This window comes from Sus scrofa, chromosome X (genome assembly GCF_000003025.6).
Source record: "Sus scrofa isolate TJ Tabasco breed Duroc chromosome X, Sscrofa11.1, whole genome shotgun sequence".
Classification (NCBI taxonomy): Eukaryota; Metazoa; Chordata; class Mammalia; order Artiodactyla; family Suidae; genus Sus; species Sus scrofa.
The window spans coordinates 124,805,936-124,939,223 of NC_010461.5; the positions used below are offsets into that span (position 1 = coordinate 124,805,936).

The following is a 133,288-nucleotide window of genomic DNA, read 5'->3' on the forward strand; positions in this document are numbered from 1 at the left end:
TCCTCAGGAATGCTAGTCGGGTTCGTTACCCCTGAACCACGACAGGAACTCCCATTTCCCCTTCTCTTGACCAGGGCTGGCCCTGCAACTCGCTCCAGTAGCTTGTAGCAGTTTCTGTATTTGCCCTCTTGAAATTCAGTCCGTTAGAGAGAAGTGCGGGCTGTTTCGCTTGAGGGGCCCTGTGGAGAGAAAGGCTCGGAAAGATGATTCGCCAGGTGGAGGAGAATCATCGAACGCAGCTAACAGCCAGCACCCGGGCCGGACAGCTTGGGGGTTCCAGCTGAACAAAGACACACGAGGACCAGCTATCATGGACAAAAAGAAAAATCATTAAATAAAAAATAATTAAAAAAAAGTTTAAAAATAAAATAAAATTAATGTGTCAAAAAAAAAAAAAAAAAAAGCAGACACAGCAGGGACCCGACCCAATACCTGGTGGAGCAAAGAAGCGGACACACCTGAGAGCCAGACCAAGTCACAGAATGTACGCAAACGCCCAAGAATAGCCTGCAACCACCTGCTTCGCCCTGCAGAGGACCTCCTGGGGCAGGCTGCCGGCCAGAGAGCGGTGGAGCAGGACGTAATTGCAAAAAGACGTCCAGGGAACCCGTGAAATTGGTGAGGCGCCAGCTCTCATTGCCTGTCCTGGCACCGGGGGGGGGGGGGCATCGTGCCCCGTGGGCCCTTTCTGATAGTCACATGGTGAAAGCTTTCCTCCCGCTCGTCCTCCGTGTCTCCCCACACAGCCCACTGACATCAGGGTCACCTTAGGTCTCCCTGGAGCCACCAGGGGAAGGGGCAGGGCTGCCCTGCGGCAGACGCTCCGGAAAACCTGAAGACAATAACTGCAGATTCGGAGCCGCAGCATCACAAAAGCCACCACTGTCTTTTGAGAGAGGAATGGAGGTTGGCAGTGTACTCACCTGACTCGCATTCTTTCCATTTGTCTTAGCATTCTGCCCCTGGAGCCCTCAAATTCATGGCCTTCTCATTCCATCCCAACAGCTCTCAAAATCCTCAGCAGTTCCAGCTCGGACTCAGAAGTAGGGCCCGAAGCCTCATCTAAATCATGCCTAATGGAGTTCCCGTCGTGGCACAGTGGTTAATGAATCCGACTAGAAACCATGAGGTTGCGGGTTCGGTCCCTGCCCTTGCTCAGTGGGTTAACGATCCGGCGTTGCCGTGAGCTGGGGTGTAGGTCGCAGACGCGGCTCGGATCCCGCATGGCTGTGGCTCTGGTGTAGGCTGGCGGCCGCAGCTCCGATTAGACCCCTAGCCTGGGAACCTCCATATGCCGCAAAAAAAAAAAAAAAAAAAAAAAAAGACCAAAAAAAAAAAAAATCACGCCTAAATCTGACGTGGGTCCCACAAGACATCCAGGCCATCCTGCGGGAGATTCCTCTCCGGCTCTGAACCTGTAAATCAGACAAGTTCTCTGCTTCCCAGGCCCAAAGGGGGACGTCAGAAAGGACCGACAGGGCAGACATCAGATATGAAGCCTGGAGAATCATCTTTTTTTTCTTTTTGGCTGCACTTGAAGCATGTGGAAGTTCCTGGGCCAGGGATGGTACCTGTGCCACAGCAGCCACCCAAGTCACAGCAGTGACCAACGCCAGTCCCCTTAACCCACTGCTCCGCAAAGGAACTCTGAGAACTGTCTTTTGGATGTTTTTTTTCCCCCTTTCCAACAGCAGCATGACTTTATACATTCATCACAAGAGGATGAATCAGCAGTGTCATTCATATATTACCTGGTAAGATTTTTTCACTCTTTAAAAACTAAAAACAGAGTCAAAATTTGAGATAAACGAGAGGTCTGGGGTTAAATTTGGAGAACCGTCTTTTTGAACCGTCTTTTTGCTCTGCCCACCAGGCCCACTGGAGGGGGAGTCCTGCCTTCCAGACACCCTGGGGCGCCCCCGTCCCCAGGGCTTTGCTGGGTGCAGCAGCTCTCCCGGGCTATACTTTGGGGCTCCGGGGGTGGCCCCAACCCCATTGCCCCACTGGGTCTCGTGCCTGCACCACCACATCCTTCGAAATCCCGGCGGAGGGAGCCACACCCCCAGAGCTGTGCTGGTGCTGTCTCCACACCTTGGGGTGGGGGCCATCTGGCCGGATGAAACCCAGGCAATGCCGCCCCCGGCTTGAAACCAGGGAAGCAGCACTGCTGATCCCTGAACAGCCTCCGGGGTCCCTCCCTTGTCTTGGAGGGTGATTCTGTGGTCCCTTCCTACGTTCCCTCCTGTCGCCTTGCCTTCGATTCCAGCTGGGGTGGCTGAGGACGGCCCCGGCTCACGGCCACACGAGTCTCCTTATCGAAGGCTCGCCTGGTCCTCCTTTTCCGGACGCACTTTCTCATTTTTGGCAGTAAGGGCAGGCTGAGGATTTTCCAGCGTTGTAAGTGCTGTTTCCCCTTCGATTCACTGTTCCAGCTGGAAGTCATGCCTCCGTTCTCACACGTCCCCGTAAGCACCAAAGACAAGGCAAAAGCCACACCATCGTCGCTTTCCTTAGGTGGCTCCTCAGCCAAATATCCAATTTCTCTGCTTGCACATGGGACCTTCCACCAAACACTAGCACAGGAACACAACTCGGCCAAGTTCTTTGCCATTTTGTAGCAAGGGTGGCGGTGCTTCCTCATCGCCCTGTGGGGCCCCCTCGTAATGGCCTTTTGCAGCCACACTTGAACCGACATTCTGCTCGCGAGCCCTCAGGCTCTCTTTAGGTCCTGAGTCCTCGTCAGAGTCGCCCCAAACTCTTCCAGCCTCTATGCATTACGGGGTTCCAAAGCTGCTGCCACATCTTTAGGTGTTGGTGACAGCCGCGCCCCTGCTCTTTGGTACCTATTTCTCGTCCTTAGTCCATTTGGGCTGCTGTAACTCAATCCTCCAGAGGCTCCAGTAGCTTGTAATCCACAGACACTGATTTCCCACAGAGCTGGGAGCTGGATGTCGTATCCTCGCCTGGCAGAGGGGAGGGGGTCTCTCTCAGGCCCCGAGGGTTCCATCCTTATGATTTAATCACAGTCCAAAGGCCTCACCTCCTAATATCAGCACATTGGCCATGAGGATTTTAACTTATGAATGGGGGGAGCACAAACATCCAGGTCATAGCAAAACTGTAAGACACGCAGAACTGATCTCAGGTGCAGTTTATAACAAGTCAGTGGAGAACTTGACCAAAGGCGGTCGGCTCATCCCTAACCATTGTGGTGCCGAGGGGTGGTGCGCTTCTTCCCAAGGGCCACTGGGCTTCAGAGCAAAGCTGTTATTTGCATCACTCGATCCAAGTTGGTCCTCTGGATAAAACGAACTTGTAATCGCCGTCTCACCAGAAATGCCACTTATAAAGGTAAAGTGTAATTTATCAGATTCAGAATATGGCTCGGGGTGTTCCCTAACGACGGGAAAGGTCACAGCCTTATGGAGAAGCAAGCCCACCACTCCCCCTGAGAAAGGGGGGCACCTTCAGTTGGACCCAGGGGGGACAAGCTTTCTGTCTTTGGCTCCCTCCATCAAAGGTAAAACCCTTTCCAGAACAATAGAAACAAAGCAGCACATCTCTTGTCGCACTGTGTATACAAGGAACACACACGGTAACGGATCAGGTGAATACACACAATAGAACCACAGAGCCCTGAGCTCCTGGAAGGGAGTCTCCCTGGGCTTCTGTTCGGAGTTTCTTTCCTGACAGGGACGGACAGTCAGAGGGAGTCACGTTGCACACACACATCTTGTTGACGACTGTAACTGCATGGAGATGGTGCAAGCTTTCGTCTGATTTCCACTGTCCGTGAGAGTGAAAATTTAAAAAAAGTAACTGGACCACAAATGGAATTGATGATCCTAGTGCAATAATGACAGTGAAGACAATGACCTAATGCGCTAACACCCAGGAATTGGACACCAAGAAATGGTTACCATGGTACATCTTACTACGAGTATTTTACCACAATTGAAAAACTAATGTTTTCGGAAGTAAAAAAAGAAAGCTAATGAAGAGATTTCCGGGTTCAGGTAGGAATAGGGAGGCAGCAAAAAGTTCGAATTCCCCCACTTCGAAAAGCAAAAAAACACAAGAAGAACGAATGACACTCCCCCACCCCCAATGTACACGTTTCATGGAACCAGGAAGCGCAGACAAGCTGGCAACCAGAACAATCTGTAGGACCAGAAGCCACTAGGGTGTGACAGGGAAGCGGCGCGGTAGGAAGGGTCCCGGGCGTCCCCAGGACGCACCGGCTGGGCTCCACCCCCGCAGGACACAGTCCGATCCTGCGTGGGGAAGCTGGGGGCGATCGGAGGGGGTCAGGGCGCGGGCAGGGCAGGGGCACCGCAGAGCAGCCGGGGAAGCGGAAGCGGCCGCCGAGGCGGCTGGGCGCGCGGCGCGGCGGCGCCAGAAGAGGGCGCCCGAGAGCCGGCGCGCAGGCCAGGTGGGTCCCCAAAGGTCCCCGCGCTGAGAGGTAGGAAGCCCGAAGTCGTTCCCAAGCGGCGAAACATTCCGCGCGCCAGGATGGAGTCACAGATTTGCACACGCTCCGTTGCTGGCAGAGATTCCTTGTGAGGCTCGATTTGTCGCAAGCTTGGCCAGGGGACGCTCCTCCAGCTGGCTCCTGCGTCCTCTTCCCCGGGCCCCACCCGCAGCGGCTCCCACCCAGCTTCCTGCAGCCCGCGTGGTGCCGCCTGGCCCCAGGTGGGCAGGGGCCGCTCCCGCAAACCCCAGGGGGTGCAGAAGTGACTGGCTCTGGCGCAAAGCAGCTTCGAGCCTAAAGCCAAATGCATGGTTGGCCTATTTGGAGGGGTGACGACCTGGACACGGAGCGACACCTGAGAAAGGGCAGTGCCATTGTCAGAGACCCGCGCCTTGCCCTATCAGAGCCCTCAGTGCCCACAGTTGAACACCTTCTTCATGTTCGTGGGGGTTTCTCTCAACTGCAGGGACTGACGGCGCTTCTCCCTGGACGGGGGGGCGGTTCACCGTTTCCAAAGATTATTTTTTAAAATTTTTTTTTTTTGGTCTTTCTAGGGCCACACCCCCGGCATATGGAGGTTCCCAGGCTAGGGGTCGAATCGGGGCTGTGGCCACTGGCCTACACCACAGCAACGCGGGATCCGAGCCGCGTCTGCGACCCTACACCACCACTCACGGCAAGGCCAGATCCTTAACCCACTGAGCGAGGCCAGGGATCAAACCCGGGTCCTCATGGATGTCAGTCAGGTTCCTTAATCACTGCGCCACCACGGGGACTCCCAAAGATAACTTTTACCATTTGAATTTTGTCCTGCAGAAACACACGTTCGGCATAGACATCATGTAGTTGAGAGTCTAATGGAGAATAGTTATTTTAAAACTGGATTTGTGGTCAAGTACACATAACGCACTTTTTGTGAAGCAAAACTGCAACTCTTCTCCATGAAATACTAACTCTATTTCCCCCTCCCCCAGCCCCTGGCCCCCCACCCCCCTCTGTCTCGATGACTTTGACGATTCTGGGGACTTCGCAAAAGTGGAATCATATAGTGTCTGTCATTTTGTAAGTGGCTTTGGAGAATATTTTTTGAAGGTTCTTTATATCCAAACTACATCATTTAATTGCAGTGGAAATTTTGTATAGTTTAAGGCTTGGCTCTGAACTGGAGTGTCACTACGGATGAGATTGGAAATAAGATCCTTTTTTTTTTTTCCCAAGTAAAAAGAAGAAAAATAAAATTTAAAAGACAAGGGAAAAGAGACAAAGATAGAAAAAGCAACAAAAGCCCAACAGGTTTTTCTAGAGTAAAATTTCAGAGTATGGTAAACCAATAAAACGTGGGTTTCTTCTCAGCGGTGATCACGCGGCTGCCGCAGCCAGCGAGATTGGGGGGCAGAGGCCTGGCAAGTTGTAATCCATTCACATTTCAGATATTCGCACCGAAACTCTCTGGCTGCCACTGGTGAGTTCTGATGCTTGTGTGGGAATACAGAATTCTGGAGCTGGGCGAAGCTGAGAGAGAGGAAGTCACACCCAGGCGGACTGTCAGCGTGAGGCTTCGGGATGGGAAGGAGAGCAGAGCCCTTCCGCGTGGGCAGCTCTGACCTTCGATTTTCTGTTGCCTCTCGGGCTCATTTTGGTAATTTGTGCTTCTCTAGGAGCGTGTCCATTTCATCGCAGTCTTCACCCGGGTTGGGATAAAGCTGTCAAGCGGTTGTCTTCGAACAACCTCCGTGCGCTGAGGCGGCGGCTCCCTTTCGGGCCTCGTACTGGCCGTTTGCGCTTGGACTCCCTGCACCAGACAAGCCCCCGCTGCCCTGACCCCGCAGCTCAGGACGGCTGCATCCTTCTCGTTGCTCAGCCCCAAGCCTGGGAGTTGGCCTCGACAGCTCCCTTTCTCCACCTGCTTCCACCCAAGCCGCCAGGAAACGGTGAGCTCTACCTGCCGCACTATCCCTGTCACCAGCCTGCTGGCCCCTCCCCGATAGGAGCCATCCCACTCTGTCGCCTGGATCCCCACAGGACCTGTCACCTGATACCTCTGCTTTCTCCCTGGCCCCACCACTCTCAGAACCAAGCCACAAGCAGAGGGAGTTTGTTAGCATCTAAATCACTTTTGTGCTTTTTTTCTTTTTAGGACTATGGCATCTGGAGGGTCCCAGGCTAGGGGTCCACTCGGAGCGGCAGCTGCCGGCCTACACCACAGCCACAGCAACACGGGATCCAAGCCGCGTCTGTGACCGACGCCACAGCTCACGGCAACGCCAGATTCTTAACCCACGGAGCGAGGCCAGGGATCGAACCTGCATCCTCATGGATCCTAGTCAGGTTCATTAACTGCTGAGCCACGCTGGGAACTCCTGATGTGCTCCCTCCCCGGCTTGGCACCCCCACCCCCACATCCTGTTTTCTCTTTCCTGCGCTGCATCCCACGGGTCACAGCTTATTTCTTGTGCCCAGTGTCCTTGTCGTGGTCTCCCCCTCAGCTCGAATGGCAGCAGCGGGAGGGCAGGGATTCACCGGGCACCTGGAGAGCAGCGGAAAGGAGGGCCTCCAGAGAGGATGACAGACTTGCTCAAGGTCGTAGAGGGTGGCTGAGACAGCACTTCCGGAGGCCGCAGCAGACGAGCTGAGACTGTGGCCCTGCCTGGGCGCCTGCGCGCTAGACAGAGGAGGGAAGACCCTTGGTGGCTGTGAGGTGAGGGGGACATAGTGCGACAGTCGCGGAAATGGGGAAACAGCCCTTGGATTTCGGCCCTCATATCCGTGGTGCATGTTTACAGATCTCTGATGTGCTTAAGTGGGGAGAACTTTCCAACAGAAACCAACAGGGAGTCATATTTGAAGATTCAACATCTCTAGATCTTTCCCAAACACGACGTCACAGGCAACGGACGACCTCGGAAAAGACAGGTGCTGTGTGATCCCACCTGTACCAGGTGCCTGGAGGAGCCAGATTCCTAGGGATGGAAAGCAGGGTGGGGGGCGGGCTGGGGGCGGGGGCGGAGGGGGTTCGCGTCCAATGGGGCCAGAGTTTCCCTTGGGGAGGAGGAACAGACCCCTGGTGATGGTCATGGTTGCACAACCATGGACTCCATTCCGCCGGCTGTACACTCAGAATTAGCGCACGTGGGCTTTTTTTTTTTTTTTTTTTTTGCCTTTTAAAGCCACACCCGTGGCGCATGGAGGTTCGCAGGCGAGGAGTTGAATCGAAGCTGCAGCTGCCGGCCTGCACCACAGCCACAGCAATGCCAGGTCCTTAATCCACCGAGTGAGGCCAAGGATCGAACCCTCATCCTCATGGATCCTAATCAGGTTCCTTAACTGCTGAGCCATGAAGGGACCTCCCTCACATGATAAATTTGATGTTGTGTGTATTTTATCACAATCAAAAAAGCTGGGAGCAGAATCAAGGTGACAGTCCGTGCCCAGGGCTCTTAATCAGCGCCCAGAGTCACTTCGGAGTAGTCGGATTAGAGACAAAAGTCTGGCATCTCATCGTCCAGCCTGGCCCGGGCAGGGGCGGAGGCGGCGGGGGGGGGGGGGTGAGCCCAGCTGGTGGCGAAGGCGGGAGGCCCAGGGCAGAGCGCAGGGCTGGCCTTTGCCTAAGGGGCCCCCGTGGCCTCCCGGCTGGGCCCTGGCTCCTGCCCCTCCTATTGTTCCCACTGCTCCTCACTCCCGTTTCGGCCTCCCCCCCGACCCCGCCCCGGGCCAGAGCGAGCTTTTGCTGCGCCTCCCGGAGCACGTGTGTGCCCAGGTGCTGGGTGACTTTCTGGGGCAGTAATCTGCTTTCGGCTAAAACAGGACTTGATCTTCTGTTAGCCCTAATCAGCAATTAGAGCCCAGCCTGCAGCGCCGGGCCGGGACTCAGTACCCCTCCGCTCCCCTCCCCCAGGGTTGGGGCCCGCCCGCCCCGGAGCCTGGTCTGGAGCCTAATGCCACTCAGCGGGAAGCGTCCCGCCGTGCCCGGCTGAGAGCTGGCATGCACAAAGGGCTTCCCGGCGGCCCTGGGTGCCAGCAGCAGGCCTGTGACACGGGTGGGGTGGGTGGGGGCAGGCAGGCTTGGTCATCCCCCATAGACAGAAGGCAAACCTGGCCTGCAAGGGAGGGGTCGCCCCCTCCGAGGCCGCCCAGCCGGTCCATGGCTGCGCCGGGAAGAGGCCGTCACGAGGGACAGGTTGAGCAGGTGATCTCAGAGGAGGCCCGCTTCCAGCTCGCATGGTCCCCGATGCTCTGATTCTTCGATTCTGGTGGGGACAGGAGACAAAGCCCCTGCAATTCAGGAGGAGGGAAGAACGTGCACTCGAAGTCAGAGAGACCTGGGGTTGAGTCCTAGGAATGTCATCTTGTTCCATGGAGCCACGTGCACACGCTGTGTCCACGCCATGCGCCCCTCAAAACCCCGGTCACAGTGGCTGCTCCATCGCAAGCTAATTTTAGAATATTTTTGTCACCCCCAAAAGAACCCCTTTCCCCGACAGCAGTCACTCTCCATTGCCCCCAGGTCAGCCCCAGACACCCACCCACCTGCTCTCCGTCTCTTTGGACCTGCCCCTTCTAGAAAGCTTTCGTGTCAATGGAATCACAGGGCTTGCGGTCTTTGGTGTCTGGCTCCTTTCACTTAGTGTCCTGTTTTCGAGGTTCATTCATGTTGTCACGTGTCACAACCTCACGCCTTGCGATGGTGGAGTAAGAGTCCGCGGCATGGACAGACCACGTTTCATCCATTCACCTGCCGATTCACTTGTGGCCTGTGTCTGCCTCTCAACCTCTTGTGAATAATGCTGCTTTTGTCTGGAAACACGCAAGGCTGCAGGATTGAGCAATTAGCAGGTCATGGGTGCCCCTGCCGAGCGCTCAGCCAGCAGCAGCCAGACTGCAGTGGGCGAAAAGGGACAGTGGGGAGGTGGGGGGGGAGCCCTGCGGGAACACTCTGTCCAGAGGTTCGCTTTTGAAGGCAGGTCTAGAGGCAACTGGGGTCAGGCGCGGTGCAAGGGAAGCCTGGGAACTCGGAGGAGGGAGGTTTGAGCCGGTGGCATCTGAGTGCCTTGGGAGGCCCGGGCAAACTCCCTGGTGACTGCGGCAGCTCGTGGGGACAAGGCGGAGGGCGGAGCGGCCAGCAGGATGCATGGTGGCGTCTGCCCAGTCCGCCTTCCCACCTTGCATCCACTTGGGGCCCCACCCCGCGGCCGGCTGGACCCACACGGAGGTCCCTGTTCCAAGCCTCAGCCCTGCAAAGTCTGCGGGGAGAACCCCCTGCAAGAGGAGGCCTGGGGCTTCGGGCTCCTTCCTCGCCCACGGCCCGGCCTGACCTAGCAGCAGACACCGGGCAGTAGGTGGGAAGAGAGGCCACATCAACATGAGCGGGGGGGCCCGCAGCCACTCCCACAGCCCCCTTGGCTCCGAATTTGGTGGCCAGCAAATCCCTCTGAGCCGCCCTCGTGGGCTCGCCTAAGGAGCCAGGAGGCCAGGGGCTGGGGGAAGCAGGTCTAAGTCCCAGGCCCAATTAAGAGATCAGATGGTGGAGGGTTTGGGAGCTTTTAAGGTGAGGAGGCCTGGGCTGATCCCGAAGGCTGGTATAAAGCCTGCAAACACCAGGCTGGCGCGCATTGGGGACAGGGCTTTCCGGAGCCATGGCCCAGCAGTGGGGCCCCCGAAGGCTCGCAGGTGGGCAGCCGCAGGCCAGCTTTGAGGACAGCACCCAGGGGAGCATCTTCACCTACACCAACGCCAACAGCACCCGAGGTGAGCAAGCAGGTGCCGGGGCTGGACCAGACCCCTGGGACAGCCCTCCTGGGACCCGGGACCGAGTGGCCACGAGAGGGGCTGCCGGCCGGCCCCCCACTCCTCCCTGGAGCATCTTCTCGTACATGGCCGAGCGGAGACGGTGTCCTCTCTCAGCTTTTACGATGACATGAATCGGGGGGGGTACTCTCTGAATATAAAGGGACACCATACTATCGAATATGTCCTTTCAAATCACATAGGCTTCCCAGACCCTTTGAGAATTCGTGTCCCAGGACAGTTCATTAACTCTTTCCTTATGGCCCCAGATGCTCGCCACCCCCCGGTTCTGTTGTGTCTATCTGGTGGCACGGCCCTGGGTTTCCCGGGGAAGGAACCAGGTCAGCCTCACCATTGCATCGCCCAGAGCCACACAGAGACAAACACCAGCAGTGGGAGGCTGGGCTGCCCGGAGGAGAGTGAGTCCCTTCGAGAGCCTAAGGGCAAGAAGAAACTGGTAGCATCTGATCCAAGTTCATGCCTGGAGCCCACGACCTCTGGCTGCACAGCCCGGGGGGAAGAGACTCGCTCGGGCCCCAGGGCAGCTGTTCAGTTGCGAACCATCCCAGGAGAGAGCCTTAGGCCCAACAGAAAGCTGAAAATTTTGTTGAGGCAGCTCAAGTTTTGCCCTAGGAGTGGCCCAGACAAAAATCTTTGTGTGGAGTTCCTGTTATGGCTCAGTGGAAACATATCTGACTAGTATCCATGAGGACGCAGGTTCGATCCCTGGCCTCGCTCCGTGGGTTAAGGATCTGACGTTGCCATCAGCTGGGGTGTAGGTCGCAGACACGGCTCGGGATCGGGTGTGGCTGTGGCTGCGGTGTAGGCCAGCGGCTACAGCTGTGATTCACTCCCTAGCCTGGGAACTTCCGTATGCCACGGGTGCGGCCCTAAAAAGCAGAAAAAAAAAAAAAGACTTTGCGTGCAAACCCTTCAAACAGCCTAGGACATTAACGACCCCCAGCCCCTGGCACCCCCCCCCCGCCCCCCGGTCCCACTTTCAAACCAAAGACCTTCAGTTCCTTCAAGAATATCTCACGCCCGAAGCTTCCAGAAACCACAGCAGCTCCTTGACGGCCAGAGCAGGAGCAGCAACTGGGCTCCTGACCCAAACTGGTTGAGGCCTGAAGTTGACCTTGACCTGAGTGTTCGCAGCCCAGAATGTCCTTGATGGAGACGCTCGCCCGTCATCATCAATGTGCAAAATCCCCCTTGCACATTTTTTCCCAAAATGCAAGTGTCTACCAAAGGAGCCGGAAGAGAATAATAAGTGGCCGGGCCTCCAGCACTTGTCTTGTCTCATCTGTCACCCCCACCCCCACCAGCGCCCCTCCTAATTTCTGGAAGCACGTCCAGGGCATCTCACCACAGGAGGTACCTCTGGGAGGAAAGACTCTTTAGAAAACCTAAGCACAGCTCCTACTTTCTTGTTCGTTGGCTTGAATCAGGGCTCAGGTAAGGGCCCCACATTCACACTGAAGGACACATGCTTTCGTCGTCTCTGGGTTTAGAGGTTCTCCCCCAACCTCCTTGCAATGCGTTTGTTGAAGAAGACACGCCGGGTAGCCCCGGACTCTCCCGCTTCCGATTGGGCCGATGGCCTCCTCCCTTGCTGGCGGCTTCACTACTGCCCTGAAACCCGACGGTTGTCCCTGTTGGGGTCTGTGGGGCACAGCGGGCGCAGCCGAGGCGGAAGAGAGGGTTTGACCTCCGTGTCTCCTTTCTCTCCCACCCAGAAGCGTGTTCGGAAGCGGGTAGAAACAGAATTAGAGTGTCATTTAATTACTCATTTGCCTGATCTCAGAACAGTGCCACCAACACTCGCCACCATGATATCCAAGACCCTAACATGTGAGCAGGCCTTTCTATCCTCAGGCAACATGCCACTGGGTTCAAATAGTCAAACTAGTGTCTTTTCACTTCCCTCAGAGAAGCCCCCTCCATGTCATTATGCCACCAAGTGGTTATGCATTTAGATCCTTTTATTTTTGATTTTCAGGGATTGCTTTTTAAAATATAATGTTGTTTGGAGTTCCTGTTGTAGCTTAGAAGTAATGAACCCAACTAGCATCCATGATGATGCGGGTTCAATCCCTGGCCTCACTCAGTGGGTTAAGAATCCGGCGTTCCCGTGAGCTGTGGCGTAGGTCACAGATGCACCTCGGATCCTGAGTTGCTGTGACTGTGGTGTAGGCTGGCGGCTACAGCTCCAATTTGACCCTTGGCCTGGGACCCTCCATATGCCATGGGCGCGACCCTAAAAAAAAAAAAAAGCAATGTTTTATAATTATGGAATAGAATATGTACAAGGCTTCAAATTAAAATCTAGACAACAAGGTACACCAGAAGAAATCTTGCGTCTCTGCCTGCCCCTCTGCCCGATGGCCTCCCTCCCCGTATTTCTTTCTTTCCCTTTTTTTTTTTTTTTTTTTTTTGTCTTTTTAGGGTCATACCCACAGCATATAGAAATTCCTAGGCTAGGGGTCGAATAGGAGATACAGCTGCCAGCCTACACCACAGCCACAGCAACACAGGATCCAAGCCGAGTCTTTGACCTACACCACCGCTCACAGCAACACCGGATCCTCAACCCACGGAGCGAGGCCAGGGATCGAATTGGCATCCTCAGGTTTACTAGTCAGGTCCATTACCCCCGAGCCACAATGGGAACTCTGTATTTCCTTTCTCCTTTTTTTTTTTTTTTCCATTTTTGGCCACCCCTGGGCACATGGACTTCCAGAGCCAGGGATCAGATCTAAGCCACCGTTGCGACCTATGCCACAGCTGCGACAATGCTGGATCCTTAACCCATCGTGGTGGTCCAGGGATTGAACCTGTGTCCCACTGCAGAGACACCCCCGAGCCTGTTGTGCCATAGCGGGAACTCTCCTCCCTGTATTTCTTAGAAGACCCTTGCCTGCCCTTCTCGTGCTCATTTCTTCACAAAATTAGTCAGAACTTGCAGGAGAAGAGGGGGGGGGTCAGGACCCTGGTCTCATGGAACCGCTAGAGGCCCCCTCCTTTTGCCTCCTGCATTTGCAGTGCTGCCGTCCCTTCCCACTGCACACGGCCCTCGGCCCCGTCCTAACCTGCTCACCCCATCCTTGTCCCCAAGCCAGAGTGTTCCAGGCACTGCCCCTCCCCGGCCACCAACCTCCAAAGAACCCACTGGACTTTCTGGGGCAGATCTGTGGGCAGGTCGGGGGCTTTCTCTTCCCGGGTCTCCCTTCTTGGGAGCCCATGGCACCTCGCCGGCCGCAGAGGGGCATTGTGGGTGCTGAGGAGTCCGCTTGTGCTGGGGAGGGGGCGAGATTTACCCCGTGCCTGCTAGCCATGGGTCCCAAGAAAACCACCTTTCTTTAATTAGTTTAAGTGGGTTTCTGAAACGCAGCACTACAGCATCCTGGTCAGTGCAGCGACTCTGCATGCTTGCTTTCCTGGGTGCTGTGCGACCTTGTCACGCGGTGTGGGCACTGTGGCTTAGAACTCTTTGGAGTATTCTGCCAAGATGATGGTGGCCAGACAGGTCCTTCCAACAGAGGGCAGTGCGGAGCAGGATGTTACCACAGAGGGGAGTTCGCTCTCCTTCTCATTCTGTGCGCATTGGCTCCAGCCACCGTGACGGGGCACCAGACCGGGTGGCTCACGCAACAGAAATGTATCATCTTCCAGTTCCAGAGGCTGGAGGTCAAAGGGTCGGCAATCTATGGTGTCCTTGGCTTGCGGAAGCTTCACCCCCTCTCTGCTTTCACCTTCCCATGGCTCTTTCCTCCCTGAGTGTGCGTATCTGTGGCTAAACTGCTCCTTTGGGTGAGGACTCCAGGCATATTGGATCAGGGCCACCCCAGTGACTTCGTAACGACTTGGTCACCTCTGTACAAACCCTTTCTCTAAGTAAGGTAACATTCAGAGGTAGGGCAGGCTCTGCTCCCACATATTTGGGGGGGTGGGGCGCAATTCAACGAATTCACTCCTCGACGCATTCTCTGTACTGGAGCTGCCACGTAAGACCGGCGAGACAGGCTGGTGAGGAAGCCAGGCTGTACGCACGTGTGACTCCAATATGCAGCCGGCCCAAGAGACAGGGTTGACTCTCAGCTGGGGAACCTGGGAAGGCTTCTAGAAGGCAAAGACGTCCCAGCTGGCCTTTATGGCATAAAAGGGAAGAGGCTCTGGGTGCAGGGGAGAGCGTGAGCGAAGATCTGATGACGGGAAGGCCTGGAGCATGCATGGGACGCGGCGCCAGGGTGCAGGGGGCGCAGGGGAGCAGGCGGCACTGTAGGAGGCCAGCCTGGCACACCGGGGGTGGCACGGCAGGTGGCCGAGCGATACCGGGCAGAGATGAAGAGGTGCTCCGCTTTGTTAAGGGCAAGGCCCAAGACAGAAGGAAGGGAAGGTTGTTTGCAAAGCTAGAGGGGAAGGGCCGGTGGCGACGGCAGGGGTGGCAGGCAGAAGGGCGGGACGGTGGAGGGGACACCGTGATGGCGTGGGTGACGCTGGACAGGTGGTGACGCTGCTGCCAGCTCGTCTCCTCGCTCTGTACCTCCCGCCTCCAGACCCCTTCGAAGGCCCCAACTACCACATCGCTCCCAGATGGGTGTACCACATCACCAGCGCCTGGATGGTCTTCGTCGTCATCGCATCCGTCTTCACCAACGGGCTTGTGCTGGCGGCCACCATGAGGTTCAAGAAGCTGCGCCACCCTCTGAACTGGATCCTGGTGAACTTGGCCATCGCTGACCTGGCAGAGACCATCATCGCCAGCACCATCAGCGTCGTGAACCAGATGTACGGCTACTTCGTGCTGGGCCACCCCTTGTGCGTGGTGGAGGGCTACACGGTCTCCTTGTGTGGTAAGCCGGCTGGGGGCCCAGGGCACATCCAGTTGGAGGTCATGCAGCTGGCACGGACGGACAGACAGATCCCGATAACCTCAGAGCAGGGTGGCAGGGGAGGACTCTCCATGTGGGACGCATGCCCTCTCCACTCACCTGGGCCCACTTGGCCCCGGGAAAGAAGCGACTCCCTTCAGCACTTCCAAGATGTTGAAACCAGGTCCCACACCCCTTTCCCAGCCCATCACTGATCGGTGGGTCATGGCCCCCGAATCCTGGCAAGAGGGGCTCCTACTCCCGATGGAGACCCCGTGGGGCCATCAGTCCTCCCCGAGGACCGGGTCCTGGAGGAAGGGATGAAGGAGCCGAACATTGACAAGGACGGCGGGGCACCAACCGCCGCGTCGCTTGGGGTGGCCCAGGATGGCTTGCTCAGAAGTGGGGAGGAGGAGGCTGGGGCAGGGGCCCAGCGAGAGGCTGGCAGACAGAAGAGAGCGAGGGCCACGATCTGCGGAGGCCAGGAGGGAGCGGAGGGCACGGGGCTGCAGCTGGAAGTCCACCCGAGCAGCCAGGGAGCCCAAGGGCCACGGCGCTCGGTACGCGCCGTCTGTCTGCAGGCCCCCGGCTGTCAAACCGGCGAAGGCTCACAGCTGCTCTCCCCATTTTAAAAGTTTCCCAGGGCCACCTGATCCCAACGCCTGGGTCCTTAGCTCCCACATCTGCTTGGGTTTCTCTCACTGCCGCCTAAACTGATCTCCAATCCGGATTCTGAGGACACAGATGATAGAAAGAGTCCAGGATCAGAGGAACATGGGAGGGGCGCTGGTCAGCGAGGCGACCCACTCAGTCCATCTCCCTGGGGTCTGCTCTCGGGTCACCCTCAGCCCTTCTCAGAAGAATGTTTGCAGATGTGCACGACGAGGGGTTCCCGCCATGGCGCAGCAGAAACAAATCCAACTTGCATTCGTGAGGACGCAGGTTCGATCCACTGGCCTCACTCAGTGGGTTAAGGATCTGGAGTTGCCATGAGCTGTGGTGTAGGTTGCAGATGCGGCTCAGATCCTGCATTGCTGCGGCTGTGGTGTAGGCTGGCAGCTGCAGCTCCGAATCAAGCCCTAGCCTGGGAACCTCCGTATGCTGCAGGTGCAGCCTTAAAAATAAAAAAAAAAATTAAAACTATTCATTTTCAAAGTATGTTTTGGAAGTATTAGTGACACTCTTCTTCTTCAAAGTTATCCCTTAAGTCTATCTGGCCTGGCAGCCAGTGCACTTTAACCATGGAAATGAATCCAGTCATATTGGGAAATGTCTGCCACCTGGTAAAGTGACCGACTCGTGGGCACTGCTAACGCTCCCACGCTCAGAAGGGAAGTGAAAAGGCCAAGTGGCAACAAAGACATCGCTTTGCCCAAACCCCAGTTCATGGAGCCCGGAGGCGGGCAGCTGTGAGGAGTGTGGGGCCCCAAAGAACACAGGCAACCTGGCAGAAGGGGCTCAGGTCACTGGGCCCGGCCCGTTTCCTTGCCCTTGGCTGGGGCCGCAGCACCTCGACGTGGCCTCAGGTGTGTAGGCAGCCGTCGGGAGCGGCACTGGTGGCTGAATACAAGAGAGAGGGGAGACTAAGTGGGCCAAGAGGCCAAATCAGAGCGGGCAGGGGGAGGTGGGCTGCGGGTCCAGTGGGGAAGGAGCAGAGAGACGGGGCGAGAGAAAGAAATTGACCAGGAGGCACTGCTCCCTGGGCCTGAAAACGCCGTTCGTGAACTAGGCTTCGCAGGGAGGAGGACTAGGCTTTTGCGTGCTCTTGCTCTGGAAACGTGTCGGCTCAAAGCCCTCCTCTGTCTGCTGTCCCCTGCAGGGATCACGGGTCTCTGGTCCCTGGCCATCATTTCCTGGGAGAGATGGATGGTGGTCTGCAAGCCCTTCGGCAACGTGCGATTTGACGCCAAGCTGGCCATTGCTGGCATCGCCTTCTCCTGGATCTGGGCTGCCGTGTGGACGGCCCCACCCATCTTTGGTTGGAGCAGGTGAGGAGGCCAGCGTTCCGGGAAGACAATGCCCTCTGCGGCCTCGGGGCAAATCCCTTCCTGGCCCTGGGCGTCTGTGGTCCCGTGGATAAAGGGAGGGCAGACCCGCCTCTCCGTGAGACCCCTCCGCACACGCCGCGTCTGGGAATGTGTGCCTCTGCCCGGCAGGAACACGGAGACGGGCCCTGTGGTCTCCAAGCCCCTAGAAAGGTCTGTTTCTCCCAAACAGGAGCAGCTCATGTGAACGTAGAGCGAAAGGCTGCGGGCTCAGGCCAGCTCCGCCCCGGGCCTCTTTCATGCACATTCTGAGCCCGCCCCGCCCCCGGAGGCTCCTCAGGTTGTAGGGCCTGCAGGTCGCCTCTGTCCTAGCCAGGCAGGTTCTTTGGAGGAAGGCCCGAATTTCCAGGGACGCAGCTCAGGCGTTTGAGGGAGAGGGACGGGACGAGGCGGCCGCATTGCCCGGCTTCCACGGCCAGCTCGTGAGGATGTGTCCTTGCGGGGTCTGGAGTGGGAGCGCGCTGTCTTTGGGCAGGAAAAAGTGATTCAGGTCTTCGCCGGTGCTCCTCAGCCAAGGGGGTGCCTCACCCCCGTCTGTACAAAGGGGACATGACTCGGGGGATGAGTGGGTTGCGAACGCACCAAACCTCAGAGTTACGTGTGTTTCACCTCGGTCAAAAAAAAGAGGGGACGAGCGACCCAGAAACGGACAAGGAGGTACCGAATCCTACCGAAGGGCTTCCTGTGGGGCGATGACATGCCCCGGAACTCGACAGACCGAGCGGGCAGTTGGCCTAGTCGTGAATGCGCTAAAGGCCTCGTAGTTGTTCACCTCGGAAAAGGTCCATACTCGTGTACTGTGCGTTCCGCTTCCATTAGAAAACCCAACACCCTACCCAGGTCAGTGGCATGTGGGCACTGGGGTCCTGGCGGTCCCTCCGGCGCCTGGACAGTGGCCGGCCCTTCCCTCAGGTACTGGCCCCACGGCCTGAAGACGTCCTGCGGCCCCGACGTGTTCAGCGGCAGCTCTTACCCCGGGGTGCAGTCTTACATGATTGTGCTCATGATCACGTGCTGCTTCATCCCGCTCGGCGTCATCGTGCTCTGCTACCTGCAAGTGTGGCTGGCCATCCGCGCGGTGAGCCCCTCCTCCCCGGCCGCCCCCCCGCCCCCGCCCCCTGCAACCCCGCCCGGATCCACCCGGTCCGCTCTCAGAGTCTCCTGTGCCCCTAAAGCACAGGAGACTCTGGCCATTCCTCGGCGGCTGCCCTCGCCCCCACAGCACGGGGAGGGGCCGCCCTCCTCTTCGTAGAGGGGCCCAAGAAGGGGACAGAGCTGCGTTCCATCCTCGCCCAGGACAGTTGTGCCCAGGGTGGAAAGCCAGCCTCCTCCTGCATGCAGGGCAGTGCCGCTAGCCAGGTCCCAAAGCAAAGCCTGCACATCAGGGTGTTTTTCAAAGGCGGCCGCTGGAGTGCTGGCGTCCCCATCACAGGGCTGCTGGGGCAGGCTAAGGGGTCGATCCACTTGTGCCCTCTGCCCCCCAGAGCCTGCCCCCCCATCTCCCCCAGGCAGCTGATCCCACCCCCAGGGCAGGAGATCAGAGATGGGGGCTTCACCTGTGGTGCCCTGAACGCCGTATGGAAGTTGTCCTTTTGTTCAGCAGCTCACCTCCAATTAGCTTGATCTAGATGTGCCATCTGTTCCTGCCAGGCTCCTGCTTGGCACGGGGAGGAGAAGGCCCTCTGGGGTGGGGCCTTTGCCACTGGAAGCGGCTTGTGCCCACGATTGGACCATCGTGGACTCATCAGCTCTTTCTAGACTGGAGGCCATGGGCTTGACACAGGGTCCTGTGCCCTCACCACCTTAGCCTTCTCATGCCCCCCATCCTGTTGGCAGTCAGGGATCAGAACCAACTTAGCTGACGCCCACAGGCTTCCGCATGAGGCTTGTGCCATGTTAGCTCGGGACCTTGGAGCCCAGACCCCCGATCCCCTTGGACCTGAGCCTGGCACAGGCTGCTCTAATGAGCGGCTGGGTGAGGCGAAGAACAGCCTCCTTCGTACAGTCCTAACAGGAACCCAGCCAAGCCAGGAGCCCAGGGCTGCGGGAGGCCAGCCCCGCCGCGCGCCTGTGCCACCTCCGCGTCTGCAAGGGCTCCCCGAGCCGGCCCTGACCCGCAGCCCCCGCGCCGCGGTGGGGCCGGCTGCTGGCTGCGGCCGCGTCCTTCGCCCCGCATCTCCCGGCCCTGGGCTGCCCATGTCTTGTCGCCGCCGCCGCCGCCGCCGCCCGCCGGCCCGGGGCACAACCCTCTGTGTCCGCCAGGTGGCGAAGCAGCAGAAGGAATCCGAGTCGACCCAGAAGGCTGAGAAGGAGGTGACACGCATGGTGATGGTGATGATCTTCGCCTACTGCCTCTGCTGGGGGCCTTACACTTTCTTCGCCTGCTTCGCGGCTGCCCACCCCGGCTACGCCTTCCACCCGCTGGTGGCCGCCCTGCCAGCCTACTTTGCCAAAAGTGCCACTATCTACAACCCTATTATCTATGTCTTCATGAACAGGCAGGTAAGTCACGCCGTGGGCCGAGCAAACTAGAAATAGACCCTGGAAGAGCCCAGCGACGGCCGCCACCGGGAATCGTGCCTGGGGGGCAGCCTGACAGCGAGCCCAGCCCAATAACCAGGGAAAGCGCGCGATGGGACCCGCCCAGGCAGCCCGCGCCGTGTGCTGGGGCCATCCTAGGCCGCGAGGACACAGAGGCCCTTCTGGGCGGTGCCAACCTTTGGCTTTTGGGACCCTAGGAGTTAGTTCAGGGGGACCACGCTCTGCTCCTGTCCGATGGCGGCCCGCTCGGGCCTCAGCAGCAAACAGCCCCCGGCCCTCATTCTGCCTTGAACCATCGGGTCCACGTCCTTAAGCTGCAGCCGCGATGTGACTTGATGGCCACCAGAGGGTCTGCAAGTCAGAAATACCGCCCCTGCCCAGGGCTCCCATCTCGCCCCGCAGCACGGGAGTCTTTATTTAGGAGGACCGGCTCCGGGCGGTTCCCAGTGTGCTGTGTCTCACGTGGGTCTCTCTTTAGGTCTGGCTTCTGCTGGTGGAATCCTAGGCCATCTTATCAAATATTGTCTTTCCTGGAGCTTGCTCGCTCTCTCTCTTCTGGAACGCCCCCTCCCCTGGAGTGGTCTGCAGTCCCAGACTCTCCCGGCTTTTGACCTTGGCTTTCACCCTTTCCACAAGGACATGGGATTGTTCTCTTTTTGTGCCCCGAGGACACAGTCTGGCACGGAGCGGGTGCTGAGGCGGGAGATGGGGAGGGAATGTATCAAAGGCATTCCGCAGCTCATCTCCTGGCTCAGCAGCTGAGTCAATTCGGCGGTTCGGCCCAATTTTTTTTTAAGTTTTATTTATTGATTTTTTGCTTTTTAGGGCTGTGCCCGCGGCATATAGAAGTTCCCAAGCTAGGGGTTGAGTGGAGCCATAGCTGCTGGCCTCCACCACAGCCACAGCAACACGAGCTCACTGCAACGCCAGATCGCCAACCCACTGAGCGAAGCCAGGGATGGAACTCCAATCCTCATGGATACTAGTCAGATTGGTTTCCACTGTGCCACAACAGGAATGCCCAGCCCAATTTTTACTTATTTTTTATTTTATTTTAGCCTTTTTTTTAGGGCTGCACCCATGGCATAGGGAGGTTCCCAGGCTAGGGGTCCAACTGGAGCTGGAACTGCCAGCCTATGCCACAGCCACAGCAATGCTGGATCTGAGCCGCGTCTGCGACCTACACCCCAGCTCATGGGCCGTGTCGGATCCCCAGTCCACTGAGCAAGGCCAGAGATCGAACCCATGTCCTCATGGATGCTAATCGGGTTTGCTAACCGCTGAGCCCCGATGGGAACTCCCAGCCCAATTTCTATGTTATTGATTTCAATAATTATGTTTTTAACTTCCCGAGTTGGGATGCTGGAGGTGGCTGGGATGGATGGGAAATGCCCTGTCCGCATTCGCAAACTTCGCTGTTAACGCAGTGATGACGATGAGATAGAATGCGAGAAATGAACACAGCCCACATCTCTTTAGGCGTCAAGCGGCCAAGAGCAGGGCCCTCCTGGGGCCAGCAGACTCTCTCGGCAGAAGAGATGAGGTGGGCTTTGCCTACCTAATCCTCACCTGGCCTCCAAATGGATAAAATAGAAAGAGGCTGACAATAGCTTTCCTTTTCACGGAAATGCCTCTGAGTCTGTCCCGGACACTGTAGCAGTGGGCCCCTGAGCTGGCATCATCTTTTGTCACTGTATGAGACTCATGAGGCTGCTGTAACCAAGTACCACAAACCAGGGGGATTAAAACCACAGACATGGCTTCTCTCTCTGTTCTGGTGGCGAGAAGCCAGATCGAGGGGAGGCTCTGCGGGAGAGTCTGCCCCAGGCCGCCCTCCTGGCTCCTGAGGGGTACCCATAACCACCAGTGCTCCTCGGCTTGTAGACAAGTCACTCCGCCCTCTGCCTTCCCCTGTGTGGGGCCTTTGTCCCTCTGTGTCTGTGTCCAAATTGCCCTTCTTTTTATGAGGACACCGGTCACTGGATGAGGGCCACCGTCCTTCAGCATGACCTCAAGATAACGCGCATCTTAATCACATCTGCAAAGACTCTATTTCCCAATGAGGTCACATTTCCGGGCTCCAGGGGTTGCTGGAAGATACCTTTCGGGGAGCACAACTTGACTCCCAGTAGGCACCCCAAGTGCTAAAAGAGATGTGACTTAGGTACAACCAGCCAGGAACGGAGCACCCGCACAGGCCGGGACCAAGGGAGCCCGTCCTCGACGTCCCCCTCCCCGCAGGTTCTGAAAGGCAGAGGGGAAGGTGCGGGCCACCCAGCGCCACTTAAGGAAAGCAAGCATGGCCTTAGCGCCTTGGCCCTGCCTGCTCGGCTGAGTAACCCTTTCTGTCCTGCCAGTTTCGAAACTGCATCTTGCAGCTTTTTGGGAAGAAGGTGGACGATAGCTCTGAGCTCTCCAGTGTTTCCAAAACAGAGGCCTCGTCTGTCTCTTCAGTGTCACCTGCATGAGTCTCCCACCCCGACAACGACAACGACAACAACGTCTGCCTCCTACCGGAAAATGCACCCGCCCCGCCCCCCCTTCTCCATCCCCGTGAAATAAATGTAGTTTCTCTTTGCCAAAAACAACCAAGTCATAGAGGCTGCCACTGAGTGCCGGGTCACCGGGTCGCGCGAGGGCACATGGCGACAGGAGGGTGGGGGAAGGGGACTGGGAGGCACTGATGCCGAGCTGAGGGGGGGCTGTCGGCCCTGGCTGCCCACAGGCGGGAGGCGCTGGCAAACCCAGGCCCTTCAAGGCCCATCCGACAGAGGCCTGGAGTCCTTGGAGCCCAGTCTCCATCTGGCGGGGACCCAGGCCTGCCAGTCCACGCTGGGGATGGCGTGCCGCTTCTGCCAGGCCAGGGCCCCGAGCCCGAGCAGCAGGAGCCCCGCGCACGCACACAGGCGCGAGTTCTCCAGCGGCAGGGGGCAGGCGCACACGGCGGACACCAGGACCAGGAGGACGGCGGCCAGGGCGAGCAGCAGGCTCGCAAACCAGAACGTGAGCTCCTGGGGACGGTCCCAGACGGTCCCCGGCACCTCCAGGTGGGTCACTTGCTGTAGCGTCTCAAGCTTGGAGATTCGGCTCTTGAAAGTCTCCGTGACCTCCTGCAGGGGACAGAAGCACACACCGTCACCGGAGGCCACCTGCCTGAGCTTCAAGGGGCGCGCGCCGAGCGCTGGGGAGCGGAAGACGTAGGAGGGGGTCCAGAGCCCAGGAGGAAAGCAGGGCCTGGCCGAGTTCCCAGATCAGCTACGGTGCACGGCAGAGGGCAGCGTGACCGCCAGGAGCGGACACGGCGCCTGAGCTGCCGCTGTCCCCACGGCAGGGCCGCGCCCGAGGCCCTGCGGCCCCCCTGGGCTTGGAGGGTGTCCGGGGGTTCGCTCAGCTTTTCCTCCTCACCCATATCTCCTTGGCTCTCTCGTAGGACAGGTAGGCCATCTTCTCTTCGGCGCAGGCCAGATTCTGTTTGAGGAGGTAAATCTCGTCCAGGTGCCCCTGCAGGTGCTCATTCACCTGTCCTTCCGCCAGCGCTCGTCTGGGGAGCAAAAGAGATAAGAACACTCCGAGCACCCTGCCCGCGGCCCGAGCGGCTGTTGAGCAGTCCTGCATCCCGACTAGACTTGGGTTCAGAATCCACCTTCCTCCTGTCGCCCCAGGCTCCAGTGCCCCCCACCCCCCGCGCCTGCTCCGGCTCCGTCTCAGAACACCCTAAATGCACATCAGCCTCCCCGGCACACACCGACATGCGTCCATCTTTTGTACAGTTACTCCTGCTTTACAGAAACAGCAACAAACTGCGAGTTGTAGGGACTGCCGTCTAAACTGGCCAGGTTTTCTATTAAATTCCGAGCATGTCCCCACCCAGGGTGCGGTGCGCAGCGGTTACGCCACAACCATCCACGGCTTCCAGACGTAGAGCAGTCGCAAAAGAGCACGCCCTGTGCGAGTCCGTGCAGGGGAAACGTCGGCACAGGCCCGTCTGTAAAGCCGGAAACAGAGGGGAGGTGGGGAGTGACTGCTAACGGGGATGGGGCTGCCCTTTGCACCGGTGGCACTGTCCTGGACTGAGATGGTGGCGGTGGCCACGCAGCTCCGCCACTACACTGACAACCGCTAAACTGTACACAATGAAGGGGTGAATTGCATGGGATGCGAATCATGTCTCAATAAAGCCGTTATCAAAACAGAAACCAAGACTGGTTTGTGGTAACGGTTGCACAACTCAGTAAGTTTACATACAGGCATAATGGTGCATTTTATGGCATGAAAACTGTATCTCAGTAGAGTTGTTAAAAAAACACGAATAAGGAGTTCCTGCTGTGGCACAGCAGATTAAGGATCTGGCATTGCCGCACCTGTGGCACAGGTCGCAGCTGTGGCTTGGACTCAATCCCTAGCCCAGGAAATTTCATATGCCATGGCGCAGCTATTAAAAAACCCCTGGAGTTCCCATCGTGGCTCCCATCGTGGCAGAAACAAATCTGACTAGTATCCATGATGACGCAGGTTCGATCCCTGGCCTCACCCAGTGGGTTAAGGATCCAGTGTTGCCGTGAGATGTAGTGTAGGTCACAGACGCAGCTCAGATCTGGCGTGGCTGTGGCTGTGGTGTAGGCCAGCGCCTATAGCTCCGAATGGACCCCCAGTCTGGGAACTTCCATGTGCCGAGGGTGCAGCCCTAAAAAGACAAAAAGAAAATCCACAAATGAAACATCCCTACCTTTTGTTTATGGCCACACTTGTAAGTAGTAAAAGTCTTAAAAAATACCTGGAAAAGCTAAGCACCTGATGAAGAGAGTGAGGTGGGCAGAAGGGGATGAGGGAATGGAAGCATTTCAAGTGAATCTTTTAAAGTTTTTTAAAAATTGTTTTCCCAGCTGGTTTGACACAACTTTTACTTTTCTTTTTTTGTTTTTGGTTTGGTTTGGTTTGGTCGCACCCATGGCATGTGGAAATTCCCAGGCCAGGGACTGAACCTGAGCCACAGCAGTGACCTGAGCCAGATTCTTAACTCACTCGATGCGCCATCAGGAAATTCACATCTTTTCAAGTTATATGTCTTAAAAAAAAATAAAATCTGGAGTTCCCGTCGTGCTGAAGTGGAAATCCATCACAAGGACGCAGGTTCGACCCCTGGCCTCGCTCAGTGGGTTAAGGATCCGGTGTTGCCGTGAGCTGTGGTGCAGGTCACAGACGCAGCTCAGATCCCAAGTTGCTGTGGCTCTGGTGTAGGCCGGCGGCTGAAGCTCCATTTTGATCCCTCGCCTGGGAATCTCCATATGCCACGGGTGCAGCCCTAAAAAGACAAAAAACAAACAAACAAACAAACAAAAAAGATTAGAGAAAGCTGGGGGTGGGCATAAAATGTTAATCATATTATTTTCTGTGTTCCCTGAACATCTCATGATTTTAAAAAGCCTTGATACAGCAGAAAATTGACGGAAAACTGTAAACCAACTACAATGGAAAAAATAAAAATCATTTTGAAAAGGGAATAAAAAAAAACCATTGAGGTTCCTCGTTTGGGCATCAAGAAGGATGGGCCAGAAGGAGAGAGGCCTGGCGGCTTGTAGCTCTTTAGGGAAGAGCAGAGGAAGGCCTGCCTGACCCAAGCCGGGGGTGGTGATGCTGCAGACGTGGAAGGTACTAGAGAGCACAGGGGACACAGAACACAGAAGCAATGGTGCGGCTGCACAGCCGGGGAATGGGAGGGGAGCAGGTCACTTGGGTCCTGCTGCAAGGACGGGACTGCCACCCACATGGAGACAGCCCCTAGGCAGCTGATAAGCTGAACACCCATTTGTTGAAAGCCAATTCATCAAGAACCAGTTCACGACGGTATTTCAAGGAATATGCCATCAGTCTGTGCCTTGTTCCCTGCTGAGAAGGGACAGGTCTGACAACGTGGCCGAGGCTACTGCCCACAGAGGGGGGAGATGGCAGGGTACCCACCCAGAAAGGAGATTCCCCGTGACTGTCTTTCCACTTACAGGAAGGATTTGGCCACGAGGACATTCAAAATCCCAACTGTGGCCAAGTATCTGTTCACCCAATATACTCTGCACAAATGGCAAGTCATCAAGTAAATTCTTTTTTTTTTTTTTTTTTTTTTGCTTTTTAGGGCTGCACCCGCGGCATATGGAGGTTCCCAGGCTAGGGGTGGAATTGGAGCTGCAGCTGCAGGTCTACACCACAGCCATGGCAGCACGGGACCCGAGCCGCATCTGCGACCTCCACCACAGCTCACAGCAACACCGGATCCTTAACCCCCTGAGCGAGGCCAGGGATCGAACCCACGTTCTCATGGATGCTAGTTGGGTTCTTAACCCAGTGAGTCACAACGGGAACTCCCCAAGTTCTGGTCTTTCTTTATGTAAATCTGACCTTGAAAATGTTATTTTGACAAAATGATCTCTAAGAGTCCCAACATTTTTGATTTGCTTGCTGTGTCCTGCGAAAAATCACATTAGAAAGAAACCTGAGTTCTGATTGGGCAGGTTACTTGACGTTGCCTTGCCCCTTAACAGTTCTGAACTGCTCTTCGTGGGTTTGTCAGGCAGCATTAGTGCAGGTGCGCCTTCCCTGTGAAAACACAAGACGGATTCCCACCGCCGCGTGCCCCCCCCCACAGGTGCCAAGCGGACTGCAGGCTCCTGCTGGGAACCGCTGAGCCTCCGGGCTCACCAGGGAATCCTGCCCTCTGGGCCTCCAGGGACAGGCCTCAGGGGTCAGAGGAGGGGCTGCAGCAGCTCTGCTGTGACCCCAAGAAGGGGCCAAATAGAAAGAGACAGGGTCCTTTGAGAAAGCTGAGATTGACCTTTTTTTTTTTTTTTTTTTTTTTTTGTCTATTGGTGGCCCCTAGTCTCGTCTTAGGTGAAATTAAAATCAACCACCACGCAGAAGGGAGAAAGCATGCCCTGGAAGGCATTTTCATAACAAAGAACCCCACGGGAACTCGTGCCCCAACTTAGCTATGAGCCCAGGTGAAGGGGTCGGGGCTGGCGAGGCCATGCCATGGCCGCAGACGGGGGGCCGGCAGGACACCGCCCTGACGGACACTGGCCATCTGCTGGGCCAGCCACCCCAGTCCGAGCCTCATCTGCCAGTAGGGGACGAGAGGGCGACACTCCCCCCCCGCCTCACCTGCATTTCTCCTCCTGAAGGGCCTCCAGTGCCACCTGCAGGTCCGTCAGGTGCTGCTCCCGTAGGCTCTCGTAGGACACCCGGAGGCGCAGGTGCACCTTCCCGACCTCCTCCAGCTCTTCCTTCATCTTGCGCCACAGCAGCCTTTGCCGCTGGGCCACGCGCGTGCTCTCGGAGGACCTCCCCCGCTGCGGGGCTGGGAAGGGACCATCCCGAGGGAAGCTTGTGATGATGTTGGACGGGCAGGTGGACAGGCGGTCTTCCCCGCCTGGCTGGGGGGGCTCTGAAACCAGCGCCTTCGTGCTGGGCTGCTCGCAGGCGTCCAGGCTGCTCCCTGCTCTCAGCACTAAGCCCTTGGGCCTGCAGCCCTCCTCCACCTCCTGCAGCTGCTGGTGACACTGGCGGAGCCTTCGCTCGATCTGGGCGATGGTGGCCGACGTGCGCTGGTTCACCTTCTCGAAGGCCTGCCGGATGTGGGGGGCCCGGCGCCGGCCGGCTTGGGAGACCAGCTTGAGGTAGCACATGGCGTTCTCGTCGCGGCTGGCCTTCTCCAGCCTCAGCTGCTCCGACAGGTAGAGGAGGCGGTGCTTGATGCTGTCCTGCAAGCGCCGGGCCAGCGCCGCATCCGAGAGGCTGGAGTGGCCCCTGGGGCCATCCTCGCTGGATGACAGGGATCTGCAGGAGGGGACCTCGGAGGGGAGGGCTGCGGTGGGGCTCTGAGTGTGTTCCTGCATTGGGAAGCGAGAACCACAAAACAGGGACTTCCATGAGAGGCAAAGGGCAGGAGCCCTGGGCCCGTCACGGCCCCACGCGCTAAGAGGCAGAGATAGCCCTACGCAGACCCGGTGCTCGCCCCTCCTTCTCAGTGCCGAGCTCCTTGCTCCTTGGCCAGCCCTCCCTGCGACCCCCAGAGGGTTAGAATCCCCCTCCACACCCGCCCTGTCTGCTCTCGGACGTCTCTTCCAAGAATCACCGACCGTGGGTCTCATTTGATAAAGAACTGATCTTGGAAACACGGAAGCACCCGTTTCCATTGATCCACACGGCTTGCTGTGTGGCTACTGCCGGGTGGACAGAACAGACAGGTGGGAAGGTCTGCATCCTGCCAGATTCATTCCTGCATCTAATTACTCATTCAACACATTTCCCGAGCACGTGCTACGTGGTACTGAAGCCAGACATCTGCCCCGCCCTCGTAGAGCTGACAGCCCGAGGCCGAAAGTTCCACTTAACGCAAATGAGTAAGCCTCTTTCTCGAAGGCTCATAGAAAGAGCACTGCCTTCGCGATAGAGCCCAGTGCAACTTCTGACTCTACCACCGTGAGACCTTGGGCAAGTTAATAAACCACTTGGAGAGTCAGGATTCTCATCTCGAAAACGAAGGTGGCCCTGGCAGCACAACCAGAACACAGCAGACCAGGGTGGAGTGGACAGGGACGAGCTAGGAGAGGCAGGTGGGGGGAGCACAGGTGCCTCTGCGATGTTTCACTTTTTAACTGAAAAGCAACTTCATGACCATTTTCCACCTGAAAATGCTCTCCTGCTTGCAAGCCCGGACGACTATATTATCATAGATAGCTCGGTTCTGTGCATTTTTTTTTTTTTTGGTCTTTTTGCCTTTTCTAGGGCCGCACCCGAGGTATATGGAGGTTCCCAGGCTAGGGGTCCCATCCGAGCTGTAGCCGCTGACCTACGTCATAGCCACAGCAACGCGGGATCCGAGCCGCATCTGCCACCTGCACCACAGCTCCCGGCAATGCCCGGATCCTTCACCCACTGAGCAAGGCCAGGGATCGAACCCGCAACCTCATGGTCCCTAGGTGGATTCGTTAACCACTGAGCCACGACGGGAACTCCATTCTGTGTATTTTATTGTGTGCAAATTATACACTGATTTTTTAAAAAAAATGATACCACTCTGTACCTAGCAGGTTGGCAAAACTTAGCCTCACTGTAATACATCCTGGCAAAGATATGGAGCACAGGAACCTCCGGTCTCTCCGGATAGGAGAGTAACTGATACAAACATTTAAGGAAAACATTTGGTGATACCATAAAGTGGAAGACATGCATGCTAAAGGACCCAACAAGTGCATTCCTAGGTATATCCTTGAGAGGCGGGAACACTGATACTCCCAATAACCCATCGATAAGAAAATGTACGCCAATAAAAATAAACTATGGCATAGAAAACACAAACGAACAAGTATAATGTTGAACCAAAAAAGCCAAACAGAGAAGACTCCATCCTATACGTGGTTCTATTCACATAAAGTTCAACAGAAGGCAAAATGAGGTGCTGTCATTGAAGGATCCATATGCAGGCAGGAAAGACGTAAGAAAAGCACACACATCAGGACAGCGGTTCCACTGGACTGGGAGAAGAGGACTGTGCCTGGCGGACCCATGTAAGGCCGGGTGCTCGACCTGCGTAGCAGTTAAATGTGGGTCCATCTTATCATTTCCCAAACTAAACGTTGATGTTTCCTGCACCTTTATATGTATATGCCAGACGTCACAATCTTTAAGTTTTTATTTCTTTGCTTAAGTATTTATTTACTTCGTTATTTTTTTTAGGGCCACACCCACGGCATATGGAGGTTCCCAGGCTAGGGATGCGAATCAGAGCTGAAGCCTTCGGCCTACACCACAGCCACAGCAACGGGGGATCCGAGCCGCATCTACGACCTACACCACAGCTCATGGCAACGCCAAAACTGTAACCCACTGAGCAAGGCCGAGGATCGAACCTTAGTCCTCATGGATACTAGTCAGGTTCGTTAACCACTGAGCCACAATGGGAACTTCTTTTTTAAGGTTTTAAACGTGGAATAGATGGCTTTAACAGCAGATCAGAAATGGCTGGACAGAGAACTAGTCAATTGTAAAAACAGAGCTAAAGAAAGCATCCAGAGAGTTCCCATTTCGGCACAGCGGAAACAAATCCGACTGACATCCATGAGGATGTGGGTTTGATCCCTGGCCTCGCTCAGTGGGTTAAGGATCCGGCATTGCCATGAGCGTGCTGCAGGTCGCAGACACGGCTCAAATCTGGCATCCAGTGGCCATGGTGCAGCTTGGCAGCCACAGCTCCAATTGGACCCCTAGCCTGGGAACTTCCATATGCCTTGGGTATGGCCCTAAAAAGTCAAAACAAAAAGCAAAAAAGGAATAAAAGCATCCGGGGAGTTCTTTTGCGGCATAGCAGGTTAAGGATCTGGCATTGCCACAGCAGCAGCAGCTCGGGTTGCCGCTGTGGCACAGGTTTGATCACTGGCCCAGGAACTTCCACATGCCACGGGCATGGCTGAAAGGAAGGAAGGAAGGAAGGAAGAAAAAGAAAACATCCATAATGCAGCGCAGAGACATAAAGAAATACAAAATTTGAAAAACTGAAAAATAAAAGGATAGAAAGAGAAAGTCTAAAAGAAAAAAAACCCTGCCATGCCAAAGGGAGAAAGAATGAGGAAATGGCAAGATTTTAAGAGATAGTTACTAAAAATTTCCCAGTTGAACTGATGAAATACATAAATCCCCAAGTTCGAGAAAGCCAAGAAATCCCAAACAGGATAAAACAGAAATAGATTCAAACCTAAACACAAGATCTTAGAAGCAGCCAGATTTAAAAAGCTGATTACCTTTAAAACCATGACTTTAAGACTGGAAGTTGCCTTCCCAGTGGCATCAATGATATTCAGAAGAGAGTTGAACAAGTATCTTCAATATGCCAAGAGAATAACTGTCAGAGAGGGAAAAAACAGGTCACATTCAGAGAATCAGAAGCCAGAATATCTTCAGACTCTTTGGTGAAGCACTAAGAATTAGAAAACTTGGGAGTAATGCCTTCCAAATTTGGGGAGAAAACAATTTTCCAACCTAGGAGTCTACATCCAAACTGTCGTCTGTCAGGTCAGACGAGACATCTCCCAACACGAAAGAAATCAAGTACTTTGCTTCCTCTGTGTTCTTTCTTTGGCAGCTACTAGAGAAAGTGTGCCACCAAAACCAGAAAGGAACCCAACAAAGAGGCAGAGATGGGATCTATGAAACTGGGTGTCCCCAAGCCAAAAGCAAAGCAAATGCAATCTCCAGGATGATGGAAGAGGAGCCCAGGCCTGGAAGGCAAGTCAAAAGGCTCCAAGACAGAGGAGTTCCTGTCATGGCTCAGCAGTAACAAGCCCAACTAGGATCCATGAGGACACAGGTTTGATCCCCGGCCTCGCTCAGTGGGTTAAGGATTCAGGGATGCCATAAGCTGTGGTGTAGGCTGCAGACGCGGCTTGGATCCCGGGTCGCTGCGGCTGTGGCATAGGCTGGCGGCTGTAGCTCTGAATCCACCCCTAGCCTGGGAGCTTCCATAATGCCTTGGGTGCGGCCCTAAAAAAAAAAGGCCCCAGGAGAGAGCGATCCAAGCGAATGAAACTAACAAAATGCAGGCTGTCTTGGAGCAGCTGGAGAGGAGATACAGCCGGTTTGGGGAAACAGTGACCTATGATGAGCAGAGAACAAGTGACGTGGGAGTGGGGAGAGACAAGTGTTAATTTGAAGGAAAACAAAATGCCAGGAGAGAAAGGAACATCATCAGAGTTGCCATAGACCTGACAATGTAAACAGCAAGAACTGGGCACCGGCCTGGAACGACATCATCATCTTTTATCGTCACAAGTCAATCAATAAGCCCCAAAATATAAGAAATAAGTGAATGGCACTATAACCAACTTACTTAGAGAACTGGAGGTGAAAGCCAAAAGAAACAGCTAAAACGGCTGAATGTAGTTGATTCCAGGGGATGGACGACTGCAAGTGGAAGCCAGCCATTGCTCTTTTTCGTAATAATCCATGTCAAACCATTTAAATATTTGAACCAGGGGTTGGCAAAGTATGGCCTGGTTTTACACGGGTGTGAGATAACAACGGTTTCCACATGTTTAAATGGTTGGAAAATCAGCAGAAGGATGTTTCGTGGCATATGTGAAAATTATATGAGAGTCAAATGTGAGTGTCCACGAACAGTGTGTGACTGGCACACAGCCACACTGGTTCATTTACATACAGTCCATGGGTACCTTTGTGCCACAACAATGGCCTCGCTGAGCAGCTGCAACAGAGAGGACAGGGCCTCAAATATTTACTATCTGGCCCTTTACAGAAAGAGTTTGGTGACCCCTGGTTTAAACTACATTCAAACATACCACTGATAAATGAAAAAAGTGTTTTTAAAGGAAGTAGGAAATATGGAAAATTTAAATTTGCTGACAACTTCTATTGGGGAATTGTATAGATATCATATAAAACTCGAAATTGACAGAAGAATATGTTGGTAAAAAAAAAATTAAAGGCAGGTAGCAGAAAAAAGCCAGGAACATAACGTCCAAGTAACCAGTGGGGATAAAAAAGGGAACTTGATTCACCCAAAAAAGGGAAGGAAAGGAGGAACAAAAGGAAGCAACCTATCGGGCTAAACAAAATATCAAACAGCGTGGTGATAAGATGCGATTTTCCATGGTTATACACCATGTTGTCGAGAAGACTGAATACCATAAATAAGTCAGCTCTCTGGGTATTAACTTATAGATTCAATGAAATCCCAATTAAAAAGCCCATGGGGGAGTTCCCACTGTTGTGCAGGGGATTAAGGATCCTGCATAGGTCGCAGCTGTGACTCGGATCCAGTCCCCTACCAGGGAATTTCCACGTGTGGGGGGCAAGGCTGAAAAAGAAAAAAAAATGCCCATGGGAATGTCCTAGGAATCTTAGGTTTGGTAATCACAAAATTAATTTGGGAGAGAATATGTGAAACAATAGCTAAGAAATTTGGGGAAAGAATAATTAAATATGGTCTTGGGACACTTGGCTACTTGAAAAAAAAGAAGTTATGATGCTCCTTCACATCCTAGAGAAGAAGCGGTCGAGACAAAATAAATTAACACATAGGAAACTATAAAAGTATCAGAAGGGCACAATAGGAAACGTTTTTATAATCTTGTGAGTGTGAACACCTTTCTGTACAAGATTCAAACCAAAATACCATAAAAGAAAATATTTACATATCTTACTATATTAAAAAAAATCTCTACATCTCCTTCTGGTGAAGGAACCATAGCGCCAAAAAGAAGCAACATTTAGATTTTGGTTCAAATGCTCCTTCTTAAAAATAAAACAACGGAGTTCCCGTCGTGACGCAGTGGTTAACGAATCCGACTAGGAACCATGAGGTTGTGGGTTGGATCCCTGGCCTTGCTCAGTGGGTTAACGATCCGGCGTTGCCGTGAGCTGTGGTGTAGGTTGCAGACGCGGCTCGGATCCCGCGTTGCTGTGGCTCTGGCGTAGGCCGGTGGCTACAGCTCCGATTCGACCCCTAGCCTGGGAACCTCCAGATGCCGCAGGAGCAGCCCAAGAAATGGCAAAAAGACAAAAATAAAAAATAAAAATAAAACATTTATCTCCACTAACAATTAAAAAAAAAAGATTACGAAAAATAGATTTGCAACACCTCTAATAGATAAAAAACTAGTCAACCTAATACATAAAGAAATCCTACAAATTAGGAGGCTAAAAACAAATCATCCGACCTAAAAACAATAAAGAGTGGCACTAGACAACTCTGAATTGGCGAAGTATGAGTGGCAATAAACACTTGAAACATAGGAAAACTGCACCTGCAAGGAAGTGACGTAATAGAAATCAAACTAACTTTCTCATCCACGAGAACGCCGCGCATTGAAGAGACGATCCCTAAGCCGGCGTGATGGGGCCACGGGGAAGCGCGCACCCACACACCCCGAGAGCAGGGGTACCCAGAGGGGTACCCAGAGGGCCGGGGTTTTGTCCAGCAATCGGGCGAATGGATGCCAATTTTCAAGGCACGTACCCTCTAACCACCCCAGGACGTGGGAGCCTAGCTGCACGCGGAGATACGGGGGGGCTCTCAGGAGGTGGGCGGTTCTGAACTAAGAAGCCCGGGGGTCACCCCCGGGATCCCGTAAGACCACCTCGGAGTCCGAGGGGCCAGCTCTCCGACACTGCCACGTGGCCTTGCTGACGAGCCCTTTCACCCGGAAAGTGAACCGGACCCCCCCACCTAGGGCTCCCGGAAACGCTGTAGCCTAGCGTGGGCTAACGCCCCGCCCCCTCAAAAGACAGGCGGGGCTTGCCCCAGAGAAGGTTCTAGAAAGAGAAAAAAGGTCCGCGATGAGCCCCCAGGCCGCCTCACTTGCACGAGCCGCCTCATCCGCAGCGAACCTCACGTGGGCTGGGCCGCTGTGGGGGTTGGAAGGGGTGGTCGCAAACCGTAAAGTTCCAGCGTGGCTTTCTTTGGAGGACGACAAAGTGCGCAAAACATAGACTCCGCCGCGGCAACTTTTAAAGTGCGTGGTGGACCATCGGGCCTCCTTTACGCAGGGGGCCGCGTCGCCCAACCCCCACATCAGCTAGTTCCAGGACTCTTTTAGCACCCCCACATTCGCCCCTGGTCCCTCGCGGGGGCAGCCCTCTCTGACCAGCTCGTCCGCGGTAAAATACCAAGAAAGGAAATTATTTCCAGCGATGTACCGCATACATATGACAAGTGTTCGGAATCACTACATTGGAGGGCGCGCGGGGGGCGGGGGGCGCGGCGGAGGGAGCGGCGTCCGCGGAGGGAGCGCGGAGGGAGCGGAGCCCGCGCGGAGGGAGCTGCCGGGCGCTCGTGAAGTACACCTCACGGCGCACACCTCGCGGCACTTGTTCCTCAGACGCCAGCGGGGTCGCAGCTATGGCGGACGCCGAGGCGAGCACTGCGGTGGCTGAGGAGGCCAAGCCGGACGCGAAGACTCTGCAGGTGCTGCGCGACCTGGCCAACCGCCTGCGCATCCAGTCCATCAGGGCCACCTGCGCCTCGAGCTCCGGGTAAGGCGCCCTCCTCCAAGCCCAAGCCGTCGAGCGCCCGCCGCGCTGCCTCGACCTCGGAGAACGTGGAAGGGGGCCCGGGGGGCGGGGGGCAGGTGGGCTCGGCCGGGGAGGCCCCCTTTGAGGCCCGCGGGGCCCGGCAGCCCCCGCCAGGCCCGGCCGCCGCGGGGGCAGGGAGCCCGCCGGCCACGTGTTCCGGCGGCCCGACTCGGCTGGGCCGCGGTCGGCTGGGAGTGGCGGCCCAGGGCCGCGGGGCCTCTTGGCGGCGGCGGCCGGGCGTGGACGCGGCATCCCGGACGCCAGGGGCCCGCCCGGGACGTGGAGGGGGGAGCAGTGAGGCCTGAAAGCGGGTGAGGGGCAAGGGCGGATCGGAGCCAAAGGGGTTGTTGCCGGTACTTTGTGGAGGTGGTTGGTGGCGATACTGACGCTATTAGCGCTTAGTTTGTCCGCGAAGCATTCGTTCGCCCTTAGTGTCGCGGCGAACACTGGCCCGAGAGTGAATCTCTAAGTGTTCCCGTGGGTTTTTTGGAAGAGGTGGAGGAAGGTTGCTGTGGTTTCTTTGAATATTAGGTAGGACTCAGCAGTGCGGCTACCGCCTTCAGAGTTTTTCTCTGCCGGGAGTTCCTGTCGTGGTTCAGTGGTTAACGAATCCGACTAGGAACCACGAGGTTGAGGGTTCGATCCCTGGCCTTTCTCGGTGGGTTAAAGATCTGGCGTTGCTGTGAGCACATGGCTCGGATCGCGTGGCTGTGGCTCTGGTGTAGGCCGGCGGCTATAGCTCCGATTCGACCCCTAGCCTGGGAACCTCCAGCTGCCACGGGAGCGGCCCTAGAAAAGGCAAAAAGACAAAAAAAAAAAAAAAAAAAAAAGGTCTGGAAGGTTTGGGATTACTGACTTAATCGCCTTAGTATAGTTGGAGGTTTACTCCGCTTTTCTATTTTTTTGGGCCTCAGTCTTCTTGGATTTTCTGTTTCTAGAAATTTCTTCCAGGTTAACTGACTCATTGGCGTACAGTTCACAGTATTTTATAGTTCTTACTTCTGTAGAGTCGGTATTAACATCCTTTTTCTGTTTCTGCAAGGCAACTAGTAACCTCAAATCAGATTTAGTAATTTTCAGCCAGTCTAGCTAAAGGTTTGTTGATTTTGTTAAACTATTTTAAAGAACCAACTTTTTGGAGTCCCTCTCGTGGATCAGCAGTTGACAAACCCGACTAGGAACCATGAGGTTTCGGCTTCGATCCCTGGCCTCGCTTGGTGGGTTAAGGATCCGGCATTGCCGTGAGCTGTGGCGTAGATCACAGACGCGGCTGGGATCTGGCGTTGCTGTGGCTCTGGCGTAGGTTAGCGGCTGCAGCTCCAATTCCCAGCCTGGGAACTTCTGTATGCCGCAGGTGCGGCCCAAAAAAGACAACAAAAATAAAAGAACCGACTTTTGATTCATTTTCTCCATTGTTTTCTCAGTCTCGGTTTTATTTCCACTCGAATATTTATTATATTTATTCCAGTAACTTTGGGTTTAGATCTTTTCTAGTTTGTAAATGGTGAAGTCAGGTTTTTTATTTTTAGTCCCTGTTTTTTTTCTTTTTTGACCGCTCCACGCTGTATGGAGTACTCTGGCCAGGGATCAGATCCCAGCCTCAGTTTGGACCTAAACCGCACCCGCGGCAACGCCGGATCCTTAACCCACTGTGCTGGGCACGGGATCAAACCGGCGCCACCTAGCGTTCCCAAATGCCGCCGATCCCCAATCCCCGTTGTGCTACAGCGGTAACGCCTGAAGCCTTTCTTTCTTAATGCAGGCGTGTACAGTTACAAACTTTCTTCCTGGCCCTGCTTTTGCATCTTACAAATTTTGGTGTTTTATGTTTTTATTTGTCACCAAATATTTTCCGTTGTCTTGTGCAATTTTTTTGATCCATTATTCATTTCAGTGCATTGTGACATTTCTTTTGTTTCTTTTTTTCTTTTTTTTTTTTTTGTCTTTTTTGTTGTTGTTGTTGCTATTTCTTGGGCCGCTCCCGCGGCATATGGAGGTTCCCAGGCTAGGGGTTGAATCGGAGCTGTAGCCACCGGCCTACGCCAGAGCCACAGCAACGCGGGATCCGAGCCGCGTCTGCAACCTACACCACAGCTCACGGCAACGCCGGATCGTTAACCCACTGAGCAAGGGCAGGGACCGAACCCGCAACCTCATGGTTCCTAGTCGGATTCGTTAACCACTGCGCCACGACGGGAACTCCTCTTTTGTTTCTTAATTAAAGCGTAGGAGTTGCTTTGTGGCACAGCTGGTTAAGGATCCAGCAGCATTGTCGCTGCTGTGGTGTGGGCTCGATGCCTTGCCCAGGAACGTTTGCATGCCTCTAGCACAGCCAAAAAGGAGAAAAAAGTGTAGTGTTTGATTCCCCCACAAATGTGTGAATTTTATCATTTTCCTTCCATTACTGACTTCAAATTTCACCCCATCATGCTCAGATAAAAGAGTTTGTATGATATTTGTGTTTTTAAAATTTATTCTCCAGTTCGTGCCATAATGTTTAAAAGGGCAATGTCAGTGACTTTAAGATCTGCATGTTTTTGTTTGGACTTTTTTTTTTCACTTTCTTTTTTTTTTTTTTTTTTTTTTTTTTTTTTTTTTTTTTTTGCTTTTTGCTATTTCTTGGGCCGCTCCCACGGCATATGGAGGTTCCCAGGCTAGGGGTTGAATCGGAGCTGCAGCCACCAGCCTACGCCAGAGCCACAGCAATGCGGGATCCGAGCCTCGTCTGCAACCTACACCACAGCTCACGGCAACGCCGGATCGTTAACCCACTGAGCAAGGGCAGGGACCGAACCCGCAACCTCATGGTTCCTAGTCGGATTCGTTAACCACTGCGCCACGACGGGAACTCCTCCCCATGCCATTTGTCAAAGAGACTGTTTTCTCTGTATTGAGTACTCTGGGCTCCCTTGTCAAAAGTTAGTTGACCACGCGTGTATGGGCTTATTTCTGTTTCGTGGATTTTCTGATTAATGAATGATATCACAGGTGAATTTGAACAAAGTACCACTCAAATGCTTACAGAATGACAGGATGAACTTCCCCCAAGTATGCTGGTGGTCTCTTGTTGGGAGAGGGCTGGTCTATGAGGTCTTACTTTCTACAAGGAGAGAAGGTGGGAGGTTCCTGGACCTTCAAGCATCCTTGAAAGCTGTGAGCTTGGGAGGACTGGCTCAGCATCCCTTTGCCTTGGCTGGGAGAAGTGACCGCTGCTTCCAGTTTGAGGAGGCCATGTGCTGAAGGACCGCCTCGTGCCCTCTGTCCCTGGGGAGTCACTGCCAGTTGAGAGATGACTTGTGCTGTGTCTTTCAGCCACCCCACCTCATGCAGCAGTGCTGCAGAGATCATGTCTGTGCTGTGCTTCCACGTCATGAAGTATAAACAGACGGACCCGGAGAACCCAGACAACGACCGACTCGTCCTCTCCAAGGTAAGCTGGCATGGGAGCCCAGGGCCGGCTCAGACTCTGAGTTCTCACAACTCGCTTTAAAAGCCACCGCGTGGCAACAAGACCAGACGTGGGCCGTGTTTATCCTTTTAGTTCTTTTTCCTTTGCTTCGTGTCTTCATCCATTGGGGCTGCTGTAACAAAATACCACGGACTGGGTGGCGTATCACCAATAGAAATTTATTTCTCAGCAGTTCTGGAGGCTCGAGGTCTGAGGTCAAGGCACCAGCATGGCTGTGCTCTGATGGGGACCCTCTTCCTGCCTGCAGGCTTTGAACCGCGTCGTCGTGTGATGAGAGGAGGACTGGTTTCTCTTTTGTAAGGGCACTAACCCCGCGCTTGGGGTTCCTCCCTTGTAACCTAATCAGTACCTAAAGCACGTGCAAGTTCCCAGGCCAGGGATGGAACCATTGCCACAGCAGTGACCCAGGCTGTTGCAGTGGCCATGCCAGATCTTTCACCTGCTGTGCCGCAGGAGAGCTCCCCCACCACTTGAGTTTTAACTGCTTTTCTCAGGACACAGCAAGCTTTCAGATAGCATCGAAAGAGCTGCGGCTGTTTCTAGATTGACCTTGTTTTTGACTTTTTTTTTCTTTGTCCCCCAGTGTCATCAGGTGTACCTAATACTGTATCCAGTCTAACGCGAAACTTTCTATTGGTGTCAGGTCAGATTTGCAGAGAAGAGGAAGAGCGTGCTGACTGACGTGGGTGGGATGTCCCTCCAGGTCAAGATCAATGGTCCCTTGACCTCAGCAAGTTGGATTAGCTGATGTTGCCCTCCTCTACCCAGGTGGCAGAGCACGAGAGCAGCAGCACGGCCCCGCCAAGGGGGCCGTCAGTGCCAGGTGGAGCACCACGTACAAATATAAACCCCAGATACAGGCAGCGGGAAGCAGTTTAAAGACAAGGTGGAGGCCGAGTAATCTCAAATGAGGCTTAGCAGAGGGTAAATAAAACGTGCGGGGAGAGGAGGAGAGATGAAGCAGACATGGCCCGTTGCCGATGGTGAGGAATCTGGTAGAGTACGTGGAACTCCATTGTACTAGCTTTAGAACCTTTCTGTAACCTCAGACTTGCTTCGTCACAAACACCGAGTGAGTGTGGGTGTACAAACATAGTATGGCTGTTTAGATCTCCAGTTTCAAAGTTAAAGATGCCTAGACTATTGTGTAACCACTGTTATAAGTCAAGTCACAAAGAGATTTTCCGATGCACAGTAGCAAGCTATTTGGCTGCCAGAATTTGTGTGTTCATCAGATTTAAGCAGCAGATAAAATTGGAAGAAAGGAGAAAACACAGGCGCACAGTCCATCTTGGCTCTGGTAGGGAGTGGAGTGAGCAGACTCACTGGAGGCAGAGAGTCTCCAGTGAGAGGCCCAGGTCTTCATAATCCACGCGCCCGTGCTCCCAGCACGTGAGTCTAATGCAGACAGGTCCATTAGGAAGCCACCCGCTAAGGCCTGGCCGTGTGAGGTGATTGGCTTCCCTTAGAGCCGTCATGTTCTCCTGATTCCTCTGTCCACCACCCAGGCCTTGGTTTTTGTCTGATCCGTTCTTTTGTCTAGCCAAGCAGGTCTGGCAATAACCGAAAAGCCTTTTTGTAAACTTGTTCTCGAAGTGCACTTTGTGTCAGAACAAAGATGAGAAATACCACCTGGCAGAGGAGACGTCCTTTTCTGGGTGCCCTCAGCACCTTGTGTGCATGTTGATTCTTGGCCTCACCCTCCTTCCTTGTGCGTGTCTCTCCCCACAGCACAAGGGCTCTTGGGAAAGAGAAGGGAACCCATGTGGGGGCGCCTCCACCAGGCCAGACATCAGGCCGATGCAACACCCATCTCAGTCAGCCTTATGGCCTCCCGCTGCCTGAGGGGCTACTTCACTACCATCCTACCCACAGTGAACCCTTGCGGAGGCGAGCCTCCTTGTCCCCTGCTTTAAAGCCGGAGGAAGGTGGAGCTGGTCTGAGTGTAGAGCCCGGGCTCACTCCCAAGGGCACACAAGGCAACTGAGAGCCAGAGCTTGTCATTGGAGTAAAATGGGAGCTGAGGGGCGGAAGACGAAGCTAGAGGTGCTGTCAGGAAAGACTTCAGTGGGACAGTTCTAACAAGGACTCTTCACCCATCCCTGGTAGCGACAATACAAACCAGTCTCTGCTCGAGTGGCACTGACATTTGATTGGGGGGAGCAGACAAGAAACAAACTCAGGGAGTTCCTGTTGTGGCTTAACGGGTTAAGAACCCGACTAGTTATCCATAAGGTTATGGGTTCGATCCCTGGCCTCACTCAGTGGGTTAAGGATCTGGTGTTGCAATGAGCTGTGGTGTAGGTCGCTAACGTGGCTTGGATCCCGAGTTGCTGTGGCTGCTGTGGTGTAGGCCAGCAGCTGCAGCTCCGAATCGACCCCTAGCCTGGAACGTCCATATGCCATGGGTGCAGCCCTAATAAAAAAAACAAATTCAGAAATAACTAGCATATCAGATGGGGCTGAGCATCCAAGACCCAAGGGAAGTGGAGGAATTTGGGGGTACTGGTTGGAATAGATGGTCCAGGAAGGCTTTGATGTCAACATCTGAGCAGAGACTTGGAAGGCGTTAGTGAGCTGTGTCCCTGTTTAGGCACAATCTCTGAGCACTCAGAGGATCCCCAAGTGCTAAAGACCTGAGGTAGGCATGTGCCCAGTGCATTCAAAGGGCAGCAAGGAGGCCAGGGCATCCAGAGCAGTGGGAGAGAGAGGAGGAGGCAACGGTGGCCAGAGTAGACAAGCTGTTGCAGAAACTTGCTCTCCACTGGGCCTTAAATGGCCTCACCCTCCGTCCTTGGACGGTTGGACGCGGCGACTGAGGCGCGGGCTTGGGGTTTAACATGCTCCGCCTGGTGGCTGTGCTGAGAAGGACCATAGAGCGAAGCAGAGAGGCCACTGCGGTAACAGAGGCGCAAGATGTCAGGCCGAGGTGGTGGCAGCAGAAGCGTTGACTGAGTTTGATGTGTCTTTGGAAGCTTGGGGGTGGGGCCTGGGTGCAGCAGACCTTTGGTACCACCCCGTGGCCCTCTGAGGGCCACATTCTCTCCCTGGAGCAGTGATAGCCTGTGTGTACACACGCGTCTGGGGGAGAAGTGGAGGGGTGGTGGAGAGGGATTCATTTCTAGCATCGGCACTTCAGATAACCCCGTGTAAAATCGCAGTTGACTGGAGTTCTACAAACCAGGGAGATCTAAATCTTTTTCATTGCTTCTGGTTTCTGTTTAAGAGCCCATACTCACCACAAATATGGAGCATCTGGTTTGTAAATGACTAGATCAAGAGGCCTTGTGAAGATGGCAAGGCTGCTGCTTATGTTTTTTTTTTTCTTTGCTTTGCTCTTGGGCTCTTTAAGCTGCTTTGTGGAGAAGCTTCTCTCTCTGTTGTCAAAGCTGCGGTCACCCTCGCCAGCTGCATGGGTGACTCTTGTCTGTATGATGTGGATCTGAGACTTGGGGTGCACGTGGCTGCGGTGGAGAGGAATTCATCCCGCAGAGGAGGAGGGACGCTCTGAAGAGCAGCCGTGCTTCGTGCTGGGAAGCCTGGTACTCACGTCCTACAGGTGCACTTAGGTTCATTTGGTCCCTTCTCCTACAGAGACTGTCGTTTGTTGATGTGGCAATTGGATGGCTCGGGCAAGGACTGGGAGCCGCGTGCGGGATGGCATACACTGGCAAGTACTTTGACAAGGCCAGGTAAGATGTTTACCCAGAAAGCACTTAAGTGTCCATCCCACCCCCAGGCACTTTGGCTTTATTTATTACTTATTTGAGGAGACGGTGACTGTTTACAAATTCAGGTTACCAAGTGTTGAAGCAGTAAAGAAACTGTATGTCAGCAAACTGTTCTAGCATCTCTGAGTGGATTCTGTTGCCTGGAGTGTAGAAACCAGTTTATCAGGACTCAAGTCTTTTGTAAGAGAGACAACTTGCTGTTTGCCATCGCTCAGTGAGCTTCGTTATCGAGTGAACAGATGATGTATTTGCTTTTCCACTGGGGATCCCTACATGGTAATAATTAAAGGTCTTTTTCTGGAGTGTCCCCCCTTTCTGAAGACAGGCAGATCGGTGCCTTCCTTACAGGGGCGTGTGCCCAGGTGCTGCTGATGTAGCCCCAACGTGGGGGGGTGCTGGGGGGCTTGGGGTTGGCCATGCTAGTGTGCGTGTTCTACTCCCACGATCCCCCCAGGGTCCCTGCGTCTGCAGCCCCTCCGTCCCAGGTTCCAGCGCAGGTGGCCCCTCTGGAAGTGCTTGGCTGTGCATCCTGCCCTGCTCAGGCCCCTGCTCTGCTCCCTCTCATCTCTCGTCATTAGCTCTGTTAGTCCTTAGCCTGCCGTTAGTCACCTTTTTAAACTTCATTTTTAGCATTTTTGTGGAGCCTGCATTGTGTTTTCTTGGTGTAAATGTTTCTGCTGCGGAGGAGTTTAATATTTACTACAGGACATATGCTCCCGAGGTAGAACATTTTGATCGTTCTGGTTATTGTAAATAAATTTGTAAGATCAGAAAGAGAACGTGGCAGTTATTTAAAATGAAGTTACCAAGAAACCAGATACGCGAATGTTGGGTAGTCAAAGGGAGCTGCTTGCCCACATCCCTTCTGGTTGGTTGAGCCTAGAGAAGTGGCGGAAGAACCTAGAAACAGCTTTTACAGCTTGAATGAGAAAACCAGCCCAAGGGGCATCCCATCTCGTGCGGCCCAAGCTTTTCAAACTGTGTTTCCTCAGCTGTTGAGTTGGAACCGCGTTGACATGGAAAATAGTCGTATAGGAACCTGACACCGTTGTTTCTCTCCATGAAGCACCTTTGCTCCAGTGGCCCACAGGAGCCCCAGGCAGGGTCCTAACCTCTCTTGACTTATCCCAGCTACCGGGTGTTCTGCCTCATGGGAGATGGCGAGTCATCAGAAGGCTCCGTCTGGGAGGCCTTGGCCTTTGCTTCCCACTACAGTCTGGACAATCTGGTGGCCGTCTTCGATGTGAATCGCCTGTCCCACAGTGGAACCTTGCCCCTCGAGCACTGCATAGACGTCTATCAGAAGCGCTGTGAAGCATTCGGGTAACTGTCCTGTTTTGTGTCTCTTTCTGCCCCGTCCCCCCTTCACCTTGTATGTAACCTGGTCTCCTCCTCGGTGGGCAGGTGGAATACTTTCGTGGTGGATGGCCGTGACGTGGAGGCACTCTGCCAGGTGTTCTGGCAGGCATCGCAAATGAAGAGCAAGCCCACTGCTGTCGTTGCCAAGACCTTCAAGGGCCGTGGCGTTCCAAGTAAGCACATGTTTTCTTTTCTGCTCGGGGTTGTCGGAAACAGCTGTCTACATGGTGCATGTGGTGGAAGGAGGCTTAGGCTGGCTGGCTGGGCAGCTGACCTAGTGACGTGTTGGATACTCTTTCCCTCCTAGATGCTTACAGAAGTAGCAGATCTGGTTAGGGTCGAAAGGGAAGCCCAGAGCCCACGCAAGTGAGCAGGATAGGGTGGCTACAAGGATAGTCTGTCCCTTAGAAGGCTGCTGGGGAGCGACCTCCGTGGGAGTGCAGAATGAGGAAAGGCTTGTGAGCAGGTGTGTGAAAAAAAGGTGTATGTGGTGCGCGTGCGCTCGGCTCTGCCCACACTGAGAGGACACACCAGCAACTAATAAAGCCATGCTTTGGGGGGAGGTAGCTGTGGAACTGGGGGTCGGGGAAGGAGGGGGTCTTGAAAGCCTTAACTTCTCGCAGGTTTCAAAGCGGACACCTGAAGTTGTCTCAAGCATAAATAGTTGCAGTGGGTGTGATTCCTGGTGCGTTTTGATAGTGATGTTTTCGGATAAAGTGCTTCTTCTGTGACTCCTCTGAGTAGTCTTCTTATTCTGGTACCGCCGGTTCAGTAAATGATGCCCAGTTTGCTCCTGGAAGAAACCCGGTGTCGTCCTTGCCACCACCTCTCCCTTATGTGCCCCCCTGTACACATACACAGTCCGTCATCAATTCTGATTGATTCTGCTCCTGAGCACATCTCACGTTCAGTCTTCTCTCTCCACCTCCCTTGCCCACAGCCAGCCCCTTCTCCCTAACGTGCCTGCCGTGGCAGTCTTTGTGCAACGTGGGTCTGTTCAGTCACCTTCCCCACTTCCAGACCCTTCAGTGGTTCCCCTTTTGCTTTGGACAAAACTCCAGCTCCTTATATCCACAGGATCTACCATGGTCTGCCCTGCCTGCCTCTCCAGCCTTGTCTCCCTAACTTTCCCCTCCATTCATCAGCACATGGGCCCGCAGCCCCCTCAAGAGCCTCTAGGCCTTTGTCCAGGCTGTGTCCTGCAACTGCAGTACCATCTCAGGCTCCCTGTGCCAGGTTTTTAGTCCTTGGCTGACTTCCGTCCATCTGGATGTCTTTCAGATGACCAAACAGGTGCTCGTTAAATATTTGCAGAATGAATGCCTTTTACCCTTTGGTTACAGGTGTTGAGGATGCAGAAAATTGGCATGGAAAGCCAATGCCAAAAGAGAGAGCAGATGCAATTATCAAACTAATCGAGAGCCAGATACAGACCAACAGGAACCTCGAACCAAAACCCCCTGTTGAAGACTCACCTCAAATCAACATCACAGATATAGAAATGACCTCTCCACCTGCTTACAAAATCGGCGATGTGGTAGGCAAACTGCTTTTGTCTCTGCTTTTCCTAAATACAAAGGACACTGTTTATTCTGATCTCCAAGAATGATCCAATTGTTAGACGGTATGATATTTAACTGAAGAGGATAAGCCATAAAGATGGATTTATCTTCTCTTTTACTATTTCTGATGTTTATTCTTTTATTTCAGACTTAACTCAGGTCTGAATTTTTACCGGTCAGTCACTACTTACTTGCTTCCAATGCCGTGTAGCTTTTGCTTGCTTCCTAAATTCAGTTTGGGGTCTGGCAGTCCCCTGCGCGTTAAACTGCCATGATTCCCTGTCTAGCCTAAGGATGGGGGCCTGGCTGGTTTGATCTTTTTGGACTTATTCCCTGGGTTACACGAGGAAGCAGGCCAATGTAACAAAGACTAGTTCTACAAAAGGAAAAAATTAGGCTTTAAACCCTTAATATAATAAAGCTTTTTTTGTTTTTTTGTTCACATTTTTATATCCTGCCTTCTGGTGTATTACAGCAGTCCCCAAACAGGCAGTCTTCACAACCTCAGCGAACAATGTCGCAAGCCTGGGAGGAAGGAGATATTTTCTGACCCTTCTTTTTCCTTATTTATTTGGGGACATTTAGAGTGTTCTACATGTTTTCTTCGCCTAGTAGTATGGGTTTAAAAGTAAATGAGTTGACTCTTTGCGAAATGAGAAAAAGCAAAAGAAAGGTGTTAAGGAAGAGACACGTGTCGAGGGAGAGCACTTATGTTGACGCTGCTCACGCCCTTCGAGTTAACAGCGCAACTCACAGGACTTTATCCCACGGAAATGCCTGCGCGAGGGTGCAGAACAGAACGAATGTTGATTGCAGCGCAGGTTATGATGAAGTGTTTCTGTCCGGAAGGTGGGATTATGGGATCGTCTCATTTTTTGTATGTATCTTATGAACAGGAAAAGTTAAAACAGGCCAACTCATAAAAAGTTAATAAATTAAAGAACAAGAAGTCACATTAATACGCAAATCCAAGAGTTGGCTTTCTGAATTGCTATTGCAGCAGACAGTACTAGTCTATCAAAGGAGATAAAAAAATGTAAATGAATAAAATTAGTCACTGGAGGAGATGACCATAGATGCAGAGAACATTCAGAGAACTGTGAGAAAATACGCTGATTGGTATGAAAACATGTTAAAAAGTGGGCTTTTTTTTTTTTTTTTTTTTGAGAATACACGAAATGCTAAAATCGACTTAAAAAAACATTGGCACAACATGATGGGCAGTGCTTTGGGAGCACTGAGACACAGGTTTGATCCCTGGTGCCACACAGTGGTTTAGGACCCAGCATTGCTACAGCTGTGGCTTAGGGGCACGACTGCGGCTCCCATCTCATCCCTGGTCCAGGAGCTCCATGTGCTGCGGGGCGGGCAAGAATAAAAAAAAAGAGGCAAAATATTTAAGTAGATTAACAGCCATAGGAAAATTTGAGGAAGCTGTACAGGAGTTATATCTCCAAAGTACCAGTCTCACCATGCTTGTAAGAGTCTCTTAATTTTAACCTTCACAGAATAGGTAATTCCTAGGCTATTTCAAACTTTCCTGAATCTGGAAAAAGTGATTTATGAAGCCAAAACATCATAGAGCTAGCCGAAAGGAAAAAACTACAGGCCAACCTTACTTAAAAACATTGATGTAGGGAGTTCCTGTCGTGGCACAGTGGTTAACGAATCCAACTAGGAACCATGAGGTTGCGGGTTCGATCCCTGCCCTTGCTCAGTGGGTTAAGGATCTGGCGTTGCAGTGGGCTGTGGTGTAGGTCACAGATGCGGCTCAGATCCCGTGTTGCTGTGGCTCTGGTGTAGGCCAGCAGCTACAGCTCCGGTTAGACCCCTAGCCTGGGAACCTCCATATGCCAGGGGAGCGGCCCAGGAAATGGCAAAAAAGACAAAATAAATAAATAAAAACATCGAAGTAGGAGTTCCCATCGTGGCGCACCAGAAACGAATCCGACTAGGAACCATGAGGTTTCAGGTGTATCCCTGGCCTCGCTCAGTGGGTTAAGGATCCAGCGTCGCATGAGCTGTGGTGTAGGTCGCAGACGCGGCTCAGATCTGGCATTGCTGTGGCTCTGGCGTAGGCTGATAGCAACATCTCTGATTAGACCCCTAGCCTGGGAACCTCCATATGTTGCGGGTGCTGCCTTATAAAGACAAAAAAGACCGAAAAAAAAAAAAAAAGATTATCGATGTAGAAATTCTATCTATTTATTTATTTAGTCTTTTTGCCTTTTCTAGGGCCGCTCCCACAGTATATGGAGATTCCCAGGCTAGGGGTCTCATCGGAGCTGTAGCTGCCGGCCTACACCACAGCCACAGCAACACAGGATCCGAGCCGCCTCTGTGACCTGCACCACAGCCACAGCAAGTCCGGATCCTTAACCCACTGATCGAGGCCAGGGATCGAACCCACAACCTCATGGTTCCTAGTCAGATTCAGTAACCACTGAACCATGACAGGAACTCCAGATGTGGAAATTCTAAATAAAACTTTGACCAGTCTCAACTCCATTAGTATATTAAAAGAAGTGTATGAATCAGTGAAGTTCAAATTAGTAATGCAGATCATTCTCCAGTGTCAGGAGGGGGAAAATCGTGATCATTAACAATGAAGACTCAGTCCTGTCGAGGAGGAGGCAAGCCTGTCATCATTTGCAGATAAAGGGGTTGTATGTCTGGAAACCCAAGAGAATCGACGGAAAATAGTCCGAAATAATCGAGAAAGAGAGCTTATAGCAAAGCTAATATACAAGGGTGAATTCTTCTTTTGTTAGTAAGATTAAGAGATTATCTCTTTTATAATGGCAATAAAAACTAAAAATATATTGGAGTTCCCATTGTGGCACAGTGTAAACGACTCGAACTAGTGTCTGTGAGGATGCAGGTTCGATCCCTGGCCTCAGTGGTTTGGGGATCCGGCATTGCCGTGAGCTGTGGTGTGGGTCGCGGACGCGGCTTGGATCCCATGTTGCTGTGGCTCTGGTGCAGACCGGCGGCTGTAGCTCTGATGAGACCCCCTAGCCTGGGAACCTCCATGTGCCATGGGTGCGGCCCTAAAAAGAAAAAACTACTGAACATATAAGCTCCATGTTAAGTTTCTTACGAAACTGTAGCCCTAAAGGAAACGCACGTGCCTTGTGTGTGTGAGGTGCTCACCCGGTATCGGTGAGTAGATCATTCTCAAAAGGATGCTACGCACACTTGTCATGGCCCTTACCTCTGGGGAGAGGAACTGGGTGGCTGGGAGACAGGAGGACGGGAGGAAGGTGGCCTCTTCACTCGATATCCTTTCATGCCTTGACTCTTGTGCTTGTCTGCCTGAGTTGCCTGTTTTAAAAAATATTTTTAAGAGGATTTAGATGATGCGTAAAGACAAAGAGACAAACTTTTAATAGTTTTATTGAGGTATAATTTCCTATATAATCTACCCATTTGAAGTGTACAATTCAGTGGACTTTTAGCATATTGACAGGGTTTTTTTTCATTTTTTTTTATTGTTATTTCCTCCAACATACCAACACACTTTTTTTTCCCCCCACTGTACAGCATGGGGACCCAGGTACATATACATGTATACATAATTTTTTCTCCCATTTTTGTGCTTCGTTGTAAGAATCTAGACACAGTTCTCAGTGCTACACAGGATCTCATTGTAAATCCATTCCAAGAGCAATAGTTTGCATCCGTTGAGCCCAAGCTCCCAGTCCCTCCCACTCTCTCCTCGGACAACCACAAGTCTATTCTCCAAGTCCGTGATTTTCTTTTCTGTGGGAAGGTTTTTTTTGTTGTTTCGTTTGTTTTTTTTTGGGGGGGGTTGTATTTTTAGGGCCATACCTGAGGCATATGGAAGTTCCCAGGCTAGGAGTCAAATCGGAGCTGTAGCCGCCGGCCTACACCACAGCCACAGCCACGCGGGATCCGAGCCACACCTGCGACCTATACCACAGCTCACGGCAACGCCAGATCCTCAACCCACGGAGCAAGGCCAGGGATGGAACCCACAACTTCCTGGTCCCTAGTTGGATTCGTTTCTGCTGTACCACGATGGGAACTCCATATTGACAGTATTGCGTAGCCATGACCACACTTAATCTTAAAACATTTCCATCATCCCATTGGCAGTTACTCTCCATTCCCACCCAGCCCCTAGTACCTGCTAATCTCCTTCCTGTGCCTGTGGATTTGCCTTTTCCAGATGTTTAATGTAAATGGGCTTATAAAATATATGTGATGTTCTCAAGGCTTGTTCATGTTGTGGCATATACAGAACTCCATTTTATAGCTGTCCCGTGTTTTAGTGACACATTCATCTGTTGATGGACATTTGGGTTGTTTCTCCTTTTTGGTTGTTGATGCTGCAGTGAACGTTTGTGTACACCTTTCTGCATAGGCGTATTTTTGTCTTGGGTCTATAGCTAGGAGTAGAATTGCTGGGTCAGGCGGTAATTCTGTGTGGAACATTTCAAGGAAATGCCAATCTTTTTTTTTTTTTTTTTTGCTCTTTAGGGCCGAAGTCATGGCATATGGAGGTTCCCAGGCTAGGCGTCTACTCGGAGCTACAGCTGCAGGCCTACACCGCAGCCACAGCAATGCCAGATTCGAGCTGCATCTGCAACCTATACTGTAGCTTGCAGCAATGCCAGATCCTTAACCCACTGAGCAAGGCCAGGCATCGACCCCGCAACCTCATGGTTCCTAGTTGGATTTGTTTCTGCTGAGCCATGACGGGAACTCCACCAATGCTTGTTTTTTAATAGAAAAACTCAATGTTGTAAAAATGTTAATTTCACCCTAAACTAATCCGTAAGTGCAGTTCAATCTCAAACAGTATCCTAATGGACTTTGTTAGTATTTATATCATGATTCTAAAGTTTTGCGTTTTAGTATTTATATTATCACCCACTTTATAGTGAAAAAGTCACAGAGACATTTGCATTTTGGGAGATTTAAATTTTTAATCAACTATAAGAATGGAGCAGAATAGTTCCCATCGTGGCGCAGTGGTTAACGAATCCGACTAGGAACCATGAGGTTGTGGGTTCAGTCCCTGCCTTTGCTCAGTGGGTTAAGGATCCAGCGTTGCCGTGAGCTGTGGTGTAGGTCACAGACACGGCTCGGATCCTGCGTTGCTGTGGCTCTGGCGTAGGCCGGTGGCTACAGCTCCAATTAGACCCCTAACCTGGGAACCTCCATATGCCGCGAGAGCGGCCCAAGAAAATGGCAAAAAAAAAGACAAAAAAAAAAAAGAATGGAGCAGAATAGTAAATTTATTTGAGGGAAATTGATACCCATTGAGCTAAGTCTGGATTTAAGATTGGCTAGCGATCTTTTTTATGATCCTAAATGAGCTTTTTGGTGGATCAGAAATTTGCTTTGTTCATTAACACAGATGACATCTATAATTCTACAGTTTCCCTTTCTTTCTAAATCCATTCCAAAAAACTCTACCATTTGACTTGCAGGTAGCTACTCGCAAAGCATGTGGTTTGGCTCTGGCTAAGCTGGGTCATGCAAATGATAGAGTCATTGTGCTGGATGGTGACACCAAGAATTCCACCTTCTCTGAGATATTCAAGAAGGAATACCCTGAGCGCTTCATCGAGTGCTTTATTGCTGAGCAAAACATGGTACGTGTGCTAGGGGACATCCCTCTCGCGTCTTCTCCCACCTGCCCCGTGTTAACAGTTTTTCTCTCCATTTGTATTTTTTTTAAGGGTCACATTGTGCAGCACATGGAAGTCCCCCAGCTGGGGGTCGAATTGGAGCTGCAGCCAGCGGCCTACACCACAGCCACAGCAATGCAGGATCCCCAACCCACTGAGCAAGACCAGGGATCAAACATGCATCCTCATGGTTAGCAGTTGGGTTCATTATCGCTGGGCCCCAATGGGAACTCCTCTCTCCATTTATAAAAGCCAAGGAAATGGAGAAGAAAGTGTCTGTGGGGAAACAAGTAGAAAACAAACTCTGAGGGCAGAGTCTGAGGGGTGGCTTCTAGTGCTGCTGGGCAGGGCCTGGGAAACGGACTGACTGGCACTCTCCCCAGAAAGGCTCAGGGCAGCAGGCCAAGGACTGTAGCCATCTGACCTCAGCACTCCGGGCCTGAAGCGTCCCAAGCTCCTTTGTAGCCCTAGATGGTCTCACCGTTTCTGCCCTGCCTGGCCCACCAGCAGGCAGCCCTACAACAGCCCAGTAGGTTGAGGGCTACAGAGGTTTCTCTCTCCCCCAGTGTAGCGTGGAGCCTCGTATATCCTAGATGTTCAAATGTTGCCCTAATTGCAGCCTCAAGAATGCCAGTAGGGGAGTTCCCGTGGTGGCTCAGTGGTAACGAACCCAACTAGGATCCATGAGGATGCAGGTTCGATCCCTGGCCTCGCTCAGTGGGTTAAGGATCCAGCATTTCCGTGAACTGTGGTGTAGGTCGCAGACGTGGCTTGGATCCCACATTGCTGTGGCTGTGGTGTAGGCCGGCGGCTATAGCTCTGATTCAACTCCTAGCCTGGGAACCTCCATATGCTATGGGTGAAGCCCTAAAAAGACAAAAACAATGGGGTGGGGAGTCCCCCTCATGGCACAGCAGAAAGGAACCCAACTAGTATCCAGGAAGACGCAGGTTCAGTCCCTGGCCTCCCTCAGTGGGTTAAGGATCGGCTTTGCCATGAGTTTGGTGCAGGTCACAGATGAGGCTCAGGTCCTGCGTTGCTGTGGCTGTGGTGTAGGCCAGCAGCTGCTGCTCCATTTCGACTCCTAGCCTGGAAACTTCCATGTGCCACACATGCAGCCCTGAAAAGCAAGCAAAAAAAATCTAGTGGAGCTGTGGCCTTAGGGAAAGCTGTCATGCTGAGCTGTGCTTCAGCCATATGCCCCATGGAAGGACTTTGTTTTGCCCCAAGATGTTCATTGTCTAGATTGGAGCCTGCTGGGCTACGTGAGCCTGGGTTTCCAGGGGGGTGAGGCTTAGGGGCTTGAAGCCGAGGAGTCATCAGTATAATTCAGGTCAGAGTGACAGAGGTGGACCTCATGCTCAGTCCCCGTGGAGAGGCAAATGAGGAGGCGTGGGACCACAAGCCTCAGAACTCAGTCTAGCAGCCCTGGGGAGGAGGGAGGTGCGCCACCCAGCAGGGAGGGAGCAGCCACGTCCGGGGAGGCAGGTGGTCCATGGCGCCGAATGCCCCCGTCAGAGGTCAAGCGCAGTGGACAGAGGAGATCAGGAGGCCTTTCTGTTTGGCAGTTTGCAGGTCCCCCATGGGGGTAGCAGCCTAGGTGAACAAAGACGGGCAGATGGTATGAGATGAGAAAGTGGAGTCGTGGGAGAGGTCTTGTGCGAGGAGCGGGCAGAAGGGCAGGGGAGGCGGGCCATGCGAGCCCGTTTCTGGGTGAGGAGAGGGAGAAGCTGAGTGACTGCGGGAGGTGCCCGGGGGAAGCGTGTGAAGGGGAGGGGAGAGGGGGGACAGAAGGCCAAGGAGGAGAATGGGGAGGAGACCCATGAGGACCACGTGGTGGCCTCGAGTGTCCCAGGCTTCCCCACCCTGGACTGGAAGGAGCGGGACCAGCTGCTCTCCCTGTCTTGGCTGGTGATATTAAAGGGACACCTTGGCTTTGCCAGGGTTGCGATTTTTCCCAGGTAGGTGCCTGGGGGAGGGTGCAGAGTAGAGGTTATTCTGAGAACCACATAGTCTACACTGGGGAAGCGAAGGGGGTGGGGTCCAGGAGTGTTCTCATTCACCTTCTTTGCGATGCAGGTGAACGTGGCACTGGGATGTGCCACCCGTGATCGGACCGTTGCTTTCGTGTGTACCTTCGCTGCCTTTTTGACCCGAGCGTTTGACCAGATCCGCGTGGGAGCCATCGCTCAAACCAACATCAACCTCGTTGGGTCCCACTGTGGGGTATCCGTAGGTATGAGTTTTCAATGTCAGCATCTTGATCACCTTCCTCCTTTGCAGATAAAGATTAGCATGTGAGCAGTTGAAGTGCCAGCGTTCTTAGTGTTCCATAATACTAGATTATTTGTAGTCTCTTTTTAAAAACTGTGTTGTGTTACAGAAGTTCCAGGCACTGTGGGTAACTTTAGAGCCAGTCTCTTGGTATAGCTATAAAGTGCCTATTCTTTCAGTTTTCGAGAAGTAATTACCTGTCCTGAGTGTCTCTTTCATGTCGAGCTACATACTAGGTATGAATCAGGCCACTCCAGTGCCACAGAATTCTCTCCTGCCCTCTGGTGGGTTGCCTTAGTCTCAGTGGGGACAAGTGAGGGGCTCAGCCTATCAGGGAAACGTCCTCAAGGAGCCCACCACATGTTAGGGAGTCTGAGGCGAACCCTGCTCTTGGGGTGTTAAGTACAGGACGGGCTAGATGGAAACAACAGGAAATGGGGAAGCTAGAAAGAGGATCGAGGTGTGTGTTAGCAGTGGATAGAAAATCGGGTGAAGAGTTCCCATTGTGGCTCAGTGGTAACAAATCTGACTAGTATCCATGAGGACACAGGTTCAATCCCTGGCCCCGCTCAGTAGGTTAAAGGATCCAGCATGGCCGTGAGCTGTGGTGTAGGTCACAGACGCGGCTCAGATCCTGCGTTGCTGTGGCTGTGATGTAGGCCAGCGGCTGCAGGTCCGACTGGACAGGCCCCTAGCTTGGGAACCTCCACATCCCTCAGGTGTGGCCCTAAAAAGCAAGAAAAGAAAAAGAGGAATTCCTGTTGGGGCGCAGCAGAAATGAATCCGACTAGGAACCATGAGGTTGCAGGTTTGATCCCTGGCTTTGTTCAGCGGGTTAAAGATCTGGCGTTGCCATGAGCTGGGGTGTAGGTCACAGACGTGGCTCAGATCCTGTGTGGCTGTGCCGTAGGCCAGCGGCTACAGCTCCGATTGGACCCCTAGCCTGGGAACCTCCATATGCCTCGAGTGCAGCCCTAAAAAAGCAAAAGGAAAGAAAATCCAGTGAATCCGAGAGGGCCTGAAGAAAGAAGTCAACTTGCTGACGGAGGGTCTAAAGTTGCATGCAAAGCACAAGCCAGACGCCAGTGGTTTCTTGCCCGGGAGACATCCGGGAGCTGTGTTCAAGGCTGACAGAGATGGGAGTCCGGTGCCTGTGGTGGGCCCCTCCTTGGGGGAGTCGCTGCCAGAATGCTGGGGGCAGCCTCGAACTGCGCCTTTGGGACTCGTACCAGGGACTTGCGGGAGAGCTAGACTGAGGCATTTCTGGATGGGCCAGATGCAGGCAGGAGAGGGAGGAGAGGGCAGGCCCTGGGTACCTCAGGACACGGCCTGGACCGGGCTTGGGGGTCTGTGCCTGGGGCAGGGTGCAGGGTAGGTTTTAGACTCAGCTCAGTGGAGGAGTGGCTCCAGGTCCAAGGCAGGAGTTGGGTTTCTGAGGTTCAACATCTGTCCCCGGCGTGGCAGTGTACGCAGTGACAGTCCCCTTCTTAACTGGAACAGCTAGGCCACCCTGGCGTACATTGGGCTTTTTCTTTCCGTGGAGTTTATTTCTCCCACACACTGAGGCCCCCTGAGTTAGAGCCACACCCCGAGGGTACCCCAAAGGTGTGTTAGATGATGCTCAGCTGCTCTGACGTGGGGGCCGTGAGTCAGGACTAGGACCCGTGGTGTGCTGGCCCCCGGTGTCACTTAGGAGCCTAACCCCGCGTGTTGCGGAGCTCTCTCGAGGGAGAATGGGACAGCTTTCTCGGACGCTGCCACACCTGTGCCCCCAGCCCCTGTGGCAGCACATGCCGCTGCTCATCTCGCGGAGCACAGGCTCAGGTTTTTGTTGGGCTGTGGGTTTTCTTTCTCAGGTGAAGACGGCCCCTCCCAGATGGCCCTGGAGGATCTGGCCATGTTCCGAGCCATCCCAAACTGCACTGTCTTCTATCCAAGTGATGCCGTTTCCACGGAGCATGCTGTTTTCCTGGCGGCCAATACCAAGGTATTTTCTTAAGGGGACTCTGCTTCAGACAGAAAACGTGTCTGTTTTGCTACTAGTTAGTTGCCGATGGTTTGATTTTACCTATTTTTTCTCAGCAGAAGGGTAAGAGATATCACAGGAGATTTGGTTGTAGGATTTCTTTTAAAGATAGAACCATTACCTCCAAAAGTGATGAGGCCCATAAAACATGAACATGCTTGCATTGTAAATAAAACAGTGCAGAAGGACTTGGAACCCCTGAGGACCCATGATGGGCAGGACTTGGTTCACGGAGGAGGAATGCACTAGGGCCCTGGGACAGGGAGCCCTGGGCAGGGCCCCGGGGGCGGGTGCTGTGAAGGGCATTCAGGTGCTGGCTTCAGACACACCCTGGACAGCTGCCACCTCACGATATCCAGAAAGCTGGGGACTTGCAAGGAGGACTCCACACCAACCCCGGGAGCCCCAGCCCCAGTGCAGCCTCAGAAACAGCTTAGAAGAGAGAGAGTTTGGCTTCGTCCCTGAAGGCTCACACAGGGGCATCACCTGAGCTCAACCTACCTCCTGTCCTGAACCCAGTCGTGGGAGGGGCTGGGGGGCAAGTCTTTGCCTTTCCAACCACGGTCACTGGACTCATCCCCCCCCCCCCCCGCAGCCCTGCACCCATCCGTGTCCCTGCATGGGGAGCCCTGGGCATGACTGGGTGAGCATTTGACTGCCGTTCTGAGCATTTCCAACATGGAGGCAGGAGTTCCTTTTCCTTTTTTTTTTTTAAACGTAAGTGGGCTCACACATTGTTCTGGGCTTTTTTACTTGTCGTGTCCTGGAAATTGTTTTATGCCTGTGCATGTTCAGAGCAATCTCATGTATGCCTTGCTGATGGAAATCAGAACGGAGTTGGCTTCTTGGCGGGTGAGAGTGACTGGGAAAAGGCGTTCGGGAACTTTCTGGGCAGGTGCAAATGCTATCCAGACTCGGGAGACAGTTACATGCTGTGTAACTTGTCAGAATTCAGGGCCCATCCCACTTAGGTAAATTTTTACCTCAATGAAAACATACCCAGGAGCTCCCGTCGTGGTGCAGCAGAAACAAATCCGACTAGGAACCATGAGATTGTGGATTTGATCCCTGGCCTCGCTCAGCGGGTTAAGGATCTCATGTTGCCGTGAGCTGTGGTGTGGGTTGCAGATGTGGCTCAGATCTGGCGTTGCTGTGGCTGTGGTGTAGGCTGGCAGCTACAGCTCTGATTAGACCCTAGCCTGGGAACCTCTGTGTGCTGCAGGTGCAGCCCTAAAAAGCAAAAAAAAAAAGGAAACACACCCAGTAGACCTGGTTCATAAGGTAATGAATGAAAAGAAGCAGTTCTTGTGAATTGATGTATTCATAGTACATGATCTAATTCTGTATGTAAGTTAAGAAATAGTCTACACGTTTGAGTACTCCTTTATGCTCCTGTTCACGTATTCAGAGTGATAAAAAAAAAAAGTGTTTAGTAGGAGTTCCCATTGTGGCAAAGCGAAAACGAACCTGACTAGTATCCATGAGGACACAGGTTTGATCGTTGGCCTCTCTCAGTGGATTAAAGATCCGGCGTTGCCAAGTCACAGATGCAGCTTGGATCCCACATGGCTGTGGCTGTGATGTAGGCCGGCAGCTGCAGCTCCAATTTGCCCCCTAGCCTGGGAACTTCCACATGCCGCTGGTGCAGCCCTAAAGAGCCAAAAAAAAGTGTTTACATCTTCTTGTTGGGAGCATAGTCATTTTATATGCCAGTGTTTAGGACATTGTAAAGATGAGGCAGGACAAGCTCTTGTGGCAGCAGTTGTTGACCGCTGTGGTTTAGGCTTTCCATGCCGGGGGAGTCAGTGCTCCTTCCCCCAGTTTATGTTGTGTGGAGACAGAACAGATGGGTGTGGGTTTGAGAACGCCTTCATCCTAAATCAGGGAGCGTGACAGCTTGTCACTGAAGGCATCTAGCAGGGTCCTTCGCAGGCCTTTGCCCAGCTTACTAGGGGCACCTGACCTGCGTGCTGGTGGTGTAGGGGCTGTGGGTTCAGTCCTCCCCCCTCCTGAAGGCTCATTAGTTGGAAATTGAGTTCGCCTTTCTAAACTGGCTCTGGTGTTCATTTACGCCCTAGGGGATCTGCTACATTCGGACCAGTCGCCCAGAAAGTGCAGTTGTTTACACCCCACAAGAGAGCTTTCAGATTGGACAGGCTAAGGTAAGGCCCTACGTCCTCCAGTGTCTTCTGGTTTTGACTGGTTTACAGGGGGAGAGAGCCCTGTTCTCAAGCCCGTGCTCGGGACCTCCACGGTTAAGGCCTCATTGTTTACTCTCGTTTTTTAAAAAAAATCGTGACCTTTGCCTGCTTATCTTCAGGAACGAATGTTGTACCAATGTCAGCCTGAACCAAACTTCTCTCCTTTCCGAAAAGACTCTTTGTTGAACTCTTAAAGTAACAACAGCTTGAAGGCGGTTGAGTTGCTTTACCGTAGTGTATCCCAGCTCAAGCTAAACAAAATCAAACAAATCTGTTAGGTTCTGGTTTTGCAGGTCCAGGGTCAGGAATATAGTAAACATGAACCATCTTGCCTCTGGCCATCGTGTAGCCCTGAGTTTGGTTTTGCACATAGGATATAGCGCAGTCCAGAGGCCTACTGATAAAAGCTGGCTTCATGAGGCACTTCCTGTCGCCTGCGTCGTCGAAAAGGCCTTCAAAGCACAGATTGTTAGCAGCCCAGTTTTAGAGCGGAGGGCCAGAGAAGGTGAGCAGCAAGATCAGGCAGCCACCCAGCCTCTGCGTGCCCGCCCATCAGAGCTGTGCGTGTGGAAAGCCAGCAGTATCAGTATCTGTGGAGAAAAGCAGCAGCTCTGCTTAGCACCCAGCAAGCAGGGCTTCGAGAAACGGGGCACGTTTTCCTGTTGTCGTCTTCTGCGCATGTGTATTTTACATAGTTGAGATCATGCTTCATAGGAGAGCTTTTTGTCCTTCCTTTATCTTATAAGCCTCTTAGAATGTTATTAATGTTCTCCTTAAGTATATGAGAGATTGATAGCCGCTCTTAAAGGGATAACAGGTGACTTCCAACTTGATTGCCAAGGGCTAGGCTGCGCCAGAATTGCCAGCGGCTAGTGCTCAGAGTGCCTGAGCGTCGAATGGCTTTGGTGCATCAGTTATGTCCAGAACAGTTCATAGTCTGCCCATTCCACTGACAAGGAAGCTGCAGTATTCACTTCAGTGTGAACTACAGGTTCTGTTGTGCCCTGGACTCCCACGTTTTAACTCAGTGCCATGTGTTTGTCTCTGGGGTGTCAGGGGAGGGTCTCTCGGTGTCAGTTGTGTGGTTTGCAGAGCTTTCTCATATCTCTGGTCTTTTTTTCCCCCTTAATGTTTGTCCTGTCTTAACAAAATGGAGTACATTTCATGATGTGAGTTAAAATGTGTGGGGTAATAGGCATGGCATGGATAAGTCAAGGGCTGGGCTTGCAGATGTGTGCATATGTATTAGTATTTACATATGAGAAGGTTAGGACACTCTCAGAGAATTGGGCTGGAGTTCCCATCGTGCCTCAGTGGTTATCGAACTCGACTAGCGTCCATGAGGATGCAGGTTCGATCCCTGACATCTATCAGTGGATTAAGGATCCGGTGCTGCCATGAGCTGTGGTGTAGGTCGCAGACGCAGCTTGGATCTGGTGTGGCTGTGGTGTAGGCCGGCAGCTGCAGCTCCGATTCGACCCCTAGCCTGGGAACCTCCCTACGCTGCGGGTGTGGCCCTAAAAAGAGCAAAAAAAAAAAAAAAAAAAAATGGGCTGCGAGGGTTAGAAGCCCTGAGTATTTGTGGTTCTTAAGCTACAGGGAAACCTTTACAGAGGGATGAAATGCAGACTAATTCCATTGGGTTGGGTGACGTGGGAGTAAACAAAAGTGCGAACAAAGGCCGGAGAGCCCCCTCTGCTTCCGGAAGAGCCAGTGATGGGGAACATGAGCTTTGAAGTTAGATGGGCCTGGCTGCTGGTCTCAGCTCTGCCCTGAGCACGTTGCTCCTGCTCTGAGATTGGCTTTCCTCAGCCACACAATGGGCCCATTCATGCAGGAGCCTGGCAGGGCACTTGAGCATGCGAGGTGCTTGGCACAGAGCAACTCTCAAAGGGCCCAAAATTGTCCCCAGTAACACATTCGTCATCAGAGTCCAGGCTGCTTGTATGTCCCAGCAAGATGTCCCAGCAGTCCAGAGGTGGTGCCTTTTCAGACTCCTTGGCAGGTGGAGTCCGTGCTTCGGCCTCTGTCTTCTGCCTTTCACTTCCCAGTTGGAAACCCCCCCTTCTCTGCTGAAGGCTCATTTTGCGCGTGTGTCGTGAAAGAACTTAGGAACGCGGCATCCTGAGTCAGGAGGAAAGGTAGATGTACTTGTGAAACAGACGTGAAGTGGAGCTTATTAAAAATAGTGTGTCCTTGGGGATTCCCGTTGTGGTGCAGTGAGTCAAGGATCCAGTGTTGCCACTACCCCAAAGTTACTTTGGTCTAGGTGGCCACCATTGCTGTGACTACGGTGTAGGCCAGCAGCGGTAGCTCCAATTTGACCCCTAGCCTGGGAACGTATATGCCGCCGGTGCGGCCCTAAAAAGACAAGGAGAAGATGGTGTCCTTGTGTGTCAGTGTGCAGATGCAGCCTTTTAGAGTGAACTAGCGAGGAGTGAGAGTGGCAGGGCCAAGGGACAGCAGTGCACTGGTGTCCTCCACTCTGAGAGGCGCTTCCTGTGCAGTAAGCGCGGTGTTTTTGTCTCGTGGACACCACACTAGGTCATCCGCCAGAGCGTCAACGACAAGATCACAGTTGTTGGAGCAGGAGTTACTTTGCATGAAGCCTTAGCAGCTGCAGATGAGCTTTCCAAGCAGGGTGAGTAGGCTGCTTCTGAATGTCGGAGTCACGGCTAGGGAGGGGTGTCCCCCCATCCGCCTTTTTATTCCGAGTCGGCTTCACACGCCAAGCTGGTTTTCACCATTCTCTAGATATTTCTGTCCGTGTCATCGACCTGTTTACTGTTAAACCCCTGGATGCTGCCACCATCATCTCGAACGCAAAAGCCACAGGCGGCCGGATTATCACAGTGGAGGATCACTACCCAGAAGGTGTGTGCAGGTCTTGGGGGTTGTGTTGGAAGTCTGCTTTGGTGGACTGTGTTTTTTGTTTCCTTGATTGATGGAGCCCCAGTTGGGAGAGGCCCTGCTGTAGGTGGGGCTGGGAGCAATTTGGAGACTCAAGGTTTCAAGTGAGAAGAACTCTTCTGTCAGGGAATGACTGGGTGTTTTTTGTTTGTTTTAGGACCGCATTTGCAGCATATGGAGGTTCCCAGGCAAAGGGTCAAATTGGAACTGGAGCTGCTTTTCTGCACCACAGCCACAGTGGGATCCGAGCCTGGTCTGCGACCTACATCACAGTTCAGGGCAACGCCAGATCCTTAACCCACTGAGCCAGGCCAGGGATCCAATGGAACCTGCATCCTCATGGATGCTAGTCAGATTCATTTCTGCTGTGAGCCACAAAGGAACTTGCCAGGAAATGACTGTTGGAATCAATGGCAAGTGAAAAATGTTTCTCCCTCCTGGGAAACAGGTTCAGAGGCCTCTATGATGGGGTTTGAAGGGTGACTAGCCACTTCCAGAACAGAGCCTAACACCCTTGCTTCTCCAGGTGGCATCGGGGAGGCCATCTGTGCAGCGGTCTCCATGGAGCCTGACATCCTGGTCCATCAGCTGGCAGTGCCAGGAGTGCCTCGGAGTGGGAAGCCGAGTGAGCTGCTGGATGTGTTTGGAATTAGTGCCAGACACATCATAGTGGCTGTCAAATGCGTTCTGATGAATTAAAACAGCTGTGGGCTTTGGTCTTGAGAGACCAGCCCCAATACCTCACGTTTAGGCTTTGGTGCCACACGGTGATTTAAATGTACACTGTGGTGCTTTTACTACTTTCAGAAGCAAGACAAGTTAACTCCTTTCCTGTTAAGCCATAACTACATACATAAGTGTAACTCTTTTGAATCTTTACATTATAAGAAAAGAATAGCTAACAAAACAACCACCTGATCATAAGTGTTCTGATGAGACTACAGATAACCGGGCATAGGGTTAGGAGGCCAACAGAGGGCAACAGTTTGTGAAATGGGTGTACTTTTCCTTGTGAGTAGAGGAAGTGTGAATTGAAGTGGAGACTGCAGTCGCCCAGATTGCAGCCCGTATCACTGCGCTGCGCACTGCTGCCGTCCTACCTGCAGCCTCCCAGGTACCGTGTGACTGCAGTTGCCCTGGAGTGTCCTCCGGTGTTTGCTTTCATCTCCCTCCTACGGCGCGGTGGCCATAGAGTAGCAGCGAAAGCTCTCAGGACGTCCTGCGCTGCTTGCAGTGACGGTTCTGTGAAGAGAGGACACACCTAGTTCTAGCTCCACACTGCACCTCTTGGGAGATCTCAGAGGTGTCTCCTTTGCCCAGTGAGCAAATGAAACTGTTAGCTCAATTACATTCATGTCCTAAAGATACTAGTTAAAGTTAATAAAGCAATTAAAAACCAGCCGGCTGCTTTATTCCATTTGGGCCATGTATGCGTGATTGGGTTTCTCCTTGATAAACTCCTAAATAAGGAAGGAGCTCCTGTCTAAACCAGAAAGAGCCATGACCCCACCGCCGAGCCTTGGAGTGGGTACTAGGCAGGAGTTACACCGCTAGAGGACACTGTGTGGCCTGCAAAGCCAGCTCTGAGCAGACTCCTTATTTCAGCTTTGAGCTCATAAAACATGTGGTTGGAATACAAGAAGAAAATACCAACCGGGTAAATTAAAAATAGGCCTGAACCTCAAAAGTAATTTAAAACTGACTGGTTTTAATACCAAGATGCACCTGTTTTTTTGGCTTTTTCAGGCCACACTTGAGGCATATGGAGGTTCCTAAGCTAGGGGTTGAATTGGAGCTGCAGGTGCTGGCCTACACCACAAACAGACACAGCAACGCCAGATCCTAAACCCACTCAGCGAGGCCAGGAATCAAGCCCACAACCTCATGGTTCCTACTCAGATTCGTTTCCACCGTACCACAATGGGAACTCCTCAAGCTACATCTTTATTTAATAGGAGGTATATCTGGTATGTTATGGTCTTTTTTTTTTTTACTTTTTTTTTTTTTTTTAGGGCTGTACCCACAGCAAATAGAGGTTCCCAGGCTAGGGGTCAAATCAGAGCTGTAGCCTCCAGCCCCACACCACAGCCCCAGCAACACCAGATCTGAGCTGTGTCTGTGGCCTGCATCACAGCTCGTGGCGATGCTGGATCCTTAACCCAGTGAGTGAGGCCAGGGATCAAACCTGTGTGCTCATGATTACTAGTTGGGTTCATTGCTGCTGAACCATGATAGGAACTTTGTTCTTATTTGTATTGTTCTTGTTAATGGGTCATCGAGGGGGTTTCACCCTAGAATGTGTGGTAGAGATGGAAAAACTAGTCTGGCACTGAGTCCTTCCCTGGGTCTAGTCCTGTTCCTGCCCTTTTAAATTGCTAAGCTGATTTCCAGGCCTATACAGTCAACATGGTAATTGCTGTGCTTATTCCATAAGATTTCAGATTTTTTATTTTTTGTAAAGCGGTGTATCAAGTATATCAAAATACAAAAATACTTAAAATACTAGGAAATCCCTGGTGGCTCAGTGGGTTAAGGATCCTGCACTGTCACTGCTGGGGCTTAGGTCGCTGCTGTGGCACTAGTTTGATCCCTGACGCAGGAACTTCACATGCTGTAGGCATGACCAAATGTTTAATTATATTAAAAATATCAAACGGAGTTTCCTTGTGGTGCAGCAGAAATGAATCTGACTAGGATCTGTGAGGTTGCAGATTCAATCCCTGGCCTCACTCAGTAGGTTAAGGATCAGGCTTTGCTGTGAGCTATGCTGTAGATCTCATGCGGCTCAGATTCCATGTTGCTGCGTCTGTGATGTAGGCCAGCAGCTGCAACTCCGATTCGACCCCTAGCCTGGGAACTTCAGTATACTGCCAGTGCAACTCTTAAAAAAAAAAAAAAAGACCAGAAGTGCCCGTTGTGGCACAACGGAAACGAATCCGACCAGGAACCATGAAGTTGCGGGTTCGATCCCTGGCCTTGCTCAGTGGGCTAAGGATCTGGCATTGCCGTGAGCTACAGTGTAGGTTGCAGACGTGGCTCAGATCGGGCCTTGCTGTGGCTGTGGTGTAGACCGGCAGCTGCAGCTCTGATTCGACCCTTTGCATGGGAACCTCCACATGCCGAGGTTGCAGCCCTAAAAAGACGAAAGATGAAAGACCCAAAAAAGTCAAGCAGTTGATATTTTTCTGTAAAAATAGTACAGGATCATTGTAGAAAGTGTTCACAATGCGAATAAGCAGAATTCTTAACCTCACTTAACTGGACGTCTCACACACTCCATGCACCTCTGAGTGGTCACTCCCGTTCACCCTCCCGGCCCCTGGCAGGCTAGGCATTTTGCAGGAATGGAATCACTGCAGCCATTTCGTGTCTGGCTTCTCTCACTTAGCATCATGTTTTTGAGGTTCATCCACATTGTAGCATGTTCCAGAACTTCCTTCTTTTTTTTATGGCCACATAATAGCCCATCCTATGTGTAGACCACATTTTATCCATTCATCAGTTGGTAGGTACTTGGATTTTCACATTTTGTCTACTGTGAATAATGCCGTGGAAATTGCTGTTCAAGTTTGTGGATTATATTGTCACTAGTTTTTGAGTGAAAGTGGAGTTGCTGAGTCACAGGTGATTCTGTTCATCCTTTTGAGTGTGTATGTGTGTTTAAGCAGTTTTGTGAGGAGTAGATGAGACAGACTGTGAAGGTGCTGTGACATCTGTAAAGTAAGGTAAAGCCATTGTGAACACAGCTAGGCCGAGATGTGTGGCCAGGCACCAGCACCACACAGGCTTGCGTTTGGGTGGAGAATGCTCATCTGGTGATACCCACAACAGAAATATTGCCCAGGAATGTGCTGCGGTAGCCTAAGTGGAGCAACGAACCTGACCCATGATCAAAGTGCCAGTTCCAAGGTCCTAAATTTAGGCCCCCTCGGGTGTTGGGTGAGGACAGTCGGACTGATGTAGTAATAGGGGCCGAGAGGAGCCCTGATCAGAGATGCGAGCGGCCCTGTGGCCAGCTTGGCCCAGCTCTAGCTCCTGAGTGCACAGAAGCCGAGATGACAGGGGACAGGCACTTTGTCAACTGGCATGGGTGCTGAAAGTGTCCCAAGGTTCCCTAATTGTCCTGAAGCCACAGACTCTGGCGCCCTTGCCTTCAATCTTCGGAATGTCTCCTTGCTGCTCCTGTTCCCTCCCAGGGAGACACTGCGCACGGACACCGGTGCCCAGCCGCCTGGTTCTAATCCCCGAGGCGGCCGGTGTTTGTGGAGGACAACGAGGTCCCCCTTTTTGCCTCAATTTGTCAAAGGGGATGACGCTGCTGCTGCTGATAGACAGCATCTACCACCTAGCAGCATCCTAGCGCAGGATTGTAGAGGTGACAATGGACATGTCCCTACGGAGGGCCGCCCTGTCTTATGGGCGAGATCCTATCCCGCAGCCCCTGCCCGAGGTCGGCGGGGAATCAGCCCGCCTTTCCCCACCCAGGCCAGCCCTCTCCTCAGCTGCCGCCCTGGCTGCTCGCACCCACCCCAACCGCCTCTACCCACCATTGGACACGGCCTCGCGCTGGCCCGCGCCCCACCCGCCCGGCCGGCGCTGCGCAGGCCGCGCGCTCCCGCCCGCCCCGAGTCCGCCGAGGTGTGCGCGGGCGGCGGCTCGGCCACGTCACAGGCTTGTGTCCCGTCACTCGCGGGCTCCAGCCAATCAGCGTCGCCGACGTCACGCCGGGGTGGGGCCACGCCTTGGGGGAGAGCGCCTGAGGGCGGGAGGCTGGGGCGCCGCTCGCTGCCTGGGACTCGGCCACCCGGCGAGAAGGGGCCGGCGGATAGATCCCTGCTCCCAACCTCAGGCTGACGGGCGGCCGAGGGCAAGGGCCACGGCCAGAGAGATCCGGAAGCTGAGGTGGGGTTTGCGATGGCGGTGGCGAGCTGCCGGGACCAGGGGTGGAGGCGTGCAACACAAGCCCTCCCGCACTTGTAAAGGGATGCCCAGTAGAATATTCCTCTTCAGACTCAGGCGGCCCATGCAGGAGGGATCTGAGGCTGAGTCCTTCAGCCAGACCACAGAGCATGGCCACCTGCAGACACGCCAAACGAAGACACATAACTTCTGTCTCCCTCCAGTGGCACCGAGCCTTGCGGGGCCATACATATAAGAAAAACGCCTGCAACTCAGGAATCCTGAAATGATTTATTGTGTGGTTTCCTATTTACCGAGGAGAACAAACAGCAGAGTTACAGAACACTCAAGGAGCAATCAAGGAGGATAGGGAACAGGGGCACAGATGAAAGATGCCCCCCTCCAACAGGATCCCTACGCCCTGGATCCTGCTGGGAATGGAGTCCTGTTAGGGGTCTAATGGCAACACGGCGTGGCTGCAGAGGGTCTGGAGGACAACAAGCGGCCCCTCGCAGGTATTCCGCACAGGGGAGCTAAGGACACGGTCCTTAAGGGAGAGAACACCAGCCCGCCACGCCACACGTGGGAGGGCAGGCTGCTTCCACCAGCAAGGCAGGCTCGGGGGGACCGGGGGCTTCCCGATGGCCAGCGTTAGCTGAGGCCAACCAGGCAGTCCCGGAGCCACGTTTCAGGGTCCCACGCCTCCAGCCGCTGCCGACCCCTGTTCACATAAGAAAGGCGGAGAGGCTGAGAACTCAGCTGACTCTGGCATTCTGCAAGCCGCGCGAGGACAGTGCTTGATTTGCAGCACCGTCAGCCCTGCAGCTCCAGGACACGAGGGAGTTTTCAGGGCTGCCCTGCAAGTTCTCTGGCTGTCACCCAGTGACTTGAGCTGAGAGGCGACAGCCCTGACCTTGTCGTTTTTTCTCTGCGCCCATGCCCAGGTGCCCTCAGGACTCGTCCCCTACCGCGGGCTTTAGCACCATCGTTGCCTCCGTGACAGTTCAGGGCGGCAGCCACTCCCGCTCCCCAGGCGCGAGCTGCGGTGGGCCCGTCATCCCAGTCGACCGCGGGTGAGAGCGGGACGAATTGTGAGGCCCCTGCAGGCCATGGGTGCCTCGAGCCCCGTTGGTCACTCGGGGGTCAGACAGCTAAGGGACAGAGAGAGTACAGGAAGAAGCAGCCACCCCTGGAGCCAGGGGGAGAAGGGAAGGGGCGCGTGTCCTCGGAAGCCTCGCAGCCAGGATGAGGGGAGTTGAAGAGCAGAGCCCAGCCTCTCTGAGGACGGGCGGCTGCCCTTTCGCAGGGAAGGAGGAAGCGCCATCCTCGGCTAAGAGGAAATGGCCACGGCTCCGTCTTCCAGGGCAGGGCGCTGGTTCCTTCTTCAGTGATACCTCTTTGTGTTTGGATTCATCTGTTGGGCTCTTGACTTCAATGCCCTTGGTGCTGGGGGTCTTTCTCTTTTCCCTGTTAGGGCTGCCCTTGCGGTACCTGGAAGGTGCCAGGCTAGGGCTCAGATCACAGCCGCACCTGCCGGCCTATGCCTCAGCAATGCAGGATCCAAGCCACACCTGCCACCTCCCCTGCAGCTTGGGGCAACGCTGGGACCCTAACAGACGGATCGAGGCCAGGGATGGGACTCGCATCCTCCTGGATACTGTGTCGAGTTCTTAACCCGCTGAGCCACAGCGGGAACTCCCGCCCTCCCCCCCCCTTTTCTTTTTACCGCTAAAGTGCCTTTTCCTTTTGATTTTCTTCTTCTTTTTATAGCCACACCCCTGGCATGTGGAAGTTCCCAAGCCAGGGCTCGAACCTGAGCCACAGCGGTGACAACTCCGGATCCTTAGCCTACTGTGCCACCAGGGAACTCCTAAAGTTCTTTTTCTTTTTCAAATCTGCCTGGGCTTTTTTTTAAGTAGGCTTCTCTTTTTGATCCCTTCTCTTATATATTGATTTGCATGTGTCTTGGGGGCTGCTGAAGATTTGGGGCGTTGGGGTAGCTGTCTGTCACACAGTAATGCAAAGGCGTTGTAAGTATCCACGAGAACTGCTTTTTGTTTGTTCATTTGTTTGTTTTTTAGAGCCTGGGGTGTGGCATATGGAGTTCCCAGACTAGGGGTTGAATCGGAGCTACAGCTGCCAGCCTAGGCCACAGCTATAGCAACCCGGGATCCGAACGGTGTCTGCAGCCTACACGACAGTTCACGGCAAGGCCGCGTCCCTGACCCACTGAGCGAGGCCAGGGATCAAACCCGCGTCCTCATGGATACCCATTGGATTTGTTTCTGCTACGCCATGAGAACTGCTTTCTGATTCAAAAATAATGACTTTCGGGAGTTCCCGTCGTGGCGCAGTGGTTAACGAATCCGACTAGGAACCATGAGGTTGCGGGTTCGGTCCCTGCCCTTGCTCAGTGGGTTAACGATCCGGCGTTGCCGTGAGCTGTGGTGTAGGTTGCAGGCGCGGCTCGGATCCCGCGTTGCCTGTGGCTCTGGCGTAGGCCGGTGGCTACAGCTCCGATTCAACCCCTAGCCTGGGAACCTCCATATGCCGCGGGAGCGGCCCAAGAAATAGCAACAACAACAACAACAACAACAAAAAGACAAAAAAAAAATAATAATGACTTTCCACCTAAGATACATAGCCAGGGAGTTCCCATTGGGGTGGCTCAGCAGAAAGGAATCCCACTAGTATCGCTGAGGAGGTGGGTTCGATCCCTGGCCTCCCTCAGGGGGTTAAGGCTCAGGTGTTGCCGAAGTCGCAGACGCGGCTTGGACCTGGCGTGGGTGTGGCTGTGGTGTAGGGTGGCAGCTACACCTCTGATTCGACCCCTAGCCCGGGTACTTCCATATGCCGAGGGTGCGGCCCTAAAAAATAAAAAAAAAAAAAAGTTGTATAACCCAGAAATCAATTGAGATTTTAATAAACTTGGTCATATAGAAATGCATAGCTTCTTGGTGTTCCCTGGTGGCTCCTCGGGTTAAAGCTCTGGCGTCATCACTGCTGTGGGTTCCGGTTTGATTCCTGGTTCCAGAACTTGTGCGTGTCAGGGGCGGGGCCAAAAGCAAGGATGAGCGTCTTGACATCGGAAAGCAAGGCCGAAAAGCCTGGTCTGTTATGACAAGAGACCGACTGAGGGAAGATGATTGCAACCTGTGGAACGAGGGACTAACAGCCCAACGAGTAGGGTGTGTGACAAGTAGGGTCTTTGGAGGAGGCGATTACATGGTGTGCATTAAATTTCAAGGCTGGAGTTCCCGGAGAGGCTCAGTGGAAATGGACCTGACCAGTCTCCATGAGGACGCAGGTTCGATCCCAGGCCTCGCTCAGTGGGTTGAGAATCTGGTGTTGCCGTGAGCTGTGGTGTAGGTCGCAGGCGGGGCTGGGATCTAGCCTTGCTGTGGCTGTGGCTTAAGGCAGCAGCCATGGCTCCGATTAGACCGCAAGCCTGGAAACCTCCATATGCCGCGGGTGCGGCCCTAGAAAGACGAAAGACAAAAAAAAAAAAGTAAGTAAATAAAAGAAAGAAATACAACTGTGTGAATACCTATGTTGGCAAGTCGGAAGGCAATCTGCCAGTCTCTCTGAGGGCTAAGCGTCCACCTCCGGGAGCGCCCAGCAATTGCACCGTGGGGCCTTTATGCCAAGGAAGCGGAAGCGGAAACCGTGTAGGCCCGCGAGCAGAGCAGATTTATTTGCGGAAGCCTAAACGTGGGAACAAGCGGCATGACCTTCGGGGGGTGGGTGAGTGAGTGCTTGGTGTGGACCCAGGCCTCCGGGCAGCAGTACAGAGGAAGCGCTGACCACTGACCCACGCAACCATCTGGATGGATGGCTCTCGAGGGCAGTGCGTGAGGGAGCACGCGCCCCCTCCAGGTGGCATCCTGCCGGGTTCCATTTATGTGCCGCAGTAACTGAGACTGGAGTTCTGGTTGCCAGGGATCGAGGGGGGGGGAGGAGGAGGGGGGAGGCCGTGGCTATGACAGGTCAACAGGAAGGACCCTCAGGAGGGGACAGGCTGGACCTCGATCGCAGTGGGGGCCACCTGAACCCACACGCGTGACGAAACTGCCCGGAGCTACGCGCGTGCACACACACACACACACACACACACACACACATTCGGACACGCAACCGGGGACAAAACCCCGAGCAGCGCTCGCGAGGCACCCACGGCATCGCCTGGGAAGCGATCGCACTGGCTGTGCGACAGGCTGACGCAGCAGTACAGAGGAAGCGCGGACCACCGACCCACGCGCGAGGGGCTCCGGCCTCTCGGGCGTCTCCGTGTAACTTCCTGTGCGCTTCATTACTTCACAATACAAGTACACACCGGAAGCACACCAGCAGGGCTGAGCGTGCCCACGCCGGACCGCTCGCGCGGCTCGGCACGGAGAGGCCGGGCAGGACGTCCGGCGACCCGCAGCCCGCCGGGCCGCCCGCCGGTGAGAAAAAAGGGCCCGGGAGCCCAGCCCAGAGGGGCGCGGGGGCAGGCGGCCCGCCTTGTTCGCATTGGGCAGAAAGGGTGCCCGTCACACCACAGGGGCCGGGCCTCCTCGGCCGCCAGGGGGCCGGGCGCGTCCCGAGTCGAGCTTGGTCATTGGCGGAGCCGGCCGGAAGGGGCGGGTCGGAAGGCGGGGCCCCGCCCCTTGGTCACCGCCCTCGCTTCCCCGACCCCGCCCCTGTAGGTCCCGGGCGCGACCAGGCTGCCTTTTCCGCCGGACCCCGGGGGTCTTTGCCTTCCTCCGGGGAGAGGCCGACGGGAAGCGTCCAAAGAGGCCAAGCCCTGGGAGGCTTGGGGGCTCCGCCGGCGCCCCTCCCGCAGCTCCCAGAGGGACTCCCCTCTGGGTTCGGAGGGTGTCTGGCCCTCGCGATGGCCAGAGGCCGTGTATTGGGGGCCCCCAGGGGCCCGGTGAGAGGGGGAGGAGGCGGCCGCCGTCCCGCCAGGACGGCAGAGGGCAGGGTCACTGCGCCCCCGGCCCCGCCCAGCCCTGGCCTCTGAGGGCAGCCTGGCTCTGTGCTCCGGAGAGCTCGCCCCCGCCCCCCGCCTCCGCTCCCAGGGCCCCGAATGGGGCGCCCTCCCCCCACCCCCACTCCCACCCCTTTCCCGGCCCGCTGTGTTCCAGCGCCCCTGGGTGTGCCTGGGAGGGTTCTCGGTGAAGCCTGGATCCCCCCTCCGCCGCTCCCCCGCCCCCCGCCCCGCAAACAGGCACAGACGGGTAGTATCCAGGGACAGGTGGGCAGAGCTGGGGCCAGTGCCTGGCGTCTGTCAGGGGTGTCCGCCAGGGCCCATGCTTCCGGAGGCGGGGACAGCGGGAAGTCACAAAGTGTTCCCCGTGTCGCTTGACAGGTGTGGCCTGCTGGGCGGGAATCCTGCCCCAGCACGCCGGTTCTCCCGGACAACCTGGGTTGCAGCAGCCATCAGTGCCTGCCTGCCTGCCCGCCTGCCTCTCACCCGGAGAGGTCAAGGTGAGCCCGCAGAGAAAGCTCCGGTGTCTCTAGAAGCGGGCGAGCTGCGGAGCGCCCCCTCCCAGCGGTTGTCACGCTGGAAGGTGCGTGGGAACACCTGGAGGGCTCGTTCCAAGCCAGGTGGCCGCCGGGCCCCACCCCAGAGCCTCTGATCCTGCAGCTCTAGGGTGGGGCCTGAGAGGTGGGGACTCCAGCAAGCTCCTGGGTGATGCCCGTGCCACCGCCGCTGGTCCGGGGACCCCCCCCACCCCCCGTGCGAAGCACTGCTCTGGAGGTGGTGGCTCCTAGGTGTGTGCCCCCTGCCCTACCCCGGACCGGCTCCTTTGCGGGGTCCCCAGGGCCTTGGGAAATGGCGGGGGGGGGGCGCCTCTCGCGAGAGCAGCGCGGCTGTCATCGCCACCCCTCCCTGCCCCGGGGGCCCTGGAAGGTGCCTGGCCGCCCACCGCCCGCCCGGGCAGGATGAGGCGTCAGGTCTGTGCAGGCGCTGGGCTGATAACATCTGGACGCTGGGAGGCGGGGGCGGAGAGGAGAGTTGGGCCTGGGGCCTGGAAGCTCTCCCTGCCGAGGCCCAGGCAGAAGAGCCGACTGCCCAGCCGGGCTCGGGGACGGGAGGGAACATGCGCCCTGAGACCCAGAGTGCGGGTTTGGGGGCGTGTGGCGACGAGATCGGGGCGGCGGCGGGGGGGGGGGCGTGTGCCCGGAAACGAGGCGCTGGCGGTCGTCTGGTCTGTGGGTGCGGCCAGCCCTCTCCGGCGGGTGGGAAGCCGCGGCCTTTCCTGCCGGACGCTCCTTCCTCACCAGGAGGGTCTCCCAGCCCCCGGGCGATGCTGCCCGGACCTGCTCGATGCCCAGCAGCACCGCCCACCGCCCACCCCCCGGGCCGGCCGGTCCTGGCAGCGGCTGGTCTTTGTCCGGCTCTGGGCCGGCCCGCTGTGCGGTGGGGGCGGCAGAGGAAGCGCCGCGCGTCTCCAGCCGGCATTCGAGCCCGGGGTGCGCAGCTCGGGGACCCCAGCAGCCGAGCGAGTCCTGGCTGTGGGGTCGGACGGCGGGGTGGCCCTGGGCCCCCGTTTTCTGCATTCCCCTCTTCCCCCGCACCCCCGGCGCCCCGTCATCATCATCGGGCATTTCCCTGACGGCGGGTTCAAGCTGGCTGTACGTCGTGATAGGAGCCCTGAGTCACATCTCGCTACTATTTTTTCCCCGCTTTGTCACTCGTCTCTCTGTGGTGTGGGGTTTGTGCTTGGTCACACGATTCCAGGGTTTGTGTCATCGGACTTTGCAGGCTTTTCCGAAGGGCTTCTGGGGTTTCTCCGGGGCTTGTTGGCCTGCCACTGACTTAGCGGGGCGCCGCCTCCTTCGAAAGTCACCGAGCGTTCGTTACCCGTTGCTGCATCACACGTCTACCCCCAGGAGCCGCGCAGCGCGGCCGGCGCTCGAGGTCTCGCAGGTGTCTGAGGGCCAGGGTCCTGGAGGGCTTGGCTGGGGCTCCTGGCTGGAGGTGTGTCACAGGCTGCCGTCGAGGCATCAGTCGGGGCCAGTCTGGTCGGCCTGGGGCAGGGGCTTGGGGGAGGGGAGGCTCTGCTTCCAGGATCGCTGGCGGGGCTGTGGCGGGGCGGGGGCCTCCCCACCGGGCCGCTGGGGGCCGGGCTCCCCCAGAGCCAGCGATCTGGGCGAGACAGAGCCGCCCCCGGGGCCAAGGCACGGTGCCGGTCTGATGACTTCACCTCCAAGTGACCCTCCCTCCCCTCGGCTGGATCTTGATGGGTCACACAGGCCCAAGCCGGGAGCAGTGCAGGAGGGCCCGGCCAATGAGAAGGCTCCAGGGAGCATCCTTGCTCCTGAACCTGGCGCGGGAGGGGCTCCTGGTCCGCGCAGGCCCCTCGGGAGCGGGACCCTGTCCTCCGTCTGCGTGGGGGTGGCAGGTTCCAGCCCCCGGGACCAAGACAGGCAGGGCGTGTCACCCTTAGATGGTCGCGGACAGGACACACGAAAAGCCAGAGAAAGAACATGTGACCGAGCCCCTGCCTGGCCCCCACGGCCCGAGGTGTGTGCCCCCTGCCCTCTGCCCTTGCGGAGGAGCTGGCAGCCCTGGTGGCACATGGACGATCCCGGGGCTGGTTGGCACCTGGAGCCGCAGCCAGGCCGGGTCCTTAACCCACTGAGCGAGGCCACGGATCGAACCCACGTGCTCCTGGAGACTATGTTGGGTCCTTACCCCGCTGAGCTACAGTGGGAACTCCCAGGGAGCTCTTTCTTATCCCAGCAGCCCACGCGCTGCCAGTGCCACCTCCGCCCGCACCCTGGCCTGGGCCCCAGGATGCTCACTGGCCTCCGAGGTCCCCCCCCCCCGCCCAGTGACTCAGTCCTGCCCCGCTCCTGTCCTTCCCTGAGGGGGCTGGGGCAGTTCCCCTGCCCGAGGGTGGGTACCCCCTCTCTGCACATGGGTGCGCTATGCTCCCTCCTTTGGCGCTGCCCCCCCCCCGCCCCCGCCTGCCCTCTGGGGGAACCTGTCAGCAGCCAGGCCCTGGAGTGGGATGAGCCACACACCCAAGGTCCTCGCCCCCGCCCCGGTCACTGGGCCTGCTGGCCCAGGTGTCAGCGGAGGGTCAGGGGCCGAGGCGTGGCCAGAGCGGTGGGGGGGGGGGCTGGCCGTCAGTCTGGGGGCTCCGCCCTCCCCCTGCCCCGCGCCCCCACTAGACCAGAGGGGACCTGCAGGATGGGGGCTGCTGCCTCCTGGGGCCACCAGCCATCCCTCCACACACTGAGTAGGGGCTGTTGGGGCCCCCTGGGGAGGGCGCGTGTGCCAGGCCCCTCTCCTCTGCGCCTGGCACCCGTTGGTGAGCAGGGCTCTGGGTGGGTGGCCCTGCGTGGGAGCCCGGCTGAGGGCCAGGGCCGGGGCGCACCTCCCGGACTCCTCCTGGCGGCTGGTGGCGGGGCGTCCTCTGGGGGATTGCCTCGGGGCAAGGGCGCGGGTCCCAGGCCCTTTGCCCCCAGCCGGGTGCCTGGCATCCTAGGCTCCCTCCCTCCTGCCCATTGTGTGGGTGGACCTCAGGCTCAGGCCTGCTCTGTCCTGGGGGCCCTGTCCCTCCCCGCCCCCCAGGCTGGCCTCTTTTCCCCTTGCTGAGCCACGTGCCTCGTGGCTGCTTGGGGGTGCTGTGGCCTCTGGGGCGGGGACGGGGACTCTTGGTTAGCTGGGCTGGGCTCCGAGGCCCCTCTCCCCTGGGGCCCCCTGGCCAGGCAGGGTTTGGAAAGGATGGGAGGCGGGGCTGTTTCCTCCTGGGGCACTGGCCCGGGGAGGGGGCAGCAGCCTCTGGGTGATTCGGGCCGGAGGGGTGCCTGCTGTGCTGAGGGGACGAGGTGGTGCCTGGGGGCCTCTGTCCCCCCTCTGGCGCTAGACTCCACTTGGCCTGGCTCTGCCTCCGCTCCAGGTGAGCAGCTTCTAGAAGCCTCCAGACCAGACTGTGCCTGCCTCCCTCCCCTCCCAGCCAGCAGGCCCAGGCTGAGAAGTGGTGGGCCAGGGGGCGGGTCCTGGCTTTTTTCAGGTGAGTCCTGCTTGCCCTTGGGGGCGTGGGGCGTGGGGTCCCCTGGGACTGGCTACCCTGAGCCCAGGGCAGCACCAGCCCGGCTGCAGTAAGTGGCAGGTTCCTGTTCTTTAGGCCCTGGAGGCCTGTGGTGGCTCATCTTTTGGATCCGCAGGCTCGCCCCCCTTATGCTGACCTCTTGGGGGAAATGCCTCTTCAGTCCTGGGCCAGCCGGTTGCCCCCCTTTCAAGCTGCTGGCCCCGGCAGTTTGGGGCTGCAAGTATGGGCGGCGGCGGGAGGCCTGCCAGGTGCTGTCTGCTGCTTCCCCTCGACTCGAAGGGGCGGAGCTCAAGGGATCCAGAGCTGCAGGCCCCACCCCTGCCCCAGCCCCGGGCACCTCTCTCTGTCCTAGGTTGGGTGTGCTGCTCGGCCCCCCTGGCGGCGCCCACACCCCCAGCCGCATCGGCTCCTCCAGGGCCGCCTGGGCTCCTCCCTCCCCGACAGGGCCACCCCCCCTACTCTGGTGGCACCCTATGGCAGAAAAGTCACTGTCCCCTGAGCCTTGGGCAGCTGCTGCTCCCTGATGGGTTCCCAGCACCACTGGAGCCCTTGGTGGGGAAAGGACAGATGGCCTGAGCCCTGGGAGTGGAAGTCCTGGACCCCTCAGGTGCCGTGCAAGGGAACTCGGAGCCCTCGGCTTCCAGCGGGTGGGGCGCCTCAGAGCCCTGGAAGCCTGGGGTCCCTTGGGGGCTCACGGGGCCCTCAAAAGCCTTTGGGTTGGTCGCCCAGAGAACTAGCAGCTGCATGGGTGCCCGGGGAGTGGGGCCACGTCTGAAGGGGGGTCCTGGGGCAGGAGGCCTGAAACAGCCCTCCCTCCGTCCTCCGTCGGGTGCACAGGGACGGACGGACGTGGAGGCTCTCGAGCCGGGAATGAACACGGGGAGACCACGTCACGTGGGTGGGGAGTCTTTCCTCAGACGCCAGGGCAGTGGCCAAGTGCGCCTCGCTTCACCCTCTTTCCTGCGCCAGGTGGAGGACGTGAGGCCGGCGAGGGCCGTTCCCTCCCCGCTTCCTCGCAGGCTCTCCCTTCTCTCCACCCGGCGACTCCAGCGACTGCATGTTGCCCCTGCCATCTCCCGAGGCTCCACCGCCGCTCTGCCCAGACCCTGTGGGGCTCCAGCTGAAGAGCCGTCCCAGGTCGTGACCCCTGCGGGGCAGCTGCCCTCACAGGCTCTGCCCTCCTCCGAACGCATACCCGATTGGGGGACCGGCTGCTGAAACAGGATGTCTCACGGTGCCCTCTGGAGCTCTGATGCGACGGCGACCGAACTACGTGTCCTGCCTGCGCTACCTCAGGCTCATGGTCGGGACGTCAGGCCCTGCTGGCACCAGTGGGAAAGCAACATTGCCCACCCGTGCCCGCACCCACCACGAAGCATCCAAGTCTCAGCTCTGGCATTGGAAAAGCAAGAGGCAGAAGCTGGCGGCCTGGGGCAGCCGGGTGGGAGTGGCTTGCACCAAACAAGGGAGGCCAGGCTGTGAGAAAATTAGAAGCAATTAATTTCTCTTGTTCTTTCCGGTTTTTTTGTTTTGTTTTGTTTTGTTTTTGCTGCACCCATGGCATATGGAATTTCCTGGGCCAGGGATCGAATCCGAGTCACAGCTGCAACCTACAGCCAGCGCAGTGGCTTAAAGTGCTGGTGCTCTTTGGCCAGGGACTGAACCTGCACCTCCACAGCGACTGGAGCCCTCACAGAGACAATATCAGATCCTTAACGCCCTGCACCACAGCAGGAACTCCATTTTCTGTGTATCTGTATGTCTTACATTTTCTTTTGTTTTCTTTTTAGGGCCACATCTGCAGCATATGGAAGTTCCCAGGCTAGGGGTCAGATTGGAGCTGCAGCTGCTGGCCTACACCACACAGCAGGTGGAATCCAAGCCACATCCACAAGCTACGCCGCACCTTGCAGCAATGCCAGATCCTTAACCCTCTAAGCGAGACCAGGGATTGAACCCCACATCCTCACAGACAGTATGTCCGGTTACCCGCTGAGCCACAATGGGAACTCCTGTATATCTCTATGTTTAAATTCGACAAAAAAAAAGCTTGTTTTTTAGGAAAATACACACACACACACAAAGGCAGGGAGGTGGAGACAGCCTTGGCTGCAGCAGAAAGAAACGTCTAGGAGCTCTGAGTAGGATGGCTCACCATGTGTCCACATTCAAGAGCCCCCAAAGGCTCAAGAGCCCCCAGGGTACATGCAGGTGAGAGGCCAGGCCTGGCCAAGCCCTGTAGCAAGGAGCCCGTCAGTGAGAGGGACTGAGTCCAGGGCCCCACCCAACAGGCTACAGCCCTGCGGGTGCTTCTGCTTCCCACTGGCATGCAGGCCGGCCTCTCCATGCTTTACTGCCCCTACTGGCAGTGTGGCGCCAGGAGGCACAGCCGCACGTGGTATCCTACCCTAGGTTTTCTTAGCACCCCATGTTTAAAATCCTATGGAAACTTTCCCACAGCAGAAATCCCAGTAATAGGCGAGATCATAGCCAGGCGAAGAACTGTTTTACCCAAAGGTGACAGGGCACTCCCAACTACTGGGAGCCTTCCCCTGTGGCATTAATCAGCTTCCAGGAGTTCCCGTCACGGCTCAGTGGTTAATGAATCCAACAAAGAACCATGAGGATGCGGATTCGATCCCCGGCCTCACCCACTGGGTTAAGGATCAGACATTGCTGTGAGCTGTGGTGTAGGTTACAGGTGCGGCTCCGATCCCACGTTGCTGTGGCTGTGGTGTAGGCCGGCAGCTGCCACTCCGATTCGACCCCTGGCCTGGGAACCTCCATGTGCCACAGGTGCAGCCCTAAAAAGACAAAAAAAAAAAAAAAAATCAGCTTCCAGCAGAAACGGCCCACCCAGCAGGTGCCTCGTTCCCACTTCATCCCCTGCCCTTGGACACCCAGGCTGGTGCCTGCTTCGCCCAGTTAACAGACCTATAACCAACACCAGCCTCACCTGCATTTCCGAGTGGGCTCTCCATGTGCCGTAATTACGTTCATAGTCATGGGAGCTTTGGGTAATGACTCGGGAAGTGAACCCCAAAAGCAAAGTACAATGCACCCGGGGGAGCACGTGCTCCCTACACCAAGCCCAAGGTAAGAAGGAAGAACCGACAAAGCCAGGTGGTGACTCTGGAGACCCAAGGACCAGAGACACTCCCACATTAAAGAGAAGAGCCTGTGTTAAAAATAAACGGTCTTTTTATTGTGTGTCCACGGAAACAAAGTCAGGGTGGCCTTTGATAACCCCCCTCCACAAGGTGACAATGAACAGGAGGCATGCAACGACAACCATGTTCTCCTCTCCAGGAGAAGGGTTTCGCCCTCCTAGGCCCTAAGGGTCAGAGGCAAGCGGGGCCAGGAGGCTCCAGAGGAAGGCCCACCCAGGCCCAGCACGCTGTACAGGGCCTGGGTCTGTGGCCTCCCCGGCAGGACAAGGCAGGGGAAGCAAACGCTGCCCCCATCTCAGTACCCCCAAAAGCTAGAACACAGAAAAGCCCCCCACCCCCCACCCCCCGCAAACACTGCTAAGGCAGGCGGCGGACCTCAGGGCTCCGCCCAGAAAGGGCTGCCATCCTCAGCCTGCATGGAGTAGTAGACAAAGAGCAGGAAGGCGGCAAACACCAGAAACAGGAGCATCTGGCCCCAGAGCGGGACCTGGCGATCCCGGCCCAGACCGGCCCCGGGGGCCTGCTTTTCCGGCCGGATGGCACGGCGGGTGAGCCACGAAGTAGGGGGAGATGAAGATGAGGAGGCGGAGGAGGCGGAGGAGGATGTGGGGTAGTAGGACAGGCCCAGGGAGCTCCTGGAGACGTTGGAAACGGGGCGATAGTGTGCGATGCTCTGGTAGGCACTGTCCCGGCCGTACACGGGGCGTTCCCTGAGGCAAAGAGGGGAGCAGGTAGGCCGGGAGGGCCTGAGCCCAGAATCAGCCCTGTCTCTGGCCCTCCCTGCGACTCACCTATCCTTGCCGTCCTCCTCAGAAGAGAAGAGACTGTCGTCACGGACCTGCACGAGTGAAGCGGGGTCAGGAGGCTGGCTGGCAGGCTGAGCGTGGCCGTCACACCCCTCAGTCCCAGCTTCCTCGCCCAGCCCGCTCTGAACACGGCTGCGAGGCCTGCGGCCTTCTTGGTTCCTGGCCTTGCATCTTCGGGGCCTTGTCCCTCGCTCAGTCAGTGACTGTCCTGGCTGCCTGCACCCCACTTTCTGCTGCAGGATTCTCCGAAAGAGCGCAAATCTACACCCCGGACCCGAGTGCAGGGCTGACAGACCCCCAAAGGAAAACCCTGACCAAGCAGGTGTCTGCTGACCCCACTTCTCCCTGGAGGCCGGGGAGCAAGCATTTGCACCCAGTGGCCCCCTCGATTTATCCAAACCCAGCCACGACCCCCTCATACCCAAGTCCAGGGTGCCGGAAAGCCAGCTCACCTGGTGGTGGAAGGTGTCAGCATCCGAGAGCGAAGCCGAGGGCTGGCGGAAGCCCTTGGATGTGCCCACAGACTCAGGCTCCCCGTAAGTCCTGGTGGTCAAGTAACTCTCCTCATAGTAGTCGTCATTATAGCCTTGGGAAGGGGGGGCAGCGGTAGCAGAGGGGGCAACGATGTCCCCCACCTGGCCGGATGGCCCTAACGTGAATCCCATGGGGGGGGGCTGTGACATGGTCTCTGCCCTCCAGAGCCACTGCAGGACGGTGGGGGCTGAGCTCTCAGGTTCTCCCTGCCACAGGAACGAAGGGGTCCGGGTGCCCACCCACCCCTGCCTTACCCTTGCTCTGGTAAAGTAAGGCGTCCTCTTTCTTGGGCAGATCATACATATCCGAGTCCACGGATGCAGAATCTAAGTCTGAACGGAGGAAGGGCCAGGACCATTTGCCCCCAGGCTCCCCTCCCCTTCCCGTTGGGCCCCTCCCCACCCGTCACACCCTCGTGCCCACTTCCTCCCCGTCGCCCAGGCGTCCAAATGCTGTTCCCGAGGGCGGCCAGGTGGAGCCCTGGGGCGGGGGCCTCACCCGAGAACCGATAGGAGAAAGAGGATGCGGAGGAGTTCGGGGGCGAGAGCCTCCGCCTCTGGGTCTCATACTCGAAGATTTTCTTTTCGTAGAGCTTGCGAGTGGAACCTGGCCAGACATAGGGCACGGGGCGGTCAGGGGCGCGGGCGGGGAGCCGGGGGCAGCGCGGGACGGGGTGCGGAAGGGGGCGCGGGGCGAAGCGCAGGAAGGGGGTCCCCCTGGCGCCGCGTACCCACGACAGGCCCGTGCGGGATGTTGTACTGGCGCAGCACGGCAGCCAGCTCGGCGTCCGACAGGACCGCGTAGTCGTCCATGGCGGGCAGCGGGCGGCGGAGGCCTGGGGGTGGCCCGGGCCTGTCGACACGGGCCGAGCTACGACTACCTCGGAGCGCGGCGGGGGCAGCGCGAGCGCCTCGGGAGCGGCCGCGCCCGCGTCACAGCCACGTCACGCTCGCGTAACAGCCGCGGTCTCTGCGGGCTGCGCGCGCTGCGCGGGGCGGGACTAGGCCGAGAGGAGCCGCCGGCGCCGACCGCTCGGGCCCTGGGAACGGGCGGGGCGGGGCGGGGCGGGGCTGCCGAACCCAGACGTCACGAAGGGCGGGATTGGCTGGAGGCTAAAGACGGGCGTCGCGTGCGCCTGCGCCGGAGCGCCGCAGACCGGTGGGACCGTGGGAGCGGGCGGGGCCGCGCGTCCCGGAGCGGGGCGGGGTCAGCGAGCCCAGAGACGTCACACGCTAGCGCCTTTGGATTAGACCCGCGAGGGGGCTGGGCCTGCGCGCGAAGGGACGGAGCTTAGACCCGCCCGGACGTAGGAGCGGGGCGGGGCCGGCGAGCCGAGACGTCACCCGCTGGGCTGTTCCCGTCGGAAGTGGAGTGGGGCGGGGCCTGTGCCAGTGGAACCGGCAGAAACCGGCCAGGACCTGGGAGAGGGGCGGGGCCGCGCGCTGGGCGGGGCGCGCCCTCCCTGAGTCACGTGGGCTCCCCTCGGTCCCCCGCAGCCCCTCGCAGCCCCCTCCTCCCCCGAGCTCCGGCGCGTGGGGTTCTCTGGCCGCGCCCCAGCCCGCCGCCCAGGCAGCGGCAGCCGCAGCGGCGGGAAGGAGCCCGATCTTAAAGGCGAGCCTTCGGAGAGCGCGGGGCCGGGCCGGGCGCTGCTGCCAGCGCTTCGCGCGCGTGCGCCACGCCCGGGACACCCCGCAGCCGCCCCGCAGACCCCTTGCCCCAGCCCGCCTTCCCGCTCTGCGCGGCCCTGGCCTGCGCACCTGCGCCTGCCGGTCCCCACCGCCTCCCTCCCTCCCCGCTCCACCCGGGAGGAAATGGGGCACTGGGCCAGGAGGCCACCGGCACTCCAGGAGCCTGCGGCCTTGGAAGGGGCCCGGGCGTGCCAGTGGGCACTGGCAGAGGGCGCCGTGCGATGCGTGCACGCGTGCGGAGACGACGAGTGCCCGCCTGACCCGCCGGCCGCCCACCCGGGGCAGTCGGGGTTGCCTGTCCTGTCGGGATGGCGCCCTTCTGGACCCCGAGGGACCTGCTCAGGGGTTCCGAGAAGCCTTGGCAGGCTCTGAGCACCTGGGCTTCGTGGCCGTGTTAGTGCCGAGGGGGCCCCCAGGACAGGGGAGCCAGGGGACTGCAGGGGGCAAAGCACGGAAGGCTGCCAAGCTCTGCCTAGGGGCCTGGACTGTCACTAGGGAGTTGGTGAGGGCCTTGGTCAATAAAGAGCTGTCCCATGGGGACGGGAAAGGCGGTGACAATCACGTTCTTTAAAAAGCCAGCTGAGGGAGTGTGGGCAAACTGAAGTGTCCGTCCAGAACCGACCTAGGAGCCTGGGGCGAGGAGGTGCTGTCCAGGTTCTCATAGATGACAGCAGAAGAGAGGGAGGCTCCGGTCCGACCCGGGCAGGCGTGCCCAGGGCCACAGACAGGTTCTCCATGAGGTTTGTTCACCGGGGGGCCAGTACAGGGAGCCACACAGTGGTGAGAAGGAAGAGAGGGCTCTCGTTTGGCCACACACAAAGACCCTCAGAAAAGTTGCTGGGGGCCAGGTTTTGGAGCAAAGATGCCGCCTGCTCTGGCTCCGGAATAGGAGGGCGCTCAGATGTGCCTGGCAGTAGGAGGGGCCGAGGCCCCCCCTCGGCACGGCAGGGTCTTGCTGCTTATCTTTTGGAGGGGGGGGGGAGATGGCGTTTGGGCTCTGGGCGGCTCAGAGTCTGCCTCATGGAATTTGGAGTTTTGGCAAGATCCGATTGCCCAGCATCTCTCCAAGCCTTCTTCTGCAATGCTGGCCCCCGTCCCGGAGGCCGTCCTCCCCATGCCACCCCTCCTCATGCAGATCCAAGCTATTTCCTTATGAGGTCAAGGAATTCTGAGCTCGCCTTCTCCCCTGGGAACACCCCCTCCCCCGGCACCTGCCTTGGCACTCTGCCTTTTATTTCCCTCTCCCCTGGTTGCCCCAACATGAGGTCCCACCAGGGATGGCACCAGGAAGCTAACCCGTGATGGTCCCCTGCGCACAAGCCCACCTGGAGCCGAAGTCGAGCCCCACTGCAGGCAGAACCATCCCAGACCACCAGAAGCCAGATGAGCCCTTGACCACCAGGGCTGATAGGCCCTCCCTCAGCACCACCCCAGTCACACAGAGGAGGACTTGGGTACCCAGAGGGGGAGGAGACTTGCCCGAGGGTCCCAAGTGCAGCGACTCATTCATGGATCATTGTCCCAGTCAGTGCCAAGACCTCGGGGGTAACCACCTGGACACTGTGGCTCAGTGGGGGTTCTGAGTCAGCAAAGGGCCTTTAAGGGAAATCCCGTGACCGTGGCCTGGAGTGGAGTCCTCCTGGGAAGGGTGGGCAGAGATAAAGAGGAGGTAGGCGTCCCTTGAAACTCCTGCTGGGGTGAAAAGGGCCAGAAAGCCAGCGATTCCAGGTCAAGAGGAAGACACTTTCTCCTTTAAGGATGGGGGATGGACGCTAAGGAGTATATTAGGTAATTTGTCATCCCACCCACATCACAAATTGTAAGGAAAAATTAGGGAGTGCTCTTGTGACGCAGTGGATCAAGGATCCGGCATCGTCACTCCAGCGGCTTGGGTTTAATCCCCGGCCTAGGAACTTCCATGTGTCATGTGGCCAAAAAAACAGTGAAGGCAGAACTGTATCACCGTGAACGCTTTTCTCAACATTCACATCCGAGGAGACAGTTATTCTCTGAGCTATTAACGTTCCCTTTAAGGTCAGAATCTTAACACGTCGGTGCGTTACAAACTTAACTTTTCTCTTCAAGGCTGTCCAAGAGCCTCGGGTTTGACTTAGCAGTCAAATGCTTTAAAACATTGCTTGGGCGGTAACGAGAGTCATCAGATGGTGCTGACTGGGAAGGTACCGTGCGGAAGATTGTTGCAATCAACACACAGCTGTGAATGTTCTGCTCCCCAAAAGCCTGTCAAAAGACACCCTGTCGGGAGCTCCCATCGTGGCTCAGTGGAAACAAACCTGGCTAGTATCCATGAGGACACAGGTTCGATCACTGGCCTCGCTCAGTGGGTTGGTTGCTAAGAGCTGTGGTGTAGGTCGCAGACGCGGCTCGCCCCTGCTGTGGCTGTGGCTGTAGCAAAGGCTGGCGGCTACAGCTCCGATTCAACCTCTAGCCTGGGAACCTCCATATACCACCAGTGTGGTCCTAAAAATAGACAAAAAAAAAAAACCACAAAAAACCCAAAACCCTTGTATTTCAACCCTACAACATGTCAGTTCATCCTGGGACTGTTGGCACGGCTGGTTGGAGATTCAGCCTTGGCAGCAAGAATGGAACTGATTCTAATGGCTTTCACGAAGCTTCAACACAAGGAGACACATTTTTAATGTCTTCTGATCTTTACCAGGGAACAGCTGGTGCTGTACAGACTTTCTTCCCCCAAGACCTGGAGGAAGTAGAGACCCAGAGATGCGTGTGTCTCAGGGCCGTGGGGGGGGGGGTGTAAAGAGGATTAAAACAGAGATGGGGATTCTGAGCTCCAACCATCCGGCCACCACTTCCTTCCTGCTACCGACTTACTGTACCCCTGGTTCTGATTGCAATGCCCACAGCAGGTGGGTTTCCCTCTTTGAAGGGACAGCCTTGGCCGTGAACTCCAACACAGCCACTTCATGGACCTAAACTCAGGCTCCTCATCTATCAAATGAGGATAACCCGCTGCCTCGAGCTGGCGGGGGTGGGGGGACAGGGCGGTCCCACTAGGCGGAGGGGGGAGAGACAGAGACCACTGCTCGAGATCCCAGCTTGGGTCAAGGTGGAAAGGTCATCGCCGGCAGAGCCGGGAAAGGCAGCAGTGGATGCCGGGAGGCCTGGAAGGCAATCCGCGCCTTCCTGCTAGCTTTGAGCAGTGGATCACCCAAGTCCTTTAGCAGGTGGAACCAGACTCCTTCCTCCCTCCCTCTTCTTTCCTCCGTCTCCGTTTTTGCTTCCCTTCTTCCGTTCCTTCTTTTCTTTCTGTTAATGAGGTAGAATAGAATAGAAAATTTCAGTGCTTTTCTGGTGGTAGGGAGAGTCTCGCTTTGTGAGACATTGCTTTCAGTTATGTGTCACTCTGGGGGTGCGCGGGCAAGTCCTGGCTCAGGACACAAAATGTAGTTCTTATTGGGGGTTGTGGGCAAAATTTGTTAAGACACTGCTTTATGTGACCCTCCCCGAGGAAGAGACATTTGAGCTGAATATGAAGCTACCAGGAAATGGGTACGGAGAAGAGGAAGAGGGAGCTGGCAGTGCCAGGGCGTGGCTGTGCCCACCCGGTCGCAGGGCTGTACCTAACCCTGCTCCCGAGAATTCAGTTCCAGGCCAGGCCTGGCACCCAGTAGGGGCCAAATCAGTGGCAGCCGAAACGCTTGCTCGCTGTGGGGCTCGGGTCCCTGCCCCACTGCGGATTGGATTTTCGGGTGGCAGGGGAACACCTGCGATGGCCTGGCCCCACCCCACCAGCCCAGGCTTGGGGCAAAGGCAGGGGGCCGTGACGGTGGGTGGCTCCCTGGAGGAGGTGGCCTTGGCTGCTGGGCTGAGACGTGGGCCCTGAGGACCCCTTGGGCTCTCGAGGTGAGCCCCCCCTCGCGGGACGCTGAGCTCATCGGGGGTGGGGGGGCGTCGCCAGCGGCCCGGGCGCTTGAGCTCATGGCGCGCCCCCGCGCCCCCCTCCCCGCTCCTGGGCGATTTTACCAATTAAGGCTTTCTCGCCGGGCCGGGCCGGGCCGGGCCGGGCGCGGGCGGGGGTGCGGCCAACAAGAAGGCGGGCGGCGGCGGCCCCTTCGCGTGGAGGCGCGCACGGCGCGCAGCGGACGCCAGTGGAGCCCCGGGCGCCCAGCGCGGGCTCTAAGACCGGCCAGGCGCCACCCCGCGGTCGCCGCCCGCCCGCAGGGACAGCAGGTGAGGCCCCGGCGGCGGGCACCGAACGCGACGGTCGCCGAGCTGCTCGCGGAGCGAGGGCAGGGGTGGCGCAGGCGGGCGGAGAGCTCCAAGGACGCGGGCGCCGGCGCACACCCGGGCCAGGGCCAGGTGCTGCCTCCCCTAGTCCGCGCGGTGACTGCGTCTACGCAGGGGTGTGGGAGCCCAAGGGCACGGGTGTCCCCGAGAGAGGGTGGCTGAGCCTTTGGCAGGCGATGGGCCCCCGTGGGTACCCATGAGCTGGCCGCGGCGGGACTGTCTGGGAAGGAAGAGCCCCGAGGGCAGGACACTGTGTGGGCTGAGGGTCAGTGGCCACCTGGAAGGCCACGTCGCAGTCGGCGCGGCCCTTGGGAGGGCGACAGTGGGTTCCTCGCTGACACTGGTCTGTGGGGCACCAACTGCCTTGGGGACAGGGGGGATGGCTCCTGGGCTGCTGTGCCCCTCCAGACGGGCAGGGGTGTGGCCCGCACGGGAAGCAGGGGCTCCTCCGAACGGCCAGGTTCCCAGGCCGGGCCCTGTCCCAGGTTGGCTCTGAGCTGAATGTTCACCACCGGCCAGGATGGGAGCAGCAACGTCCCCAGATTCCCATGCCACGGGGTCCAGAAGGAGTAGGTGAAGTCCGCTGGCAGAGCCTCCTGCGTGTGTTCAAGGTGTGGCCCTCACCTGCCACACCTGGACGGGCCTGAGCAGCCCAGATGCTGCCACTGCTTGGCTTTCTTCACTAGCCCAAGTGCCCCTGTGGGAGGCTTTGGCCTGGGGTCGGAGGGCCAGGAGTGGGGTGGGAGGCGGGGTGTGTCTAACATCCAAGAATCTACTCCAAATAAGGGAAAATATGAAAGAGCTGGATTTTGGTTTCCAAGGACTGCCCGATCTGGGGGCTTTGGGATGGGGCGCCATCTGGTGGTGATACTCTGTCCCCTAGGAACAAGAACCCTGTACCCCCTACCCAACTCCCTCAAATAGGGACAGCCTAGTGCTGGAAAAGCCAGGGTACCCAGGTCCCGTCCCCCTTTCCGCTGGAGCTGGCTACTGGTCAGTTCCTCTGACTCAGTTTCCCTGCTTTCTGAAGACAAAGGAATTAACGGGGAGGACCCCATTGGATGGCACTTATGGAGTGAAAATCAATTCCTGATGTAGTTCTGTCCTCGGGAACTTGCTTTCCAGGAGGGCAGGAGGATCAGGACAAATGTCATCTCCTCTCGAATGGGGCCTGGTAGGGACAGGTCCCCTTAGAGCCCTCCCTCCCACTTCCATCTCAGTTCCCAGACACCGTGGTGTGGACTTTTGTGCAGGTTGTGTCCAAAAGTGGTCAGAGAGGCAAGCCCCAGACTGAAAAATGCCGTCCGGCTCCCGTACCGCCACCATTGGTGAGGAAAAACCAGCGCAGTGACAGTCAGCCCCCTGAGCGAGCAGGCTGAAGGGCAGGGGGGACGCCAGCTGGGACTGCACCCCGCTGGATGCAGACGCCCAGGGCTGTGCGAGAGTCAACCATATTTGGGCATGACACGCCGACTGACCCAGGGCCTCCTCTCCCACTGGTCTTTAGCAGATAACTTAGTTATTACCAGTCTGCGGCTCAATCTAAGAATCAAGCCGGAGGGACAGACAAATGCCTTTCCGGAAAAAAAGATGTAAAGAAGGGAACATCCTGCAGAGGGGAGGAAGTACGTCTGCTCTGGAGACGAAGCCATGAGTAAGCTGGCTTCTCTTGACTGAAGAGGGTGGCAGGGATGTCCCCGACAGGCCTCTTGACCCTGGGCTTTTGCCGATCTATGTCTCCCCACAGCAACCTCCCACAGTCTCCAGGCATCTACAGAAAACTGATTTGGAGCAAAGAGCTCCCCATTGCCTGGAGACACAGTCCTGGCTCCTGGGCAGGGCTTGGCAGCCTTCCGTGCTTTGCCCCCTGCAGTCCCCTGGCTCCCCTGTCCTGGGGGCCCCCTCGGCACTAACACGGCCACGAAGCCCAGGTGCTCAGAGCCTGCCAAGGCTTCTCGGAACCCCTGAGCAGGTCCCTCGGGGTCCAGAAGGGCGCCATCCCGACAGGACAGGCAACCCCGACTGCCCCGGGTGGGCGGCCGGCGGGTCAGGCGGGCACTCGTCGTCTCCGCACGCGTGCACGCATCGCACGGCGCCCTCTGCCAGTGCCCACTGGCACGCCCGGGCCCCTTCCAAGGCCGCAGGCTCCTGGAGTGCCGGTGGCCTCCTGGCCCAGTGCCCCATTTCCTCCCGGGTGGAGCGGGGAGGGAGGGAGGCGGTGGGGACCGGCAGGCGCAGGTGCGCAGGCCAGGGCCGCGCAGAGCGGGAAGGCGGGCTGGGGCAAGGGGTCTGCGGGGCGGCTGCGGGGTGTCCCGGGCGTGGCGCACGCGCGCAAAGCGCTGGCAGCAGCGCCCGGCCCGGCCCCGCGCTCTCCGAAGGCTCGCCTTTAAGATCGGGCTCCTTCCCGCCGCTGCGGCTGCCGCTGCCTGGGCGGCGGGCTGGGGCGCGGCCAGAGAACCCCACGCGCCGGAGCTCGGGGGAGGAGGGGGCTGCGAGGGGCTGCGGGGGACCGAGGGGAGCCCACGTGACTCAGGGAGGGCGCGCCACCCCACCCCCCGCAGGGGCCTTGGGGAAGGAAAGTCCCTTGTTTGGTTTGCCCGCTGGAGGCCAAGTGGTCCAGCGCCAGAGGCTGCTCAGCTTTCCCTCGCTGCAGTTTCCCGCAGGGTAGGCGGGAGATCACAGGGCTTGGGCTCATCCTCGCCGGCTTCGGGCCCAAAGACCCTTCCGGAGCCTGGGGGGTCGAGTCTAAACCGCCGGGGCTGGGGGATTCAGGGGGGCATTCCAACGGGTGGGGTGGGGCGGGGCGGGTGCGGCCCGAAGCCCCACCCTCGGTCCCGCCCCACGTTGCTCCCGCCCCTTAGCCCCGCCCCCGCCCGCATTTAAAGGGCTCGCTCTCTTCCAGGCGCAACCTCTGCTCTCTGCCTCACCCTGCGCTCGCTGAAGTGCCTGCGACTTTAATTAAAGGGCCGTCCCCTCGCCCAGGCTGCAGCACCGCCCCTCGGCTCCTCGCGCCTCAAAATGAGTAGCTCCCACTCCCGGGCGGGCCAGAGCGCTGCGGGCGCGGCTCCGGGCACCGGGGCCGACACGCGAGACGCTGAGATGCCGGCCACCGAGAAGGACCTGGCGGAGGATGCGCCGTGGAAGAAGATCCAGCAGAACACATTCACGCGTTGGTGCAACGAGCACCTCAAGTGCGTGAGCAAGCGCATCGCCAACCTGCAGACGGACCTGAGCGATGGGCTGCGGCTCATCGCGCTGCTCGAGGTGCTCAGCCAGAAGAAGATGCACCGCAAGCACAATCAGAGGCCCACCTTCCGCCAGATGCAGCTTGAGAACGTGTCGGTGGCGCTTGAGTTCCTGGACCGCGAGAGCATCAAGCTTGTGTCCATCGGTGAGGGCATGGGCAGCCCCGTGGCGCTGGGAGGGCGAGGGCGGGAAACTCCGCGCGTCCTCCCATCTCCCCCCGGCCGACCTCTCGCAGACACCCCCCCCCAAAGCTGGGCACTGCCCCAGGGGCCCCCGCGGCCGCCCACCTCCGTGCGGGCCTCGAGAACAAAGGCTCGCAGGCCGGCGGTGCTTGTGGACCGCTACGCGCCCCCGCCCGCCGGTCCGAGGCTGGCCCACGCCCAGACTGAGCTCACATCCTCCACAGGCCGCGCCCCCACCAGTGCACCCTCGGTGGGAGACGGCCTGGGGGGGCGGGCAGCGGCCAGGCTCTGGCCCTGCGCCCAATGCCCCATCTCAAACAAGGGAGAGGCCAGCGCTTTCCACCCCCTAGAGCAGTTTGGAGAGGGCCCTCTGCCTTCAGGGGGCCCTGTGATTCCCCTAAGCGGGAATTTGGAGTTTGTGGACTACCATTGTCTAGGGCCCCGCACTGAAGACGACTCCAAGCCCAAGTTTAGATCGCCTTTCAGGAACTAGGAGGCCAGAGAGGACCACGGCTAGCAAAACTGAGATGGGTTTGGGTGCTGGCCGGTTCAGGGAGCTGGCCTGTAGTCTAGTTGGGCATCCCGTTACTATCGACCTGGGGCCAGACCGTTGCTTCTATGCAGAGCTTGCTCTTCTGCATCTAGAAGGCAGGAGTTGGGTGTGAGGTAGTCCAGCATGTGCTGGGCTCGCCGCCAGCCCCGTGTCCGTGAGGCTGGCGAGGCTGCCACTGACCCGGCTACTGCATCCTCCCAGGCACTTGAGAGGGGAGCCCCTCGGGAACAGGCACCAGAACTGGTGACTTGGGGTAGATGTGCAAGGGCGAGGGAAGGGGCACAAGCTTTCCTCCGAATTGGAGGAGACCCTCCAGCTTTCCCCATTGCCCTGGGGCGGTCCTTGCTGAGCCTGAGAAAGTGAGGGGCCGACACTCAGGTGCCCCCTAGCACTCAGGGCAGGTCGCTAGGGCCCCACCTCTTTCTCTGGAATGCAGGTCCAGGCCGAGACCCACCCCCCAGTCCCAACCTCAGTCTAGCCAAGCTGAGTCATCTCTGAGCCTTGGGTGGGGGGGCAACCGGATGTGGGGAGGCGGGCCACACCCCAGTTGTCTGGGGGGGGTCTCCTCCTCCCCCCCTCCCTTCTTCTCCTCCTCTTGTGAGCTGGCTGGAGCAGGCCTAGTTCCCAGAGCTTTGCCATATAAGGCAAAAAAATGTTGGAAAGCAGCAGTGATTAGGGGAGGGAGGGGGCAGGCAGGCCCCGGGGGCTGGGGAAAGGGGGTGGGATGGGGCGGGGCCATCCGACCCGTCCGTCTCTCTACCCTGAGCCCCGTCCTTCGCTCCTTTTGTGAGGTGGATGGGGAGGGCCTAGGCAGCCTCCTAAGGACCAGGGGGAGGGCCCAGCCGGACCTTCCAGGGCTTGGCCTTGTGTGTCCCCTCGTGGGTGGTTGTGGGTCGAGGGCTCTTGTGCTGGACTCGGGACTCTGGGGGTGGGGGCCTGGGGGGAAAGGCCCACTCGCTCCTCTGCCCTCGGTCTCCTCTCAACCTTCAGTTCCCTCAGCCCGAACCCCCTCCCACCCTCCCGCCCGCCCGCCCTTTGGGGACAGTGCAAGGCAGTGGTGCAGGACCAGGACCAACCCCGGCCCAGGAACGGGGAGGCCACTCTGCTTTGAGTGGCGTTGAGCTGGTCCACGAGGTGCTGCTCCCTGGATTTGGAGGCGGCCTGCCATTGATGGCCCTTTTGGTGGCGTCCATCCCCTGCTCCCCACCCGGAGTTGACTCACTAGACAACTATTCTCTCCGATGGCTGGGGGAGGTGGAACACGCCGGCAGGGGTTCCAAAGACGAGTTGCCCTCTCCAGTTCTCAGAGCCCCACCCCCCTGCCCCCAGCCGCTTGAGGAGGCCGAGACCCAGAAGCGCCTTGGGTGGGGCCCGAGCCCGGAGGGGTTGCCATGGTGATGGGGTGCAGGGTGCCCGCCCTAACCACTTCCCCTGTGGTGAGCTTGGCGGCCACCAGCCTGCAGCCCAGTGACCCGTTAGGTGGCGGGGTGGCGAGGAGGGCGGGCAGCGGCTGAGCAGGCTCTGCTGAGGCAGCGAGACTCAGGGACCCCACCCATGACCTCTGCCACCCGGGCTCCCAAGCTGGGCCCTGAGCGCCCAGCCTAGGCTCACTGGCTCCGCCCACCCCCCTGGGCTGGGTGAGGGGGCCCCTGGAATGTGTCCTGCCCGTCATTCCTGGCTGGCAGGCCACCCCTGCAGGGCCCCAGTGAGTCAGGGCCATGCAGCCCAACCACTGGCTCCTTGGGGCTCCCAGCCCCTCCCCTGCACCAGGCCTGCTGCCCAACTCCCGCTGGCCTCCCCGCTGTGGAGGAGGGGAGGGCGCGAAGGAAGTGGGGGTGGGGTGGGGCTCACACCCTCCACCCAAAGGGGCCTTGCCCAACGCCTCCACTTCCCCAGCCTCACGCCACCCACCCGCCCACCCTGGGGTAGCAGTTCTGTTTCCCAACTGCCCACCCACCTGCCTTCCTCTTCCTCTGGGCCAGCTCAGGGCTCTGGCCTCGAGGTCCTGGGGCCCAGCTGCTCCTCCTGCGCCTCCCCTGGCGACCCCGGGAGGTGGACAGTGGGCCCCCGCTTGGGCAGCTGCGAAGTACGCAACCCGCGCGCTGTCCAGAGCTGCCTTTGAGGAGGGGGAGCCTCCCCAGGCCTCCCCTGGCCCTGTCTGCAGCCCAGCATTGTCCCCTGTCCTTCCTCTGGCTCCCCAGAGCCCCGGGGCTTCTGGCAGCACCCACTCATTGTGCCGCATTGTCACTATGTGGACACAAGGATGTGTTCCCTTCAAAGGAACCTGCGCAGAGAGGCTCTGCCCCCCCACACCACCCAGAGACTCCCCCTCCTGCCCGGGCTGCTGGGCCTGCGGGTGTGCTGCCCCCCAGCCCACGTGGCCATGTCCGTGTGCGCCCGTCGGCCGGCCTGCCCAGCTCTGCCGCTCCCTCCCCATGCAGACAGCAAGGCCATCGTGGACGGGAACCTCAAGCTGATCCTGGGCCTCATCTGGACGCTGATCCTGCACTACTCCATCTCCATGCCCATGTGGGATGAGGAGGAGGACGAGGAGGCCAAGAAACAGACCCCCAAGCAGAGGCTCCTGGGCTGGATCCAGAACAAGCTGCCGCAGCTGCCCATCACCAACTTCAGCCGGGACTGGCAGAGCGGCAGGGCCCTGGGCGCCCTTGTCGACAGCTGTGCTCCAGGTGCGCGGGGGCTAGGGGGCTGCCTGCGGGGCGGGGCGGGGCGGGGGGGGGGGGGAGGCGGGGTTGGTGCGCAGGGAGGTCCCGCGTGCCCGCGGACTCACGGCCTTCCTCACACCGCAGGCCTGTGTCCCGACTGGGACTCTTGGGATGCCAGCAAGCCGGTGAACAACGCGCGGGAAGCCATGCAGCAGGCCGACGACTGGCTGGGCATCCCTCAGGTACCGTGGGCCGCCTGGGGCTGAGGTGCTGCGTCCCTGGATCCTGGGACTCGCAGGCCAAACGGCTTCTTCTTCCACTCGTGACAGGTGATCACCCCTGAGGAGATCGTGGACCCCAACGTGGACGAGCACTCCGTGATGACCTACCTGTCGCAGTTCCCCAAGGCCAAGCTGAAACCAGGGGCTCCCCTGCGGCCCAAGCTAAATCCGAAGAAGGCCCGAGCCTACGGGCCAGGTGAGGGGGCCCGCCGGGGTGCTCCTGCTCAAAGACCTCCCCGGGGGGGCGGTCCTCTCTCTCGAGGTCTCGCGGCGGCTAGTGTGTCACACGCCCCCATGGGTCAGACGGGAGGGGGTCAGGACCGGTGGGAACCGGCCACCGGCTGGGACATTCCCCATGGCCCATCCGCCTGCGGCGGAGCGTGTTCCAGGAGGCAGGAGCACAGGCCCAGGCAAACTCAAGGGAGCATTCTAGAAAACAGGCCCAGGCCTGCCCCACGGCAGGCGTGTGGCGGGGGCTGAAGGCCAGGCTCTGTGCCCGGTTCCGTGGGCGCCCGCCCGGCGGGCTTGGGCAGGCTGGTGGGGGGCAGCGGCCCTAACCGGCAGCCCCTTCCTCCCTGGCCCCGGGCAGGCATCGAGCCGACGGGCAACATGGTGAAGAAGCGGGCTGAGTTCACTGTGGAGACCAGAAGCGCCGGCCAGGGAGAGGTGCTGGTGTACGTGGAGGACCCAGCCGGGCACCAGGAGGAGGTAGGACTGCCGCCAAGCAGGGCGGTGGCTGCCGCGCCTCCACCGGGAGGGGCCACTCTGACCAGAGGCTCATGGGCTCCTTCCCACCCTAGGCGAAGGTGACCGCCAATAACGACAAGAACCGCACCTTCTCTGTCTGGTATGTCCCCGAGGTGACGGGGACTCACAAGGTGAGCCCTCGGCCGGAGGGGAGGCTGGTGGCGAGGGCAGTCGCTGGAGGGCCCCGACCCTGCCCTCACAGCCCGCCCCTCCTGGGAACAGGTCACCGTGCTCTTCGCCGGCCAGCACATCGCCAAGAGCCCCTTCGAGGTGTATGTGGACAAGTCCCAGGGCGACGCCAGCAAAGTGACGGCCCAGGGCCCCGGCCTGGAGCCCAGCGGCAACATCGCCAACAAGACCACCTACTTCGAGATTTTCACAGCAGGTGAGGGGGGTGGGGTGCCAAGGCCGGCAGCCCTGGGGGAAGGGCTGCCAGGGCCTGGGAGCAGCCTGGGGGCTCTGGGAGCTGAGACGGTGCCTCGTGGCAGGAGCCGGCTCGGGCGAAGTGGAGGTCGTGATCCAGGACCCTGCGGGACAGAAGGGTACCGTGGAGCCTCAGCTGGAGGCCCGGGGCGACAGCACGTACCGCTGCAGCTACCAGCCCACCATGGAGGGCGTGCACACGGTGCACGTCACCTTCGCCGGCGTGCCCATCCCGCGCAGCCCCTACACTGTCGCTGTTGGCCAAGGTAGGCCAGCCCCGGCAGCCTCCGTGGGGCACGGCTGCGGCCCTGCAGCCGCGGGAGGGGAGGCGGCCCCCGCCCCGTCCCCTGGGGCTGTCTGTGCCTCCGCTGTCTGGGGAAGCTCTTTCTTCCCCTGCGGGGGCCTCCTCCTCCTTCTCTCGCCTCTCCGTCTCTCTCTCTCCACGCTTTCACCTTCGGAAGAGCTCGCTCCAGCTGTCTAGAAACCCGCTGCTCTCTGCTCTGCCCACAGGGTCCACGGTACTTGGATCTGTCTTGCTCTGGGTGCTGGGAGGGGCGGGCCGGGTGGGGGCCGGGGGCGGGGGCGGACGGAGCAGGTGGGAGGAGGCCTGCCACGTCCAGCCTGGACCGCAGGTCCCAGGGTCACGGTCCCTTCCGGATCTTCCTCACACATCCCTCGCCCTCCTGTGCGGCCCGACGGCCTGGCCCGGCCCCGCGGGAGGCAGGGGAGGGTTGGCCAGGCCCCAGCTCCCAGGAGCTCAGCCAGCCCTCCGTTCACAGCCTGTAACCCAGGCGCCTGCCGTGCCGTCGGCCGGGGCCTGCAACCCAAAGGTGTGCGCGTGAAAGAGGTTGCCGACTTCAAGGTGTACACGAAAGGCGCGGGCAGCGGGGAGCTGAAGGTCGTCGTGAAGGGTCCCAGTAAGTTGGCCTGCAGCCGGGGTGGGTGCTGCCGGCCTCGGGCGGCGGCTGGGCGGCAGCCTGAGGCCCTCCCTTGTCCCTGGCAGAGGGCGAAGAGCGCGTGAAACAGAAGGACCTGGGGGATGGCGTCTACGGCTTCGAGTATTACCCCACGGTCCCCGGCACCTACACCGTCACCATCACGTGGGGTGGCCAGAACATCGGGCGCAGGTGAGGCCTGGGCCGGGCGCCCCTCCCCCCTGCCGGGCTCGCCGTGGGCGCTGGGCACTCCCCTGCGTGGCTCTCTCCTTGCAGCCCCTTTGAGGTGAAGGTGGGCACCGAGTGTGGCAATCAGAAGGTGCGGGCCTGGGGCCCCGGGCTGGAGGGTGGCGTCGTTGGCAAGTCGGCCGACTTCGTGGTGGAGGCCATCGGGGACGATGTCGGCACCCTGGGTGAGTTGGCAGCTGGGGGCAGAGCGTGGCGAGGGCCGCCCCGCCGAGGCTCCAGGGTGCTGACGGAGCTGGCGGCTGTCGGCAGGCTTCTCGGTGGAGGGCCCGTCGCAGGCCAAGATCGAGTGTGACGACAAGGGCGACGGCTCCTGCGACGTGCGCTACTGGCCGCAGGAGGCCGGCGAGTACGCGGTGCACGTGCTGTGCAACAGCGAGGACATCCGCCTCAGCCCCTTCATGGCCGACATCCGCGAGGCGCCCCCCGACTTCCATCCCGACAGGGTAGGGGGTGTGTGCCGCCGGCCGGGAGGCTAGGCTGGTGCCCCTGATGGCTGGTAGGGCTCCTGCCGCGCCGTCTCTGGCATTGACACCTGGCCCCTGAGCCTTGCGTGGTCTCTTGTCAGGTGAAGGCACGCGGGCCCGGCTTGGAGAAGACGGGCGTGGCCGTCAACAAGCCCGCCGAGTTCACGGTGGACGCCAAGCACGGCGGGAAGGCTCCTCTCAGGGTCCAAGTCCAGGTGGGGGGCCCGCCCACCCGCGGAGGGGGCCCAGGCGGGCAGGGGCCTGGACCCAGGCACTGACCAGGAGGCCCCCTGCTCCGGCCCACTTTGCAGGACAATGAGGGCTGCCCCGTGGAGGCCTCGGTCAAGGACAACGGCAACGGCACTTACAGCTGCTCCTACGTGCCCCGGAAGCCAGTGAAGCACACGGCCATGGTGTCCTGGGGAGGCGTCAGCATCCCCAACAGCCCCTTCCGGGTGAGCCTGCCCCCCCGCAGGCCTGACAGGCCTTTAGCCCCCTTCCCTGGGGCGCCAGATTCGTTTTTCCACAGCTCTAGCTGCTAAAACTCGAACAGCACGCAGCTCACCCTTTCGTGTGTGCAGTTGGAGGGGGTTGAGTCAGGTCAGAGCTGTGCAGTCATCAGCACAACCGAGCGAGCAAAGCTTGGGACGTTTGCACCAGCCCCCAGAGGAGCTCCTCTCCCCTCAGGGGCCCTGCCCGCAGCCCTCGGCAGCCCCCGCTCTGCTCTGCGGCCCGGCGGGCTGACCTCTTGTGGACATGAACTGGAGGTGGACTCGTCCGCCCTGTGGTCTTTGGGGTCTGGCCACTTTCACCCAGCAGTGCGTTTTATCACGGCTTGTCCACACCGCGGCCCGGGCCAGTGCTCCCCGCCGTTTCACAGCTGGACGTTCCGTTATTTATCCAGTCGTCTGTTGATGGACCTTTGGGGGTTTTTGTACCTTTCGGCTGTCGCGTACACTGCCGCTCTGAACATTCCAGTGCAGAGATCTCATCTCCCTGGGTGGACAGATACCGGCCTAGGCGTGGAATCGCAGCGCCGTCCGGTCACTTTGTGGTTCATTGTTTGAGGAACCGCCAGAGGACTTCCCGGTGGGCCGACCCCCCCCCCGCCCCGCCTCTCCTCCAGGCCGGTCACGCCCCGCACTCGCCCCTGTGCCCCGCAGGTGAACGTGGGAGCTGGCAGCCATCCAAACAAGGTCAAGGTGTACGGCCCGGGCGTGGCCAAGACGGGGCTCAAGGCTCACGAGCCCACATACTTCACTGTGGACTGCACAGAGGCCGGCCAGGGTAAGTCGCTGCCTCGAGAGTAGGCGGGCGAGGCGGCGAGGCGTCCGCATGGGGTCCCAGCCTCCATGCCTTCTGCCACCACAGGTGACGTCAGCATCGGCATCAAGTGTGCCCCTGGCGTGGTGGGCCCCACCGAGGCTGACATCGACTTCGACATCATCCGCAACGACAATGACACCTTCACAGTCAAGTACACGCCGCGGGGTGCTGGCAGCTACACCATCATGGTCCTCTTTGCTGACCAGGTGGGTGCTACTGCTCCCGGCCCCTCACGCTGCTGGGTATTGGCTGCTGCTCTCTTCTCAGCCCTTCTCTTCCCGCCCTCTGCAGGCCACGCCCACCAGCCCCATCCGGGTCAAGGTGGAGCCCTCCCACGATGCCAGCAAAGTGAAGGCCGAGGGCCCTGGCCTCAGTCGCACGGGTGAGCACAGGTCCCCTGTGGGGGTCGGGGGAGGGCATGGGGCCACGTGACCCTACAGCATCGCCGTGTCTCATCAGGTGTCGAGCTCGGCAAACCCACCCACTTCACGGTCAACGCCAAAGCTGCCGGCAAAGGCAAACTGGATGTCCAGTTTTCGGGGCCGGCGAAGGGGGACGCGGTGCGCGACGTGGATGTCATCGACCACCACGACAACACTTACACCGTCAAGTACACGCCTTTGCAGCAGGTAGCTGCCTGGCCCCCGCGCGTGGGGGCTTCCCACCCACTCGCGTTTCCCCCAGGGGAGAGAGTGGCCCCAGAACCGCAGGGGGCAGTGGAGCATCCACCACCCCTACCCCCAACGCCATGCCCAAGGTGGGAAGCAGCGGGCCAGGGACACCAAGGTCATGACCCGTGACCCTGCCCTTCTGTACTCCTCCCAGGGCCCAGTGGGCATCAATGTCACTTATGGCGGGGACCCTATCCCCAAGAGCCCCTTTTCAGTGGGGGTGTCTCCAAGCCTGGACCTGAGCAAGATCAAGGTGTCCGGCCTGGGAGAGAGTAAGTAGCTGGCCGGGGCCTCGTCACCGTCCCCGAGAGTGCCGCAGGGCTGCCTGGGCCGCTGTCACAGTTCTCGCCTTCCTTTCCTCATCTCCACAGAGGTGGATGTTGGCAAAGACCAGGAGTTCACGGTCAAGTCGAAGGGTGCAGGCGGCCAGGGCAAAGTGGTGTCCAAGATTGTGGGCCCTTCAGGGGCTGTGGTGCCCTGCAAGGTGGAGCCGGGCCTGGGGGCTGACAACAGCGTGGTGCGCTTTGTGCCCCGCGAGGAGGGGCCCTACGAGGTCGAGGTGACCTATGACGGCGTGCCTGTGCCCGGCAGCCCCTTTCCCCTGGAAGCCGTGCCCCCCACCAAGCCGAGCAAGGTAACTGGGGTGTGGGGCGGCCCCCCTTCTCCAGACTCGCCCTCACCCTTTCTCATCTTTGCGCCCTGTCTGCTGGGGGAGGGAGGCCCGCAGCGGCGGCAGATGGCAGGTCGGGCTGAGGGCTTCCGGGCCGGGGCTGGGGCCAGGGAGGTAGCGTGGCTTCGGCGCCTGACCTGCCCCTCCGCCTGCAGGTGAAGGCCTTCGGGCCAGGGCTGCAAGGGGGCAGCGCAGGCTCCCCTGCCCGCTTCACCATCGACACCAAGGGTGCCGGCGTGGGCGGCCTGGGCCTGACGGTCGAGGGCCCCTGCGAGGCCCAGCTCGAGTGCCTGGACAACGGGGACGGCACGTGCTCTGTGTCCTACGTGCCCACCGAGCCCGGGGACTACAACATCAACATCCTCTTCGCTGACACTCACATCCCCGGCTCCCCGTTCAAGGCCCACGTGGTTCCCTGCTTTGATGCATCCAAGGTCAAGTGCTCAGGCCCCGGGCTGGAGAGGGCCACGGCCGGCGAGGCAGGCCAGTTCCACGTGGACTGCTCGAGCGCAGGCAGCGCCGAGCTGACCATCGAGATCCGCTCCGAGGCGGGGCTGCCCGCCGAGGTGCACATCCAGGATCACGGCGACGGCACGCACACCATCACCTACATCCCGCTTTGCCCCGGGGCCTACACGGTCACCATCAAGTACGGTGGCCAACCTGTGCCCAACTTCCCCAGCAAGCTGCAGGTGGAGCCCGCGGTGGACACCTCGGGCGTCCAGTGCTATGGGCCCGGGGTCGAGGGCCAAGGTGAGAGGCGCACGGCGGGACCTGGGCATGGGGGCGGCCAGGGCGCTGGAGCCCACGCCTCCTCTCCACACCTCCCTTGCAGGCGTCTTCCGAGAAGCCACCACGGAGTTCAGCGTGGATGCCCGGGCCCTGACGCAGACCGGAGGGCCGCACGTCAAGGCCCGCGTGGCCAACCCCTCTGGCAACCTGACCGAGACCTACGTGCAGGACCGCGGCGACGGCACCTACAAAGTGGAGTACACGCCCTACGAGGAGGGTGCGTGCGTGCGTGCGTGCGAGCGGGGTGGCCCGGGGGCCGGGGAGCCCGGGCTCTTCCTGACACCGCCTCTGCCCTCCCGCAGGGCTGCACTCCGTGGACGTGACCTACGACGGCAGCCCCGTGCCCAGCAGCCCCTTCCAGGTACCCGTGACGGAGGGCTGTGACCCGACCCGAGTGCGCGTGCACGGGCCGGGCCTGCAGAGCGGCACCACCAACAAGCCCAACAAGTTCACCGTGGAGACCAGGTGAGCGAGAGCCCCGGAGGGCAGGGGCTGGGGCGGCCCTGGCCCCCCAGGTTGTGACGAGCTGTCTGCTTGGACAGGGGAGCTGGCACGGGGGGCCTGGGCCTGGCCGTGGAGGGCCCCTCGGAGGCCAAGATGTCCTGCATGGACAATAAGGACGGCAGCTGCTCGGTCGAGTACATCCCCTACGAGGCCGGCACCTACAGTCTCAACGTCACCTATGGCGGCCACCAAGTCCCAGGTGAGGACGCGGGTCGGCTGGGCCTGGGCGGGCACCACCTGCTCGCCCTGCGCTCTGTCTCACACGGCTGCTGCCACCCCTCTTGCCCCCCCGCCAGGCAGTCCTTTCAAGGTCCCTGTGCATGATGTGACAGATGCGTCCAAGGTCAAGTGCTCGGGGCCGGGCCTGAGCCCTGGCATGGTCCGCGCCAACCTCCCTCAGTCCTTCCAGGTGGACACGAGCAAGGCTGGCGTGGCCCCCCTGCAGGTCAAAGTGCAGGGGCCCAAAGGTGAGCCTCCCCGCGCCTGGGAATAGGGGTCAGGTCAGGAGGGCGCGGGCCTGGGCCGGTGATGGAGAGGGGAGCCTCAGGTGACGCCAGAGCCAGGGCCCAGGGGCAGGGGACCAAAACGGGGTAGAACAGGCAGCCCCTGGCCACGGAGCGGGAGTGGCAGGAGGGAGGGACAGAGGCCGAGGGTCCAAGATGGCATCCAGATTCGTGCCTGGTGTCCCCGGGGGGCTCAGGGCCGTCCCTGGGGACCAGCGGGGAAGGCAAGGCAAGCTCTAGGCCGGGGCTAGGGGCTGGGTGCGAGGCCCGGACTCGGCTTTCTGGTGTGCTGGGACTGAGGGCCTGGGGCACTGGCTGAGGCGCTGTCTCTGGGCCTGTGCCCAGGCCTGGTGGAGCCAGTGGACGTGGTGGACAATGCCGATGGCACCCAGACCGTCAACTATGTGCCCAGCCGCGAGGGGCCCTACAGCATCTCGGTGTTATATGGGGAGGAAGAGGTGCCCCGAAGGTAAGAGCTGGGGCCCTCCGCCCGGGGGGCGGGGGCAAGAGCCTTCCAGACCACTCACCGCACCCTGCCCGACAGCCCCTTCAAGGTCAAGGTGCTGCCCACGCATGACGCCAGCAAGGTAAAGGCCAGCGGCCCCGGGCTCAACACCACCGGCGTGCCCGCCAGCCTGCCTGTGGAGTTCACCATCGATGCAAAGGACGCGGGCGAGGGCCTGCTGGCTGTCCAGATCACGGTGAGCTGGCCCCGCGGGCGGCGAAGGGCCCGGGCTGGAGCCACCGGCGTGCGGTGTGGGGCCCGCAGCCGGGGGCAGATCGGCCGGTTCGGGTCTCTTCTACCTCCGGAGCTGTGCCGGCAAGAGCAGGTCCCCTGCCCCTAGGGTGGCGGCGACAGGCGCAGGCTGCCCCACGCCCGCGCGTGCTTGCTTCCAGCCGAGCTCGGTGCCAAAGCCCGTCGTGTCTCACCTGGCCCACCTGCAACATGGTCTCAGGCCAGGTGGAGGCCGGGACCCCGAGCGACACCTTGCGGGGCGCGCCTCCCACGGCTGGGCCAGGCCCTGGGCCAGCGGGTGGGAGCTGCGAGGCGCTCGTGGAGACAACGGCAGGATGGGCGCTGAGCTCCTTGGCGCTGCCTGTTCTCAAACGGGGTTTGGGGGGCACTGGGTCTCCTCCGGGGGCCTTGCCCACGGGGAGGCAGAGGACAGTGCTGGATGCAGGCAGCCGTCTGGGGCTGTGGTGGTTGACCGGCTCGGAGGCTGTCCCTGCAGCAGTGGCGCTGGATGCTTGGTCCCTGGGCCAACACCCCCCCACCCCGTGCTCTGCCACGCAGGACCCCGAGGGCAAGCCCAAGAAGACGCACATCCAGGACAACCACGACGGCACGTACACGGTGGCCTACGTGCCGGACGTGACGGGCCGCTACACCATCCTCATCAAGTATGGTGGTGACGAGATCCCCTTCTCCCCGTACCGCGTCCGGGCCGTGCCCACTGGGGACGCCAGCAAGTGCACCGTCACAGGTGAGCCAGCCCGCCGGCGGCCGCGGCGCTCAGCACGGGGCTTGGGTGTGCCTGTGTGCAAGGGCCCGCTGCTTGGGGCGGCGTGTGGGAGTGGGGGCCGCCCCCCTGAGTGACTCACCTGACCTTTCTCCTTGCTCTCTGCCCTCTCACCTCAGTGTCAATCGGAGGTCACGGGCTAGGTAAGCTGCTTGCTGGGGCCACTCCCAATGCCCCTCCTGCCCAGAGGGCAGCTTCTTTTCCTCTTCCGTGCTAATTCCCAGGACAGTTCCAGCTGCAGCTCTTGGCAGGGACAGAGGGGGGGGACTGGAGGGCGAGGGCCCAGGGAGGCCTCCGGAGCTGCGTGTGGGCGCTCCGGCCCTCCCCCTCTCTGGGCCTCCGTTTCCCCGTCTGAGCAGTCGGGTTGCAGCTGAGAGCTTTGGGGTGAGGTGCATCCTGAGAGGCACCCCACGGGGGGCTCTGGGGTCTGGGGATCTCGGCACCCCGGGAAGTCCTGGGGGCGGGCAGCAGGCCCTTTGCTTTGCACTCCCTCCTTCCGCGTCAAGGGCTCTTGCATGGGGTCTCCCCCAAGCAGCGGGGAGTCCCCGGCCCTGGCCGGATCCACAGACCCCCCCCTCCCCACCTCCCAGGGGCCTCTGCGTCCCGGGCCGGGGCGGTGCGGATTGCATGAGTGGGTGGGGCTGGCTGGTAGTGCCGTAGCACCAGCGTGGACTGCTTGGGCAGCCAGCATGGCGGGGCCCGGCCCAGCCTCAGAGCCCCAAAGTGCACTCGGTGGCCCGCCCGCTCTCCCCGCCTCCTCTCCTTCCCTCCCCCACCCCGTCCCCCCAGCAGTGACGTTATTCAGATGGTCCCCAACCAGGCATGGAGGTTCTCCTGCATGGGAGGGCAGGCCGGCCCCGGGCAGGGACACTGATGAGAGGCACCCGCTACAGGGAGCCTCTCTAGGCCCTCAGCCTGGCGTGTGGCTGAGGCAGCCAGGAAGAAAGTTCGAGGGGGGGCTGGGGCTCCAGGGCAGGGGTGCGATGACTTGGTACACCAGCAGGCCTCAGAAGCTGAGATGACAGGCGTGTGGGCCTCGGGCGGGGGCGTGGGCAGGGTCGAGACTGGGCTGAGGGCGTGGTCAGCCCCTGACCCGCCAATGTGTGCAGAGCGGAGGCAGAGAGCCCGGTTGGGGAGCTGAAGTCACTTTTGGGCCAGTCGGAGGGGTGGCTTGGGCTTGGGGGGGGGTCAAATTGGGGGGCGTACCTCGAGGCTGTAGCAGCTCAGATCTGCTGAGGGGCTGGGTGCTGGGCAGGGGAAGCGGGGAGTCGGGGCCCCAGCCACTAGCTAGATGGTGAGTCCAGGTTCCAAGCCGGGGGGCGGGGCGCAGGTGCGGCTGTGTGGGAGGTGAGGCCTCCCAGGGCAGGGCGGCAGCAGGGGACCTGGCCAAGCAGGAGCCCTGGGCGCATGGGGGAGCTCAGTGGCAGGCAGGCTGGCTGGGGGCCCCCTTGAACTCAGCGCTTAACCTGGTTGGGTGCTCCCAGCTGCTTCCCTGGCAGGGCCCGGGCTACGGAAAGCACTCTCGCTGCCAGGCCTCACAGCCCACAGCCCCCCACCCCCGAGCCTCCACGGCTGAGCCCAGATCATAACGTCACTGTCCCCTCCCCCCACCTTCCTCGGGCACTCTGGGGCCCTGGAGGCTGCTCAGCTGCTCTGCTCCCGCCACCTAGCAGCCGCAGCTCTGGCTGGGGCCTCCTGTCCCCCTCCCCTGGTGCCGCCCCTGCCTGCTGCGCTGTGCTGCCTGGGTGCTAACCCCGCTGCCTACCTGCTTCCCGCTCCCAGCTGCCTGCCTGCGCCGGGCCAGGCCCGGCCGGCCCTCTCTGCAAGCCTCCGGTTGAGCGAGCCTTCTCAGTTGTCAGGAAACTCCAGTCTCGCCTCAGGCCAGGGGGGCGGGAGGCGAGTGTCACGTTCCCCCCACGCTGCAGCAGGACTCTGCCTCACCGCGTCTGCACACAGCACTGGGGGCTGGGGCCGGGCCGCAGGGGCGAAGGCGGCGTGGGCCCAGCCAGAGGCTGGCGTCGGGCAGCGTGGTCCACGGCGCCGGCCGAGGCCGAGGTGTCTGGGGAGGCGGCGGCCCATGCCTGTGCCCCGATGGCCGCAGCAGCCTCGTGGGCTCCCGGGCCCCTCCTTCCTCGCAGACGCCCAGGCGCCACCCGTTGGGCCTTTCCCGTGTGGGGGTGCCCCCAGGACGGGACTCCCTGGCTTGAGGTGCCTCGAGGGGACCTTTCCTGCCTCCTGAGAAATCACTCGCCATCCTAGCTTGGGGGGGTCGGGGGCGGGAGGCCTGGCTGTGCTTGGTGGTGGCGATAGGAGGCCCGGGCGGGGTGCCGGAGGACAGGAGCAGCGCGGGCACCAGGCTCACGCGCCGGCTCCCCTTCGGGGCCCCACCCTGCCCCCCAGGTGCTGGCATCGGCCCGACCATCCAGATAGGGGAGGAGACGGTGATCACCGTGGACACCAAGGCGGCAGGCAAAGGCAAGGTGACCTGCACCGTGTGCACACCCGACGGCTCTGAGGTGGACGTGGACGTGGTCGAGAACGAGGACGGCACCTTCGACATCTTCTACACGGCCCCCCAGCCGGGCAAATATGTCATCTGCGTGCGCTTCGGCGGCGAGCACGTGCCCAACAGCCCCTTCCAAGTGACGGTCAGGAGGGCCCGGCCCGGCCCGGGGTGGGGGGCGGGGGTCTGGGCGGACTCAGCTGGCGGGACAGCGTCTCCAGCTCTTGTGTGTGTCGCTCCGCAGGCTCTGGCTGGAGAGCAGCCCTCGGTGCAGCCCCCGCTGCGGCCGCAGCAGCTGGCCCCGCCGTACACCTACGCCCAGGGCGGCCAGCAGACCTGGGTATGGCCCGGCCCCCGGGGGTCCTGGGGGGGCGGCCACCTGGCTCACCCGTGAGGGGGGTACCCCGGGTCCTCCCCCCGGGGACTCGGGCGCTTCTTCACGCAGGCCCTCTGTCTCCACCGCAGGCCCCAGAAAGACCCTTGGTGGGCGTCAACGGGCTGGATGTGACCAGCCTGAGGCCCTTCGACCTTGTCATCCCCTTCACCATCAAGAAGGGCGAAATCACTGGTGAGCAGGGGCGGGAAGCGGGGCGGGAGCCCCTGCGGAGGCCAGGGTGTCCCGACAGGCTGCCCTGACCCGGGCCCCACTGCCCCGCAGGGGAGGTGCGGATGCCCTCGGGCAAGGTGGCGCAGCCAGCCATCACCGACAACAAGGACGGCACCGTGACCGTGCGCTACGCGCCCAGTGAGGCCGGCCTGCACGAGATGGACATCCGCTACGACAATATGCACATCCCAGGTGCGTGCCCCGGCGTCTCTGTCTCGAGGGGGCGTGGTGCCGGGGGTGGGGCCTGGGGACGGCACGAGGCCCCCCATCCCCCATGGCCCTCTTCCCGCCTCAGGAAGCCCCCTGCAGTTCTATGTGGATTATGTCAACTGCGGCCACGTCACGGCCTACGGGCCCGGCCTCAGCCACGGGGTGGTGAACAAGCCTGCTGTCTTCACCGTCAACACCAAGGATGCGGGAGAGGGTGAGCGGCAGCTTTCGTCTGGACCCACCCGGCTGTCACTGGATACCGCGTCTGGTGGAGGGCGGGCCCCTGCAGACGCTCCCCAGACGGGCTCCCCTCCCTCCCCCCGGCCTGCCTCTGCTCGCCTGTGCAAGCGTCCCCTCGTTGGCGCACTGCTGTCCCTGGGCACGGTTCCCCCCTCACCCACCCCTCTCTCCAGGAGGCTTGTCCCTGGCCATCGAGGGGCCATCCAAAGCCGAAATCAGCTGCACCGACAACCAAGATGGGACGTGCAGCGTCTCCTACCTGCCCGTGCTGCCTGGCGACTACAGCATCCTGGTCAAGTACAACGAGCAGCACATCCCAGGCAGCCCCTTCACGGCCAGGGTCACAGGTAGGTGGTACCTGGAGCGGTGCCAAAAGGAGGCAGGAGGCAGGAGGCAGGGTGGGCGCGGTCGCCCTCTGGGCCTGGACACACAGGCCCGTCCCCTGCCGCCAGGTGACGACTCGATGCGCATGTCCCACCTGAAAGTGGGCTCTGCCGCCGACATCCCCATCAATATCTCCGAGACGGACCTCAGCCTGCTGACAGCCACGGTGGTGCCACCCTCAGGCCGGGAGGAGCCCTGCCTGCTGAAGAGGCTGCGCAATGGCCACGTGGGTAAGGAGCTGGGGAGAAAGGCCTTCTGGAAAGGAGGGAGGCTGGAGGGCAGGGTCGCACCTTTCCCTGGCTGACGCCCCCTCCCCCCGCCCCGTCCGTGCCCAGGGATCTCGTTCGTGCCCAAGGAGACAGGCGAGCACCTGGTGCATGTGAAGAAGAATGGCCAGCATGTGGCGAGCAGCCCCATCCCAGTGGTGATCAGCCAGTCGGAGATCGGGGATGCCAGCCGCGTGCGGGTCTCGGGCCGGGGCCTCCACGAAGGCCACACCTTTGAGCCTGCAGAGTTTATCATTGACACCCGTGATGCAGGTAGGTGGTGGTGGCCCAGGCGCTGGGGTGAGTGAGACCCCTGTCCTGGGCCCCCTGGCTCAGGGATGGCTCTCCCGCAGGCTACGGTGGGCTCAGCCTGTCCATCGAGGGTCCCAGCAAGGTGGACATCAACACAGAGGACCTGGAGGATGGCACGTGCAGGGTCACCTACTGCCCCACGGAGCCGGGCAACTACATCATCAACATCAAGTTCGCCGACCAACACGTGCCTGGTGAGGGTGGCGCCCACACACCTTCCCCAGGGCGGGGCACCCCTCCGTCCTTGTCGCTCCCCGGGGTCCAGCTGCCGAGTGTCGCCTGTGCGGGATGTGGGTCGTGCTTTCTCCCTGCAGGCAGCCCGTTCTCCGTGAAAGTGACCGGTGAGGGCCGGGTGAAAGAGAGCATCACACGCAGGCAACGGGCTCCTTCGGTGGCTAATGTCGGCAGTCATTGCGACCTCAGCCTGAAGATCCCTGGTAGGAGCTATAGGGAGCCAGGGAGGGGTCCCAGGGAGCCCCTGGGTGCCAGCCCTAGGGGACCCCGAAGGGCTGGGGCCTGGCTCTCCTGCTCACCAGGCTGTCCCCCACCTACAGAAATTAGCATCCAGGACATGACAGCCCAGGTGACCAGCCCATCAGGCAAGAGCCACGAGGCTGAGATCGTGGAAGGGGAGAACCATACCTACTGCATCCGCTTCGTGCCCGCTGAGATGGGCATGCACACGGTCAGCGTCAAGTACAAGGGCCAGCACGTGCCTGGGAGCCCTTTCCAGTTCACCGTGGGGCCCCTGGGGGAAGGGGGCGCCCACAAGGTCCGCGCCGGGGGCCCTGGCCTGGAGAGGGCTGAAGCTGGAGTGCCAGGTAGGCCTGCCTCCTTCCTGCGGGGCTCATGCTCCTCCTGGGGGTGCGGGGGGAAGCAGCCAAGCTCATCTCAGCCCTGCTTGGAGGGGGCCGGCGGCGGGGGTGAGGGGCGGCCAGCCGTCCATGAGGGCGCGCTACTTTCCCACAGCTGAGTTCAGCATCTGGACCAGGGAAGCTGGCGCCGGGGGCCTGGCCATTGCTGTTGAGGGCCCCAGCAAGGCCGAGATCTCCTTCGAGGACCGCAAGGACGGCTCCTGCGGCGTGGCCTATGTGGTCCAGGAGCCAGGTACTGAGGGGCGGGGGCGGGGGCGGCCAGGCTGGGCTGTGGCTGTTGATCCGGTTCCACGCAGACGCAGCCCTGCCCGGCTCCCACCCTCCAGCTTGAGGTCCCAGGGCCCCTCGGGCTGTTCGTGGGAGGCGGCGGGCTCGACTGCCATGGCCGACCTGGCTCCTTCCCTGCCCAGGTGACTACGAGGTCTCCGTCAAGTTCAACGAGGAGCACATCCCTGACAGCCCTTTTGTGGTGCCCGTGGCCTCTCCGTCTGGTGACGCCCGCCGCCTTACTGTTTCTAGTCTTCAGGTGAGGCACTGAGAGAAACCGCCCGTCTGGGGCTCCTGGGCCCGGCCAGACCAGAGCCACCGCACAGAGCAGGCCTCGGCCCTGTGTGGAGGGACCCGCCCCGCCCGGCTCAGGGCACCGGGCTTCTGCTCTGGCCGGGTGCAGCCCACGCTCGGGGTCGGCAGGAAGTACCCCTGACCGCCGCGTGGAGTTTTTCTCGTGTCTCAGGTCTAAAGGCTTTGAACAGAAGCCTGTGCCCCTTGAGCACCAGGGCTGAGGTTTAAAGAGGGACAGCCTGCCAGGGTTGAGCGCTGCCCATGGGGCAGCCCCCCCTGCTGCCGCCACGCACCCCCCCCCCAGCGTGTGCCTGTAGAGCTTGGGTCTGGGAGCGGGAGCGGGAGCGTGTGCTTGGAGCGTGCTGCCCCTCAAGGATCAGTGGCTCTCCCTCTTTAAACCAAGTTGGACGCCAGATGGGTAAGTGCAACCCCGTGGGCCTCCTGCTTCTGGGGCCCTGCCTGCCCTGGCCCCCGCCCCGGCCCCGGCCCCCCTAACCACGTCTGCTATGCTTCCAGGAGTCAGGGCTAAAGGTCAACCAGCCAGCCTCTTTTGCAGTCAGCCTGAATGGGGCTAAGGGGGCGATCGATGCCAAGGTGCACAGCCCCTCGGGAGCCCTGGAGGAGTGCTATGTCACAGAGATCGACCAAGGTGAGGCCCTGTCCCTGCCCAGCCACCCAGCCATCTGCCCTGGCCCCGCTGGGAGCCGTGGGCCTCCCCCCGGCCTGTCCCGCTGGCTGGAAGCAAGCCGAGAGTGCGAAGGAAAGGCACAGACCGGAGGCAGCCGAGCCAGAGCGCAGCTGCCCCTTCGGCCAGGCAGCGCTTCCCGCACTTGTGTCCCCAAGTCCCTGGGGACCTGGCGCACCAGCCATGCAGCTAGGGACCCGAACGAAGCCTAGCTGTGGGGGCTGCTCGGCCCAGTTCCACTGGTGACAACAGCCCAGTCCTGCCCCTTCCCGGCCACATGACTCCGAGCGAGTTCCTGCCTGTCTCTGGGCCCCAGTTAACATGGGGGGATGTGGGGGACTCATCTTCCTAGGGAGGCGTCATGGCAGGTGTTCTGCTTTACCAAGCGAGCGTCCTGGCAGTAGCTTGGGCACCTGACACTTCACCCGTCAGGCTTCAGGAGGTCTGCACTGTGGCGGGGGTGGGGGTGGGGGTGCCCAGCACGGTCCCCTGAAAAGGGGTGGGCAAGGGAAGCTCTCCACAGGTGCCGCTTGCTCAGTTCAGGAGGAGGGCTCTCAGGCCCACGGAGCCCTCCTCTGTTCCTCAGATAAGTACGCTGTGCGCTTTATCCCACGAGAGAACGGCGTCTACCTGATTGATGTCAAGTTCAATGGCACCCACATCCCTGGAAGCCCCTTCAAGATCCGAGTCGGGGAGCCTGGGCATGGAGGGGACCCAGGCCTGGTGTCCGCTTACGGAGCTGGCCTGGAAGGCGGCGTCACAGGTGGGTCAGTGGCTGCAGCTTCTGCTGTGTGGACACAACTGCTAGGGCCCCTCCTCCGAGCTCTCGGTGACAACAGGAGGCGTGTGGAGGTGACAAGGCTACGCTGGGGGCGGGGGGCAGGGAACAGGCCAGGCCAGCTCTGTCTAACCTCCCGTGCCCCCAGGGAGCCCCGCCGAGTTTATTGTGAACACGAGCAATGCGGGAGCCGGTGCCCTGTCGGTCACCATCGACGGGCCCTCCAAGGTGAAGATGGATTGCCAGGAGTGCCCGGAGGGCTACCGCGTCACCTACACCCCCATGGCACCTGGCAGCTACCTCATCTCCATCAAGTATGGTGGCCCCTACCACATTGGGGGCAGCCCCTTCAAGGCCAGAGTCACCGGTGAGCCTTGTACGAGCCTCCTGCTAGCCCGCCCGAGGCCTGGCCCTCCAGCCACCTCTTAGCCCTGCCTGCTCTGCCCTGCAGGTCACCGTCTCGTCAGCAACCACAGCCTCCACGAGACGTCGTCAGTGTTTGTGGACTCCCTGACCAAGACTGCCAGTGCCCCCCAGCATGGGGCCCCGGGCCCAGGTGCCGCCGACGCCAGCAAGGTGCTGGCCAAGGGCCTGGGGCTGAGCAAGGCCTACGTGGGCCAGAAGGGCAGCTTCACGGTAGACTGCAGCAAAGCAGGTGGGCGCCCAGGCCGCGGCCTTCCGCAGAGGCCACAAGTAGGAGCAGAGAGAGAGCCAGCGCCCGGGACCGCAGGACGGGGCGAAGTGGGGGGGGGGGTGTCTTTGGGGATGAGGCTGTCCCTCCTAGAGCCGCTTCCCATCTGGGCCTCCTCTGCCTTTCTTCAGGACGGCGCCCTGAAGGAGCTGGAGTTTCCTTTGCTAGCCCGGGGGGTGGGGTGCCGGCAGCTCTTTGGCGGGGGCGGGGGGGGGGGCTGCAGGACAGGAGAAGGGCGACAGCGGGGTCAGAGCCGAAGGGAGGGGGCTTGGGGCCTAGAACTGAGGCTCCCACCCCCACCCCCCACCCCCAGGCAACAACATGCTGCTGGTGGGCGTGCATGGCCCCCGAACGCCCTGCGAGGAGATCCTGGTGAAGCACGTGGGCAGCAGGCTCTACAGCGTCTCCTACCTGCTCAAGGACAAGGGGGAGTACACGCTGGTGGTCAAATGGGGCGACGAGCACATCCCGGGCAGCCCCTACCGCGTCCTGGTGCCCTGAGCTCTGTGCCCTGGCCAGCCAGCAGCTCCCAGGATGAGAAGCGCCCCCGCGCCTGCCCTCCGCCGCCCAAGCAGCCCTCCCACCCCAGCCCTGGTCAGCCCTGGCCAGCCCTGGCCACCCCGTCACTGCAGCCAACCCGGCCCTGTGCTGCGCTCACCTGCCTCCACTTGGGCAAAGGAGAGAGGCGAGCAGAGGGAGCCATTTGGTGGCCCTGCCTGTCTTCTCTGGTTCTGGGAGGGGTGAGAGGCGGGGGTCTTGTGCACACCCACTCGCTAGTGCCCTTCCCTCGCCAAGAAGAATAAAACTGCTTCCATTCTCCTGAGGGTGGCTTGAGCTTTGTGGCAAGAGGGTCGACCACAGGGGGGCGGGACGCGTGGGCCCACTTGCCACCCTGGCACTTGGCTCCTCTCTGCCCCGAGGGTTCAGACCATGCAAGGCAAGGGGTCGTTCATGCCCCCAGAGCAGAACCGAATGCTAATGTGCTTGTCCTGTGCCCCAGGGGAAGAGATGGTGGCCCCGGGGGAAGGCCGGGCCACAGCCGGGGCTGAAGGAGGTAAAGGGCAGGGTGGGAGGACCAGACAAGCGTGACTTCCCTGGTTAAGGATCCCTCCTGTGTTGTGGATTCAGTCTTTGGCCCGGGAATTTCTGTGTGGCCGTCAGTGGAGCTGGAAAACAAACCAATGAAGGTGTTCCTGCCATGGCTCAGCGTAACGAACCCGATACGATCCCTGGCCTCACTCGGTGGATGAAGGATCTGGCGTTGGCGTGAGCTGTGGTGTGTAGATCACAGATGCGGCTTGGATCGCACGTTGCTGCGGCTGTGGTGTAGGCAGGCGGCGGCCGATCCAATTGGACCCCTAGCCTGGGAACCTCCATATGCTGCAGGTGCGGCCCTTAAAAAACAAATGAGGAGTTCCCGTCGTGGCGCAGTGGTTAACGAATCCGACTAGGAACCATGAGGTTGCGGGTTCGGTCCCTGCCCTTGCTCAGTAGGTTAACGATCCGGCATTGCCGTGAGCTGTGGTGTAGGTTGCAGACGCGGCTCGGATCCTGCGTTGCTGTGGCTCTGGTGTAGGCCAGTGGCTACAGCTCCGATTAGACCCCTAGCCTGGGAACCTCCATATGCCGCGGGAGCGGCCCAAGAAATAGCAAAAAGACAAAAAAAAAAAAAAAAAAATGAAACAGGCCCTAGCCATTCTCCCAGGGACCTTGAATATGCCGCCATCTCTGAATAAGGGACCATCACCAGGTCTGCCGCCCCAGGGGGCAGGCTGTGGGTCTCAGGGCTCCTCCATGGGCAGGGGGACACATTCAGGGCACTGCCTACTAGGCACAGAGTCTGCCCCATCCAACGCCAGCCCCAGGTATCCTGGCCTGTGCTGCCCTACCTCCCAGGGGTGCCTTGCCAAGGCTCCCTCTTGGCATCCGTGCACCAGGACAGTCTCGGCCCCTGTTCCTGGCCTCCTGCAGCCCGAGCCCAAGTGCTCAAGCACTCCCCACTTTTTCCGCCCTCTGCACACACGTTGATGGCCTTTCTGGGGCCACAGATGCCCGGGCTCGAGCTTTCAGGTTTCTTCTCCCAGGTGGGCAGCTCAAGGCGTGCATGCTGGCCAGGCCTCACTTTTGGAAGTATCTCCTGGGCCACCATGAGCCCAGAGCTCAGGCACGGTTGGTTCTCAGCTACAGCCCAGTGAGAAAGCGGCTCAGGAGGAAGAGGAAGAGGACCAGGCAGTGGCCGGGGGCCAGCTCCCCAAGGCCCACACCAAGGGCTCCACCCAGCCAGTCGCCACCCCTTCTCCCCAGAATTCAGGGAGCAGGCACAGCAAGGATAGGCACCAATCTGCAGGAAAGGGGTGCATGTGTCCCCACTGTTACTGCAGCCGGGCTGGTGCTGCCCTGGGCTCAGGGTAGCCAGTCCCAGGGGACCCCACGCCCCACGCCCCCAAGGGCAAGCAGGACTCACCTGAAAAAAGCCAGGACCCGCCCCCTGGCCCACCACTTCTCAGCCTGGGCCTGCTGGCTGGGAGGGGAGGGAGGCAGGCACAGTCTGGTCTGGAGGCTTCTAGAAGCTGCTCACCTGGAGCGGAGGCAGAGCCAGGCCAAGTGGAGTCTAGCGCCAGAGGGGGGACAGAGGCCCCCAGGCACCACCTCGTCCCCTCAGCACAGCAGGCACCCCTCCGGCCCGAATCACCCAGAGGCTGCTGCCCCCTCCCCGGGCCAGTGCCCCAGGAGGAAACAGCCCCGCCTCCCATCCTTTCCAAACCCTGCCTGGCCAGGGGGCCCCAGGGGAGAGGGGCCTCGGAGCCCAGCCCAGCTAACCAAGAGTCCCCGTCCCCGCCCCAGAGGCCACAGCACCCCCAAGCAGCCACGAGGCACGTGGCTCAGCAAGGGGAAAAGAGGCCAGCCTGGGGGGCGGGGAGGGACAGGGCCCCCAGGACAGAGCAGGCCTGAGCCTGAGGTCCACCCACACAATGGGCAGGAGGGAGGGAGCCTAGGATGCCAGGCACCCGGCTGGGGGCAAAGGGCCTGGGACCCGCGCCCTTGCCCCGAGGCAATCCCCAGAGGACGCCCCGCCACCAGCCGCCAGGAGGAGTCCGGGAGGTGCGCCCCGGCCCTGGCCCTCAGCCGGGCTCCCACGCAGGGCCACCCACCCAGAGCCCTGCTCACCAACGGGTGCCAGGCGCAGAGGAGAGGGGCCTGGCACACGCGCCCTCCCCAGGGGGCCCCAACAGCCCCTACTCAGTGTGTGGAGGGGATGGCTGGTGGCCCCAGGAGGCAGCAGCCCCCATCCTGCAGGTCCCCTCTGGTCTAGTGGGGGCGCGGGGCAGGGGGAGGGCGGAGCCCCCAGACTGACGGCCAGCCCCCCCCCCACCGCTCTGGCCACGCCTCGGCCCCTGACCCTCCGCTGACACCTGGGCCAGCAGGCCCAGTGACCGGGGCGGGGGCGAGGACCTTGGGTGTGTGGCTCATCCCACTCCAGGGCCTGGCTGCTGACAGGTTCCCCCAGAGGGCAGGCGGGGGCGGGGGGGGGGCAGCGCCAAAGGAGGGAGCATAGCGCACCCATGTGCAGAGAGGGGGTACCCACCCTCGGGCAGGGGAACTGCCCCAGCCCCCTCAGGGAAGGACAGGAGCGGGGCAGGACTGAGTCACTGGGCGGCGGGGGGGGGGACCTCGGAGGCCAGTGAGCATCCTGGGGCCCAGGCCAGGGTGCGGGCGGAGGTGGCACTGGCAGCGCGTGGGCTGCTGGGATAAGAAAGAGCTCCCTGGGAGTTCCCACTGTAGCTCAGCGGGGTAAGGACCCAACATAGTCTCCAGGAGCACGTGGGTTCGATCCGTGGCCTCGCTCAGTGGGTTAAGGACCCGGCCTGGCTGCGGCTGTGGCGTAGGCCTGCAGCTGCGGCTCCAGGTGCCAACCAGCCCCGGGATCGTCCATGTGCCACCAGGGCTGCCAGCTCCTCCGCAAGGGCAGAGGGCAGGGGGCACACACCTCGGGCCGTGGGGGCCAGGCAGGGGCTCGGTCACATGTTCTTTCTCTGGCTTTTCGTGTGTCCTGTCCGCGACCATCTAAGGGTGACACGCCCTGCCTGTCTTGGTCCCGGGGGCTGGAACCTGCCACCCCCACGCAGACGGAGGACAGGGTCCCGCTCCCGAGGGGCCTGCGCGGACCAGGAGCCCCTCCCGCGCCAGGTTCAGGAGCAAGGATGCTCCCTGGAGCCTTCTCATTGGCCGGGCCCTCCTGCACTGCTCCCGGCTTGGGCCTGTGTGACCCATCAAGATCCAGCCGAGGGGAGGGAGGGTCACTTGGAGGTGAAGTCATCAGACCGGCACCGTGCCTTGGCCCCGGGGGCGGCTCTGTCTCGCCCAGATCGCTGGCTCTGGGGGAGCCCGGCCCCCAGCGGCCCGGTGGGGAGGCCCCGGCCCCGCCACAGCCCCGCCAGCGATCCTGGAAGCAGAGCCTCCCCTCCCCCAAGCCCCTGCCCCAGGCCGACCAGACTGGCCCCGACTGATGCCTCGACGGCAGCCTGTGACACACCTCCAGCCAGGAGCCCCAGCCAAGCCCTCCAGGACCCTGGCCCTCAGACACCTGCGAGACCTCGAGCGCCGGCCGCGCTGCGCGGCTCCTGGGGGTAGACGTGTGATGCAGCAACGGGTAACGAACGCTCGGTGACTTTCGAAGGAGGCGGCGCCCCGCTAAGTCAGTGGCAGGCCAACAAGCCCCGGAGAAACCCCAGAAGCCCTTCGGAAAAGCCTGCAAAGTCCGATGACACAAACCCTGGAATCGTGTGACCAAGCACAAACCCCACACCACAGAGAGACGAGTGACAAAGCGGGGAAAAAATAGTAGCGAGATGTGACTCAGGGCTCCTATCACGACGTACAGCCAGCTTGAACCCGCCGTCAGGGAAATGCCCGATGATGATGACGGGGCGCCGGGGGTGCGGGGGAAGAGGGGAATGCAGAAAACGGGGGCCCAGGGCCACCCCGCCGTCCGACCCTACAGCCAGGACTCGCTCGGCTGCTGGGGTCCCCGAGCTGCGCACCCCGGGCTCGAATGCCGGCTGGAGACGCGCGGCGCTTCCTCTGCCGCCCCCACCGCACAGCGGGCCGGCCCAGAGCCGGACAAAGACCAGCCGCTGCCAGGACCGGCCGGCCCGGGGGGTGGGCGGTGGGCGGTGGGCGGTGCTGCTGGGCATCGAGCAGGTCCGGGCAGCATCGCCCGGGGGCTGGGAGACCCTCCTGGTGAGGAAGGAGCGTCCGGCAGGAAAGGCCGCGGCTTCCCACCCGCCGGAGAGGGCTGGCCGCACCCACAGACCAGACGACCGCCAGCGCCTCGTTTCCGGGCACACGCCCCCCCCCCGCCGCCGCCCCGATCTCGTCGCCACACGCCCCCAAACCCGCACTCTGGGTCTCAGGGCGCATGTTCCCTCCCGTCCCCGAGCCCGGCTGGGCAGTCGGCTCTTCTGCCTGGGCCTCGGCAGGGAGAGCTTCCAGGCCCCAGGCCCAACTCTCCTCTCCGCCCCCGCCTCCCAGCGTCCAGATGTTATCAGCCCAGCGCCTGCACAGACCTGACGCCTCATCCTGCCCTGGCGGGCGGTGGGCGGCCAGGCACCTTCCAGGGCCCCCGGGGCAGGGAGGGGTGGCGATGACAGCCGCGCTGCTCTCGCGAGAGGCGGCCCCCCCCCCCGCCATTTCCCAAGGCCCTGGGGACCCCGCAAAGGAGCCGGTCCGGGGTAGGGCAGGGGGCACACACCTAGGAGCCACCACCTCCAGAGCAGTGCTTCGCACGGGGGGGTGGGGGGGGTCCCCGGACCAGCGGCGGTGGCACGGGCATCACCCAGGAGCTTGCTGGAGTCCCCACCTCTCAGGCCCCACCCTAGAGCTGCAGGATCAGAGGCTCTGGGGTGGGGCCCGGCGGCCACCTGGCTTGGAACGAGCCCTCCAGGTGTTCCCACGCACCTTCCAGCGTGACAACCGCTGGGAGGGGGCGCTCCGCAGCTCGCCCGCTTCTAGAGACACCGGAGCTTTCTCTGCGGGCTCACCTTGACCTCTCCGGGTGAGAGGCAGGCGGGCAGGCAGGCAGGCACTGATGGCTGCTGCAACCCCAGGTTGTCCGGGAGAACCGGCGTGCTGGGGCAGGATTCCCGCCCAGCAGGCCACACCTGTCAAGCGACACGGGGAACACTTTGTGACTTCCCGCTGTCCCCGCCTCCGGAAGCATGGGCCCTGGCGGACACCCCTGACAGACGCCAGGCACTGGCCCCAGCTCTGCCCACCTGTCCCTGGATACTACCCGTCTGTGCCTGTTTGCGGGGCGGGGGGCGGGGGAGCGGCGGAGGAGGGGATCCAGGCTTCACCGAGAACCCTCCCAGGCACACCCAGGGGCGCTGGAACACAGCGGGCCGGGAAAGGGGTGGGAGTGGGGGTGGGGGGAGGGCGCCCCATTCGGGGCCCTGGGAGCGGAGGCGGGGGGCGGGGGCGAGCTCTCCGGAGCACAGAGCCAGGCTGCCCTCAGAGGCCAGGGCTGGGCGGGGCCGGGGGCGCAGTGACCCTGCCCTCTGCCGTCCTGGCGGGACGGCGGCCGCCTCCTCCCCCTCTCACCGGGCCCCTGGGGGCCCCCAATACACGGCCTCTGGCCATCGCGAGGGCCAGACACCCTCCGAACCCGGAGGGGAGTCCCTCTGGGAGCTGCGGGAGGGGCGCCGGCGGAGCCCCCAAGCCATCCCAGGGCTTGGCCTCTTTGGACGCTTCCCGTCGGCCTCTCCCCGGAGGAAGGCAAAGACCCCCGGGGTCCGGCGGAAAAGGCAGCCTGGTCGCGCCCGGGACCTACAGGGGCGGGGTCGGGGAAGCGAGGGCGGTGACCAAGGGGCGGGGCCCCGCCTTCCGACCCGCCCCTTCCGGCCGGCTCCGCCAATGACCAAGCTCGACTCGGGACGCGCCCGGCCCCCTGGCGGCCGAGGAGGCCCGGCCCCTGTGGTGTGACGGGCACCCTTTCTGCCCAATGCGAACAAGGCGGGCCGCCTGCCCCCGCGCCCCTCTGGGCTGGGCTCCCGGGCCCTTTTTTCTCACCGGCGGGCGGCCCGGCGGGCTGCGGGTCGCCGGACGTCCTGCCCGGCCTCTCCGTGCCGAGCCGCGCGAGCGGTCCGGCGTGGGCACGCTCAGCCCTGCTGGTGTGCTTCCGGTGTGTACTTGTATTGTGAAGTAATGAAGCGCACAGGAAGTTACACGGAGACGCCCGAGAGGCCGGAGCCCCTCGCGCGTGGGTCGGTGGTCCGCGCTTCCTCTGTACTGCTGCGTCAGCCTGTCGCACAGCCAGTGCGATCGCTTCCCAGGCGATGCCGTGGGTGCCTCGCGAGCGCTGCTCGGGGTTTTGTCCCCGGTTGCGTGTCCGAATGTGTGTGTGTGTGTGTGTGTGTGCACGCGCGTAGCTCCGGGCAGTTTCGTCACGCGTGTGGGTTCAGGTGGCCCCCACTGCGATCGAGGTCCAGCCTGTCCCCTCCTGAGGGTCCTTCCTGTTGACCTGTCATAGCCACGGCCTCCCCCCTCCTCCTCCCCCCCCTCGATCCCTGGCAACCAGAACTCCAGTCTCAGTTACTGCGGCACATAAATGGAACCCGGCAGGATGCCACCTGGAGGGGGCGCGTGCTCCCTCACGCACTGCCCTCGAGAGCCATCCATCCAGATGGTTGCGTGGGTCAGTGGTCAGCGCTTCCTCTGTACTGCTGCCCGGAGGCCTGGGTCCACACCAAGCACTCACTCACCCACCCCCCGAAGGTCATGCCGCTTGTTCCCACGTTTAGGCTTCCGCAAATAAATCTGCTCTGCTCGCGGGCCTACACGGTTTCCGCTTCCGCTTCCTTGGCATAAAGGCCCCACGGTGCAATTGCTGGGCGCTCCCGGAGGTGGACGCTTAGCCCTCAGAGAGACTGGCAGATTGCCTTCCGACTTGCCAACATAGGTATTCACACAGTTGTATTTCTTTCTTTTATTTACTTACTTTTTTTTTTTTGTCTTTCGTCTTTCTAGGGCCGCACCCGCGGCATATGGAGGTTTCCAGGCTTGCGGTCTAATCGGAGCCATGGCTGCTGCCTTAAGCCACAGCCACAGCAAGGCTAGATCCCAGCCCCGCCTGCGACCTACACCACAGCTCACGGCAACACCAGATTCTCAACCCACTGAGCGAGGCCTGGGATCGAACCTGCGTCCTCATGGAGACTGGTCAGGTCCATTTCCACTGAGCCTCTCCGGGAACTCCAGCCTTGAAATTTAATGCACACCATGTAATCGCCTCCTCCAAAGACCCTACTTGTCACACACCCTACTCGTTGGGCTGTTAGTCCCTCGTTCCACAGGTTGCAATCATCTTCCCTCAGTCGGTCTCTTGTCATAACAGACCAGGCTTTTCGGCCTTGCTTTCCGATGTCAAGACGCTCATCCTTGCTTTTGGCCCCGCCCCTGACACGCACAAGTTCTGGAACCAGGAATCAAACCGGAACCCACAGCAGTGATGACGCCAGAGCTTTAACCCGAGGAGCCACCAGGGAACACCAAGAAGCTATGCATTTCTATATGACCAAGTTTATTAAAATCTCAATTGATTTCTGGGTTATACAACTTTTTTTTTTTTTTATTTTTTAGGGCCGCACCCTCGGCATATGGAAGTACCCGGGCTAGGGGTCGAATCAGAGGTGTAGCTGCCACCCTACACCACAGCCACACCCACGCCAGGTCCAAGCCGCGTCTGCGACTTCGGCAACACCTGAGCCTTAACCCCCTGAGGGAGGCCAGGGATCGAACCCACCTCCTCAGCGATACTAGTGGGATTCCTTTCTGCTGAGCCACCCCAATGGGAACTCCCTGGCTATGTATCTTAGGTGGAAAGTCATTATTATTTTTTTTTTGTCTTTTTGTTGTTGTTGTTGTTGTTGTTGTTGCTATTTCTTGGGCCGCTCCCGCGGCATATGGAGGTTCCCAGGCTAGGGGTCGAATCGGAGCTGTAGCCACCGGCCTACGCCAGAGCCACAGGCAACGCGGGATCCGAGCCGCGCCTGCAACCTACACCACAGCTCACGGCAACGCCGGATCGTTAACCCACTGAGCAAGGGCAGGGACCGAACCCGCAACCTCATGGTTCCTAGTCGGATTCGTTAACCACTGCGCCACGACGGGAACTCCCGAAAGTCATTATTTTTGAATCAGAAAGCAGTTCTCATGGCGTAGCAGAAACAAATCCAATGGGTATCCATGAGGACGCGGGTTTGATCCCTGGCCTCGCTCAGTGGGTCAGGGACGCGGCCTTGCCGTGAACTGTCGTGTAGGCTGCAGACACCGTTCGGATCCCGGGTTGCTATAGCTGTGGCCTAGGCTGGCAGCTGTAGCTCCGATTCAACCCCTAGTCTGGGAACTCCATATGCCACACCCCAGGCTCTAAAAAACAAACAAATGAACAAACAAAAAGCAGTTCTCGTGGATACTTACAACGCCTTTGCATTACTGTGTGACAGACAGCTACCCCAACGCCCCAAATCTTCAGCAGCCCCCAAGACACATGCAAATCAATATATAAGAGAAGGGATCAAAAAGAGAAGCCTACTTAAAAAAAAGCCCAGGCAGATTTGAAAAAGAAAAAGAACTTTAGGAGTTCCCTGGTGGCACAGTAGGCTAAGGATCCGGAGTTGTCACCGCTGTGGCTCAGGTTCGAGCCCTGGCTTGGGAACTTCCACATGCCAGGGGTGTGGCTATAAAAAGAAGAAGAAAATCAAAAGGAAAAGGCACTTTAGCGGTAAAAAGAAAAGGGGGGGGAGGGCGGGAGTTCCCGCTGTGGCTCAGCGGGTTAAGAACTCGACACAGTATCCAGGAGGATGCGAGTCCCATCCCTGGCCTCGATCCGTCTGTTAGGGTCCCAGCGTTGCCCCAAGCTGCAGGGGAGGTGGCAGGTGTGGCTTGGATCCTGCATTGCTGAGGCATAGGCCGGCAGGTGCGGCTGTGATCTGAGCCCTAGCCTGGCACCTTCCAGGTACCGCAAGGGCAGCCCTAACAGGGAAAAGAGAAAGACCCCCAGCACCAAGGGCATTGAAGTCAAGAGCCCAACAGATGAATCCAAACACAAAGAGGTATCACTGAAGAAGGAACCAGCGCCCTGCCCTGGAAGACGGAGCCGTGGCCATTTCCTCTTAGCCGAGGATGGCGCTTCCTCCTTCCCTGCGAAAGGGCAGCCGCCCGTCCTCAGAGAGGCTGGGCTCTGCTCTTCAACTCCCCTCATCCTGGCTGCGAGGCTTCCGAGGACACGCGCCCCTTCCCTTCTCCCCCTGGCTCCAGGGGTGGCTGCTTCTTCCTGTACTCTCTCTGTCCCTTAGCTGTCTGACCCCCGAGTGACCAACGGGGCTCGAGGCACCCATGGCCTGCAGGGGCCTCACAATTCGTCCCGCTCTCACCCGCGGTCGACTGGGATGACGGGCCCACCGCAGCTCGCGCCTGGGGAGCGGGAGTGGCTGCCGCCCTGAACTGTCACGGAGGCAACGATGGTGCTAAAGCCCGCGGTAGGGGACGAGTCCTGAGGGCACCTGGGCATGGGCGCAGAGAAAAAACGACAAGGTCAGGGCTGTCGCCTCTCAGCTCAAGTCACTGGGTGACAGCCAGAGAACTTGCAGGGCAGCCCTGAAAACTCCCTCGTGTCCTGGAGCTGCAGGGCTGACGGTGCTGCAAATCAAGCACTGTCCTCGCGCGGCTTGCAGAATGCCAGAGTCAGCTGAGTTCTCAGCCTCTCCGCCTTTCTTATGTGAACAGGGGTCGGCAGCGGCTGGAGGCGTGGGACCCTGAAACGTGGCTCCGGGACTGCCTGGTTGGCCTCAGCTAACGCTGGCCATCGGGAAGCCCCCGGTCCCCCCGAGCCTGCCTTGCTGGTGGAAGCAGCCTGCCCTCCCACGTGTGGCGTGGCGGGCTGGTGTTCTCTCCCTTAAGGACCGTGTCCTTAGCTCCCCTGTGCGGAATACCTGCGAGGGGCCACTTGTTGTCCTCCAGACCCTCTGCAGCCACGCCGTGTTGCCATTAGACCCCTAACTGGACTCCATTCCCAGCAGGATCCATGGGTGCATTTACAAAGTCCGACCCTGGAGAAAATAGCTCATACATCAAGAAATATTTTCCAGGCTTCATTGATATCTACCAACAAATCCTCCTTGAACATTTATGGTAGTGGAGCCTCAGGGTGGTCAACTCAGTAGGTGAGCTATGCCACTCACTGGCATGGATTAAAGGACAGAAATGTACTTACTCAAGGTTTCAGATTGAAAGTATTATCATCGAGTCCTCTTGTGGCACAGCAGGCTAAGAATCTGGTGCTGTGTGAAGCAGCTTGGGTGGCTGTTTGTGGCAGAGGTTTGATCCCTGGCCCAGGAACTTCCTCATAGTGGGGGTGGCGATTGGCCAGAGAAAAGCAATCTAGCGTATCACAGGGTTGGTGACTGCAAGGTGGACCTACTGATGACCTCTGCATTTCATGATTCTTGTTCCAGAACTGATCTGGCAGGAGATGGAGTACAGAATCCAAAAGCTTAGGGAGAGAGGAATTTTGGAGTAGATTCAGCGTATTAGACCTGAACACCCCACGTCCTAACTATATTCCACGGATAGGTCCAGAAGCAGCTTTTTCATCGAGACATTGAGAAAGCCATTAGAGCAGTCTGAAAAGACTGCAGTGCCTCTAGGAAGGCAATAGTTGGGCAGCCTGCTACAGCCCTGCTTTATGTGTATAACCCTAAACGCTCTAGTCTGGGAGCCCAGCACCTGACTTGAGCTCCCCCAGGGAAAGTCACATCTTCTCATCCAGTTTCCAGACCCAGATGACCCTGTTGGAAAGGGAGGCTCTGTTCCCTGGGACGGACCCTACCCTGTTGCTGGAAATGCATGCCACAAATCTCCCCAAGTTTTCCTAAAGAAAACATTCTCTAAAGTTACAGGTAGTCCTAGAGAACAGGTGAGTCATGCCTGTTAGGTAGCATGGGGAAGACCTTGTTACTTTCCTGCTGTCCCTACCTCCAGATCGTGGTCACCTCTGCTTTGGATCCCTGCTGACATGAGCACTAGCTCTGCACACTTCTCTGGATACCATTCTTGGACAGACAGGGGAAGGATCTTTGCTTTATCTCAAAACATCTCAGAGGCACACTCAGGAGGCGCTAGAAGACACTGTGTGTGTTTGGGGGGGGGGGATGCCGCATCCTGGTCCCTTGGGAGGGTAGGAGCTTTCAGGAGCACGGATCAAGGCAGCTTTCAGAAGCCAGAACTCGGGCGCAGCTGAAGTGACAGTGCTCCTTTGCTAACTGGGTGTGGTCGCCACCTTCCTTTTCCTCTTCTCCAAGTCACTCTGGAGAGCATAACGTCTAATTTTCTCCGCTGTGGAGGGGTAGGCTCAATGGTGGTCACGGGGTCTCCAGAGCCCTGGACCTTTGTGGCCGCATTTCCTTGGCTTTTCTGGCGGGAGGGCATACGCCCCGCCCCGGGTCTCCAGGGAACGGGGACTTGGCTCGCAACAAAGTGGGTGCCAAGACTCCTCGTTTAGGACAGGGAGGACGGGGGTGGGGTTGGGCGGGCCTCCCGGTCCACAAAGGAACGATGGCCGAAGCTCCATTAGGGTGCGTCCCTGCCGAGCCCTGGAACCGCACGGGGGAGGCACAGAGGGCTCGTCCCAAGCCTCACGATGCCAGGGGACAGGTGTGCGGCCGCCGCGAGCCCCATTCGGGAGTACTTTCTTCCAGTGCTAGGAACAGATGTCTTTTATAGTTACGGCGAAGCCTCGGGCAAGAATTTTACGCCCAAGATGGCCAACCGGAAGCTGGCTCCTCGAGCCGATGTGGCGAAGCCCCATTCGCCAGTCTGCCGCTCACGGCCGGGTGCTCAGCCGCCTTCCCGCTCTGCGCATGTGCGCAGGCACGCCCGTACACATGCGCAGAGCACCGCCGCGTCTATGGTCCGGAAGTCTAACAGAGCGTCTCCTCGCCCGCCCCCAGACTCTATGGTTCCTACCCGTGAAGATAGACCGCCTATATAAAGGATGCGCAGGCGTGGGAGCGCCTCTTTTCCTTCGGCGCGGTGAGTAGTCGCGGGATCAGGCCGTGGCGGTGTCCTTGCCGTTTCTGTCTCCTCCCTTGAGGCCTGTGTTCGTCTTTTCTTCCGACTTTGTCTGTTTCGTTGCAGCCACTGAAGATCTTGGTGTCGCCATGGGCCGCCGCCCCGCCCGGTGGTGAGTGCCTAGTCCATGCAGTTTTGCTGCTGGGAAAAGGGAGGGAGAACTGCATTTGGCTACTAAAAGTAGCCATGGGGTGGGGTCTCCCTTTTGCGCCTTTCCTGCCCTGGGAACAGACTCCGCGTTTTCCCCAGTACCATCCGGGTCGCTTTAGGCCTTTGTTTAAACTGTCTTTTTTAAAAAGTAAGTTCAGGCTGCTATTTGTCATTTATGTTTCTCCGATTTTGTTCGAGTTGCGGGTTGGACCTACACGGCATACGCTGCCCCAGTTTCGGGCTACAATGGAAACCGCCTTGCATCTCGCCCTCTGTTCTCGAAATGCGCTGGCTTTTTAAGCTCAGTGCTCTTTCTGGGCCTTTGTATACCATCCTCATCTTATTTCCAGGCGACGTGCCGTTCAGGCTCCTCCGAGGCCAAGGGCAGTCCCGGAAAAGCTCAGCCGCCTCGTGTGCCCTGCAGGGGGCGCCGGGAGCCCTTCACGTGGCTCAGAGAAGGACTCATTGCCACGTGCCCAAACGTCTTTAGGTAGATGAAATGAAATGTTTACATGGTCTGTTTCAAAGCGTTGGCCTCATAGGAAGTGTAAAGACCAGCAGGGGATGGAGGATATGCTGGCGTTCCTTTATAAGCTCCCGGATCGGGTGTCCTAACTTTTGGCTACATCTTGCTTTAGGGCAAATCTCCAGGAGTGGAGACATAACTTAGAGATGGACGTGTGTCATCTCACCTTTCCCAGCTCCCCTTTTGGTCTTAACTTGAGGTAGCACTCAGAGTGCCCATTGAGGCCTTCGTTTGTGAATCTTTACAAGCCTGGGTCTTTTCTGCCTTCCGCAGTTACCGGTATTGCAAGAACAAGCCGTACCCAAAGTCTCGGTTCTGCCGAGGTGTCCCTGGTAAGTAGCGGGAAGGCTCTCAACCTTCTACGGCCGCACGGACTCAGTTGCCTGTGGCACCCCCGACGCTAACCAGAGTTGTTTCTTCAGATGCTAAGATCCGCATCTTTGACCTGGGGCGGAAGAAGGCAAAAGTGGATGAGTTTCCGCTCTGTGGCCACATGGTGTCAGATGAGTACGAGCAACTCTCCTCTGAAGGTGAGGCCGGGCTCCTTGCTCATCGTCCCAGTCAGAGCTAGACCTCGCTCTGCTGGAGTCAGCAGGTCATTCATTGGTCAGGAGCCTCTTGCCAAACAACCAGATGTTCCTAGAGAACCCCAGCAAGTCGTGCCATTTTGTCTCACTCTGCTGCCTTCTCCCCCACCCTAGCTCTGGAGGCTGCTCGTATTTGTGCCAACAAGTACATGGTGAAAAGTTGTGGCAAAGATGGTTTTCACATCCGAGTGCGGCTACACCCCTTCCACGTCATCCGCATCAATAAGATGCTGTCCTGTGCCGGAGCTGACAGGTGAGCGGGGTCTTGGAGTTTTGTCTTTATCTCGAAGCCTCCGTATCAGGCTTTTCATCAGCCAGAGCCAAGAGGCCAAGGGCTGGGAAATGAATTTCAGTAAACACTCTCCTCCGACCACCGCACAGACGGAACAGAAGCCGCAGAATCCCGGGAACAAAGGCAGCGCAGCTTGGGGGCAACAGGTGGAGGGTGGTCTTTCGGAGGAGGTAGCTCATCTCTAAGCCTGATGCCATCCTTGCACACAGGCACGTAGCTGGGGTGGTCACGGGTTGGAGGGCTTTTTCTGTGGCACCTGGCAGGGATTCTAGCCAGTCTGTTCCAGGGTCCTCTTTGCAGCCAATTAAGCCGACCGTGCTCTTTTCCCCATGGGGGCCCGGTGTGCAATGGCTGCAAACAGCAGCCTCCTCGGTAGTGTATGCAGCCTGTTGCCGGTATAGGCTGCCCTAAGGGACCTTGGAGACAGCCCTTTCCAGTGGGCAGTCATGACTGGCATGCTGTCCCCAATGCAGGCTCCAGACAGGCATGCGTGGTGCCTTTGGAAAGCCCCAGGGCACGGTGGCCCGCGTCCACATTGGCCAAGTCATCATGTCCATCCGCACCAAGCTGCAGAACAAGGAGCACGTGATTGAGGCCCTGCGCAGGGCCAAGTTCAAGTTCCCTGGCCGCCAGAAGGTAAGCAGTGCTGCAGCTTTGGTCTCTCCTCTTTGCCTGCTCCTGTCCCCAGGCCTTCTGACTTGATTCTTTGTCTCTCTTTAGATCCACATCTCTAAGAAGTGGGGATTCACTAAGTTCAACGCAGATGAATTTGAAAACATGGTGGCAGAAAAGCGGCTTATCCCCGATGGCTGCGGGGTCAAATACATCCCTAACCGCGGCCCCCTGGACAAATGGCGGGCCCTGCACTCATGAGAGCCTTGGCGGCGGCGTCCCTTCCTTAACGCTGAACAATAAATCCTACTTTCCTGTCCCTCTGTCTTTGCATCTGGATTAATAGGAGGCGAGGAGCCTCTGGGAACCCTAGGGTCACTCACTGTTGCTTCTATTCAGATAAGGGCTGGGTCCTGCACTCGGACTTGTCTAGATCAGAGGCTGTAGGCTCACAAGTCCCCCGGTAGACCCACCCTGGGTGATGAAAAGGCTTTGGCCCGATGCTCCTCCCCAACAGCGTGTCAGACCAGGACGGCAATGAGGCTGCAAAAGGGGTCAGACTGGACATGGTCCAGGCCGTATTTTCACCAGCAGCCCGTGAGGCAGGGTCATCCAGTTCCCTCCTGGGCCTGACTTCTGTTTCCTTGTGTAGAAACCTTACCCCCTGTCCGAAGCCCTCATTCCCAGGCCCCTTGCCACCACTCCTAAACTTCCACGGCTGAACAGGGGCGCTGGAATGAGACCGTGCAGTGCCCTTCTTGGTCACCTTGGGATCCCAGGGCTGCCCTCTGCTGCAAGAGCAGCTTAGTCCCAGAGCTCTGGGTGGGCAGAGTGGCCTGAGCCAAGAGCCCAGAGGAGAGGACCCTGGGGGGGTCTGGCTCCAGAGCTCAGAGTGGTGGCATCCCAGTTTAAAATGACCTTTTCGGAGTTCCCGTCGTGGCGCAGTGGTTAACGAATCCTACTAGGAACCATGAGGTCGCGGGTTCGGTCCCTGCCGTTGCTCAGTGGGTTAACGATCCGGCAACTCCGGCGTTGCCGTGAGCTGTGGTGTAGGTTGCAGACGCGGCTCGGATCCCGCGTTGCTGTGGCTCTGGCGTAGGCCGGTGGCTCCAGCTCCGATTGGACCCCTAGCCTGGGAACCTCCATATGCCGCGGGATGGCTCCAGCTCCGATTGGACCCCTAGCCTGGGAACCTCCATATGCCGCGGGAGCGGCCCAAGAAATAGCAACAACAACAACAAAAAAGACAATAAGACAAAAAAAAAATGAGTAAATAAAATGACCTTTTCACCTCAAGTAGATGCTCCTATAACTTGCCTTTGAGCAGCCCTGATGTCCTTGTGGTACTGAGCTCAGTTCTCTAGTACTGGAGGAGGGGGTGTTTCTGTGCTCCTGCTGATACAGTAGCTCTTAAGGTTACCTGGTAACTGGCTTAGCTGGATACTTGGTGTAACTTTTGTATCTAGCCTCCTGACAGCACCCTAGGCGGTCAGGGCGCAGGTGGCCTGGTGGTGATGAGCTCAGGCGGCTAGTTGAATTGCCAGTTTAAACACTTCCCGTTGTCCACTAGTTCTGTAACTATTCCTCTCCGCCCTTGTATCATGGGGGCCCCGAGTGTGGCCTCAGGAATCCCGTGTGTGCTCAAGGTGACCTGTGGCACGTCCGCTGCCCGTGTCTTATATCCTCCAAGTCAGCTTTCTGTTCTCAGTGCCCATGGTTTTGTCAGGTAACAAGATCTTTGGATCTGGTGCGATGCCCTTTTCCGAGCCCTCCGCCACCCACCCATCCACCCCTGGAGCCTGCTTTTCTTGTCCTCACGCTGGCACCTCCTGGGGGAGGAGTGGCCTGGGTCCAGCCTCAAGGCCCCTGCCTGCCTTTTCCACATGCAAAAGCCCAGCACAGGCCCAACCAAGACACACAAGGCAAAGGCGCGTAGAGGAGAGAGGAGGCTGCATTTGATGGGGGCAGGGCTCAGGACGGGGTGCCGCGTGGGCCTCACACCTGGGCGGCAGGTACAGGACGGCTTCAGGCCGCCAGGCCCAGCTGTGGGGACAGGAGTAGTAGCAGCAACGAGAGCAACAGAGTGGCCAGGCTGAGGGGCTGGATCCTGTGCACGGCTCGGCTCAGCTCCACCTCCACGGGGTAGTGGTCGCTGATGTTGAGGGCCTGGCGGGCAGGGGGCAGAGCATCAGTCTCGGCCGAGGAGCTTCCCTGTGAGCCGATTCCTGCCTCACCCCTTTACCTCCTCCTCGGTGAGTCCGAAACTTTGGGGAAAGTCGAAGGCGCCTGCGTTGCGCAGCAGACTCTGGAGGCGCTCCCCGTGCAGCACTATTCGGTCGTAGGTACAGTGGGTGCTGGCCCGAACCGTGGTGTCCACCCCGTCGGCCACGGCCCAGTGGAAGCCAGCCTGAGTCCGAAGGACTAGCTCATCCAGGCGCTTCTTGGTCAGTGAAGCGCAGTCAGCATTGAAGTCCCCAAGCAGGATCACATCCTGCAAAGGGAGGCGGCCGTCGGGCCTGGCCCCCGGGCCATTCCGCCCCCAGCTCCTGACAGTGGGCCCCGCCTTACCTCGCTCTGCCAGCGCTGGGAGACATCCAGAAACACTTCGTATAGCGCCTTCAGCTCCGGCTCCACGGCTTTCGGAGTGGTGTGCAGCGGGACCAGCACCAGGCTGGGAAGGACTGCAAGGCCCCAGGCACGCAGGGCTCCCACCCGCTGCTGGCCCTTCTCTGCCCAGTCCCCTCTGGGTGGCCAAGCTCCCAGCAGAACCCCCCAGACCCCCCATTCCCGTTCCCACACAGTGGGGCCGCACTTCTTCCCCTCCTACCCTTGCTGGGCAAAGAGAACTGGCCCACAAAGGGCTCCCGGGCAAAGAGGTCATCCTCGTCAGGGTACAAGTAGAAATTCAGGACCTGTGTCCTGTGTGACCTGGGAACGAGAAGCAGCGGCCCCGGGTCACTGGTTTTGGTTTGCAAGTGCCTGCTCAGAGCTGGCACTCAGCGAGGGGTAGCCCTCCTAGCTTTTCTTTCTAGAATTTCTTTTAAACTGAGCTATGAGTCACACACCATAAAATCCACCTGTTTTAAAGTGCACGCTTCGGGAGTTCCCATCGTGGCTCAGTGGTTAACGAATTGACTAGGAACCATGAGGTCGCGGGTTCGATCCCCGGCCTTGCTCAGTGGGTTAAGGATCCGGCATTGCCGTGAGCTGTGGTGTAGGTCGAAGACGCAGCTCAGATCCCGAGTTCCTGTGTCTGTGGTGTAGGCTGGCAGCTACAGCTCCAATGAGACCCCTAGCCTGGGAACCTCCATGTGCCATGGGTGTGGCCCTAAAAAGACAAAAAAATGAAGTGCACGCTTCAGGGTTCAGTATATCCATCCACAGGGTTGTGCAACTGTCACCACAGTGAAATTTTTCTTTTGTCTCTAGGGCTGCACTCACGGCATATGGAGGTTCCCGGGCTAGGGGTCAAATCAGAGCTGTAGCCACCAGCCTACACCACAGCCACAGCAACGCCAGATCCTTAACCCACTGAGCAAGGCCAGGGATCGAACCCACAACCTCATGGTTCCTAGTCGGATTCGTTTCCACTGCGCCCCGATGGGAACTTCTCCATAATGAATTTTAGAACATTCTTTTCACCCCCTCCAAAAAACCTTGCACGCATTGGCGGTCACCATTCCCCTCCCTCGGCCCCTGATCTGTTTTCTGTCTCTCTGGACACTTCACGTGCCCACACACAAGTAATACATAGTCTTCTGGGTCTGGCTCTTTCCAGGGTCCTTCCTGCTCAGCACGGCTCCGGGACTTGCCACCGTGTGGCGACACCGCCCTGTTCAGCGGCTCATCAGCTGACAGTGGTTTCCACTTTGGAACCGCGACGAGCAGCGCTGCCCTGAGCGTTTCCTGCATGGGCATGTCTCCGTCCCCCCATCATCTGGGGCTGAATTCTAGACATTATATATGTTGTCTCTATAGAGCAATGGGTCTGCTTCCCTGACCGCCAGCCTCGCCCTGTCAATCCCGACCCCCGAGCTGTCCTCCCAGGGACTCAGGGATGTTTCCGCAACCAGTCACTCTAAGGCGGGGGCGGCCTCGCCCAAGCCCCTGTGGCTTCCCACGTGCTGCGGCCCTGTGGGCGCCAAAGCTGTCTGGGTGGAGGACAGGAAGGTCCCAGGATAAAGCCGTTGCGGACAAGCGCAGGGCGCAGGTGAGGGCTGCCTTTGGGACCACCCGCCATCCCCTGCTGGACCACACGCCCAGGTCGCGCTGGTCGCCGTCCGCGCTCACCGGTAGATGTACGCATACTTCTCCTTGTACGCACCACGCCCCAGCAGCGGGCTGCTCAGGGAGCTGTAGGGCCCAGAGCCATCAAATCTGCCAGGAAAAAGGAGCCCAGGGTCAGCGGCCCTGAGGCTCTGGGGCGGCCCGGTGTAGACCCACAGAGCCCTCCTCACCGATTGAGTTCTCGCAGCAGGAGGGGGATGGCGCTGCCAGTAGAGTCTACCACCTCCTGCAGCACCGTGATGTCACAGCGAGCCAGGATCTGCAGGACACCAGGAAGGGCAGCCCCGCTCAGTGCCAGCCACCCTGGGAGAGGGACGGTATCCCTGGGGACCCGGCACCAGCGTGGCCAAGAGTGTCATGACATGCTGGCTGCCCGGGAGGCTAGAAAGAATCCAGGAAGACTGAAGGCCATCTCCTCCCACCCCGCACCCGGTTTACAGAGGGCGAGCCTGAGGCCAACGACAGGGCAGGAACGCGCTCCACGTCTCCACACCCATGGCTCTTGATGTCCCCTCTTCCCTGGGACGTGCCCCTAGGCAGGCAGGGCTAAGGGCTTTGGGTCATGGTCCCTGGGGGCACAGGTTCCCTGCAGGAATGAACCTACCCGAACTAAGGTGTCCATCACATATTCCCTGGCCACCTTGGCAAGTGTCAGCCGCTGGGCATTGAAGGCGCAAATGCGAAAGGCTTCAGCCCCACCGGCCAGGAGGAGGAGGAGGAGCAGCAGTGCATGGCCACATGTGTGCTTCTGGAACCCTCCAGAGGAATCCAGGTTGCCCCAGGTTGATTGAAGTCCCAGCTGGGCTCAGTTCTAGTTCCAGAAGAACATGGCGATATGCGACAGAGAAAGTGCTGCTTATCCTGCTGCCCAGCCCTGGCCTCCCAGAGCCGCCAGCATCACACATTTCCTGCCTTTTTCCTTTGCGGTTCTTGGGCGGCAACCAGGGCATGTGGAAGTTCCCAGACCAGGGATGGAACCCACGCCACAGCAGCAAGCTGAGCCACTGCAGTCACCAAGCCAGATCTTTAACCCACTGTGCTACAAGGGAACTTCCCCATTGAAACCATTTTTTAAAAAATTTTTTAGTTTTATTGCAGTATGGTCAACTTACAATGTCGTGATTAACCTTTTTTTTTTTTTTTTTTTTTTCTCTTTTTTAGGGCTGCACCTGCAGCATATGGAAGTTCCCAGGCTAGTGGTTGAATCTGAGCTGCAGCTGCTGAGGCCTATACCACAGCCATAGCAATGCGGGCTTCAAGCCTTGTCTGCTATCTACACTGCAGCTTGTGGCAATGCTGGATACTTAACCCACTGAGCGAGGTCAGGGATGGAACTTGCATCCTCATGGATACTCGTCGGGTTCTTAACCCCCTGTGCCACAATGGGAACTCCCTGATTAGCCATTGTTAAGTGCACAGTTCAGCAGCATGAAGCATATTGACACTGCTGTGCAACCATCGCCAGTACCCATCCTCAGAACCGTTCCTCTTCCCCAACGGAAACTCTGACCCATGAGACACCAGCCCCTATCCCCCTTCCCCAGCCCATGCCCCGCCCCCATCCTATTTTCTGTCTCTAGGAATCTGACTCCTCTCACACAGTAGCTGTTTGTGACTGGCTGATTTCACTCAGCAGAACGTCCCCAAGGTCCATCCATGTTGTAGCAGGTGTAAGAATTAGGACATCCTTCCTTTTCGATTCTTTTTTTTTTTTTCCCCTGCATTTTTCGCCACCTGCAGCATATGGGATTCCCCGGGCTGGATATCAGATTCGCACTGCAGTCGTGACCTAAGCTGCAGCTTTTGGTTAGATATCCAGAAGTGAAATCACTGGATCATATGGTAGTGCTATATTTAATTTTTTTGAGGAGCTGCCATACTGTTTTCCACAGTGGCTGCCTCATCTTACATTCCCACCAGCAGTGCAGGATGGTTTAACCTCCGAGGTGGTGCCCAGTTTCACAATTAGCAACTAGGAGGACCGCCTTCGTGCCCCTCTCTCTCCCCACTTGTCAGACCTTATCTTGAAGACGAAGTCCCAGCAGTATAATTGTTGGATTCAAGGGTGTATGAATTTTTTATTTTATTTTTTAGCTTTTTAGGGCCGCACCCGCAGCATATGGAGGGTCCCAAGCTAGGGATCCAATCGGAGCTACAGCTGACGGCCTACACCACAGCCACAGCAACGCGGAATCCAAGCCGTGTCTGCGACCTACACCACAGCTCACGGCAACGCTGGATCCTTAACCCACTAAGTGAGCCCAGGGATCGAAGCTGAAACCTCATGGTTACTAGTCGGATTCATTTCCACTGCGCTACAATGGGAACTGCTGCATGCATTTTTTTTTTTTCTTTTTTGGCTGCACCCACAGCATGTGAAAGTTCCCAGGCCAGGGATGGAACCTGTGCCACAGCAGTGAGCCAAGCCGCTGCAGAGATAATGCTGGATCCTTTTCCCGCTGTGCCATAAGAGAACTGCAAGGGCATATGCATTTAAAGTGATCTCAGAATATTACTCAGCCATTAAAAGGAAAGAAATACCGGCATTTGCCGCAAAACGGATGGACCCGGATATTATCACGCTAAGTGAAGTTAGTCAGCCAGTGAGACACCAACATCATGTGCTCTCACCGACATGTGGAATCTAAAAAAAGGACACAACGAACTTGTTTGCAGAACAGATACTGACTCACGGGCTTTGAAAAACGTATGGTTTCCAAAGGAGACAGGTTGGAGGGGTGGGGGGATGCACTGGGGGTTTGGGATGGAGATGCTGTAACATTGAGTTGGGATGATCCGTGTACAACTACAAATGTCATACAACTCACTGAGTAAAAAAATAAAACAAAGTGACCTCAGATACATCAAACCACCACACTGCACCCCGCTGTCACGGGGCCCCTTTCCCATGTCCCCGCCACCCCGGGCGAGCCCTACTCGTTCACCCTCCCTCCCGGCTGGAGCCCCCTCTCCCGGAGCGTCTCTTTCAGTTTCTCTTTCTCTCAGGCTCGCAGGCTTTGCCCTGTCCGTTGGGCTCGGGCCCGCGCTCCTCTCCAAGTTGGCGTCGCTCGCATTCAGCGCCTCAAGTGCCTCTACTTCTTCTTTTGCCTTTTTTAGGGCCAAAGCTGCAGAGGGATCTGAGCCGCGTCTGCGACCTACACCACAGCTCACGACAACGCCAGATCCTTAACCCACTGAGCGAGGCCGGGGATCCAACCCGCATCCTCCTGGAGACTCGTCAGGCTCCTTACCACTGAGCCACGCCTGGGAACTCCCCTAAGTCCCTACACTGCGAGCTGCCTACTTTCCTCCGTCACCCTGTCACCTTTCCTTTTGGGCTCCCTTTCGGACTGGCTGGGCTCGATGCCTGTTTCTCCCTAGCCACCTGCTCTGTCACTCATGCTACTTTGGGTCCTCTGCCCTGGGGCCTATTCTGGGATGTATGTGGGCATTTGGGCAGCCCCGGGCTGGCAGGGGCAGGCTCGAGGGCTCTGGGGCCGGGGGCCCAGGAGGGGGGAAGGCAAGCACTAGAGAGTTCCTGGTCTCAGCCCAAAGCCGGGTCCAGCTCCCAACGCCCCAGCCCCCGGATTCCCTTCCCCTCTCACCCTCCCCCACAGGCTGGGGGCGACTTCCTCCTTTTCTTTGGCCAGACGGCTCCCATACCTGCATAGACCGGGTCGTCTCCACGCCTGCCTGCGCTGCGAGCGGATCGCCCCACCCCGAGGAATCGCAGCGCCTGCCTGGGAAAAAGGAGGAAGAGACAGTCAGCCCGACTCACCCTTCCGGACCGATTCAGCCACCACACCCTTCCCAGCGGGCAGGCCGGGCCTTAGCTCCGCCCTGGCGGCCGCAGGGAGGGCGGGCGCCTGGTCTGGGAACCACGGACCTGCCCGCCCACCTTCCCACCAGATCCAGCCTTCCTGCCCTCGTGAGACCCAGTGCAGGCGGAGGCCAAGGGACGGCTCTGAGCAGATGACAGACCTGTGAGTCAGAGTTGGCCCGTGCCAAGGGCGCGCCGCGAGGAGTTGCTGGCGCCCACGTGCAAACCCTGCTGTGCAGTCTCCCAGGCCCAGCGCTCAGTGCCTGTCCCCGGCCGCCTCCAAGCCTGATCTGGTGGGGAAGACACCAGAACTGGAGCGTGTGCCTGACAGAGGGAAGCCCCGCGACGAGCCTGGGCATCCCCGAGGACAAGAGCCTTCTCTCCATGTCCTCGGCCCGGGCCTGGTGTGGCTGCACACTCCTGAGTGATCTGAATAAGCAAAGTGAGCAAAAGTCGGTGCAGGAACTGGCCATGGTGGTGGAAGCCGAGGGCGGACTGAAGAACTGTGCGGGAGAGGAGATTAGAGAGCTGGCAGCTCAGTGCCCTGTGGCGGTCCTGCACTGTCGCTGCTGGAACAAGTAGGGGGCTCGGGTGGTGCCTGCAGGTGGATGATGGGCCCTCATTGGATGGTCTTCCGAGCAATGTCACGGTTGGGGATGGTGATGGGCAGAAGGTTGGGAAGAAAAAATGTAATCAATAAAATTATGCTTTGCTTTAAAAATAAAAAACAGGAGTTCCCATCTTGGCACAGTGGAAACGAACCGGACTAGTATCCATGAGGACGCGGGTTTGATCCCTGGCCTTGCTCAGTGGGTTAAGGCTCTGGCGTTGCTGGGAGCTGTGGTATAGGTTGAAGACATGGCGGGGATCCCGTGTTGCTGTGGCTGTGGTGTAGGCCGGCAGCTGTAGCTCCCATTCGACTCCTAGCCTGGAAACTTCCATATGCTGTGGCTGCAGCCCTAAAAAGCAAAATAAAATAACATAAATAGGGAGTTCCTGTCGTGGCACAGCGGAAACGAGTCCGACTAGGAACCATGAGGTTGTGGGTTCGATCCCTGGCCTTGCTCAGTGGGTTAAGGATCTGGCATTGCCGTGAGCTGCGGTGTAGGTCGCAGATGCGGCTCGGATCTGGGGTTGCGGTGGCTCTGGCGTGGGCCGGCAGCAAAAGCTCCGATTCGACCCCTCGCCTGGGAACCTCCATATGCTGCAGGTGTGGCGGTAAAAAGACAAAAGACTAAAATACAATAAAATAAAATAAATAAAAAACAGACTGCTTAACGAGTACAGGCCTTTCTTTTTGGGGTGATGAACATGTTTGGAACTAGTTGGAGGTGGTGGTTGACAACACTACAGATGTACTAAATGATATAAAATACTATTATATATATAAATTTCTTTCTTTTTTTTTTTGTCTTTTGTTGTTGTTGCTATTTCTTGGGCCTCTCCCGCGGCATATGGAGGTTCCCAGGCTAGGGGTCCAATCGGAGCTGTAGCCACCGGCCTACGCCAGAGCCACAGCAACGCGGGATCCGAGCCTCGTCTGCAACCTACACCACAGCTCACGGCAACGCCGGATCGTTAACCCACTGAGCAAGGGCAGGGACCGAACCCGCAACCTCGTGGTTCCTCGTCGGATTCGTTAAC

General features: G+C 58.5%; 8 protein-coding genes across 26 annotated transcripts; 5 read left to right on the forward strand and 3 right to left on the reverse strand.

Moving 5' to 3' along the window:
• LOC494564 (medium-wave-sensitive opsin) lies at positions 10,079-22,290 on the forward strand. Its single transcript, NM_001011506.1, is given in 6 exon segments — positions 10,079-10,216; positions 14,812-15,108; positions 16,946-17,114; positions 18,084-18,249; positions 19,434-19,673; positions 22,070-22,290. Coding segments are annotated over 6 exon segments (1,095 nt in total). The 5' UTR covers positions 10,079-10,104; the 3' UTR covers positions 22,181-22,290.
• Positions 22,287-34,158, reverse strand: TEX28 (testis expressed 28). Of its 2 annotated transcripts, XM_021080756.1 has the most exons (5): positions 34,075-34,158; positions 30,500-30,600; positions 26,862-27,589; positions 23,118-23,253; positions 22,287-22,822 (listed from the first exon to the last, which is right to left on the reverse strand). In XM_021080756.1, the coding sequence occupies exons 2-5, from the start codon at positions 30,509-30,511 to the stop codon at positions 22,466-22,468; spliced, it is 1,233 nt and encodes a 410-aa protein (XP_020936415.1). In that variant the 5' UTR covers positions 30,512-30,600; positions 34,075-34,158; the 3' UTR covers positions 22,287-22,465. The 2 variants fall into 2 exon arrangements, with proteins under 2 accessions (XP_020936415.1, XP_020936414.1); XM_021080755.1 differs by lacking the exon at positions 30,500-30,600 and having other exon boundaries at positions 34,075-34,151.
• On the forward strand, positions 34,137-61,378 carry TKTL1 (transketolase like 1). Of its 2 annotated transcripts, XM_021080743.1 has the most exons (14): positions 34,137-34,228; positions 34,595-34,748; positions 38,100-38,217; positions 41,851-41,948; positions 43,119-43,310; positions 43,392-43,519; positions 44,690-44,883; positions 50,368-50,532; positions 52,648-52,804; positions 54,699-54,829; positions 56,947-57,030; positions 59,614-59,710; positions 59,824-59,943; positions 60,506-61,378. In XM_021080743.1, the coding sequence occupies exons 2-14, from the start codon at positions 34,615-34,617 to the stop codon at positions 60,676-60,678; spliced, it is 1,791 nt and encodes a 596-aa protein (XP_020936402.1). In that variant the 5' UTR covers positions 34,137-34,228; positions 34,595-34,614; the 3' UTR covers positions 60,679-61,378. The 2 variants fall into 2 exon arrangements, with proteins under 2 accessions (XP_020936402.1, XP_020936400.1); XM_021080741.1 differs by lacking the exon at positions 34,137-34,228 and having other exon boundaries at positions 34,530-34,748.
• On the forward strand, positions 64,361-75,072 carry LOC110257704 (collagen alpha-1(III) chain-like). Its single transcript, XM_021079886.1, has 9 exons — positions 64,361-64,617; positions 65,823-65,951; positions 69,567-69,790; positions 70,229-70,347; positions 71,630-73,345; positions 73,743-73,775; positions 74,044-74,176; positions 74,766-74,822; positions 74,948-75,072. The coding sequence occupies exons 1-9, from the start codon at positions 64,361-64,363 to the stop codon at positions 75,070-75,072; spliced, it is 2,793 nt and encodes a 930-aa protein (XP_020935545.1).
• Positions 77,112-79,494, reverse strand: EMD (emerin). Of its 2 annotated transcripts, XM_021080758.1 has the most exons (6): positions 79,169-79,492; positions 78,937-79,044; positions 78,693-78,770; positions 78,357-78,490; positions 77,890-77,936; positions 77,112-77,808 (listed from the first exon to the last, which is right to left on the reverse strand). In XM_021080758.1, the coding sequence occupies exons 1-6, from the start codon at positions 79,248-79,250 to the stop codon at positions 77,475-77,477; spliced, it is 783 nt and encodes a 260-aa protein (XP_020936417.1). In that variant the 5' UTR covers positions 79,251-79,492; the 3' UTR covers positions 77,112-77,474. The 2 variants fall into 2 exon arrangements, with proteins under 2 accessions (XP_020936417.1, XP_020936416.1); XM_021080757.1 differs by having other exon boundaries at positions 77,890-79,044; positions 79,169-79,494.
• FLNA (filamin A) lies at positions 83,999-109,065 on the forward strand. Of its 16 annotated transcripts, none has more exons than XM_021080733.1 (48): positions 84,172-84,341; positions 87,301-87,789; positions 90,821-91,069; positions 91,190-91,287; positions 91,375-91,522; positions 91,916-92,034; positions 92,127-92,204; positions 92,296-92,458; positions 92,562-92,762; positions 93,276-93,413; positions 93,500-93,623; positions 93,708-93,844; positions 93,930-94,123; positions 94,246-94,359; positions 94,456-94,599; positions 95,308-95,431; positions 95,516-95,676; positions 95,762-95,852; positions 95,930-96,099; positions 96,296-96,413; positions 96,513-96,775; positions 96,967-97,564; positions 97,647-97,820; positions 97,906-98,068; positions 98,146-98,306; positions 98,404-98,574; positions 98,956-99,079; positions 99,155-99,311; positions 99,905-100,094; positions 100,250-100,273; positions 102,531-102,778; positions 102,878-102,973; positions 103,099-103,201; positions 103,292-103,432; positions 103,536-103,664; positions 103,864-104,037; positions 104,143-104,304; positions 104,410-104,613; positions 104,694-104,846; positions 104,967-105,089; positions 105,207-105,473; positions 105,622-105,759; positions 105,938-106,053; positions 106,605-106,737; positions 107,360-107,536; positions 107,700-107,918; positions 108,003-108,206; positions 108,556-109,065. In XM_021080733.1, the coding sequence occupies exons 2-48, from the start codon at positions 87,417-87,419 to the stop codon at positions 108,741-108,743; spliced, it is 7,944 nt and encodes a 2,647-aa protein (XP_020936392.1). In that variant the 5' UTR covers positions 84,172-84,341; positions 87,301-87,416; the 3' UTR covers positions 108,744-109,065. The 16 variants fall into 16 exon arrangements, with proteins under 16 accessions (XP_020936397.1, XP_020936392.1, XP_020936395.1 ...); XM_021080737.1 differs by lacking the exon at positions 100,250-100,273 and adding an exon at positions 85,906-86,052 and having other exon boundaries at positions 84,232-84,341; XM_021080734.1 differs by lacking the exon at positions 84,172-84,341 and adding an exon at positions 85,928-86,052.
• On the forward strand, positions 121,314-123,856 carry RPL10 (ribosomal protein L10; the record flags this gene model as incomplete). Its single annotated transcript, NM_001044543.1, is given in 6 exon segments — positions 121,314-121,482; positions 122,320-122,378; positions 122,469-122,576; positions 122,748-122,886; positions 123,399-123,561; positions 123,646-123,856. Coding segments are annotated over 6 exon segments (645 nt in total). The 3' UTR covers positions 123,799-123,856.
• DNASE1L1 (deoxyribonuclease 1 like 1) lies at positions 125,475-131,634 on the reverse strand. Its single transcript, NM_001038632.1, is given in 8 exon segments — positions 125,475-125,703; positions 125,780-126,028; positions 126,106-126,218; positions 126,365-126,465; positions 127,828-127,914; positions 127,995-128,083; positions 128,429-128,635; positions 131,488-131,634. Coding segments are annotated over 7 exon segments (948 nt in total). The 5' UTR covers positions 128,597-128,635; positions 131,488-131,634; the 3' UTR covers positions 125,475-125,562.

What these genes read in the sequence shown, in the direction of transcription:
- EMD (XM_021080757.1), bottom strand. Translation starts at nt 78,737, where the DNA reads ATGATCTGCCCAAGAAAGAGGACGCCTTACTTTACCAGAGCAAGGGTA. An exon ending in GAGGAGGACGGCAAGGATAG is followed by an intron (nt 77,809 to 77,889) that starts GTGAGTCGCAGG and finishes TCTTTGCCTCAG; the next exon opens with GGAACGCCCCGTGTACGGCC.
- FLNA (XM_021080723.1), top strand. Translation starts at nt 87,417, where the DNA reads ATGAGTAGCTCCCACTCCCGGGCGGGCCAGAGCGCTGCGGGCGCGGCT. An exon ending in CACCAAGGATGCGGGAGAGG is followed by an intron (nt 103,665 to 103,863) that starts GTGAGCGGCAGC and finishes CCCTCTCTCCAG; the next exon opens with GAGGCTTGTCCCTGGCCATC. An exon ending in CATTGACACCCGTGATGCAG is followed by an intron (nt 104,614 to 104,693) that starts GTAGGTGGTGGT and finishes GCTCTCCCGCAG; the next exon opens with GCTACGGTGGGCTCAGCCTG.
- TKTL1 (XM_021080743.1), top strand. Translation starts at nt 34,615, where the DNA reads ATGGCGGACGCCGAGGCGAGCACTGCGGTGGCTGAGGAGGCCAAGCCG. An exon ending in CTTACAAAATCGGCGATGTG is followed by an intron (nt 44,884 to 50,367) that starts GTAGGCAAACTG and finishes TTTGACTTGCAG; the next exon opens with GTAGCTACTCGCAAAGCATG. An exon ending in GGAGGATCACTACCCAGAAG is followed by an intron (nt 59,944 to 60,505) that starts GTGTGTGCAGGT and finishes TTGCTTCTCCAG; the next exon opens with GTGGCATCGGGGAGGCCATC.
- TEX28 (XM_021080755.1), bottom strand. An exon ending in CTTCAGGAGGAGAAATGCAG is followed by an intron (nt 23,254 to 26,861) that starts GTGAGGCGGGGG and finishes TTTGCTCCCCAG; the next exon opens with ACGAGCGCTGGCGGAAGGAC. An exon ending in AGAGAGCCAAGGAGATATGG is followed by an intron (nt 22,823 to 23,117) that starts GTGAGGAGGAAA and finishes TGTCCCCTGCAG; the next exon opens with GAGGTCACGGAGACTTTCAA.
- LOC110257704 (XM_021079886.1), top strand. Translation starts at nt 64,361, where the DNA reads ATGGACATGTCCCTACGGAGGGCCGCCCTGTCTTATGGGCGAGATCCT. An exon ending in GTCATCCCAGTCGACCGCGG is followed by an intron (nt 65,952 to 69,566) that starts GTGAGAGCGGGA and finishes CCGCCCCTGTAG; the next exon opens with GTCCCGGGCGCGACCAGGCT. An exon ending in TGGCTCTGCCTCCGCTCCAG is followed by an intron (nt 73,776 to 74,043) that starts GTGAGCAGCTTC and finishes TTGGATCCGCAG; the next exon opens with GCTCGCCCCCCTTATGCTGA.